The 144,179-nt window shown below is 31.4% G+C and overlaps 5 protein-coding genes and 1 long non-coding RNA gene across 9 annotated transcripts; 4 read left to right on the forward strand and 2 right to left on the reverse strand.

Annotated features, from left to right (window-relative positions):
* The first annotated feature begins 29,547 nt into the window (after positions 1-29,547).
* LOC121119192 (uncharacterized) lies at positions 29,548-41,860 on the forward strand. Of its 2 annotated transcripts, none has more exons than XM_040713809.2 (9): positions 29,548-30,258; positions 33,744-34,185; positions 34,258-34,575; positions 35,044-37,587; positions 38,242-38,432; positions 38,927-39,158; positions 39,234-39,484; positions 39,566-39,889; positions 40,406-41,860. In XM_040713809.2, the coding sequence occupies exons 2-9, from the start codon at positions 33,921-33,923 to the stop codon at positions 40,631-40,633; spliced, it is 4,353 nt and encodes a 1,450-aa protein (XP_040569743.1). In that variant the 5' UTR covers positions 29,548-30,258; positions 33,744-33,920; the 3' UTR covers positions 40,634-41,860. The 2 variants fall into 2 exon arrangements, with proteins under 2 accessions (XP_040569743.1, XP_071745361.1); XM_071889260.1 differs by lacking the exon at positions 29,548-30,258 and adding an exon at positions 30,673-32,119.
* A 3,598-nt stretch (positions 41,861-45,458) lies between these two features.
* On the forward strand, positions 45,459-47,329 carry LOC121120906 (putative ATPase N2B). Its single transcript, XM_071889262.1, is given in 4 exon segments — positions 45,459-45,910; positions 45,973-46,252; positions 46,405-46,797; positions 46,800-47,329. Coding segments are annotated over 4 exon segments (1,320 nt in total). The 5' UTR covers positions 45,459-45,577; the 3' UTR covers positions 47,114-47,329.
* Positions 47,330-47,431: 102 nt separating this feature from the next.
* On the forward strand, positions 47,432-53,664 carry LOC121120904 (uncharacterized). Of its 3 annotated transcripts, none has more exons than XM_071889263.1 (6): positions 47,432-47,721; positions 47,774-47,874; positions 48,067-48,187; positions 48,244-48,616; positions 48,677-48,807; positions 51,874-53,664. In XM_071889263.1, the coding sequence occupies exons 4-6, from the start codon at positions 48,516-48,518 to the stop codon at positions 52,335-52,337; spliced, it is 696 nt and encodes a 231-aa protein (XP_071745364.1). In that variant the 5' UTR covers positions 47,432-47,721; positions 47,774-47,874; positions 48,067-48,187; positions 48,244-48,515; the 3' UTR covers positions 52,338-53,664. The 3 variants fall into 3 exon arrangements, with proteins under 3 accessions (XP_071745364.1, XP_040571730.2, XP_071745365.1); XM_071889264.1 differs by having other exon boundaries at positions 47,543-47,680; XM_040715796.2 differs by lacking the exon at positions 47,774-47,874 and having other exon boundaries at positions 47,432-47,680.
* On the forward strand, positions 47,446-48,445 carry LOC139905701 (ankyrin repeat and SOCS box protein 16-like). The gene is made up of 3 exons (XM_071889349.1): positions 47,446-47,680; positions 48,067-48,187; positions 48,244-48,445. The coding sequence occupies exons 1-3, from the start codon at positions 47,446-47,448 to the stop codon at positions 48,443-48,445; spliced, it is 558 nt and encodes a 185-aa protein (XP_071745450.1).
* LOC121120903 (uncharacterized) lies at positions 53,567-116,665 on the reverse strand. Its single transcript, XM_040715795.2, has 8 exons — positions 116,381-116,665; positions 68,271-68,712; positions 65,062-65,457; positions 62,553-62,714; positions 62,303-62,478; positions 61,664-61,834; positions 55,761-56,000; positions 53,567-54,607 (listed from the first exon to the last, which is right to left on the reverse strand). The coding sequence occupies exons 2-8, from the start codon at positions 68,664-68,666 to the stop codon at positions 53,671-53,673; spliced, it is 2,478 nt and encodes an 825-aa protein (XP_040571729.1). The 5' UTR covers positions 68,667-68,712; positions 116,381-116,665; the 3' UTR covers positions 53,567-53,670.
* Positions 116,666-124,172: 7,507 nt separating this feature from the next.
* LOC139905850 (uncharacterized) lies at positions 124,173-125,702 on the reverse strand. Its single transcript, XR_011780936.1, has 3 exons — positions 125,148-125,702; positions 124,949-125,088; positions 124,173-124,886 (listed from the first exon to the last, which is right to left on the reverse strand). It is a non-coding gene; the product is annotated as an uncharacterized lncRNA (long non-coding RNA).
* Between the last annotated feature and the right edge of the window lie 18,477 nt (positions 125,703-144,179).

A 144,179-nucleotide genomic window follows, 5' to 3' on the forward strand; every position in this document is an offset into this window, starting at 1 on the left:
ACAATTTGTTCATACTAAAGAGATCTCGCAGGCGTTTTGCATGGAGCATTGAGTGGTTATTCAGGGTGCACTGTTTATCATCTATGTATTGAGTAACTATGTGAGATTGTGCTCATGACAAACGATGAGTAACACTGAGGATGCCTTAAGTATCTATCTTCTTTTTGCAGCGAGAATCATGTACGTATAATTTTAGAGGAGATTTTATATCAAAAGGGAAATATTAGTCCACTGCTTACTTAATTAAGCAGGATTATTTTGATTTCCAGATATTTTAGTGCATCAATCGTTGAATATTTCTTATTCTTCGAGACCTGCTCACATGACATTGTATAGGCTAAGAGTTTGACTGCAGCGTTAAATGATAATAATGATGATGAAGGTGATATCAGTACCGTAATCACAGTTTTTTGTTATTGGTGGGGGGATGAGTAACTGGTTGGAGTGACTGGTTGGAGATGACTGGCTTCTGGCAGCCAAGTGTATATATTTGATTTTGTTTGTTTTAACATTAATTATATTACAAATTAAAATGTCTCAACTAATAGAAATTGTTGAGAGAGATAGTCCCTTTTACGTAAAATTTATTCAGTAAAGGTTTAATTGTAAACTACGACATCTCTTATTTATGCGTAGGAGCCACAGAAAAAAATGAATGTTAAATAGAATTATTAAATGTTTGAAAGTTTCAAACTCTATAACTTTTGATCTCTTCATAATACTTCTTACGCCACTTGTTTGTATTCGAAATTGGAAAGGAACGTAGTAACAGAAGGATTTTTTTTTAATATGATATAAGAAATATCCAAATAAAAATACTAACAAGGAGGTCACTATTTGAGCACCTTGAAAAAAAATAAACGGAAAGAAAACGAAAAAAAGAGAATTAAAAATAGGGAGCAAAAAAAAAACAAGGTCAAATTCAACTTTTTCACTTTTTTTTTTTTTTTTTTTTTTGAGTAATGTTTACTTCTGTGCAATAGACTTGAATTTATTACCACTTAGATACATACGTATTATACAAGGTCTATAACAAAATAATGCCAAAAGAAAGAAAAAAAAACATTATAAAAGTATTCTTTTGACGTTAGGACTATTAATGTCGGGCATTTTGGGGCCTAAACAACTAAGTTTTATAAAAATGAAACCCCTTATTTCATTAATATTAAGGAAATAAAGAATTATTGGACATTCAGGGGTACCAACTATTTAAGAATGACTGGTCATCATTCTTAAATCCATCTAAGGGATAGTTGAATTATAAATCGGACCTCAATATATAATAAAATTATGTTAATATATCGTTAAACAATCTCATTTTCATACTGTAGATAATCAATCAACTATTAGAATGGAAAGAATAATTTATTTTTCTATAATTATCATACATTTTTCATCCTTTATCAATTCGAAACAAAAATGATTGTACAAATCTACCCATTTTTTGTAGGTATTACTTTAATTTATTTCCAATATCAGTGTTCATCACTTGCATCAAGTAGTGTTCAAAAAAAGTGATTAGTCTTTTTTCTTCCTAAAGCCATTTTATGAAGTTTTATCAGAATTCAATGGATATTTGTACATTTCAACTATGAGCATCCAATATCTATTGTGTTGCCTTCCATTATGATTTGAATTATGACTTCATTAAAGAAAAGGCTTTATAATGTTATAATTTTTTAAACTTCCAGCTCACATATAACCAATTGTATTTTTGACGAAATTGTACGAAATTCGACTCAACTTTCGCGGCTTTTGTAAAAAAAAAAGACAATAAAAAACAGTTTTTAGCTTCCATAACAAGCCTATAGCTGGTGTTTTTGTTTTGAGGAGAAGGCAGTGGTATTACTAAAGTAAGAGCCTTGTGAATATCAGCTGCCTGTTATATTATTTTGATGAGAAAGGGGAATTTTTAACATTTATAGTTGCATTAGTACAGAAGAAAGAGCACATGCAACAACCGTTTTTCCTTTTCTAATTTATAAACTAAGTTTTTTTATTACATAAATGATATCCTTTACTAATATACCAGATGTTTAAAAAGTAATTCTACACTTTACTATGAGATACTTTGATTGAGTTTAAATACGTTTTTTTTTTTTTTAATGTACTCGGCATATGTAAAGCGTCCTTAATCATTAATATAATATGCATAGGTCCTAGTAAAGATTTCAAGTCGAGGCTCGAATGGCATAGAAGTTTTTATTAATATAGTTCTTCTCGATTTTCTCCATCCTTTTTTGAAAGAGGATTTTATGTTTGTATTATTACTATTGCATATTTGACAGTCTCTTGACTATATTTAAACACCAAGTAAAATTGTGCTGCTCTGAGCATTTGCTGATTTTTCGGGAGGGGGGAGGTTTTTTTTTTGTGTACTACATTCGACAAAAAAATACTTCTGTTTTTCTTGATACTTTGTTTTACAAAATATGTAATAAAAATGTCGATAAAAACAATTTTTGTTTGGAGTTAGGCTAGCTCCATAATTTGCTGACATTTTATTTTACAGGGCTCTGGATGTAAATGATGTCATGCAGATTTTGTAAGGGGACCCCGATATTTTCCATTATTTAACTGGGAGTTTGTTGTGGCGTTCAAGTCATGAACATGAGGATTTTCAATACCCTTGAAAAAAATATTTTTTGCCTTCATTTTGTCTTACAATATCCACTGTTGATGTAGAATAAAAAAGAAGATCCCCTTGCCCTATAATTCTTTGTACATCAGTCCAACTTTAAGAGATGGACTCTAAAAGAACTATTTGATTGGTTAAAGCTGAGCATAATCCAAGAATATACACTCAAATTACATATAGTCTATCTCCATTCAAGATTGGGTTTATTGGACATGTCAATTAAAATTTATATATATCTATATTTTTGGTAAAACTTTGCTCAAGAGTACCAATCTACCACCAAAATGTTTTCTAAGTCTTTTAAGAGCCGGAACATCAGACCTGTGAAAGAGACACATAAGCCATTTGCTCTCTTCTTTGATTACCAAATCTGCCAAAAATGGTAGAACTGATGACTTATATAGGACTAAAGGAAAGATAAATGTGCTATAAAGGTAAATACATGTCTGGAAATTCAAACCTTGACGAAAAGAGATAGTTTATATATTGAAGCCCTAACTGTAACCCAACTTCCATGAGTTTCATCCTCTATGTCCAATACGTTAGTTTATACTTTGATGGTGCAAACCAACAGGCTTTTATCCTACAACTGGACTCCATTCACCTAATGGAAAAATACTATATTTTCCTTAATTTATTTCTTATCCCAGACTTATTTTTAATTTTTTGGAAAATGGACAAAATAGCCTCAATCCTTTCTAATGAGTTGAGTTGATGAGTTTGGTCTTTATAGTCATCGTCACATCGTCGGTTTACAGATAAATTATAGGGGATGTGTCATCATTTTCATTTAAGGGACTATTATTGGCCCAAATATAATTTATCATTGTTTTATTGTGACGATCAATTTTGGATACTTTAAGTGCTTAAGGATTAATAGGAATAGTTTGTCGATAGAAATTGACGATATTTCGTCCTAGAATACAAATGTGAGTCACATTCAGTTTGGAAAAATATTAATCTAGATTGCTTTTGTATTAACGAATCACATATCAGATTAGTTAAGTATTCTTTTAATGCATCAGAACGGATTAACCTCCATTTTCAGTTATTTTTCTATGGGAGAAATCGACTCGCTCCTTTGTTTCTTCTCGATGCTTCTTCCAAAACGAATTAACTTCTAGTTCCGGGGTTCTACTGAACTACCTATAATAAGGAAAACACGAATCATGTTAAGCATAAAGTATATTTAATCCCTTGCCTCTCTCTCTCTATAGTTTTCCCCCTTTGTAAATTGCTAATTGAAAATAGTTGACCACATACTTGAGCTTCATAAAAATAATTTATTTTCGGAGGTCATGAATGTGTTATTGTTGCATACTTTGTTATCAACTTGCTCTTTTTTTCGCCCTTTTTGCAAAAATACCTATAGATTATAATCTTACAATTCCTTTTTTTTTTCTTTACCCTGTCGTAAAGTTAATATTTTTGGCCATTTAAAAAAACTTATTTAGAAAGAGATACTTCATAATTTTATTATATTTATATGAGCATTTAATGTATTTTTGGAGACTACGGTTATAAATGGGTATAACAAAGTATAAAGGCATATTTTATGTACAATCAGTTGTAAATTTGCTTCTTTAGCAGTGGTTCCCAACCGGGGTTCCTCGGAGTTCTTGTTACTTAAAAAAAGAAAACATTTGGTTGAGGTTTATTTAATAATCTTCAAGATATTAATCATTGCTATAGAGCTCCACAGTGATTGAAAGGCTGGGAAGCACTGGTCTAGAGCATTAAGTTGATAATTTCCTTCTTTTTTTCTCAATATAATCTCTGTTATAAAATATTCAAATAGTGAAACATATATTTCACTCAGCATCTAGCAAGGATAAAAGAATAAATTTTATCGCATGTGTGTCCTCAATTCTACTCCGAGTCCAACAAAGAATTACATGTAAAACTCCCCTGCAAACCCTCATAGTTACTATAGCACACTAGTTATTACTGTATACTTAGATTTTCCCATCTCTAAAATTAAATAATACTGATCATAGCTTCAGAAAATAAAAAAATATGTTCAGATTTCAACTACCAAACTACTCTTTCTTGTACATATTTTATGCACCTCTAAAGATTTCTTACTCTAGACTATCTGAGTCCCTGATGTGCCAACTGCTTAGCTTGTATGTAGTAATTACAATAAGCTACGGCAATATCACCTTATCATAACCCGAAGCGATAATAATATCTTGATGAAGTGTCTCGAGAAATAAATTGTGATCCTCCAAAAAAGCTTCTATGAAAAGTTTCAGTAGCTACCTTCTCTCCAATACTCAACTTAAAATCCAAAAATTGAAAGAAAACAGGCCCAAATTTATATGTTAATTAGAATGGGCCCTCAATAGTGCGCAAACCTCCGCCAAAAAATCATTTTACCTAATGATGGTCCATTTTTAACATTTTTTGTAATCTTGAACTTTAAATATGTCCTCTCAAATTTAATGAGATATTATTGTTAAAATCGTTGGCCTTCCTACAAAGTTATATCAAAAAATCTCCGTAATTTTTACTTAATCCTGCTTACAAACAAACAAACCGAGGTGAAAACATAACATAACTTCTTTGGGGAAGGTAATCATATAATGATCTCAAACTACCAATTGTACAGTGTGTCCAAAAATAGATGGTGGTGTTAAAAATATCCGTTTTATAGTAAGAAAAAAATATTTTTGGTCGGAATAAAATGAAATTTGGCTGGTACAATCATTAGGCAATATTGAATTTTTCTGATGCAATAATTTTTGATGATTGCATCATACATCAGTATCAAAGGGCACAGAAAACACCATGGGATGTTAGTTGAAATTCAATATCCGAAATGGTGAGAGAGCACTCTTTGGAGAAGAGGTCGAGGCTGTTGGCATGATAGAGGGTGGATCAAGCCAGAGAGACGTTGCTCAAAGGTTACAGAATAGTAGAAAATCCCAAAGGACACCAAAAGACGTCTAACCTTTGTATCTCTCAAAATAAAAAAATAATAATAATAATAACGTTGTGGACACGTGTACCAACATAATAAAAAAAATTATTTAGCAATCAAATGAGAATTGAATTCGAAATTAGAAATGAACAGTTTATTTTTGATTAGATGATATAGTATATTTATATTTAGTAAGAGAAAAAAAATACTATTGTTTAACTATGTATGTTGTGGGGTCTTATATTTATATAGCAAAGACAAAACTTGAGTCAGCATTTTTTTCACCCTTCTTTTTGCTCCTTTTTTTTGCAAATTTTATATATCTTTTGCAGATTCAAAGATTGAGCAAAATATTTACATAATAAAAAGATCACTGATTTTCTAAGGTGCTTCATTTCCCCTCCCCCTTAAACACCATTGTGTATAGATTAACAAAAGGTTCGTTCATCACTCTTAATAACAAACTACAGGCTAAATAAATAATAAAATATTATGGTCATACTCACATACTGTATAATTCCCTACCACAATCTTCGGTGTTTTATTTGTTTCTAAGAAAAATGACGGAAAAAGTTACGGACGATGTTAATAAAACTTTGTAGGAAGGTCATATATATTCCCAGTAAGATGTCATTTAATTTTGGGAGGTCAAAGTATCCTTTATTTTTTTGTATTTTAAGCAGGATTACAGAATAAAAACTTTGTAGGAAGGCTATAAGAGCCAACCGGTTCCATTTCAAAAGCACTCTTCCTTATCTCAGTACGGATACAGAACCATTTGAAAAAAATGGTATGGATATACAGTACAGTCTAAAGTGAAATTAGGTCCGTATCAAATCAACAAATATTACATTTTAGCAATCAAATTGTACCTCTTTATATCAGTTTAATCTCTCGATACCTCCAGTAATGATGGGTTGACAGTTTTCTAGAGCTTTATGGTATGATTTTTATTTAGTAAAACTTGTCGAGTAGCTCCAAGATCCGAGTTGACACGTGACACATCACTGATAAAAGAGAGAGTGAAACCACAACCTAAAAAAATGATACGGAGGTTCAGATAAACAAGATACGAACCACTATCTGAAGTAAAAATTGACGGACATGTGGATACCACACGAACTCTCAGTACAGAGTTCCAAATACAGATTTACAAAAAGATGGTACGCTCCCCAATTCTGAAGGTAATATATGTTAAGAGTAAGATATCATTCAATTTTGAGAGTTTAAGGTCATTTGTTTGATTGTTCGTGAGCAGGATTACGGAAAAAGTTAGGGACGGATTTTTCTAAAGCTTTGTAGAAAGGTTATACATGCTAATAGTAAGATCACATTAAATTTTGAGAGTTCTTTTTATGTCTGTTTTTAATCAAGATGACGGAAAAAGTTAAGCACCGATTTTGATAAAACATTGTAGGAAGGTTAACTATGAGAACAAAGGGTGATTTGTTTCTTTGTTTATAAGCAGGATTACGGAAAGTAGTCAAGAGCCGACTTTGACTCAACTTTTTAGGATGGTTAACTATGTTAGCCGTAAATAAATTTAAAAAAAATTCGGTATGATCTAACATGTATTATTAATTCGATCCTTAAGGAATCAATCCTATCCTTAAGTCTACACAACGCAAGAAAGTATGTAATGATTGAATATCAACGAATGATTATCGACAATTGGACATACAATAAAGAGTCATATATACAAAAAGCTTCCATTTATTCCACCTTGGGGGTTCTCTACGTGTGTAAAGAGAGGAGGCAGTTGGCACGTGCAGTTGTTGTTACACCTGCAATCAACAACAATAATGATGACAAGAACGAAATAAGGAAGAAAAAGAGGGGGTCAAATGTCAAATTAGTTTATTTATTTACACCCATTTACAAATGTTTTGTTATTTTCTTCTCTCTCTCGCTTTCTTTTTCTTAAAAGGTAACTTAGTAATTATTAGGAAGAATATATCACTTTAGTAGACCAAAAAGGATCATGGAAGCCATCTATGTACAATATTCATAGACAAAATGTATTTCTCTTTTATTTTAATTTGCATTTTTTATATATTTATGAAAAAACTTTTCGCTGACGTCATAAATTTCATCAAAATTGAAGAAAACACCATCTTGGGAGCTCAAAGATGATATTTTTCTACATATATAAAATAGACAAATTTCCAATTCATCTTGATTAAACTCCATCACATGATTTAAAGAATAAATGGAAACTGCATATCTTTTCTGTGAACTTGAATATATAAGTCACTCATAGGTAATAAATAAATAGAGGTGACCAGGTATGCAAAAGTTTATTCAATTGCCTTCAGCTGTTAACTTTGGTATGTTTTAGTCATTGTATTTCCCTCAAGCAAATATAAATTTATTAGGATGATTATTTTCCTACGGATTTCAACATAATATCTACTAGTAGACCAAACAAGACAACTGCATTAAACTTCTCAAGAACAGAATTTCTATTCTCTGTCGCCCTTACTAAAGGAAGTGGCGAAGTAAAATCCTTATCATCTTTATATTTTTATTTCTATATGCTTGAATTGGACTGGATATTCAAAGACTTTGACTGGATGAGTAAAGAATTGAGAATCATCTCGGATTTAATTTCTCTTTTATGTTATGAGTCAAAAGTTACAATTTTTTTTTACTTTTTTGTGTGACCTTGATTTTTTTTTATTAAAGTAAATATTTATTGCCTTTATTATACCTATAAAATGATGATTGTTTGAGTTATATAACTCAATTTGTTCCCAAATTATCACCAATTATGCTTTTTTAATAGTGGTATCAACCTTTAACCTAGTCCTTTCCAAATTTAATGGCCCCTTACTGTTAAAATAATTAACCTTTCTACAACGTTTTATCAAAATCGATCGCTAACATTTTCCGTAATGTAGCTTACAAACGAACAAACCGTATCAAACACATAACTTCTGTTCAACTTCTTAAGTAAAACTGGCAATATATAGTTAAACATTATTATAAATTAATACATTGGCAGTAAAAATGGATAGTTCCTTAATGTTTACTTTTTCTTCTTCTCATCTAATTTATTGACTTGACATGTTTTAAAGTAGATCAAGTTCACGACATGCCCAGTTAGTGTCCAAAGTGGCCAGAGTCTTTATTATAAATTTATAAAATGTCCGGGGTTATTAGGGATAATCGCTACATTGTAAAAAATTACTTAAATATGTAATAAAATTTAAATTAAAGAAGGACAAAAAAATTCAAATAATAGTTCATTTAAAGTTGATACTTGCCATTAAAAAGAATGGGTAAAGAAAAGATATAAAGGTTGTAAAAAATCATTTAAACGTATACATCAGGGGTCACCAAACTACGCCCTGCGGGCCATATCAGGCCCTCGACGTCAGTTCATCCAGCCCGCCGACAGTACTTGAACTTGCTTGATAAAACGTATGGAATACGAAACTTTGTGATAAAAAATAAGTTTGAATATTATGTTTAGAATACTAAAAGATCCTGATTGCCTATGGGTCTTAAATTTATTATTGTTGTAGTGCATTTGATGCAAAAATAACTATAGAGTACATTTGTACCGCAATTCAAGAAATATATATTCCGTGTTGTTCATATAGCATCAGCAGAAGTAACATTCATTTTTCCATCTTCATTTGGGTATCCCACAATGACGCATCTTTCCCCTTCTTTCATTTTTAGATGCAGTTTTCTTCACCCTCCATTATGGCTACTGAAAAAAAGAAAAGTGGACACCGAGTGTCGCGTTTTCGATGAAGTGTGGGGAGTAAAGTATTTTTTTTTTTTTGTAAACAAAGGACAAGAAGTCTAGTTACGTAATATTTAGTGAAAGTCTTGCACTTTTGAAAGAGTATAATCTTCGGAGTGACTATGAAACAAAACATCTATCAACATATTTAAAATGTTCTAGAAAGTTATGCACTTAGGAAAATGAGACAATAAAATTTGCCTTAGAAATTCCAAGAAACTTCTTGACGAGAAAGTTTGCTGAAATTAATGAATATGTCACTGTTACAAGTAACAAAACAGAATGATGATGCGGCCACCGCTCTTCATTCTTTCAGTTATGAGGCCCACAGTAAAAAAAGTTTGATGACTCTTGGTATACACTATGGCAAATAAAATAAAATGAAAAAAATATACAAGTTAAGGACTTTATTCGAAAATACTATTGGGAATAGAGATTATTTATGACGACTCGATATTATTCCTTTGAAAAATTGGAAACCCCTCTAATATTTCAATCATTTGTTGTTGTTTTTTTTTACTTGTTTTTTAGCTCATTAGAGTTCTTTTAAAGTAATTTTTATTTATTTAAAAATCCATGTAGGAATTTGGGATGAAGCAACAATAAAAAGTCTATTTAAACATAAAGAAAGACCCAAATCAATATTTTTCTTAGATTTTAAAAACATGGAATCATAATTTTTGTATTACTTCTAATTCTTAAATTATACTGTCTACAATATTTTACCCCCTCAGTTAAACCCATATGGATGGGACAATGTTTCCTCATTTTTGTAAATATATATACGTGCATTGAGCACACTATTATTGTACCAAAGGTTATACTATAACGCGTGTACGACTGATGTTTGACTTCCACCACACTTTTTAATATTGACGTCATAGTAGATGAGTGGTTGCGTGTTTTGTTAAAAACCTTTTTTTCTTGCCCAGCAGTCGGACCGATACATCAAATTGAAAATTCAAGCCAGCCCAATTATATGATGGTATAATCTATACTATGATTCGTTGTGCGTTTTGTCAAAACCTACCTGCCTCGCCTAGCAGTTGGTACGATACATCAAATTGAAAATTTTAGCCAGCCCAATTACATGATGGTATAACCCTGTAATTCTAATAAACTTGAGTACAATCTTTATTTTTGTATCGCTCAATAAAAACAATGGAATTAAAAATGTAGCCATCTCATGTGGAGATGTGGATTGGCCGAGTCCATTTCAGTCGTAGGGATTTAATTTTAATAATTTTGGATTTTTATGAAAATAAGTTTGATTTTCTTTATTAAAAAATCATTTCAAATGTGGTTTTTTTTCTAGAAATTCCTTTTTCCTTTTTTTAATGTTAAAGGAAGGACCGAGGTAAGACCGGGCTTACAGAGAACAAAGAAAAGCCCCATTTTTATTGTAGAGATCCCGTTTTGTACTATTTTGAATAACTTCATTAGTGTTTTTTATGTACAACCTTTTTTGATTTTTTTCACTCACAAAGATTTTTTTTACAGAATACAGAATATGATGAATTGTATTTCTTATTTACAAACGCAGGGCCTAACTTACGTGAACGAATGGTCTTCTCCCGTTAAACTGGCATATATAGAATTTAAAATTTATGTAAATATGTATATAAAAAGTTCAGTATATTTACTATCCCAAAACTGGAATTTACCGGGATCTCCCTGAGGGATAATTATCGGTAAGTAGGGAACACTAATGTATGTAGTATCTACAATGGTTATTTTTGTTTGTGTTCAATAAAAACAATGGGGCGAGAAATGTAGCCGTCTCATGCAGAGTTGTAGATTTGTTGAGTCCATCTCTCGTTCTTTTTTTCATTTTTTTTTTTTTTTTTTTTTTTTTTTTTTTTTACAACTTCAAGTTGTAATTTGAGACGATGAAAACTTATTCTTATTTTTTCTTCTTGTTGTTGTTGTTTTTCTACCATTTCATTTATTTATTGCGCATATCATCCACATAATATATTTTTTTTCATTTCCTTTGATGTTTCTTGAAAAACTTTTTCGCACCTCCTTGAGGAAATAACATAAGAGCAATAAGAACTTACTACATATATCGTCTTATTATAACGCTTATCTATGAGATGTGTAATATTTGTGATCTCGTTTTTTATTTCAACAGATCTGACCGCCTTTTTATTGTTCAATCTGTTGAACATTGACACATCATCAATTGTGAAAATCCTTCTGTTTCTTCTAGTATTGTCACGATACCAATATCTTTGTACCGGTTCAGCTACAAAAATATGTAAATATAGGTATTTGAGTACTATTCGATACTTCATCGAATAAAAATATTAAACAATAGTGTTGTAAAGGGCAATGGACGTGCTCATAGAATAGCGTCCACATACTTTGTATTAGGTGAGGAGTACTTACTGGGAAATTTGATGACTTTTTTTTATAAAAACGTGTGGCGGGAGGTCAAAAATCGAGGGGTTACGGCATCGGTGAACCATTCTTTTATGACACAGTGAGATTACAATTATTGGTTTTAATATAAATTTGGAATCTAGTAGTAAACAGTTTACCGAAAACCACTTTTCCGAATGGAATTTTGTGAAACAGACACATTGCCGAAAAAATAATTAATAAATATGATGATGATTTCTACTTCAATACTATATAATTATCTACTAGACAATGACAAACATATATGCATAATTGCTTCTGGATGGCTTGTGGATGTGAAGTGCAACCTCAATCTGTTCGACGTGTTGCCCATGAATTTGACATATTACTTTTTTTCTATCTGTTACTACTCTATATCTTTTTCTCTCTATTGATCCGCTCCATCCATAACGGGGCTCAGACAAACCATGTAATCTTGTAAGTACAAAATGTATCTCCATAGACGTGCCGTGCTCTCAGCACGCGCACCGTAGAAAGGAGAACACTTCTCCTCAAAGACGTTTTAGGAATGGGAGCATCCTACCCGTTCCCGGGATAAACATAATTCACCCTTACATATGTTTTAGGAGTACAGGCACCATGCCTGTTCTCCTGAGAAACATCATTCACCCTCACAAAGGTTTTAGGAACACAAGCACCCTGCCCGCTCCTGGTAGAAATATAATTCACCATCACAGAGGTGCTAGGGGCACGAGCACCCTGCTCGTCCCTGGGAGAAACCTCATTTATCCTCGATGTACCCTCATCCAACTCTGGATGATACAGGGGATGAACCATTGCACATTCACTAAACAATGAGGTGAACGGGAGAGTAGGAACATCGGAGAACCAGAACATCATGGGATGTTGAATGATGTGGTCTCTGACACGGACATACTCTTCACTTCTTGTAAGTGACCATAGTTATCTTCCTTCCTCAACGAGGCCCAAACTGAGGCACAGCCCGTATTGCTCCACCTTCCGTAGACGACCGAGCGTTCTCCCTATCGACGAAAAAGAGCTACCCAACTCCAGCAGGGCTAGCTTCGCCGACGATCCCACAGCAGGGAGGTCACGTCATCCTGATCCCATCCTATGACGCCAATGTTGCGTCTTGACGAATGTTGTCGACGTACCAGTTATTTAACAAAAGGAGGGATCCATGACGAACGGGAGAAATGAGGAGAAGGAAAGGACGTGGAGGAATACCAGGATTGCTTAAAAAGGAACAATTACATTCTTATTAATACAAAACCCTACTCAGGTATATACATAGAATACTTAACTATTTATACTTATAAAAAGGTAAAGACAGTACTTTAGAAATATATATACATACAAGGAATACAAGGAATAAGAGAATCAGAGGGAAGGAGACCCGAATGCATTACACCTGTAGTTACGGGACTGTTGAAATATTTGCAAGTAGAGAGCAGTGCAAAACCTGGCTATGAACCAGCACGATTGAACAACATTTTTACATATATAAGTAAATGATATTTAGCAAAGAGTTGACCCTAGTTAGTAGTCAATAGACTCTGAGGAAAGACGTGACAAATATACCTATTGAAAAAAGGTAACAGCTTGAATTTTCATTGGTTTATAACTACCTTGTGCACTATGGTGATTTTTTTTTTATATGCGGCATTTCTAAGAATGAGAATTTTGTGAAGAAAAATTATAGTGTTATTATCCTTGCGCTCGACCAAAGATCCGTCCAAGCTATTTTCCAATCTTAGGTGTGTGAATGAGTGAATATTATTATGATACATGTTTTATAATTAGGTTCTTGCTAAGCGTTTGTGATATTTGCAAGTAGATGTCAATAAACTAATTTCCATATTTCCACAATCAAACTATATTTACTAGTGATATGCGAGCGCTATGTATTGAAAGGTTTGTAAGAATATTATTTGGATATTTCGTGCAAAAGTTTTGATACTAAAATGAAGAAATTAAACAATTATGTATCATTTATTGTAGACTTAATATCCAAAACAATTTTATGTACATAATTTATAATAATGATGTTGTTTAGATGCTTTGCCAGAGCATACCATCCATCATTTTGCTTGTTGTAGACGGGGTCAACGGCAAAGGTCTTTTCATAACAGAAAAAAAATTACACGGTCGCTATGGTGCTTCAGATCATTCAAAATTTGTTGACACCGCTGAAGACGGAGTTCTTTTTGTCGCTGGGACAGGTTTGGCCTCTCAATGCTTCTAAGCGACCTTCCTCCAGCCTTTCGGATGGCCTTACCCACAGTAGACCGATGCACCTTCTTCTTCTTCTTGGCGTACTCTGACATCTTCATCGTTGGGTTGATCTTAAAGGCCTCCATTATGTCTTCAGGCTTCACTTTGGTGGGTCTTTCATTCTTGGATTTGTTCTGGGTTTGTCCCTATAAACTATCATCCGAAGGATTTCTGACTCAACAAACTGTGGCCTTGTTGATGTTTAAGGCCTTCATGATGCCTATGATGACACTTCTTGCCTCCTTTGCAACATATACATAACTTTTCTTTAAAACATGCATTAATCAAAGGCTTTGAATGTAAGCTGTTCAAAAATATTCAGAACTTTAAGATTTAATCAACAACACCCATTCAAAACTGTATTTTTAGAATGTTTCATTACTATTTCTATACCCGGTATTTCCGTCATGGAGATATCTGGCTGCTCTTTAATGGGTTTGCTTACACTTTTGGTAGTCGATTTACTTGGACTACCACTCCTGGGGGCTTTTCCGAGATCATAACCATTTTCAATGCAATTCTTGAAACGGTAGACGCTTGCCTTTGAGCCATATTTGACCGTCAAAACTGCTTTTGTGGTATTTCAGTGATAAGCAAGGTTGCAATCTTTTTGAATTTGTGGTTTTTGCGAAATAATAATAAGTTCTAATATTTTGAATCCGACTTTTAAAAAAAGAAGAGTCTCTGGGCTCTCTATAAAAGGGGAAAAAATGAAATTGTTATGATTGTACGCTGAGTTATTAAGTTTTAAAAGATGTCTCAAAACTTTTACACGATCAGGGAGGTATTCACAACCATTTATTTGGATTTTCTGAAGGAATCATGCGTAACTACTGAAGTAAAAATCAAAGTATTCTTCATACTTGATTAGATATTATCATGTAAGAAGGGTTTTATCAAGAGTAAACAATGGCTAATGGAGCAAAAACAAATTGTATAATAAATACGGTAAAATAATATAATTACACTATTTTCTATTAACAAAACATCTATCAATAAAGCTGTGCTACTAAAGTGGAAATATTGTACAAAGATGTAGACCATTTGCGGTTATTTTTGGTTCAATGGAATATCAAGATGTTTTGAAACAAGATAATTTTAGATTAGGCTCTGAATTGGAAATCCATTAATTCTAAACACTTTATTGAATAATGTTAAATACAAACTGTTTTTAATTTGACAAATTCCAAGTTATAAATATTAATTGTATCAAAACTTTATACATAATACAACCCGACAAAAAAAATAGGTGAAGTTTAATATCTAATTTTATTGGCCTTAATGATAATTTTACTAGTATTACGAATTTTGAGAACCTTCAATTTGATTTTTTTTATTATTGTTCCACATGTAAAGATTTGCGACAGCTTTATAGTAAGAACAAAAAACAGAAATCCGCATTGAAATAATATAATGCTTTGCAAAATTGTATACTAATTTCAAATATGGGTTGTTATTTCATGTGCAATCATAAAATCCTGAGAAAATGCAAAAAAAATAATTACAAAATGGGACTCACTTGATGGAAATGGATTATAATTTTGGACAGTTTATAGTGTTCAAGTTATAATTTCTACGTATCATAACACTATATTTAATTTCCACATCAGTAATTTTAATAATCAACAGTTAATTAATTGAATAATTGTATTTATACAAATTAATTTTGCTTCTGTATCCCATATATGTAAAAGTGATGGACGTCTTGGATTATTCAATGTGCCACAGACAATATTAATTTGTAATTATCATCAAAAAAAGTCATCACTTGAACCATTAAATAAATATCGACTATTCTAATAAATATTCAATTATATGCTAAACTGTATACCTTCATTTCAAATTTTTTTATTTAATTTTTTGGTTGCAACTTGTCTGTTACTACTAATTCTACAGGCGGATTGTCACGCATAATAAACGTGAACTTATTTTGCTGCACCCTGTATTTCGGCCTGATTTTACTCTGATACATTATTGTATTTAATATATGCAAAAACGACTGATTTGGGAGAAGGGAAAATGCCGTATTTATTCTAGGTATCCAGAGTTCCATGGCTCGATTCACGGTCCTTCTAGAAAATGAACATATATATTCATTATTATGTATTTGGACTTCAAAGATAATTCTTAGGTCAGATAGAATAATTGTAATACAATCAACAGTGTTGGGCGTAATGCGTTACTGTAATATATTACATTAGGCAGTAACGGAGTAATATAATGCGCTACTAAATATATTACGGTAATATTAGTACAGTAAATGAGTCCGGTAACGTGCGTTACAATCCGACCTGTCTCACAGGCGAGGTGTCTTCGAAAAAACAACAAAGGCGCAACAGTCGTAAATAAAGAGAAGAAGAAGACGATTTTAAATCAAGACAACAAGAAGACGATTTGGTTTGGAGGTTTTAAGATGGCAACAACGAAGGATAATTAACATTTTCTAAGTGGTTGTACTCGCACCATTTTCAATTTATCAGAGAAATAGATAAGAACCTCAGAGTGCATTTTATATGCTGGTGAGAAGCCTGTTAATAAGTAACTTATTACTCTACAAAGAAGGTAATATTGTAAAGAAACGTATTACTTTAAATACAAGTAACTCGTAATATGAACTATATTACATTTTGGAAGCAACTTGCCCAACACTGACCCTAATATGTACTCATACTTTATTCAAACTACAGCTAGAACAAACAGATTTTACACCAAATATATATATAAGCTGCGATTTTGTACAAGTAGAAACTTGTGCAAAGATATTATCAGGGGAGGCTGCAAGTGGTGGCATGGAGGGGCTGTAGCCACCGTAAAGATAATTTATATATATTTTTTTTAATTTATATTTCTCATTAATAATCCTACCCCCCTAAAAATATATATATTTATAAAATCCTGCGAATGCCCCTCAATATGTATATTTTATAAAATTTAACTAATTAACTCTTGATATTTTATTCCTGTGGTTAGTACAAATCAGTTTAATTGCTTCAATTTCTTATATACAAAAAACAATTTTTTCAATTCATTTTCATAATTAGAATTTTTTTAAATTCTTTGAATGCCAATAACTCCACGTATAATTATACTAAATATTTAAAACTGGTGTCATTAGATTTGATGTCGGTCAAAAAATTTACTCTTGATGCAGTTTTCAAAATTGGAATCGGATTTATTAAGGAAAAAAACCCTTTTTAAATCTACGTAGGATCTCCAATAACTAAAAAATTAATCAACTAATAATCTTTTTATATAGAATAAACATTCTTCCAAAACTTCTTTATCAAAAGTTATTTAAAGGTAAAGAAAAAAATCACCAGGTAGTAAAATATTGAAGTTTTATCAATCGGGGACGTCACTTATCTTATTTGATTTTCAAAGCTGTGTAAAACAAAACTTTAAATGGGTACTATCAAAAATAAAACTTTTTCAATGTAAAAAACTTGTTGTATTGTCCTTTTAAAAATAAGCACGCAGTATATTGTGTTTAACATTTTTGAAATCTAAACCTACACATTTCATCAAATATTGGTCTTCCTCACATTAATTTTTATTACAAATTTTATTTTGACAATTATTTTTTTATATTAATATAAAATATGGTTTCATATGTTTATTTCCAAAGAATTTACAAATGAAAATATATCTAAATGCAATTATGCACCGAGAAATGTAAGTATATGTAAAAAGAATTACTCATAACTGCTTTTGATATTAAATTAGAGCCTTTGAGAAAGGATCGAAGCCATTGTAATTACGGCAGTCTTAGTAGATCCTGCAGTTCCAATACATATATCAAAAGAATGAATTGACACTTGATTAAAATAAAATGGGATAAATTCTTTTTTTCTTTAAACTATCTTAAAAATAGAAAGGAATATTATTTCGTAATAAAACGTAAAAGGCCCCAAAAAGGCTTGTCATCTCCTGAAAAAAGGTTTGCTCAAAAAAAATTATATTTCTAACAAATAATCTCGTTTAAAAAATTTAGAAAAATCCTATATATATATAACCTCGCAGTTAAAGCCGTCCCTACTATGAGACCTATAGTTTATATAATCTGCTTGCAAAAGTTACAACTAGTATACAACCAGGCTTGTTGATAAACGTTCAAAAGTGCTAATCGTTCATAAACGATAAACAATGAGCGAATTCCAAAAAGTGAACGATGAAGGAAAAAAAATACACTTCTAGATGGTTTATCGTTTATTTAGAGTAAAGTAACTTGTATCCCTATTTTTTTCAATAGTTTTTTTTTTTTTCAAATAAAATATTTTTAAAGATGTTTTTTTTCTCTATAATGTAATAGTTTATTTTCTTTTCAAGTACTTTAATTTCTATCGAGAGTTATATTTTTTTCATCGACATAGATGAGTATTCATGACTATATTTTATATATTTGGCAGTACTTTTTGCATTTTAAATATTTTAATAATTTGTATATATTATGGACCTGTCACCAATTCTGCATAGAAAGTTTAAATAACAAAAAGGTTGGACAATCAGAAGATATTAATTCAAAAATTAAACGGAATCAATAATAATAATTTCATCTCAATTTTTAATCTGTGCAAAAATATAGGTATATTTAATGAGATTAAATAAATTAGCTATACTCGCTCGTTCAATAAAAAATAAATACACCAATCCATAATCTACAAATATAGTCATGTAATAGGAGGACAGAGGGGCTGGGGATACATTAAAGGGTAATGTCGGGCTGGATCTAGCATGTCAAACTTAGCTTTACAACCCTTATGTTAAAAGAGGTTGGAAATTTGTGGATTTACTATGAGAGCGTTTTATTTTCTGCAATTGGTTAAAACGAACCGAAAAGTTGTTAAAAAAGGAAAGGATGAAAATAAGGAAGGATTAATGGAAATTAATCGATTAAAAAGGTCAACAATAACAAGCCTCTATACAAGATATACCTAAATGAACGTTAGTCAATCCAGCAGTAATCCTTGGTATTTTAATCAAAACTGACGATATAAAAATATATTGAGTTTGTCATTTGTTATGCTCATTTTCAATATACCACATGTACATACATAGTATTATGTAGTTGATGTTGTGAGTCCGCAGGTTTGTTTATTAACGTGTGGGTAAATCCGTTAAAAAGCGGTTGTTGGGAAAGTAGGATGGGAAGAAGTAATTGTTTGTTGTAAGAGTCCAGCGTTGTCATCCAGCTTGAAAAGTAGGAGCCCCCCTCCTACTTTATGCCATTGTATTTTTTAAGAAAATTAAGTATAGGGATTTCTTTTATCAATGAAAACCCCCTATGTGGTTTGAGTCACTATTTACAAAGAGATGAAGGCGTATTCATGAGAATTTTTAATATAACGAAGAATTATACTTTTATGAAGAGTTCAGAGAGGGCTATATCATTGTGCCCTAGAACAGGGGTGCCACGGACCGATTTTGTCTTTTAAGAAAAATAAGCATCAGTATTTATTTTATCTGCCTTAATCATTAATAACGCAATTGTCCAATTTCAAAAAAATAAAATGTATAAAACTTTCTTTTGAAAGATAATTTATATGCAAAACTAGAATGGGCACTATGTGGCAGAGTAAAAAACTACGTTAAAAATCATTTTTCCGAATTATGGTAGATTATGTGTTTTAACGTTTTTTGTGACCTTGATCTCTCAAAATGGGTATTAATTTGCTACCTCTCAAAATTTAATGGTCTATTACTGTTTATATATAATCTTATTTCAAAATTTTACTAAAATTACTATAATAAGCTTTTGAAAAAACTTATAAAATTTAACTTCATTTATCTCGTTATTTAAAAAATGTATTTCTCATTTTGACAAAAATTTATATATATACACTATTTATTTTTATTTTTTTAATTACTTTTATTAAAAAAAAGCATCAATAAATGAAATATTGACATAAATTATTTAAAAAGGCTCGGTTTTAGGTAATTTTAACAACTAAGGTACACATTTTTTTCTTAAATGTCGTTCGAATGCTCATATTATTTCCTTATAAAAAAAACCTTTGAAAAAAGAGAAAAGGCCTGTATTTTATTTAACATAAAATTGATTTTTTTGTTTTAAAATAATCTTTTAAAAAGTAAAAGGCCTTTACATTTATATTTGCCCTAGGCTCAACTCAAAATAAACCCGGCCTTGGAGCCTTTACTTGCCATCCTCTTCACATAAATTACAGTTAAGTACTTTTTCAGCACCTCAACTGATTTTGAACAAAATGTACAATATTAATATTTATTATTCTAATATAATTTTAGGCAAAATTAAAGTTTTAAATAATTATTCTTAAAAAAAATTGGACGAATTAGAATATTTTCACACGATTTATCCACCTAACATAAAAATTATCCCAGTAGTTCTTGGTCAGCTGTCGATTAGTCTACTTTTCGTCCTCTAGTTAGTACTGAACGTGAATTGGATGGACTCAAATTATCTCAAATTTAAATGTGAGGACTTTCTTAGTACTTTAAGAAGTAGAATTCTATAGTTGGTAAGAAATATTGTCTAAACCCCACCTAATTTTCTCCCTTTTCTCCTTTTTTAGGAAGAAAGGTTGCAATATACCACACAAATCTTATCATCACCAAGACAGGCAAGATAAATTGATGAGGATATGACTGGCTGATATCTACAAACAATGATGTAATTGAGTAAAGTTTTTTCTATGAGAAGCCCCTCGTGTTCTATTCTCAGACAATTCCTTGTTAAAATTTAGAAGAGGAATAGATGTGTCATCAGAATTTTGGGAGCGATAGTAAATATCATATCATGGGGTAAGTTACCACAAAAATAATCTTGAACAAAACCAATAAAAGGAGAAATCCCAATATACACCCCATTATGTCATAGACATATTTCAGTCGATTATAGTCTTTGCATTCGTAATTGGATTTATGAGAAGGTTAATTTGCCCCGAAATGGATCCTTTCAAATATAATCTATCAATGTCTAATAGGACATGATGAAACTTTTAAAAAAATAATCTCTGCAAGGTGGTGTGACAGTATGTAGCTTGTTGTTTGAAAAAATGACCCATGCTCTTAAGAATTTTCACAGCGTATATGTGAGTAACATATATCTATATATGATATTAAATAATACAGCCTGTCAGAGAGTAGTTCTATTTTTCTTCGAAATGGCGACACTCTCTTTCCCTTTGTTTATAAACTAATATAAATAAACACCGCTCATGGCCAATATTTCATGGCAATAATAAATTTTTGCTTCTCTCGGCGCAATTTGTGAAGCTTTGAAATTATAAATCAGATCAGACATTTGTTAATAGAAGTTGACGATAATTATTCGTCGAGTAATACATTAAATGAAATCAAGGCTCCATTTTGAGAGTTGTCATTCCAACTTGTTTTTGTGATGACGGACCATAGATATAGTTTGTTTATTTTGAGACATGATAATAATTCTTCAGATGTTTTAACACTTTTAAATCTCTTTTTCCATTTAAAAAAAAAGACTGGATAATAATTAGAATTAATCAAATTAATAATGAGTGCGTCTCAAGATGTACATATGAGGGGTACATCTGTGCCATTTTATGTTCATTTGACCCCGCTGTTAGTATTCTTATTATTGCTATTGTTATAATCGCGTTTGCAGAGAGGGGGATTTTTGCATTATAAAAGTAAGTTTGAACACAATAAATTAAACTTTGAGTAACAAACAAACCATAAAACATTTTTTGAAGAGCAGTTGTAAAAAAAACACAAACATTGGACAGCATTTTCTTTCTACTCCTCCTTCTCAACCTGATTCTAAAGTTCTTTTTGCCCATAGGTGTACAGAAAAGTACATCAAAGATATTCCAGTGTGTAATTTTAATGAATAGAAGCTACACTGGAGTATCAAAAAACATTTTCAAGAAGACATAAAAAGAAATGATTAAAATCTATTTCATGATCCCTTTTGTCTCGGATAAGATTTTTGAACAACAAACAAGTTGTATTTACAAACAATCAACAAAGTAGCACAGTTTATAGATAGGCCTAGTGTATTGGCAATTGTTTTTTTCCCTATTATAATAACGATTTCCTTGTCATAATATATGTAATATACACCTATTCATATACACTTCATTTGATCTATATTAATAAAGTAAGGTTTATTTTCAAGAATGTAATATATTTGGATGTTTGAAAAAATAATACATTTTTGATCTAAAAAATAATATCATAGTCATATTAATGAAATCTTAGAGGCATTTTGCATGTAACATCAATCGTTTATAGAGGATACACTATATACAGTGGTCTCTGCTTTGGCTACAGTATTAAAAAAGGTTTGATAATATACAGGACTATACAAAACAAATAAAATCTCAAAGGCGTTTAGTTCAACTCATATCAAAAAGGAGAGAAAGGAAAAGCTATATATATAAAATAAAATAAAAATTATTGTCACTTTTAATGAGGGTTAGTAGCGAGTTAAAGTGCTAACGGACATATTTTTTAACAAATATTGAGCTTTTATTATTTTTATTTTATTCATGAGGAGAGAACGTCTAAGTTTTGAGTAACTACGTGTGAGTGTGTCCTCATGAAAACACCAAGGAATTTTGGAGCAGTTATCTTCTCTGTAATTTTTACCCCCTTTTGTAATTTATTATATGAGTAACTAAAATGCTTCCAAAATTATTTTTATGTGGCATTTTATCTTCTCCAAACAAGGTTCCTTTTAAATCACGGAACCACTTGATTTTGAAATAAATAATTGTTGAGGGTTGAAGATTGTAATATGGAAAGTCCTTAAAAATACATGCACGCATATTTAAAAAATCTCGATAGATGTAATATCCCGCCTTCATCTATCATGTCTAATAATTATTATTATCGGAGTATTGATTAGCACTTCTCCCGTTTGAATCTTTGTCCTGTTCCTTGTTTTTTATTATTATTATTATTGTACTAATTTTATTAACGATTTAGATAAATTTATGGAATTTTTTGACATAATTCTTTCATTATTTACTTATATTTTAAAGTGAAGAATCTTTGATGCAAAATGGATTTATGATAAGATGTCCTGAGGCAAAAAGGACATCGCGAAAGTACTTAATACGATAGCTAATTTACATACCTAAATATAACTATATCAAATGATACGAGTATTGTCATTCAAGGAGTTGTATTATCGTGCAGCAAAAACTTGCCGTTCTCTGTCCACTTATTTACAAACTAATATAATTAAAAAGCTGGTAAACAAAGGCACTGAGCTATAATATTAATGGAAATGAAAGTCCTTTTTAGAAGGTCCACTAAAATGTGGGAGTCTTTATAGGGTGAGACGTAGGACGATACCGATTTTTAGTCCCATGTTAAGGACTGATACAACCCAATCATAATTCCCTAAATATTAGTAACAATTTTTCTGCTCTTCATTTATCAGAATTTGTTTAAAAATGGTTAAATGGCGTCATAACACTGATGACGTTATGTAGTAAGATTATAAATCTTCACCAAACTGATTTCAAAACTTGAGAGCCCTGTTTTGAAATTTTAAAATGGCATCTTCATCAACAAATAGAAAGAAAAAAGACTAACGCAACCTTTTTTTTACTGCTTGGAGTGAAGGAAACGCATGTATATCTTCTCATATTATTTCGTTGCAAAAGAATAAAAACAACTTATATATAAGTATTATGTTTGCAAGCCCAGGTATAACTTTTAAGCTAGTACTGCGTATAAATATAAATAAAGACGTATATTATATGCAAAAAAAAAAAAAAGTTACGTGTTTCCATGAATTCTGGAGAAATGTGAAAATCCACGGAAATAATTACTAACTTTGGTTCTCTAGAAATGACTCAAAATTTATCACCCCTCCATCTCTTCACTAATTGAAATAAATTCATTCACATCATGTCATGTCATGTATTTAGCCATTTTGGACAATTTATGTGCTGAGTTCAGGGTGTTACCTCACAAACACTAAAATTTACAATGTATTTGGTTGTCAACTGTCGATTTTTCTACTTCTTCTCACACTATCCGTGTTCTGTACGTTAATTGAAAGATTTGTTGTTGTTTTTTTGCTGGGAACAGTTCTCAACAATTATTAAATAACAATTCTTTGGCACGGAAAAATTGCTGATGTAATTAATTACAAACTGATTTTGTGCCTTTTTCTGTTCCTTCTATAAAAAAGAGGAAAGATTGAGAGCTAAAATAAATTTAACAAAACGTGTCAGAATTGCAACTTTCTATATATTAGGGTGAACATGACTCCTCTTTACGGTGCAGGGACTTTTTTTATACGTCAGCTTGTATGAAGAATTAAGGTCACATGATGAAAAATTGCTTTGAATAAAAAAAAAATATTAAAGCAACGAAATACAAAAATCTAAAATATTTTTGGGGTGCAACATATATAAACTAAATTCCTTTCTAAAAATTTTTTGTCAGCTGTTGATATGTCTTCTTCTTTTCCTTAATTAGTAATTTGAGCGTTGATTGGTTGAATTTGAACTAGCTTTGGCTAAGCTGCAAACAGTTAACAACAATTATGGAATAATAGTTCTAAAGTTGGAAAGTTTTGGCTAACTGCAAAATTATTTTGGGCCTTTTTCCTGTTTACTTTTAAGAAAAGGTTGTGTGATACAATAGAGGTAACAGCGTGATATTATATTTATTGGGGGAGTTCTATTATTATGTCGCAGGACAGCGTACTTATGATATTTTTCTAAACAATGCTAAATCTCCATTATAACATGATGATTGATGTTCTTTGCAGTGTCAGTTATGTACACGCATGTATGTATTTAGCTATTTTACTACTTCATTCTACTTGGTAATTATGTATTTAGATTATTATAACTGAAGGCATTTGAACATTAGTTGTTACAGAATACTTATAATTAATTAATTTTTTTTTTAAAGTCAAAAATATATCAATTAACTATTGTCATTTCAATTATCGCATTGTCATCATCACAAGTAGACTCCTAATTACTCATTTTTAATTACAAAAATATACTTTTCACTCGAGTCCATATTTTGAAAAGTTGCAAACTCGACTTGATACCATAGATTAAAATATTATTATTATCCACCGGTATGTTAAAAGAAAGAGAGTTAGTTCGTGGTCACCCTGATCAGTTGAAGAAGTTTAGAAGGAGAGCAGCATAGCTGTCATGGGGGTTGATTAAATTACTGTGAACAGCTATTATTTGAATGAAATTTACATAAACTCAACTCTTTATCTAACAAAGCTATAAGTAGGAAGGACTTTGATGACGATCCTCAATTCTAGTACGAGAACAACAAGGGCTACCGCTTATTGCTCTGCAACTAATCATCAGTGGCAATCTTTGTCTTTAAAGCACAAGTGATGCATTTATACTTGTATGTTCTCTCTTCAAGAATATCAGGATAATATCAGATAATTTGGACAATAAAAAACACATGTTCAGATAGGAACTACAAACTACCATCATAATAATATGATAATCATCTCTGATAAGGAACTTATTCTGCCTCTATAATATATATATATATGAAAATGGGGTGAATGTTATTATGTGATTTTTTTTTTTTTTTTTTTTTGGGGGCTTCATTAGAGAGACATCTTCAAAGGACGATTGGCTAACATCCTGGGTGTTCTTCCACCAATTAAGGACCAGATAAAAGGAGTCGTAATTGAGATAGGATCTTTTTTCTTTGCTTTTTTGAAATATAAGTAAGGGAGCAAAAGATCTTAACTATCTTTATGTACTTATAAGTTCAGACGTTAGAGATTAGAGTGGCCAATGCCCATATTTCAATTTCCGAAAAGATTTAAAATTTGTAAAATTAAAGAATAAAATATTACCTAATAGAATTTAATAATTGTTTAGTATTTTTTTGGTTTTTAGTTGAACAATCCTAAACCCTAAAAAGTAATGATTTTAAAAGAAGAAAATTGACGTCATCTATGACTGGGAGCAATAGATATGTTGTCAATAATATAGAAAAAGAAATATCTTTCAATTGGGTAACACAACTCCCAAAATTAAATTAATATCCCTGCTTCCAACTCCGTTTTATATAGGAATATTATATAAAATAGCTGATGCTGAAAGATGATGATGGCATCTAGCGACATATTATTGTATTTTCAGGTGAAGAAGAGGGGGGTTATAATTTGGAGGACCTCTTCCTGCAGGTCCAAGACTAGGATTTTTCTTAAGTGCCCCCCACCATAGAAAATATTGATTGAATGTTGATTCAGTTTTTTATATGTATAATTTGCTTGGAAGAGACTAAATTAAAACGAATGACCTTTTTTCAGTAAAAAAAATGACTGATAAATTTTTTAAGGAGCTAAAGAGAATTTCGAAGATTTTGACAGCTGAATTTTTTTACGGATGACAAACATTTTTTATTGATATAACTAGAAATAAAGCATTAGAAGTTGTGGGGAAGGGGGCTTGAATCCTATGATCGGGCCACTGATTCCATTCATTCTATGGATTCTTCCACCATCTAATTCACGATTAATTTATCTCTTCAGATTCTGACCCTAGCCAAGGGCTGTATGGTGGAATTTCTCCTAGTCCGAGGTTCCCTAACCCATCATCAATTTAACAGACTATAACCAGGGGCAGTTTTAGCGTGAGTAGGGCTTGAGGAAAAAATAAATGTTTGTGCTTTTGTTTCTTGCTTTTAAATTCCATCTTTTTTATATAAGACAAATTAGAATAGTTCTTTTGCAAATGGTGGGGGTTTTTTTATTATTATTATAAGAATGACCTTTTTATGAAAATACCTTCTTTGTGTAACAAACATAATTCAATTCCGTTGATGATTTTTTTCTACTTTAAAAATAGTTGTTATATGTTCAAACATCACATTTTACGTAAATAATTATCATTCTATATACGCCAACACTCGCTAGAAGTAGTATTAACTATTCATAATAATATGTTGTGAATTTGTCAAAACAGACTAATATGATAAAATAATATAATATGTAGAACAGGCCTATAAATCATCTTACAATATTGAAAGAGCATGGAGATAGGCGCCACGCCGGCGAGGGAGGGAGTGAGTAGCGAAGCGGAGTAGGCATTCCTTTTGTCTAATCTATGAAAAAAATCTTAATTTAAGTGTCAAAATTCCATGAAGGGGGGGGGGGAAGACAAGAGCAGCAGTTAACTAACCGACCTAACGATTTTTTTAAGTACATACAACGTACAACGATTCTTCTGTACATAGTATTATTCATGGAGAACCTCATCATGAAATAATAAAAATAATAAAAACTCGGGAAACAACAACCTAGGGAAATAATTCCATTCAATGAGAACTTTATTTTTTTTTTTCCGCGAAACTAAAAAACTCCTTTATAACTGAAACGAACTAGATACGAGTGTGACGTATGTATTAGGGATATGTGTAGTTTGAGAGGGGTGGATGTAGTCTTTTTTAAATAGAAAATAAAATAAATAATATATAGGGACTGTTTGATCTACAAGAATGGTCACTACGGCCCCTTTCACCAATCCAAACATAACAAGATGTCAAATTGTAAACACTAATAAAAAGGCAGAATTTATGTGAAAAAATTGCTATCATTTTCATGTGGTATAAACATGCCTGAGTTTGGATTTTTCATATTTCCTAATTTTTTCAGCCATAATAATCCTTTCAAATTCTATTGAGCTATGGTGCGATACTAGCGCCGTGCATCTGCCGACAAGTTTTGTCAGACGTTAAACAGTTACTATATGTACAAGGTGCGAATTTCTACAAGTTGTAACTTGTTTAAACAAATTCTACGCAGGAATGGCATAAGCAATTGCTTGGCCCTATGCAAAACTGATTGTACTATAGCAGGGGCGTTATATTTGGGAGAAGGAACTTGGTTTTTTAAAATTTGAAAAAATAGAAAAAAAAATTACTCCTGTTTTCATATCAAAACAATTTATTACCAAACAGTAGTTTTTTAATAAACCAAGACACCATTTTTTTTTTAGGAAGGAGAGGATACAACCCTTTCATGCGGACGCCCCTGGATAAGACCCATTAGTATCCACATTTTTAGACTAAGTGTAATATTTTTATCTAAAGAGGTCGCTGGACTATGGTGTTATCATTATATAATATAATCCCCCCCCCACACACACACACCACCACTTGCAAATAGATTTTGCTGTGGGACCCAAATCCCAATTTTTGTAAGGATAATAGGTGTTAGCGTCAGCAGGGCTCTATCAAAATTTAATTTAAAATATGTCATTTTTCTCTAATGAACGTTTTTAAGAAAAGCGATTTCTTTCTTCTTTTTTTTTCTTTTTTTTCAATCCAATGCGAGGTATAATAATGGAAGAACACCCCCATTACAGCCTACGGCCTTCCCCGATTGTACAAATTGCAACTCGAAAATGAAATGAAGGATTTAGAGTCCTAATTGTGATGAGTATAATAAATTAACTTAATATTCCATGAAGTGTCGATATATAAATAAATCCTTGATTTTTCTAATGAAAATGATTAATTGACAAGTATATACTCTGTGGCACATTGGTTCAAGTGTCCACATTTATATTACTCCTTAATACTTAATAAATGCATAATTTTAATAGGTCAAAATGAAATGATAGCAACAACTAAATATTGGTAATTAAAATGACTGATGATGTAATTAAATGAGGCGTAGAAGTTTTAACTTGTACAATCTGTTTATACAAGTTATAAAATGTATAGAAATTGCTCCTTGATCCCAACGTATATATAGAGACTAGGGTGATCAACTACCTCTTTTTCCGAAACATGTGTTCTTTTTACCTATTTTCCAAAACGTCCGGGTGCTTTTTTTGTCAATTTATGATGTACCCAGAGTTTATTTTTTGTGAGACAAGCAACACTTCAAAATGGACTTTAAAAAATCAAATTAGAAAATAAGAAAGAAGAATCATTTTGTTTTAATATAAAAAAAAAAAAATAAGATCCAAAATATCTCTAAAAAAATCAAAATGTATTAATATTTTATTCTTAAATTTTTTTAATAGGCCCTCCCACAACTTATGGGGCCACATGTAGAGATGTTAATCAAACAAAAATTATTCGAATAAGGATCTTTTTAAATTTATTTTATTCGAACAATTGCTTTTATAAAATTTAAATAATGCATAATCGAATTTCTTAAAAACATGATTTTTTTCTTTCATTTTAAGAAATTATTGTAAAAAAGTCGTCAAAAGATTATGTTTCCGAGGAAAAGGTCATCAAAATATTACGTCTTCTAAAAAAAATGTAATTTAAATAAATTAAAAGGCATCCCTCTTATTCGACATTACTTCTTTTCTCGTTTATCAGTCGATAAAACTTGTAAAAATACGATATGCGATTTTTTTTCTTAATTATTTTTGGATCATACTTTTACATTTTGATCCCCCCCACATGTTCTCTTTTTGAGAATTCCAGAAAAATAGTCACCCTAATAGAGGGAGACTTTTGTTTTGACACATTCATCTATCCCTAATATATATATATCCCTCTTCCCAAAATGTTTTTGCGTATTTAATTCTTCGTCGTTAAAAACCGTTGAATAGGCGGGAAACTATGTGAGATTCTGACGCACAACGAAATGAAATGGGAAATATTACTATAATGTAATATGTAAGTTGAAAGGTTATTATTGTGGAAAGATGAAGAACGGCAGTTAGGTTTCTGTTATAAAAAATATAATGTAGTATACACAGAAGAGAATGTATGTAAGCTGGTGGGTCACTTAGGATTTTGACTGTGTAACAACGGGCAGGCATTTATATTGTTATTCCTTGGGAAGGAGAAGAGAGAGGAGTAAAAGTGGAGAAATGAAGAGAAAAGGAGCGCGATGAAGCGTGTTAGTGTCCGCTCTTGGATCCTTCAGTGACCGCGGACGGACTTGTTTTTCAAATATTATTCCTTTAATTTTAGTTCCTTTTTTGAATGCGGAGTGAAGGCCGTGTAATATCCAGTTTTTTCCCGTTACTGAAACGTTTTTGTGTCAGTATTAAAGTTATAGCAATATATTTTGTTATTTAAAAAAAAGAAGTTTGAATGAAAACAGTATTGGAGAAACGTTTGGGATCATGGTGTTTTTGTGTGAGAGTGAATTCATTTTGTGAATAAGGAGCATTATTATATGTTTGTGTGAGGTGCCAAATTCCGTCTACGAGTGCACTATTATTCTTTAATCCTTCGTTGACATCAACATGCTCATATTACAAAAATCCTCTTGCTTTCGAGGTTTAAAAGTGTGTCGAAATATACTTTTAATTGCTAGAAAATCTCAGTAAAATTAAGGTAAATTACATTTTAATTTATATTATGAAGTTGTATTGTAGAAGAAGGGTTGGGGCCCTTTTTGGGTGAGATTATCTCCCGACATGCGTCCCCTAATGCTCTGCCAATCCCCTTTTCCATACGTAAATCCTAATGAGCTATTAAATTCGTGGCTGTCACAAAAAATATACAAATCGGAGTTAGGTAATTCATTCCTAATGAACGACATTTGTGCGTGAGTTTCACAAGAAATGTTAGATATAAGAGGTTGCGCGAATTAATATAATATGTATTTGGGTTTGTTATTTTTTTCTCTCTTCTTCTTATCCATTGACTTATTGTTGTTGTTGTTGTTATGACACACGGAAACGTCAAAACCGGTTTTGGAAGAGTATCACTAGTACCACACGTTACTTTTATTTATTTGCTTTTCTTGTTGTGGATTCTCTTTTTAGCTGAGAACGACGACTTTAGGCCGGATTCTTTTATGTTCTTTTCTTAATAATATATATTTTTAAATACGTTGTACAATATACCCCCCACTATTTCTCTCTATTTATTATTTTTATGGTGCTGTAGGAAGATACTTCCGGTCTCTTTTTTCCACCCTATTTCTTGCTAAAAGGGTGGAAAAACTGTTTTGCAATTGTTTGTTTTTTTGTTTGCCAAATTATTCACATTGGGAAGGACAGGCAATAACAAATTAATTTTCCTTTTTTTTTTTTCAATTTGAACAATTTATAAATACTTAACTCAAATAAAGGGATCTAAATCTCTCTCGGGAGTGTTTGGCTCTCATTATTAGGATATACGAAAAATGTAACCAGAGTACTTCAATCAGTACTTTTATTAAGTAAATCAGTTCAGTCATTTTTTATAGACTTAACTTAAACTGAGAACCATAAAATGCTAGGTTCTATTCTAGGCCACCTTTTTGAAGTCCATTTGCTTTCGAGTCCGAATCAGATACAGACATGACTAGCGTCCTAGTCAGGACTAACTTAAATAATTTTATAGAGACTCAGAGCAGTATTCAAGTATACATTTTCGAGTCTAGTCAATTTGATTTCGAGTCCAAATCCGCTCTTAATTCATAGAATCATTATTTCAATGCAAATCTGGACTTATTCGATTCAAATTTTATAGTTTCGGAATCATAAAATGCTCAGTTGTACTCGAGTAATCATTTTTTTAGTCCATGTTCGTTTGGAGTCGAGTCCAAATCAGGTCTTAATTCATAAAAACATGATTTGAGTCCAACTCTGGACTGACTCGTGTTATTTTTTATGAACTTAGAAACATAATACGCATAGTTGTATTCGAATCCGGATCAAGTTCATCTCCAAATAATGTCTTAGTTAATAAAAAACATGCTTTGGGACTCAAATAAGCACTGATTTGTATCATTTTTTATGGTATCTAAACTATATGCAGAGTGGTATTCAAATACATATTTTTCGAGTCTGGACTGAGATTCTTACAGCTTACATATATGGAGAACTCCCTCTCGGGGGAATTAAATTGTTAATGCCACTCTGCCTTCTAAGTACACTTATTAGGAATGAGACTTTAAAGCACTATATCATGTATTATACTACTGCATGAATTCCGTCTTTTTATATAAAAATACTCTCTCTTCTTCTTTTTTCTATTGCACTGACTATTATGCATTTGCTTTGAGGCTTTACTTATTTGTTATAAGTACAGTAAAGAAAGAAGTGGGTGAAGATATTTCGAGAGTGCGTTGACAGTTGTTCGTTATGTATTATTCACGTTTGCTTGATACGTTGTGATAGCTGCCAAATATCTATAAATTTTTTGTAATTATTACCATTTATTATAATCTTGGATCGTTAACACGACATAACATCACACTAACGAGGTATTTATTTGTCAGCTGTCGATGTTTCTGCCTTTGTTCCCTTAATTAGTGGTCTAAGCAACATTGATTGGTTGATTTTGAATTAACCAATAATAATAATGCTGTGAATAATTCTCAACAATTATTGGCTAACTACTACCTATTGATTTTGCATCTCTTTTTTTATTTTTTTTCGTAGGAAAGGTTGCAAGATACAATAAAAATAAGACGTGTTAAATATCCTTAAATAATTGAGAGCTTAACGTGTCCTTTGAATTTATTTTACCTATTAGAGGCCTACTTATGACTTTATTTATCCATAATTTGAATTGTCACTTTCTAGTCGTTTCTCCCTTCCTCATATCTACATAGATATTATTACATAAATGTGGTCCATCAACACAAACATAAGCTAGAATGATTTTTCTCAAAATTGAATTTAAATTAAATTTGTATGATCTCAAGAAATTATTATTATTATGATTATTAGTCCTTTGAAGTAAAATTCATCGCCACAATCAAATAATTAGAAATGAATAGATTTTATATTTGAAAGCCCCTTCTGATCAATCAAATAAAGATTATAAGCTATAATTAGCAACATTTTTGGGTATCTCAACTCATCTTCTAAATTTGATTATAAAGTCTATAATTAATAAACCAAAATCGGTTTACGAAATATTGGACTGTATGTATTTTTGATGTAAAAAATGCTATTGGACATTACTCCTTTACTTAATTTTAGTTCAAAATTGTTTTTGTGTTAACTCACGACCTACATGTAAAAATTCAAAGGATAATTAAGAAATCAATTCGTGTCATTAAAAAGAAAATACTCTTTTTTTTTTTTTGGTAAAACATTTAATTATGACCCTCATTCCGGATCAACAATGTATACAAATTCCAATTCCAGTTACAATTTCTCATTGCCCTTTATTTAATTATTATAACATCAGTCATTTTACTAACCCAGAAGTAATTGATATATATATAGACTAATTTCATTTTGATCTAATAAAATTACTTAATTACTATGTATTTACAAGTAATATAATGTGAGCATTTGAACCTTACCACAGAATACGTCCTTATTAATGAGTATTTTTCATCGAGTATTTCACCATTAATATATCGACCATTCATTGGTTGCAACCTTTACAATTGGCTTATATAAGTAACAACTTGTACAGGACATATATAACAGATATTGAGAACATGGAGACATAATATACATTTTCATATTTGTGTTAGAGGAAATCCTTGTACATATAGTCATTGTAATTTATTTTTAATAAATTACAATGACTTAGTCCTGATGATATACTTATGAGCTACCACACTCCCTGCACTACACATGTATGTAAAGTCTACAATAAAAAAGTGAATGTTGTTGTGTTTTTGAATCTTAAAGAGTCAATATACATGTATGTACCTATGACCATGTACACACAACATAGGTAGATTCAATGCCCTTCAAGACGGAAGTAGGAAGTAACTTCTATCTTCCTTTTATGTATGAGTTTTTTTGATTAAGTTAACTTTTTTGAGTATGTTACTGATGGTTAGATATTATGTAGATAAGTTATACCCCTTTCATGTCTATTAATAAATAATTATAATTATATAATATTTGCTTGTTTTTCAGGTTCCAGAGACTTTTTCCTCTCCGTCTTCTATTCTGGACGCTACCAAAAAGCAATATTTTTTTTTTACAAAAAATCAAATAGATCATTTGAGTGTCTTAAAATCAAATATCTAAGAGTCGAGAAGCCTTGATCATCATTTTTGATATAACTTTGAAACAGCATCATTATTTAAAAATATGAATCCTCCTATGATCAAAGTACCCTTGACACCAAGTCTCCCAAAAGATGAGAGGGACTATTTTCGAGCACCCTCAGCTCCTCCACCCATCAATCATAATGGAGTTCTTCCACCTCCATCTCCTCTCGCCTGGTTTCAAACCCATTGTAGTCAAACCTATAATAGTCATTTGAATCATTTGAATGGCACATCAGGAGGGAGTGCACCAGCATCCAATTGGGAGCCCTATAATCACTATTTAAAGGCAATATCCCCTTCTCAAGGTAATGTAATCTATATAGGTCTGTTCTTCATAGGCATTAATTATTTATATTTAAACCCTATATATACATCAGGTCTTGGAAACTTAAGTTTGAATGGAATATTCTGTGCTGGAAGCAGCTCTCCTCTGATGTCTCTTCCATCTCCGGCACATTCACATTCCTCATCGTATTTACCTTTGAGTTTAAAAAGCCCACCAACGAGCACGCCTCCAATGGCTCATAGTCATAATGATCGTCCTTATATGTCAAGTCCGGGTATATTTAGACCAATACCGTCCCGACCGTCATCAAGTGCAACTCCTTTAGTCATTCCTCGAGTGGACTTTGATGAAAGGCAACAATCCAAGTCACTGAAATCCGAGGAGAAAACTGCACCCCCAATTAAGTCAGGTAAGAGACATACATTTGATTGTGTCCTACTCCATCTTTTAATAAAGATTTAACCAAACTGTTAAGCTCACTCACTTCCTTTTCACATTTCTCGATAAAAACAATGCGGTGTCTGACCTCGGAATGGGCTAGTTATTAATATTTATGTAATATAAAATAGAAATCAAAAGTATTTCGACAGAGTGAATTCCTACTCTTCTCGTGTGCCCTATATTCTACTAGGGATATGTGGGGAGCACTCTTTTTTTCTTAGTAGATAAATATACCTACTGTTTAATTTCTTTGTGAGTCAAAAAGTTGTCAGATGGTGAATAATTATTATAGTTCTCATGCACTCAACAATGTTAAATTTATTTTTGGAAACCATAATATATAAAGGGGTTTTCTAAAGAGTGAGAGGAGGAAAGAAGAAAAAACAAGAGTCGATGTTTTTTCTTATCTAATAATGTTTATATATCATCTTTTCAGAGCCTGATTACTTAAATGACAGTGATTCAGCTTTTGAAGACGGAGATGGATCTTTTTCCTTTTGCTCAAGAACCACTCCTGTAAATCACAAATCAATCAAAAAATGGAGACAAAGGAGTACACCATCTATGAAGTCCATTTCTGTGAATACTTCAACCCCTTTGCGTACAAAGACCACACGAGAAGAAGAATCACCTTGTCCATTATCAGCTCCTGGTTCGCTTTCTTCTAGTTGGAGCTCTCCTTTTTGTTCCCCAAAGAATGGTTTCCAAAACTCATCCTCATCATGTCTATCTACAGATTCTTTATTGAGTTCTTCTTCTATTGGTGACCAAAGCTCTCCGAATATGTTCTCTAATTGCATTCCTCATTTGAAAAAGGATAATAATAATAGTGGGTCCTTTTCTTCCTCCAAGCTTTCAAAGCCTAATGAGAATATCCCTGTAGGTATAGCAGTGGCACGACTTAGGCCAAATCATGACAAAGAAGAGGATCCATGTCTCCTTAAAAAAGAATCTATGAAGGATTTTTCTTTTCCGCTGAACATCCCCAAAGTTCCGTGTCCTTTGCCAAATAAAGACTCTACTCCTCTTCTACCATTGGGGTATCAGTGGGCCAAAGACCCCATCACTGGCCAAATATACTTTTTACCCAGTAATCCTATTTGGGCTACAACCCCTGGATATGGCTATCTACAGTGGCAGCAAGATACGTGGCTTGCCCATCAACATCTTCAGCTCTCATTGAATGGATTGAATATTCCGAGTCCCGCTTTAAATCAAAATGTTTCATCTTCCCCTGTCATACCATCATCATCAATAATAGACTCGACCTCCCACAAATTTGAAAAACCATTCGTTGAGTTGATTAGTCCAACAACAACTCCTGAAATTAGAGTACCTTCAAGAGCATCCACTACTGATGAAAAGATCTCGGTTGGGGACGAGGTTCATGAGAGTTATAGAGATGAGGAACAAGTTTCTGCATCCCCTAAGAAAGATGACATTGAGAAGGAATTCAAAACTGAAGTACATGAAGAAGGCGATGTAAATGGTCTTGAACTACTTACTGAAGGCATTTCACGGATGGAAACAGATTCCTCTACAAAAGATAGTACAAATGAAGACGGTGGGTCTAGCAAAAATAATCTGAGCATTTTAATTGATGCTGCGGATACTCTTGAGTCTTCACAAACAGACACTAAGAAAGAGCCCATTAAAGTTGAACCTCCTAACGTCACACACTCTACTTTAACAAAGTTAAACAACATTCCCTCAGATTTCCATCGAAATTATCGTAGTCCGGAAGCTGAAAGAGAAGCCAAAGCATTTATCGCTTCCAAATCAGTTAAGTCCCCCTCCTGTATTCCAAGCTCTTCGGATGAAATGGATTTTACGAGTCCGAAGAGATCCTTGGATGACATGGAGGCATGGGAAATCGGGATGCGAATGAACCTAGCTGAAATTCAAAGGAAATACAAAGAGAAATATAAAGAGCTTTATAAATTACAAAAATCATCTTCACAAAGTCGTCGTCGGAAATCCTCTTCAGATTCGGGTACCTATACTTCTTCAAAGAAAATAAAGATGGAGAAAATGGATAAGGAGTGGAGCTGCCCTGGTTCATTTAGCGACACTTTTGTTAAAAAGTACAAACCTGAAAACAGTAAACCCGAAAAAAATTTGTCATATCCCTGGGGCAATAAGAAAAAACTTTTCCTTTCACCGTCCAATCGAAAAAATAATTCCGACTTAACTCTCTTCACTGATAAATTTAAAAATGGTAGGCCCAATCCCTTTGAAAACTTGTTACGTTTATCAAAGAATCGTCAGTCCCTTGATGATGATGATGACCAATCTGAAGAAATTGTCAAGGAAGAGGAATATGATGATAATAAATCCACAGATCTCAATTTAGACGATGATGAGCACGACGTTATTGACGAAAGAGAAATCGTTGAGAAAGAACAAGCTGTTGTTGCTAACGTGTTTCAAAAAGCAAAGTCTGATGTTGATCATGATAACAAATCTATGAACAGTGATGATTATTCGAGTAGCTCTTTTGTCGAAGGTAAGTCTCAAGAGGAGGAAAGTGTCGTCGCTCCATCAACTTCTCCCCATCCATCACCATCAACTTCTCCCCATCCATCACCATCAACTCCAGAACCAGAACCATTGATTCAAGAAAATAACCTAGTCGTATCCCCACTCAAAATCAAAAAGAATACATTAGTCTCTGATAGTGAGGAATTTGAGTGCCAATTACCAAAAAAGAAGTCTAAAAAGTCTAAAAAATATAAAAAGAACAAAAGAGACAAGAGCGAGAGAAAAGAGAGGAGAGTGAAGAAAATGAAGGTGTCTGTGATTCGAACGCCTCCAACAAGTTCATGTTTGGACATTACTGAGGACAAAAGTATCATTAATATTTCCTTTCCGAAATATAAGGCCCACAAAAAGAAGAAGAAGTGGGCTACTACTTCAGATGAAGAGGAGGATATTGATGATGACAACGATCTGGATTGTGACGAATCTTTGGGTCCTAAAAGTGAGTACTGCATACATATATTAATTAGTGTTTAGACTCAGCCCGAGACCGATTTATTTTTCGGGTTTAGTCTTCAGAGATTTTTTCTTGACCAATGAAGGGATATATTTATGTCAAGACTACGTTAGGGCCGTGACTAGAATTTTTCTTAGATGTTGGCCTACTTTTTGACAAGGAAAATAAAATATTTTGACAATTGTTGATAGAATTTAAAAAAAAATGAATAAGGGAACAAAATTTATTTTGACAACCCTAAATTCTTTATAATGATGAGTATAGTCATCCCCAAAAGCACACAGACTGTAGTCAAGGGCCGACAGTTGTTTCCAATCGTGGACTGAACTTTAATAGTTTGCAAATCGTAGTACAATGTTTTCGGTCAGATTTTATGGACAGATTTTTTTGTCACTCTATAAACAATTTTCTCCTCATCCGAGTTATAATCGAGTTGTATATATTTGAAATATTTTAAACTCTACGAGGCCGGTTCTGACCGAACTCCTTTAACGGATCGAATTAGTTCCCGCCTCCAACAAAAAATATTATATTTTCAGCTAGACCAAATCAATGATTTTCAGACCAAACCCACACTAATATTTTAGACCTTGTTATATCATTTTCTCAATAAAATATTAATTAAATCCTTTCTTATAGCCCCAGAGGATTGCCTATTATGTGCGCATGATCTCAGAGATGGACTTCGTGTTTTAATCAAGATTGAAGGACATTTTCATCCAAGTACAATAAAAGCCATCAGTCCACCGGATATTTATGGAGTAATTGTCGATAAGGAGCGAGGGAATAAACCTCACATATTTTCCCGTGAAGAAGTTTTAAAGGAGGCTGTAAGTAAAAAGGATTGAAAGTGAATTCCCACATCTTTCGTAAGTGTACAGTCGTTACAAAGTGTATAACTTTGGAACGGACCATTGGGAAATTTATTTCTAAGAATCTTCAAATTTCAACAATTATCTTCCTTTTCAGAACGAAAATACTCTCTTATTTAAACTGTTAGATATTTGTATGAGCGAAAACTCAATAGTATATCAAAATTTACAAGCACATTGGTAACTTTATGTGCTTCCAAAATTTAGTTTATCGAGGTATTTTCTCACCTACAAGCAAAAAACACTTTGAATCATAGTACCTCTTCATTTTGAAAATAAGGATAATTGTCTAGATTTGAAGATTGTAATATTATTGAAAGTTCTTAGAAATTAATTGACCATTCCATGCACGTTGTAATCTATAGGTACACACCTGGGAGATGTGAAAATTCAGCCTAATTATCTATCCAATTGTTTATATTTGATTGTCATGCTCATTTTATTTTCTATAGATCTATGAAGTCAAGCCAACCAGTATTCATGATGTTCCCATTGGAACCCGCGTTTGTGCATATTGGAGTCAGAAATATAATCATCTCTACCCTGGTACAATTGGTGAGCCAGGGTCTCCCAATCCAAAACTTGATCCCAATTACTTTGTCAATGTAGAATTGGATGATGGAGACAGTAGAGACATTCATATTGATAGTGTACGATATTTACCTCCAGATTATCCATTAGTTCGTAAGTGTAAACTAACCAATTGACCAACTTGATCCATTACTCATAAACTATCTAATTTTTTTCCCCTAATAATAGAATATGAACCAGATCCAATGGCGTTTGGATGTCGCCGTAAACGTATGTTCTCAACGGACTCAGCTTTATCTACAAGTTCAATCTCTTCGAATAAAACCATTGATGCCAAAGACGAAGTTTCGAGCAAGGTGTTCCGAAATGGAAAGGATGTTTTGCAACATGTTCCAAAAGTTATTATTAAGTCCTCAGATCTTAAATTCAAAATAAAATCATCTCCTGAGATGAATCAGCCAAATATCAAATCTTTAACGGTAAGAAGGGTTTATATAATTGTTGTTTAATGTTTTAGTACTTTATTAAACGAAGTTTTTTTTATGCTTTCTCTATTTTAGAATAACAAGTCGTCTATGGCTGCATTCCTACCTGCTCAACAGCTTTGGTGTTGGGCGGACAATGGTATAAAGAAGGGAAGAAGGATCCTTCATAATGCAATTAAACGAGATGATGACGAAACCCTTTCCGTAGGAGCTTGTGCCGTATTTTTATCAACTGGTAGACCTGATAGACCCTATATTGGACGTTTAGAATCCCTGTGGGAGGCTCAGGGCTCAAATAATTTGAGGAACATGAGAGTAAAAGTCCGTTGGTTCTACCATGCTTGTGAGACCAAAGGAAAATCCAAAGAAGGGAATGAAGTGAATAACTTGAAATTGCCTGTAAGTTTAGCCTCACGAAACAATATACTATGCGAGCCGTCAACACATCAACAATTTTGAACAATAATTAAGAAAAGGGAAATGTCCTATCGATTTTTTTTTCTTTACATTATATGTCCTACACGTAGCCGAATATTTCAGCTGCATATTTATGTTAATTCATGGCTTTGTATTCAAATTTTTGAAAGAATTTGAGATATTCATGAATTTTAACTGTAGTCTATAGCCTTCATTTGATTAATGAGAATGTTATTATGGCCTTTTCAAATACAATTACCCATTTCTAATTATTTCATTGTGACGATAAATTTTGCTACTTTAAAGGCAATTTGTGACGCCTTCAAATGATTAATCAGAATGATTTGCTGATAAAACGAACAATGATTTGTCCAAGAATACAAATCTAATCCAGACTCAATTTTGAGAGAACCCTTGGTTCTGTGTAAACGCGCCACATAATAATATGTTGGTTAATATAATCTATATCATTTGATTGCAATCCTCTTATTTTTTCAGGGAGCGCTTTTTGAATCCTATCATTATGATGAGAATGATGTACAAACCATATCCCATGGTTGTGACGTACTACCCATTTCTGAATATTTCAACAAGCTATCCTTAGAGCCTGCTCGTATTAACACCATTTATGAAAACAACGATCTCTACTATCTAGGTGGGAATTATGATCCAGTAGAAGAGCAAATTAAGTTTTATCCAAAAGTATTGGAGGATTACAAAATTTAAGAAACAAAAAAAATGCAATTATATACGTGACTATTGCATCTTATTTGAAGAAAAACTGAGTTTGAGGATGAGGATCGAGAGAAGAGGAAATCCTTTTGGATTCATCTTTCTCTCTACTTAAAAAAAGTTTTAAATTCATTAATGCAAGCCTACATACATTATGATTAATTTATATATGTATACCTTTAATATCCATATTTATATATCAAAGACTTGAAGTATGGTGTCTATATTATTACTTAATATTAAGCAAAACAAAGCACACACATAGAGAAAATTTATTGATTGAGTTAGCAAGTGTGATATCCCCCCCCCGCCCCCTTTAAAATAAATATATATATATACAAATATATTTTTCAATCCGATTTGTACTTCAAAAAGATATATTTTTCTATAATAAAGCTCACTTAAGTGGCCATATTATGTATATCCAAGAAATAGATTCATTTTATGTGAATTTATTTTTTATTTTTCAAATATAGACACCACCATGTTACTACTGCTTTTATATTCTTAAGCAAATTATTATTATACTTTCATCAAATTAAACAATTCCTCTTTTCCTAGCCTTACCTATCCTATTAATATATTATTCACATATGATTGTTATTATGTACTATGCGTTCTATATCCTTCATAATTTTCTTGCAAGATCTGTCCATTTTTTAGTTATTTCATTTACTTTTAAAACCATTATTTTTCGTATGAAGATGATCTCTTCGTCCAATCTCTGCTTCTTCACTTTACTCTCTGTCTTTTCTTTATCAATATTACAAATAACAATATTAAAAAAATAATTAATTTATATATCCTTGAATTTTAGAGCAATGCACATTTTTTAACCAATAATATATAAAAAACCTTCTATCCCGCCCACCCCCTATCTATCAGCTATATTTATCTTTTGAAGGATCAAGACATATGTACGTATACATAACAATTGTTCCCTTCTGTTACTTAGCAAATGATTGTTTTATTTATTTTATTTGTTTCAGAAAGTCTTTCACCTCGACTTTATGTCAGAAATTATATTATAATTACTATTATTATTAATAATAATATCGAGTGCGTTTTTTTAATTCCTTGATTTTTTTTTTTTTTGAGCATACAAAGTTATAAATCTTCATTATTATAATTTTATTTTTTCAAAGTACCTGCATAAAAGAGCATATATATATTTAGTATGTTAAGATATGAAAATTTAATTACATATTATATGAAAGTAAATTATTGTATTTTGTATTTATTTTAACTATTTATACCTCAAGAAGGGTGTATTTTTTGGGTACATAGCATTCCACTACGGGGTCAAAAAGTGGTAAGAAAAGTCTTCATACTGCAAGTCCAAGTCGAGTTTCGATTCTTTGCTCACCGAGTCCAAGTCCTTGAATGTTTCCATGGAGTATAGGTCAAGCATAGAGTAAGATAAATGTTGGGACTGTTTAACTTTCGGTACAACTTGTCGGTAGATGCGAGGTGCTAGTATCCACGCTCAATGCAAAAGTATATTTCACAAGGAAATGATTCCACGGATTTATTCGAATTTTTCAACTGAAATTCTACTTTCTCTATGTGCTTAAAATTTTAGATCCTGTCAGGTTTTTGATTGGATATGGGGCGCCCAAATGGCTATTCTTGTACATCAAAAAGACCCTATTAAATGGATGGCATTTTTGGGAAAATAATATCCTAGAGCATACCAAAATTAACAGTTCGAACGTCATTTTCATAGCTTGTCAACTCAACATATTTCGTTAAATATGAGTTCAGTTGTTTTTGAATAGCTCTCATTTTATTATAGATATTTTATGAGGAATTTACGTCCGTCTAGATTCCAGGATTTTCACATACAACTTAGATATTCTAAGGAAATTAATGTATTTATTATCAGAACTGACCGGGGGCTAATTAATTACATATCTGGGGTTTGCTTTTTAACTCTGTTGCAATCAAAAGTAAATATAATATTTCTGAATTAATTCTTAGATATCATTGTATTTGTACTTAATATTACTTATATAGTGGTATTCGGGTCGGGACTCGGATACAGCTTTTTTTATATTCAACTATTGAGTATTTAGATCAAGAACTTCGATAGTTGGCTTTTAAAACACATCACCGTTCACGCGGGACATACATATTACGTTCATATGATATGTATATTAATTATTATATACTAGGATAATCTACATAATTCCATAATTAAATATTTGAGTTTTATACCTTTTTTGAGGTCAGCAGAGTATTAGTCCGCTCAGGAAATCCTGAGCGCGCTTCTGCTCAATTACTAATTGTGTGAGCGTGCTCCCACTCATTTTTCGCTCGTATAGGAGTATTTGAGTTTTACCACTCTTTATGATTGAAATTAAATTCTCGAAATGTATATGTTATTTATTCCAAAAAATGATCAATCCAATGTTTTAACTATGAAATATTTGATTCATTGAGAAAAGTATTTTTTTTTTTCAATGTGTTCATCTTTAAAACTCTTAAATAATTGACCACCTTTAGAGAATACTCTCTCAACGGTAGCTGAGGACAGCAGTGTATAAATCAGAGGTAAACATTTGTGCTTGGTTAGATGGAGGAGTGCGTTCGTACTCCTTGGTTAGATCTAGCAGCAATTCTGGCAAATATTCAAATTACTTTTAATAACAATGATTAAATTCATATAATTCACATTACCATATGCGTAACAGATAATATTAAGTACTAATGGGTAATGGTTCTCAAACAGGGTGTCGTGAGGCAAGTTCAAGTATGCCAAACAATTTTTTACAACCAAATATTATTTGCAATAACTTATAATAATTCTAATAAGTATTTTAATTAAAATAGGTGTGGCAATAAATTTTTATCTGTCTCTTAGTGTGCCTTTGGTACAAAAAGTTTGGAACCACTGTCTTAGGGAACATGTAATTACGAAGTTTGGTGCACTATCATCCAGTTAAGCCTAATAGTTAGTTTGAAATTGGATAGACTCAGAGGGGTTTCAAGTTTTTGAACCTATACTTGCGTGAGATTTTGATATCTTAAGTCAATTTACTACATAAAAATATAAGAAAATCATATTTCAGTCAGGAAAATTCGTTTACAAAAAAAGAAAGATTTATGTTCCAACGTAATCTCCACACACGAAGAAGATGGCGGTGTCTCTTAGAGAACTGATATCTGAGCCTTCTTAGAGTGACCAACAATATAAAGGCAAACTAGTAAACAGATGCAGCATAGAAGAAAAGATTATAGCTTATCTTGAGACATCACTTCAACCGTCTTTAAAATTATTCTTTAACTCTCAAAATTTTCGATGTTATCTCATTAGTCATAAGAGGAAGAAACGGAAAAAGTAATAAAATTTATTTAAATAAGCGAAAAATTTGAGCGATAAAATCGCTCTTCTAAAATGACAAGCACGCTCCCGCTCGTTATTCAAAACAATAAGCGCGCTTGCCCCCAAGAATGTTGAGAGCCACTCACTAATGCTTTGGAGTCTAGTTTAAATTTATTATAAATTATAATAAATCTCGTTAGCTAGCTTTTAAGTCAAGTCTCGAATCTTTTATTTTAAAAAAAGAATTCAAAATACTGACTCGAGTTCAAGTCCCCACTTCTATTAATATCTACTATTATATCCTATACGGGGTTCTACTCCAAGAATTAACTCATCCAATCCCTAGTAAATAGAAACCATCTCCAGCACATCTTTTTAGTAAAATTATTCCCAATGGGGTACGAGCAAACTAAGAAAAAAATTAAATAGCTAGATGACGCGTTATAATTGGGCCTTATCATATTATTGAAAAAAAGAAAAACTACGTTGAATAGCATTTACATAGGCAGTAATTATTAATGCTGTTCAACAGCAAAAATGTCAAAAAGTTGAAATATTTGAATTTAATCCCCCAATTCCAAATATGGTCTTAGTTTTACTCCATCATCTTCAGGGTCCTCAAAATCTTCTCTCTGCCGAAGTGAGAGAACTGTTATTCCCTTAAAAGTTTTTAGATTTTTTTTAAATGAACATGAATCTGGTTTTCTGTTTCTGATTGTGTCTCACTTTGGGATATAATTTTAATTTTTGCACATTATCTAAAGTAGCTCTTAGCCACTAGTCGATTGATAAATAAGTCATATCTATAAATTGATCGGAAATGGTTCATCAATAACTTTATAGAACACTCGTAGACAGAATAGTAGCAGTCATGATTCGAATATACGAATGAATCCCGGATGCATAGATAGAATTGGAAAATTGAAGCCTTGTAAAATATTCTGAAGTTCATTTTCTGTAAATATGTTGCAACCAAATTTGTAAAAATTATATTTTTAACTAAGTTTTCACGTTCGTAATAGAGATTTTTGTAAAGAAATAAACTGCATTCATTTTAGAATATAGTTACCTAACCTAGAATAATAAGGATTATAACAAGGTATATAATATTATGCTTAGCACTGTGTTAAAAATGTTATATTTTAAAATATTGTTTCTAATTATAAAACGGAGGGTAAACAGTATGTCTCTAATTGCAATGGGTTAATATATGAGAAGAGTAACAAACTTTCTTCGAGTGAGGTGAAAAGATGAATAAGTTATATTAAAGAGCATTCATATATCCGTCTTGTTAGCTCAAGAATGAGGATTTGGCAAGGCTTATTTTCGAACAAAAAGTATGTCAAATATTTTCATGACTGTAGCAGGCAAAATAATTGCTCTCTAACTACCTCTCTCGGAGAATGAGGAACACACAAAACATTTCCATGTGCTGACTCTCTATCTCTCTCTGAATTAAGTGGAAAATTGACGGAAATATCGAAAGAGATTGATAAAATTTAATTCATATTATATAATATTTCCAAATTCTATTAATAAGAGAATGCGAAGATTAAGAATAGAATGCGCCCCCTGGTGGCCGTGTTTCTACCTGCATCAGCTGGGTCAACATCATGAGAGCCCCTTCATATTTCATGAAAACATGGATTCGGCCTCTAAGCGGAAGCCCTAAGCACATTTATGACGCTCGTGTCACCGCAGGAGAAATCGTTCAAGATGATCACCAGATAAAGGTACTCTCCGACTTTGAGGACCTATTTCATCAGCTAAAAGCGGAGGAAACTACAAATGAAGTTTTACCCAAGGAGCAATCATTTTGGTCTTTTGGATTGGGGAATTCATCTGCGAAGAAAAATCAAATTAAGGGCCTGTATTTGTGGGGTACCGTAGGTGGGGGGAAAACCATGCTTATGGATATGTTCTCTGAAACGATTTCACTCCCCAAGGTATGGATGTCATTGAATTTATTTGTATCACAATTTTAGACAATTTTCTATTTGATTTGTAGCTGCGTTTGCATTATCATGACTTTATGAATCAAGTGCACACATCCATCCATGATGCAAAAAAGAAGGCACCTCCTCGGGATGTTTCTCGATGGGATGTACATCAACCATTTGATCCCATTCCTCATGTTACTGAAGATATTACCAATGATGGAAACCTAAGATTGCTTTGTCTTGATGAATTTCAAGTTACAGATATCGCGGATGCTATGATTCTCCAATCTCTATTCACCAAACTATTTGACATGGGACTTGTCCTTGTTGCAACGAGCAATCGTCCACCAGGGAAGGATATTAGAAATCAATAAACCTTTTATATAATTTTCAATTATAATTTAGTAGATTTAATTAAGTCTACTAAATAGAGATTGGAATTAAAATTATGTGTAGCAGTGAAAAGAAGTTCGTTGATTTCTAATTTGACTTTAAATTTACAGTTGATTTATATAAGAGCGGCTTAAATCGTTCAAGGTTTCTACCATTCATTGAACTTCTCAAAGAAAGAAATGTAATTTCATCTCTTGATCCTGGAAAGGACTATCGTCGAAAAGCCATGGCTGGATCCGATCGTTTATTTTTCGTCAAAGACAGTTCAAATCAGAATACTTTGGATTCTATGTTTAAATTTATGGCATCTAAAGAAACAGACACTATTCGATCAAGAGTACTTCGTATCAAAGGACGAGACGTTAAATTTGATAAAACGTGTGGTCGAATTTTAGATTGTTCCTTTGAGGAAATTTGTGGTAGACCTCTATGGACTAACGACTACATCAAATTATCAAATACATTTCATACAATATTTATTAGAGACATCCCAGTTTTAAATCAAAAACTAAATCTGAGGCACGAAGATTTATCGCTCTCATCGATACTTTGTACGAAAATAAAATTCGTGTTGTGGCTTCTGGTGATGTGGAATACTGGAATATATTTCAGAATGAAGATATATCTTTGCAGGAAAGATTGGAAGAAAATAGAATGCTTATCGATGATCTAGGAATTAAAGTATCTGAGCAAGGGTCTCTTGACTCCTCGGTTTTTGCTGGAGATGAGGAAAACTTTGCTTTTCAGCGCACAATATCCAGACTAACTGAAATGCAAACGAAGGAATATTGGGGAAAATGGAAAGATACACATTGATACCACATAATTTTATCTTCTACCTAATTTCAAAAAACAAAAACGCTTAATGCTCACATAAATGGAAGCAATAGTTTAATTCGTCATATCTTTCTAAATGTCGAGAAATGTCCTCATATTCATTTCATATTTCTTTTTCATTAGGAAAAAATAATTTTCTTTACAAACAAGGATTGTTTAGTTCCTTAATCAATATATACAAATATATTATGTGTATTAGCTCGATTTTATTTTTGCATATTATATTATATCAAATAATATTTAATATAATTAACAATATATATATCGTTTCAATATATTCATATTTTTTCCTTCTTTAGACAACATATTTCATGGAAGGGATTGAAGTGGAGCAGTTACCCTTGTCTCAGACTCGGAGTAAAGATTTAGCTAACTTAATCATTGACTTTGATGATGAATCCTGCCAGAATTATGATCTCCATTTATCAGCATATCAAGGCGAGCATGAACGTCTAAAATATCTTCTTCAAGATCAGGATATTAAGTCTCATATTAATGATAGGATCCGCCCTTACTTAAGCACTCCTTTGCGATTAGCTGCCACAGGTTTTTGCTTGACGTGTTTGTGTTCTATTCAATCTTACAATGTGTGTGCAAATAATTAATATCGACTTTTCAACTTTTATTTTTAAATTTTAGAAACGGTTTGAGACAAGGTTATTATTAACTTCCTTTATTACTATCATGAAAGTCCAAATATGTGACTGGACGATTCGTTTGACGCCTAACTTTTACGAGTGGTAATTTATCCTTATTGATAAGCTACATGGCATTTTATATCATGACTACTTCTTACATACAATTATATTCACTTTTTGCATTGAAGGAGATTGTGATGAAAGGCTAAAATAATAAATTATAGTTTTGAAAGTTTTGCTTCCTGCTTTTCCGAGCATTGCTCATTTTAATTTATCTTATATATTTTTGTTTAGCTGGGCATTTAGATTCATTAAGGGTTCTCATTGAAAATGGAGCATCCCTAGAGGCGGTTGATGTCAAATCACAGACTGCACTCTTCACAGCATTAGTCAATCGTCATTGGGACTGCGTTGAGTACGAAATATCCCATTTTTGTGGCTTTATAATGAAATGATTTCCCCCACTTTTAGGTATCTATTATCTGTAGGAGCTAATCCGAATGGAAACGACCAAAATCTATGTACTCCTTTATCAGTGATGGCGCAAAGAGGTTACTACGAAGGTATTAAACTTCTTTGTACTTGGGGTGCTGATACAGAGGATTTCTATAGACTTCTATCTGGACTTCCCCTCTCTCCCTCTAACAATTTGCACAACATATCATCATTTTAAAGAATTTTCTTTGCTACTTCTCTTTGGAGCTAAGCCAGATCTGGGTCCAAGCTATAGGTCCAGTCATCCTATGATTGTTGATAATTGTAATAATAGTTTATCGGGAACAGTTATGATGTATAGACAAATTATTGAGAGATGCTCCGTTCCCCACACAATAATCAAGCATAAGTAATCTGATTTTGGCTTTTTATACCTTAATTATGATGGAACGATATTGTGTTTTTTTAGGTGTCCTCCTGAGTTTGTTTATTTATACTACGAATTTGGAGGAAACTTGTGCATAAAGGATTCAAAGGGATTAATGGCCACTGAAATATCGGATCAAGCCCCCGGATTAGAAATCATGAAAATTTTGCAAGGTATACTAATAAATTATGCCAGTTGAAAAAAAATTGGACAATTAAAATAATTTGAAATAATTGTTCTATACTAAATTTGGTCCTGATCAATCTGTATACTTTTTCCTTGAAATTTGATAACGCATATGATTTTTTTTTCTACAGAACAATTTCATTTTGGAAAAATTTAAGTAGTTTTAGTTTTTGCGGTATTTTACATTTATATGGAACTTGACAAAAACCAGCCTTTTTGTATTAGTTTTTTTGAAAAAAAGAATACTTGTCAATCTTTGAATACGAACAAATAACTTAATAACTTTAATTTGGGTAATTTTTTTCGTTCACAATTTTTTAGCATATATTTTCCACAAAAAACATACTACCCCACAATTAAATTTGATGAAACTAACTCAGTTTGATAGTACATTCTATGTAATACGTTTAAGTATTTAATTTCGTAATCTATGACTAAACATAATCAATGAGTTCTAATACTATCTGGAGTACTATCTATACTATCACAAGCTCCAATTACGCAACCTGATGTGGTGAAAAACATCACCTTTTTTTTTTGAGAAATTCTACTTGGTAAACTCATATGAGCTTTGCACAATTATAAGGCGCTATAAATTATTTAGGATGATTAGTAATGGATAAGGTTATATTGCATGCAAGAAGCATCTTTGTGAGATCAAAGTTAAAGTCTGACTTGATGTATTCATCGTTAACTTGATTTTATAGATGAATATCCATACTATTAATATGAGATGAGGATAATGAGTGGCGTGTAATTCTAGACAGGGGACTAAATGCACATTTATATCGACAAATCCAACATGCCATCTGTTTCTCATCCGGTGAGTATTTTCCAAATTCCTGGGCCTCCATTTTCAGAAATCGTGACAGAAGGCGATGTTATTATAGGCATTTTATTCAGTTCTCTATCGACTATCAACATCTAATATTTGTCGTAGCTGTAATTTTATGTTAACATAACGTGGTATATAAAGAAACTCTTCCATTTTGGTGTAATATTTGACATCCTAAAATTATGTTTCTCAGCAAACTGAATGAATGAATTATTAAATTAATCATTTAAACTGATAAATTTGTTCGTAAAAAATTAATACCAACTTCAAGTCGTGTTTTACAAAATCATTATGAAGTAGGTTTCATTCAAATAATTAATTAATATGAAATATTATTCTTCGATTAATCTTTCAATACTAATGGGAATAATTCATGAGGTCAGTATAGCCGAGTGTATTTGCACTATTAGTCAAATGGATTTGGAGTTGCATAATTATAATGTTTGGATTCAGAACCAAGATCATAAAATATTATTCCAAACTATAAATTAAGAATAATTGATTCTTATTTGTGGGTAATTTTAATCCAAAAAAATTATGTTGATTTATTATTTTAGAGACTGAGAATTTATATCTAATTTCTAGAGGATGATTCGAATTAGAGATCACGGCTCCAAATCTGTAGCTATTTTAAAATTTGTGACTCCAAATTATAGGTAAATCTAAGGAAACTAGAAGTTACCTTGGATATAAATATTTGCTGTGTTACAAAGGACTATGTGAGTAAATACATGTGACTGCTGACTCCCAGCACACACATCAGTGATAATGATTACTACTTCATAGGAATTCGATGTACCTAGTTACATTATTTTTATCCTTTTAAGCACAGGAATGGGGATGTTGGAAATCGATACAGTCTACCTGATATTTACAGTTGGTTCAATTTCGGGACCAAATCCAAGACATTTTGTTTATGCCAATAAATTAATTAGGGGAGAGTTGGGATACATATTACAAAAAATCAACTTTTTTTAACTGTCATAAGTTTCACAATTTAAAAAAATAATTAAACGCCCAGGCAGCATGACATAGATAGTACATAAGACAAAAAATTCCAAAGTATTTTTGATGTAGTGCAATAATTAATAGCCATTTATTGGTGTTTTTGAAACTAACTAAAAGTAAGATACTTGATACACCAGGAGGAGACATGATACAACAGGAGGAAACATGTACCATTTCTTATATTCAAGCATTTATTTTACTTTTTATTACAGTTTGTCAGCATAAAGTAAATACTTGTAATTACATATATAAGATAAACAAATAAAAAATTTACAGAAATAGACCATAGTTAATAATAAAATTAAAAAATATTTTTTTACTATCTACTGTGATTGATAATTAAAGTATAAGGATATGAATGATCAATACAGTCTGTATGAAGTTTTCTATCCCTCTCTGTTCGGAAACAAACAAATAAATACATTAGCACATTATCATCGTTATGAATTAATTACATTATTATTAAATGTTCAATGGAGGATCAAATATTTAATATTATTTGAATGAAACATACTATAATCTTGTACAGACCCGGTCTGAAGTTGACACTTTATTTTTGAATGACAAATTCATGAGTTTAAATAATTAATTCAATTATTCTTTGACGATTTACTTTAGAAATCTTTTAACAAATATCTACTTTGAGTTTGAGCTGTATATATTAAGTCCTTTTTTCCTTAAAATTATTTTTTTAAGGTTATAAATATTATCCCAAAATGAAAGAGTTGCTTAAAATACTAATTGATGTTGATTTAAAGTTACAACTACGAAAAATATTAGAGCCTTAGAATTTTCGAAGTTCATTTGAATTTACCAAGTAGAATTTATCATCAGGAGTGATGTTTTTACCACAACAGGTTAAGTGATTGGAACTTGTGCTCCTTCAGATAGTATTAGAACTCATTGACATAATTTATTCCTCAAGGAATGTTTTAGCATGACGATTACGAGTTGAAACAAAACGATTTTTTTAATGTTTTGTAAGCAAAAACAAATATTTTTTTACTTAACGAAATAAATACGTAGCTAAATGTGTGTTTAAGTGACATGTTTATAATTTCTGAAAGTGAAGATTTATGAACCGAAAACTGAAATAGACCCGTTTGACCACATCCTACACTAGGAAAACTTATTGAATGGTCTCATAAAAATAATTATCTTTTGAATGTTATTAATTTTCTTACATTGATTATCATTAATATTATTATAGAAACACCTCTGTCCTTACAATCAATATGTCGCCTCACAATCTGCCGCTCTCTGATGCACGACTTGGAAAAAATAAAGAGCCTACCATTGAATTCTAAGCTTATACATTTCCTCCTCTATATGGAGATTGCAAATTCAATCAATCAAATACCCAAATTCGAAAAATCTGATCAAACCGTTTTAAATATAAATCGTACTCTGAGTGAAATAGTTGCTGAAAAACCACAAAGGAAAAGAGGGAAGCCACAAAGCCGAGCTCTGCCCATTGATTGGGTTATTGAAGAGGAGCTACAACAACAGGATAAAGTCGTTGAAACACTTATTGTTGATGTTGATGGTGATAATAATAATAACAGAAGTAGTTTGGATAACAATCAAGGCAACATTCCTCCTCCACCCCCATTACCGCCTCCTCCTTCTAGACCTCATTTCATACAATTGTCTTCTAATAGGGTTGCACTTTAAAAGTGTGTAGGCATACTCTCATATGTCCTCTTTATATATTTATAATCAGATAACAAGTTTACTAATTATTTTTCTCTCTTTTTTTGTTTACTTAATATTATTTGCTTCTTGCAAGCAATGCAATATGTGAATAACGTATGTCACTACGCTAAATTTATTGAATATCGCAACCTTTCCTCCTCCAAAAAGAAAAACGAAAAATCAGGTCCCATATCTATTGATAGCTACTAGTGCTAGGATTTGGTCTGAAAATCCTGGACTGATCTGAAGCCGTTATGATCTTTAGTAAACCATACTAATTTGGTTCTTATAGAAATTTGGTATAGACCAGTCTAAGAAATCTAGATCGGTTACAAAGAAAAATTTGGCCTGGATTGGTCTTATTAAAAATTTGTTCCTCACCGATTCTATAAATGAGTTGTTGATGACGTCATGTGTGTATTAGAACTGTGAACATCGGCACAATAACGTTTTATGAAATAAATGTGTTGTATAAATCTTATATGAGCAACTCATAAATGATACTCGAGAAAATCAGTTCATTGATTGAGACCGAAAAAATCGTTCTATGATTAAAAAGGAATTAAATTTTGGTCTATGGTCTGAGATGGCAGTCTTCACTAAAATATTGGTCTACATAAATAACTTAAGACTTAACCGGGAAAAAATCAGTCTTGGACCGAGTCTCAACATTATAGTAGCTACCTATTCAATTCAATGTTAGTCTCACGCCAATTGCGTGAGACTTGAGAGGCCTGAATTATTATTCAATAATTATTGGGAATCATTCACTGCTCTTTACATGAGCTAATTCGAATGATTTAACCAATGAATGCTCAGAACATCAAAGATCAGATTAAAATAAGTAGATCATTTGACAGCTGACAAAAACGTACAGTGTTTGTGTTATTGAGTTAACTCACTAGCACAAAAATATAAACTGTATTTTGTTATAATTAACAAAGTTTCTACTTATTTCCCCCTTAATCAGTGTTCTATACGTTAATTGGTTGAATTACAATTAAGCCTTAATGCTAAGCTGTGTACAATTCTAAACAGTTGTAGAAGAATAATAATTTTATTGTTCGCAAGAATGGACTAAGTGCCAATTGATTTTTGGCTTTCCCCCCTTCTTTTTTCGAAGAAAATTTGCGAGATACAATAGAGGTGACCCCGTGATGTATGTATTTACTTTTGCACTTTTGGTCATCCCGAATCAAAATTAGTAGTTACCTGAATATAATGTAATTTATTATCAAATTAATTGTAATTAATAACGTGATTATATAATAAAATAAAATGACTAGAATAAATTAATATAACAAAATATCCGTTAGAATATTTCTTCATCATCATCTGAGGACACCCCTTTTCTAGAGATAATCCTAGCAAGGGAATCCACCTCTGGGACTTCGGTTTCATCTTCAGACACGACCTCATACCATGCCTTCTTCTTCTTTTGCTTGATAGTGTCCTCATTATCCAATTTATCGGGAAGAATGTGCTCCTCAGGGGGTGCAGGAGTAAATACTACTGAGGGGGAGCCCTTGGGTCGAGGGGACTTTTTCTTTTTCGTCAGACTATTAATGGAGGAGCGATTACTGCTCCCTGCACTACTATTGGTTTCTTCAATTCTATCACTCAAGTATTCCACATTTGTTGGTGATGCGAGGCTTGATGCAGATATCCCCATCTCCAATAGTTTTTTAGTAGGACTCAAATCCTTTTGTGAATACTTTCCTCCTCGGAAGGAAGTAGTTCCTGCCTGTTTTCGTCCATTTACGAGTCGTCCCCAGGATATATTCATTTCCATCATAGACTTTTTAAACTCTTCCTCCTCTGATGATGTCGGCTCAATAACTTCAATAACGGCAGCAGACTCTGATGAAAGCGCACATTCCTTCAATTTTTGCCTAAGTTCTTCTCTACTTCTTCGCTTCCTACGTTTATTATCATCAAAGGATATTTTGTTTCCATGGGAAGATAATCTGAGAGTTCCTCCTTTGGGCGGACTTCCAATTTTGCTATACATCTCATTACTTAATGAACTATAAACACTTTCTTCCATGGACCCATTCAAAGAAGTAGGCGGCGTTGGGAGTTTTTTTCTCTGCCGAACCCCGGGCTTACTCTCATCTGGACTCAAATAGTCGACGATTCCATCATCTTCATAGTCATAATCATCTTCAGACTCGATTAATTTACGATGTTCTTTAATTTTAAGGGAAGTAAAAGTATTGTTCGATGAGCGGATTTCTTCCAATCGATCCCTTTAATAGAATATAAATATAATATATTAATAGTTGGAATTTTTTAAATTCTAAGCACTTTCGATATTTAAAAAAAGAGAAACAGAAAATGGAGATGGTAACCATGACAATTTATATAATATTTTAGAGGATTAGCTGTGATGAAGTTTCATTATATTTGCTGCCAACAGATATGAGAGGAAATAAATAATCTCAAATCTCACGACAAGGAACGAGATACATTCATAGAGACAAGGTATATCAGAGACACTGCTTTTATGAAAAAAAAAGATTGAAAAGTACTTTCTATTTTGTAACGTAATAAGTATAAACTTTAAATGCTTAAGAGAGGACTACATAAAGATATAGACCGCCATTGTAGTCTCAGTACAGGGATGAGAATGAATTAAATTTATCTTCTTTACATCAAGTAAATGATGACGGATATACCTTGTCTAAAAGTACTTGGCAAGAGCATACCTATGTAGGCAGGAATTACTTCATTGTCAATCCTGAATTATACTCTTAGAAGAGCCGGTTTTAACGTGAACGGGACCTGGGAGAAAGATAAATGTGTGGGGTCTTTCCTCTTTTAAAACTTTATTAATTTTTTCATAAAGAAATAATTTTGCTTATTTTCTTACGCTATATAACGATATTATTTTTAATAAAATCGTATTTATATTTTATAGAAAAACATTTTTTTTAAATTTTCTTATAGTCGTTTTTTAAAATAGCCCTGCTCTCAATTGGGGGCTTAGATCCAAGAATTATCATCACCGTAATGTAATTACACCACTCACTATATAGTCGTATTTAAAAAAATACATCTCCAACGTGGAGCCCCCAATCGAGAGCAGGGCTTGGAAGAAGTGCCCCTAAAACCTGCTCTGACTTTCAGTGCATGAAGGACTTACAAGTTATAACTTTCCAATAAATTATCAGTGTTTCTCTCCTTCATTCATTAGCACATATATTCGTGGTTAAACTTTATCATTGGATGTTCTCTGCTTAAAAATCCAATATTAATGACAACAGCTTTGAAAAAAAAAAAAATAATAATAACTAATGTTCAGATTGCCAACTACAAAAAAAAATCCAACACGCGATAAAAATGCTTAGAATTTACAAATCCATATATTGAAAGCCATATCAAACACTGAATGACTCTTACCTTAAATGCCTTTGTGGATAGCGATTGTCCTGTGAAGAAGTTGAAGAGGTTGTGGAGGACGTTGAAGAGGTCTTTGTGCAGGCGGACTCTGAACTTTTATTGATTTTACTCCAACCCTCCTCTGCCTTGAGGATTTTGTGCTCAAAATCAGCTGAATTATTTGCAGAGAACCAAGTTCTTTGACTATGGCTCCATTTATCACGAATAGATCCAACGGACGTCTCTATTGTTTCGCTCAACCTACACGCAAAGAAGAGGGGAAAAACAAAAACACGATTCAATTCCTGACTTTGTTAACTCAAATACAACTTTTATATAACTGATTATGGTAGGTTATTTATACATTGATAATATACCTACTTGTAGATGTATTGTTATTCTAGATATACCGGCCGATTTTTTTTTCTTATTGCATTTATCAGAAAGGTCAAAGTAATAAAATCTTATTATTTCAATATAATTGAGAGATCTTTCTTAATTTTATTACCGTGATTAATTCCCTTTTTTCATAGAGAACCCCCATTCAACAACAACTAATATACATTATTATAACATAGTTCCATTGCATGGAATTGCAATTGAGTAAGAGAAAATTTTTGTGTAGGGAAGACCGGTACAGTTGTAACATTGTACGGTTGCAAAGGGACCCTTTGCTCTTAATGATCAACAAAGCTACATCAACAAAATATATATTACATTTCTATATAATAATTAGTTATAATAATATTGTCTAAATTGCAGTGAGTGTAAAACTTCGGCCTAAGAGAATATTATATAAATATAGTAACTTTGAGGAAAGGACATGTCCTCATACTGACAGCACACAGACATCCCTCCCAAAAGAAACAAAGAATATCCCGTTTTCGGGTACCCGGTGGTACCCGAAAACAACCCCAACATTCGGGGTACAATTGTGGGAGGTTCGAGGGGCTCTAAGTTTTTTATTCAAGTATTGGCGGTAAGTTATATCCCGTTTTGGGACCAGGCGGTACCCGAAAAAACTCCCAACATACGGGATAAAATGGGGAGGGGAGTTGTGAGGGGCTCTTTGTTTTTTTTTCTTCAAGTATCGGCAGTGGGTTGTATCCCGTTTTGGGATTTGGGGGTACGCGAAAACACCCCCAACATTCGGGGTACAAAATGACCATTCATAAAGTTTCCTCATAAATCTATACAAAATTGTTTTTGTACGAAGATGTTTTATACGAAGTTAGTTTTGACCGAATAGGAGACAACAAGACATCATCAAGGCAACGCTAGACCCCACACATGCAAAAATTGACTGTTTGAGCTTATTGCCAATAGGAAGAAGGCTTCTACCAGAAGGGCTTATGAAGTTGTATTTTCGTTGACAAGTTATCAAATAGAATGAGTCATACTTGGCTTAAATCTGATGATTGTAACCCTTCTTATTAAGCTTTAAAATAAAGTGAAAAGTACGAAATGTATTATTAATGTTAACTATATATCAACTAATATTTTTATACAATTCTAAACTGTATCTTGTCAGGTTTTGATTGGATAAAGGGAGCTCTAGTGGCCATTCATGTAAATCAAACAATCCTTCATGCAAACATACGTAGATATTTATTTTCTCTTAAAATTTGGATATTATTACAACTCAAACAAACTTCGAGTAATTGAGCAAAATACAAAAAGGGTTACAACTCTTCTCGGTCCCTCCTACATATTACGTAGGTCGGCAACTTCCTTCTTCTTTCTTTGCATGACTTTGATGGATTTTTAAAACATGTATATAAGTAAAATGTATCTACGAATATTTACTATGTTTAAATCCGATTATTGGGCATGTACATATATTATAATATAATCAAGGTCAGTTAGATCTGATATAATTTTTAAAATATGTTGATTCATACAATAAATCTATCTCTTTCTACATAGTTCTTTCTTTAACACTCGTAAATTACTCTTTTAGTATCATTATTAAATTATAATTAAAGTCCTGGAGGTTTAACTACGGAAAGTAATCCCTGTTCATGTTTTCTGTTGATTTTTGAGAGTCTTAACGGGGAAAATCTTTTAACGCCGTACATTTAACACCCCCTAACCTTTCTGTATCTCGTGACCTTTCTCTATCTCGTGACCTTTCTCTATCTCGTGACCTTTCCCCCCAAAAAAAGAAAGGGAAGAAAGGTCCAAAATCATTTAGTAGTAGTAAGCCAATTCTTCTTCTCAACTATGAAATTATTATTTTGTAATTATTGGGAATTGTTCAGATCTGCTTAACGATTTAAGCCAATTTGAATTCATCCAATCTACGCTCAAAACACTGATTACAAGGGTGTGCGTAGGTTGTTTTTTTTGGGGTAGGGGGGGGGGCTTAACTTTTTGAATTTTTTTTTCGTAAAGACTCAAAAGTCTGAAATTATTTACAGAAAATTAAATTTTTGGAAAAAAAATTAAAAATATTCAATTTTTTGAAAAGAAATTAAAAACATTCAATTTTTTGGAAAAAAATTAAATTTAAAATATTCAATTTTTTGAAAAAAAAATAATAAAATCAATAAATCAATCAATTCATATAAATTAATTTTTTTGGAAAAAAAATTGAAAAAATTAATTCACTAAATATTAAAGTTTTTGAAAAAAATTCTAATATTCAATTTTCTAGTAAAAAGCAAAAATTCCTTACACCGCCGTATTATCTGTTCATTGCATATGTCAATTTTTTTAATGTTCCTTAAGTAACTATTTACCCTAGGATCAAAGTTAATACTAAATGGCCAAATCAAGACCTTGGTATTCATTTTTGGTAGAAAACACTTTTTTCTTTCCTAGGAGGAAGGAAACACTCCGGTTGTCACGAATGACTATAATTAACTCAACGAGTTCTATGTACTCATAAAGATGAATTCTCTGCGAAGGAAATTAAAAAAAAAAAAAAAAAAATGTGACGTAGCTCAGTACAAAACACCTTCGAGGGAAACTATTTTTCTTGAATTCAAACTGCGTAGTATTGATATTCGGTTACCACTAGAGAAGGAAATGTAAATGAGTTTCAAGAACAATTCCTACGTCAGAGCGAGTAATCGTAATACTAAAACATTTACTTATACCTTATCCGTATAAATCCATCTCCCCGAATAAAAGAAACGTTAAAAAATAAGTGACGTCATATATATTTCTTGTATCTCAAAAGATACACATCTCACGATGATAAAAAGTTTTTCCATAGCTAACTAAATTTGGATAAAACCTGAACACGTGGTTGTAATTTGGTTTGAAACAAAGGAAAGATTGAGCGGGCAATAACTAACGAATGAGCCCCTGAATGGAAGTCGTTTGTATATTTTTACATCGACAAAATGATTATTAGAGACTGTGGGGGCATTAATATTCATGAAGCAGAGGTAAAATTATTGGACTGCCTGCAGACATACTACTGCAAAAACATTCTCCAGAAACAGGAAAAGTGTGAACGGGTCCAATACTTTTAATTTGTCAATTATATTGATGCATACAAGAAAGGTAGGCTAACAATTGTTTTTGTGAAAAATGATCTATAAACTAAAATAATGGATTATGTTCTGTTTAAAAAAAAAAATCATATTAACATATTTTTTTGTTCCTTGGGCAGAATATGCCGTTTCTAACATATGTAGTTCTTTCTTAAACACTCTTAAATTACTCTTTTGTGCCATTATTAAATTGTTAGTATTATACCACTCATAGTTATAAAGAATCTGTCTTTGTTGCATATAATCATAGATGAAAAATATATACAATGTTGAAGAGTTATAAAAATACACGTAACCAACGTTCTACAAAAGAATCGTGCACAAATGAAGAGAAAAAAAAATGTGTAAAAAGCATCAATTCCTTCGCTTCGTGACACTGTTTGTGAGTTGCTCTAATTTGGTATTTTTTGTAGGAGCCATTAAAATGCAAACAATTACAAACATATTCCATTATCTGCATATAAAAGTTAGGGTTCAGTATAAAAATCCTAGTCCGGTTGGAGACCCTTATGGTTTTTAGTGGGCCGAAATCATTTGGTCCTTAAAATAAGTTCGGTCTAACCCGGTGTCATTCGGACTGGAACAATTCTACAAAAGGAATTGGTGATGACGTCATATGTGCTTCAAAATTGGAATCACCCACGTACAATAATGTACTTTGCATTTAAATTTGTTACAAAAATCATATTTGCAAATTAACTTTTCAGCTATTTAAGCTAATTTTTATGTGTTGGCTCTTGTAAGCTTTAAAGCAGGGGTATTATATCAGATGTTTATATTAATTAATAGCAATCAAGTGTCTTTGTTTAGAATTTGTATAATTTCATACTCAGTCATTGATAAGTTGACATTGACAGTTGGCAACAATAGAAATACAGATGGTAAGCTACTATATATTTGTTTCAAATTTTCCCTTTCACTTTTGACAGTCGAGGCTGAGAGTGGATACAAAAACTAGTTCTATACAACTCTTAAATCAGGATTAATTCAATCCATAGATGTAAATCTATAAAAATCGGTCCGAAATTTGAAAACCATTACATTTTGTTCTACAAACTGAGACCATGCGGTCTGGATAAATATATCACTCCATATTGTTCTAGAAAATAATTTAAGAACAAACTAAAAAATAAAAAAAATCGTAACCGATATTCTTGGACCGAGTTTCAACCCTAACTAAATACTCAACTGATGACTCTCTAACTTCAATAGTGCCCCAAACATTTTGTGCCTAATTATTAATATTCATGAATAGGAAGTAAAAAATAAGATGATGAACTTTAACAAAAAAAAAAAGTATATATATATATTAACCCCCTCAAAAAGTGATTTCTTCATCAGAAGTTTAATGATAATAATGATTCTATTATTATTATGAAATGACCTCATAAAGATTAATATAATTCATCTCCCAATGTCCTTTTATAACTACAGTTAAACTTGAAAACAAAAAAGCCAGCGCTTAGTGTATGTGACCATTTAAACCAATTGTCCTATTTTGTTACAATTCTAAATTTTATAAAACTGGATATAACCGCTTAGTGTGGTAGCACTCTTAAAATATGAGGCTGTTATTCCAGGATTGACTATTCAACTCTAAAAAATGGCCCATAGTTGCTCAAAAATAAGAAAAGAAAAAAAAGTGCACATTGCATAAATAGTCTACTCCTTGAATAGACACAGGATCTATGCCGTATAGCGGCTATGAATTATTTGTTAATTTACCAAAGGGGTATGAGTGATGTTTACTTATTTTCTTTTGTAAACAAAGCAACAGAGAGTGGCGCCGTCATGTGGCAAAATAATACAACTTCATTAAAAATAATATTATTTAATAAACGTATGTTTCTCACATAGAGAGCCCAGTCAAAGTTCTTCTGAGCATGTACAATTTTTTAAGCTACAAACTCTCCACCCCCTTCTGGATAGTATATATTTTTTAGTTTGCTCAAGTCCTATTATCATAATATTTACGAATCTACCAATAGAAACTTTAGAGAAATGATTCTTCCTAGGCCTTTGATAGGGTTAATAAGGGATTAACTATTCTATTTGATAATTGTGTTCGAAGTTTATAAATATAGCAAATAAATAAATATATGTCTTTATAGAAAAAAAATATCAAATAATTTATTTGTCAACAAAAATATGATGTAATAATAAGTAATATTTGACACTATTTTTGTGTTTCATATTTTACTTCATACTTTTTACTTATTACCATAGTGTTACAAAGGTTATCAGTGACTCAAATAAGAGATTCATCATTAAAAATCCTTGAACCATCAAATGTTTAGTAATTTCCTTTTTTTAAATTGTATATGTCCCAAGAATAACAATTATGAATAAATGAGTAACCATTTTACGTGGATATGTGTTTACTGATTTTTATTGTTGTTTGAAAAAATATGTGGCACTTACTTCTTAGTATCGATGGTAGTGTTATTATTGTTAATATTCCTTTTCTCAGTATCCGAGAGCTGTGAGGTAATGTTTCGTTGTAGATCCTTCAAGGACTCCAAAATCCTTGAAAATTCCTTACAAATATCGTGTCGCTCTTTGATTAATTTTTTGGAGACATTCAAGACATCTCTATATTTTATAAATAAATAAATAATTAATTAATTCGCCTTTCAACAGTTTTTAAGTTATATATTAGTATTGGTATTTGGTTCGGTTTGAAATAATTATCATTTTTGTAGACCAAACTATGTAGTTTGTCCCTTTACGGAGAAGTTCAATCTTGACTGATTTTATAGATATGATGGAATTGTGAGTCTCTCCATAATGTAAACTTTAATACAAAGACGTCATTTAAAGCTTAAATTTTTGTATATTACGTGTTTAACACGTATAAAACTGAGAAGAAGTGTGGAAATTGCCTCATAGAGTGAGAACAACAAAAAATTGGCTCACGATTGGACAACTATTAAATTTTGTTCGACGGTCTAAGACAGTGGTTTTATGCTAAAATATTGATCCATATCTGTCAAAAAAAAATTTGAGGGCCAAACCAGGAATCTCAAGTCCCAAAACAATTTTACAACAGGTTTTACATACTTGAAATGCGTTTTGAGATCCCGAAGTTCAGTTGAAACGTTTTCTTCTTGTTGAGAGGATGTGAGATACTCCTTGGACACTCCAAGAGATGTTTCGTAGAGTAGTAAAAACTCTGCGGCATCCAACCCCTTTGGAGAAATCCTTGCAACATCTGCAGCCCTGAGTCCCAAATCATTCTAGAGAGAGAAAAGTCATTATACTCCAATTGTTTCAAACAAAACATTATTATAATTTTAAAGGATTCATTTACCTTTAAGTAGACATTAGCTCCATGATGGAGAAGCGTGGAGAGAGTGGAAACGTTTCCGTTCTTCGCAGCAACGTGAAGAGGGGAATTACCATTCTTATCCAATTGGTCCACATCTGCTTCATTACGGATCATCTCATCTGAGAGCCAGCTCACGAGTTCATTCTAAAGTAGTTTTAAAACAACTTAGTAAGTAGGTAATAATATCCATGTACATTTCTACATAAAATAACAATTATTATAGGATTGTTACTCATTTTTTGGTTCTTACTAGAGTTGTGGTTCGGTCTTAAAATGCTAGATCGTTCCAAGACCAATTTAATTATTGTAAGACTAAAGTAAAGTCCAAGTTTGGGCTCGACAAAACAATCGCTATTGATCACGTCGTTACCTTTACTGTAAAACTCAATCTTTCATAAGAACAGAAACAGGAAAAAATGGCCTGAGTCATTTAATTGCTAGCTAATTTGGGCCCAATTCTTCTTGACTATAGATTAATTATTGGTAATTGTTCAAAGCTTAAAAGAGCAAATTTGAATTTAACCTATCACCAACGTTCCATCAGCAGCTGATTACAAAATACACTATAAACTTTTGTACTAATGAAGTAATAATCTCGTGTGATCCGTCCCACATAAAAAATTAAGTTAAAAAAAAAAGATTGATAAAGTATAGATTCGGTTATCGTAGTTATTACTATTTTAGTAATTAATAGCTCAATTTCTACATCAATCAACAATTATCATAGTGTTGTTACTCAAAAATAGGTACTGATCACGTCGTTACTATTATTGTATAACTCAACCTTTCATAAAATAAGAAACAGAGGGAAAAGTCCACTTTTAATTGATAGCTAGCCAATTCTGGGCCAATTTTTACCAACTATAGAATTATTGTTTACTATTTATTGTGAATTGTTTAAAGCTTAAGAAGAGCTGATTTGAATTCAACCGATCCAGAACGTTCAGAACACGGATTAGCTGGCAACTAAATACCGGGTATATTTTTGTGAAAGTGAGTAGTAACACCCTGTGATTAGTTCCACTTAAAAAAAATGACAAAATATTGATAAAAATATAAAATAGTATAAACAAAATCGGTTTTTGACCGACTCTCAACACTATTTCTTACCATAAGTCTACGATGAAGAACAAAAAATCTTTTGAGGGATTTTCCCAAACTGCCCGAAATATTTTTTGCTTCATTTCGTCCACCCTTTTCTCTGTAAGGAATGTTACTACAAATCCTACTCATTGAAATCAAATATCTCTATTTCTCTCTCCTCGACAGACAGAAACGTCTTCACCACTTTCCATATCATTACTGAGTAACGTGGTTTCTTTCTTTTTGTATATACATATATGAAAAGTATATATTTTATATTGTATTTATTTCTAGTTTATGAAATTAGACGAAAATAACGCAAATAAATCCTATAATACTTTCTATGATTGAGAATCACGACGAACGACGATTCTCATTTTCCCACAGTCATTCAAAATTCACAATGTAATACATATTAATATTATGACTGTCTGTCTATATATGATTTATTACATTGGTCATCCAATTATCACATGTATGTACCTTGTACATAATATGCAGAGTTGTAAAAAATATGCTTTATATGCGAGTTAAATTTTGCATAGTTGGCAAAATGACCTGTTTTATTTGTGTTTTGTAAGAAATCTGTAATCATTTTTCAGCTTTACTCTTGAGACAAAATATTCAAAAGAAGGTTCTCATAATTTTTTTTATAAAGTTGAGTTTAAAGAAAGAAAAACAAAGTTGTTTGCAATATATATTATGAATAACAAGTAGCTAATAAAATGAGACAAAAGAACCAAACATCAATTGCAGACATGTTCATTCGCCTCAAAAAAGTTGCAACCCTAGTCTAAAGCTATAAGCCAAGTGTCAAAACGAAGAGCGCGTCCAGTCCAGTGTAAGGATTGGTCCTATCAGTCCTGTGGTATGGGTCATTAAGACCGTCGGCTCCTCGGACTGTCAGTTCTGGAACTGATTTAAAAAAGAATAAAAAAAGTTGAGTGACATCATCCAGGACCAAACTGTATAAATTTTATTACTGAACTGGACCAGACCGAGAATGAACTAGACGGGACTATAGTCTTTAGTCCTAAATAAAGAGACACCCACCACTAGCTTAGTGTACTTGAATATTTCTAGCTCTATAATTGACTATGCAACCTCTATGAATGTTACCTTTTAATTGAATTAAAACGTTGTATATGTCATAATGGAAAATGATTGACTGACGCCATATTACAAAAAGAAAAAGATTTAACGTAGACAATTAATCTACTCAAGCTAACTGGTGTCTTTCGCCACTCGAATTATAGTTTTGACACTGTGTGCGTGTGCTCATGAAAGATTTAGAATACCACTTAGGATTTGCTGTGGACTTATAAGTGTAAGCCTTGGTTGGACTCGAGGTACAGTATAACTATAAAAATACTAACTCTGGACTAATAATAATAAAAACATTCTTTACCTGACCGTATTTAGCAGCAGCATGGAGTAACGAGTGTTGTCCATGATTGGAGGAACCTCCATTTGGAGTTCCTCTACCAACCTCATCCCCTGCATTATTATTACCATTGGATGAAAGACCTCGACCGCCCAAAAGGATATTTGAAGCCGTGGACTGTCGAACTAACCATTCTACAATCTCAGAGCTTCCTAATTTGATAGCAAGTGTTGCTGGTGTAAGACCCCTTGAATTGACGTCAGAAAGGGAACCATTAAAATCTAAAGGTCCAAACTTCTGGGCAAGAAAAGGCAGGAGACGTACGTGACCATAGAGACAAGCACCATGTATTAAATTGTTTCCGGCATGATCTGTTATGTTACGAATGAGTGTGGACTCAAGACCTTGGAGAGAAGTCGTCTATCAAAAGAAAAATAATAATTAACTCGACAGTCTTCAAACTATGTGCTGCATCTGACCCAGCAAGAAAATTATTAATATGTTTTAGATGAAATTTCAATAGATCTGAGTAGTTTTAAATATATATCAATAAAACACATAGAGCTACAATTTTTCTTTGGGGGTATGACAACAAGATTTTAGTAAGGAGAATGAAGCATCCACGGGCTTGCTAAATGTATTTGCAAGGGGGGAGGGGGAATTATATAATTAGGACTTCATTCATTTTGGACTATTTTGACAATTTATAAATACCAAATTTAAAAAAAAATATTTTTTTGTTAAACTTTTGAGTGTTAAATTTTTTTCTCAAGAGACAAAATTTACCATTTTTTTGAAATTTTTGTATTGTGGTTCAATATAGGGAAATTCCACCAATTCCCTCCATGCCCCAATAGTGACGTCACTATATGGACTCTGTATTAAAATATTTTTAGCTTAATACTCTCACTAATTTTTTAATAGCCCCTTCACTTTTTCAGTCTTTGCCTTGGCGTAATAGCTAAGGATAGGATTTTTGTCGAATGCGAGGAGGAAGCAGGAGCGAGACAAATGGTATTACTGAATTAAAACCCTTGTTTACATTAACAGCCTGTTATATGATTTTGGTAGTAGAAAATTAATTACTGCTATAGAGAGGAGAAACCTTCAACATTAATAGTAGCATTGGGTATGGGAACATATTGAAAATTATATTTAAACAGATAGCTCATTATTTTATTATACAAAATTAAATAAATTACACAAAAAGTTGGGAAGTAATGAACAAAAAAGGAAAAAGATAATAATCCCAAGACTCTTATTTTTCTCTACATTTTGACCATTACTATTTTTATGTAGTAGTAAGTAAGTCAGCTCAGTTACAGTTATGAGTGTTCCTTTTAGGCATATACCTTTTACTCAAAATATGTTATGAAGGTTGGGTAATGAGTCTATGATTGTGAGAGAGTTTCAACGATACAACAAACAGAAGAATTTATTGGTTGAAGGAAGTAGAAATATAAAAACGAACATACACACATGGGTATATGAATGTGGCACCTTCGTATTTTAATGTGAGTTCGTTGACTAAAGGAACACTTTTTGCAAGTAAATTGAAGAGTTCATTTGAATAATACATATATGAATACTTGTGTTAGATGGATTCAAGTTATAACTATCAAGTTCGAGTTTTTTTAATTTTTTTTAATGTTCCTTTAATTCGTCAGATGGAGTAACACTGATTAAGTATAAGTACACATTATAGTATATCTAGGGTTGAGTAGTTTGTACTGAAAAAAAAACAACAACATTTTTTTAAATTATAAGAGGAAAAACGGTTGTAGCGTGCGCATTTATTTTGTTTCGTTCTTTATTAAATAAGAAGTAAGCATTATTGCCTTTCTTTGATATAAATTGTTTTAAAAAAAAGTATAACAAAGTTAACATACATTATTTTAAGTGTAATTACAATATTTCCATCACTAATGCTATTTTAAATGTAGAAGTTTCACCTCTTCATAGCAGTAATTCATATTATCCTCCCATAATCATATAACAGCCAGCTGATAATCAGGGGTCTCTCACCTTCTCCTTACTTCATAATAAAACTAATTAACTGCAAGTATTTTAATTACTAGATCTGAAAGAGGAATTGTCTTTAAAGTCCATATGCACTAAGTATATTTCCTTCTTTAGGAATGACCCGGTATCAAACCTATGTACATTGAATTCAAGAGAATGATTTCTTGTCTACTAAGCTACGCTCCGAGTAAAGGCATGATCAGGAAAATAAATATATTTTATTATTAAATTGATAAAACCTAATCTGCTCAACAATTAACCCGGTTTTACAGCGATGCAGATTTTCTTTTATTCGGATTTAAAAAGTTTCTTGTTCACACAAGTAAGAAATCTGCTTAATCAAAGTCGGTAAATAATGCTAAGACATATTACAGGAATCTTATTAATTTTTATTAAACAAGGAAAATGAGCACATTCGGAGTTTAAAAAGAAGTCCTCTGTTAAAAATATAAAATTTTGCTTACAAGTTGTACAAACAAAGTGTATAAGTTATTTAGGCATAAACGGCACGGTCAAATTCTTACACTTTAGATGAATTTTCAAAAAATATCTTTCTAGATGAAACAAAATACCGGCTTCGTGTAAATGCCCGTTAAAAACGGATACATATTTTGTGTTTCCCTTAGAAATTTTTTCCATTTTTTCCCCTTGGACTAATGAAAGAATCTCCCCCAAAAATGTGACAACGAAATTTTGAAGGAATTACTTAATAAAACAACTGTAGATGAGATTAATCTATAGATTAAGCAGTTTGAATATTTTGAGTTTTGATCATTCGAGTTAACAGTTTTTTTTGTTTAATTCCAAAAATTAATATATTCCTTTTCGTCTATGATTTATTGTAGTTTTTCAAAATTTCCGAAATTGTTGGCTTCAACAAAATTGAGTTTTTTTAGAGTTCGAGTAATACTCCAATCCATTACTAATACATCCCTACAATATGGTCGGGATCTCTTTACTTCATTCAATCTACATTATAATGTGTGCATAATCGTAGATACGTATATGATTTTTTTTTTTTTTTTGCATGTATCTATGCAATTGCTAAACATCTACCCTAATTTTGAGGGCTTTAACATTTTAATCATAGATATGCATAAAGTATTATAAAGATTTTTATTCTTTATTTTTGAGGAGGTGAACGAATTTGACAAAAAATTATATATAAAAAACGTTTTCCGCACATTGAAAACTCAATTAAGCAAACTTACCAAATTATCCAAATTTCCTTTCCTCACATAGTCAAAGATCTCCCGAATCCAATCTGGAGTGTGTCCAACACCATTTCTCATCCCTCCCTTACTCGAAGTCTCTTTTATAATATTCCTTGATGGTCCTTCCTCTCGCTTCTTTTTTGGTGATTGTAGGTGATTTTTTCCATTTATAAAATTACCTGAAGCGGAAGAAGTAACAGAGGAAATGGGCGAGAGATCGGATTTGGAGGAAATGTTATTCGAACTGGAGGATGAGGAGGATACGATGGGTGTGGAGGTGGTCGTCTTTTTGTGGACGGGCGGTGAGAGTTGTGCTAAGGTGAGGGTTTCATTTTGTGCCAATTCTGAGATGGTGTCTATGATGGACAGGGTTTTGACGCCGATTTTCTGCATTTTAACAACACTCTGTTAAGGTACTCCTATATCTCATTCCCACTGTCTGAAAAGGAAACAAATACGTTTAATCATTTAAGGCAACGACAAAAGGATGATTAATTATAGAATACGAATCATAAACGAAAAGGAATGAAACTGTAAAATGCCAAGTAAGGTCAGTGAGGGAAGGCTCAAAATACAAATTTCAAGCATATCTTTTAAAGTAATATCCATTTACATCAGTCTTCCCTAACAGATGGAAAATTAGCAAAAATAGGCTATGTATGAAGTATATTGCATTTACAAGGGATGCAGTGGCCCAAAATATTGTACAAACCTTCTGGCCAGTCCAAAGTCTTAAGGACGCCCCTAAATCGAACGCAAAAGCCAACCAATAGACCAATCTTTACTAAATGACGTCATTATATATATATATATATCAGCCAGTGACATCATTTACCATTATTCAATCAATTTTTATAATAATAATATATAATTGTAGAATGAATAAAGATTTAATGAACGAATTTAATTGGTAAACAGAGGTACTTAAATATAATATTTGTGAAAACGATCCCTTCTGGAAGACACTCAAATTTGGGACGGTTGAACCGATACCAAGGATTTTAAGTCCTTTAATTTAGAGCCTATAAAACTCAAGTATTTCCACATTATGTCCAACAGATACAGAGATAAATAAACTAGCTTACCCGGGCGCTCTAAATCCATTCTTGGTCGCAACCCAATGGTAAGTATGCCATTTTATGAAGAAAAAACTATGTTTATAAATTTAAAAAAATAAAGCACGAGATAAGCGCACGTAATTCAAAATTAGAAATACATATATAATTAAATATTTTTTTAAATTTTAAAATCATTAGATGTAAAAGTTATACAGTTATTGAAGCTGACAGATTGTTCGTTGATCGCTGAATAAAATACTACATATTTGCTTGGTTTGAAGAACGATTTGAATGAGTTGAGGTATTATTATGACGATAGGGAAATAAGTGGGTTTAATGGAGACCTAGTTGAATATTATTGTGCCCCATGCTGAAGGAAATTTAGATCAGGTCTATCTCACTTTTTTGGTAGAACTGAACTCGTTTCAACTTTAATATTAAAAAAAAGTATTGAGAATAATTAAGATTTGTTCTAAGATCCCCCAATTGAGATTATCCTCTCCATAAACAATTAGGTAACCCCCCCCGATCAGGATCAATGTTTTTTGACACCTCTTTCTTAAAGCTCTTAAGTAAAGAGGCAAACAATTCTTCTTTCTGTCTTGTCCTGAGGGGAAATGTGAAGCTAGCATATGTCCTTTTGCTCTTCAGATATTTTCCCATCCTCACTAGGCTAGTCCCGTATCCTGACCTATATCCAAGCTGAATGACATCACAAGGGATCGATTTTATCTTTTTTAAGGATCAACAAATGAGGGGATAAACTGGACTACAGGCCTAGGTAGGAACGACACAACACAAGTATCGTTTCGGGGGTTACCCTCCCGTAGTTTTGACACTCCAGGGCGTCAGAACTATTTTATGGGATAATGTGTAGATTATCAGAATTGTTTTTTATGGAAAATAAATTTTGAATCCTCGTATTCTGTTTTAGAAAATACAATATGGGGTCCATTTTATGTTAATTTTTTATGTCCATTCTTTCAGTTAAGACATTTACCCTGTCACTCAAGGGAGGTTCATAAAACGGGCTGTAGGGGATGAAAAGGGTGCGGCACTGGATAGGAAAAATGATTAATAATCATTTGATTGGGCGGTAATGACGTTATACATAACATACATCAATGTCGAACGGCGATGTATTAATAAATAGTGGCCATTTTGTAATAGGAGATTTCAAGGACTATGTATAAGTCAACACACCTATGTATATAGATAAGTTCAATGAGTTTTCCCCCGTAGAAAAAGAATCATGCCAAATAATAATATGTTAATAATAGTACTTAGGTTGGTATGATTGTTCAACCTTCTTTTCCTCAGCACGTTCAATAAGAAGTCTAATTATAATTTATTTACTTTTTTTTTGTATCATACATATTTGAAGGATTTACCCAAAAAAATTATCGTGATAATTATATATTCATCACCTTCCTACACTCTATAATTACTATTGTTTTAATAAATGCTTAATAAACCAGAAAAATATGTTTATATATATCCATTATACATAAGGCAACTTAATTTGTTATTTTATTTCTTTAAGGACTCAAGGTAATTAATATAACTGTTATTATCATAATCCTATATTTTTGAGCATGGAGCAACAAAGGTATTTTGAATTAATAAATTATGTATAGTTGTTTAAAAATATGACCTTAGACGATCGCAAGACTTTTTGTAGTTACAACTTGAATAGGGTTTTATTTTTATTTTAAAAAGCTGTTACCAGTATTCTTTGATTCTGAGCACAGAGAATTGAGTATTGAGTTATAAGTCTTTGTTACACTCGGAGTAGAATTGATGATTGGCAACGGAGTAATATCTACCAATGTTCTTATTAGACTATGGTGGAGTGCACCAGAATGTATGGGATCATTGGCCCCATTCATATGCATAATTTTTAGAGTTATTACAATAAAAAAATCATCTTGTCTGACGAGAAAGAAAATCTATTTCATTTATTTTTTTGAATGTTATTTGTTCAAATTTAGTCTGTTCCTAAAAATTGAAACTTTAAAATGTAAAAAAAAGAGTTTTTTGTCACTTATAAAAAAAATTATTTTTCAAATTTGGGATTTATAAAAAAATTCTGTCAAAATAGTTAAAAGTTCCAGACAACTCAGTCCCCCTCTGAAAAATAATCCTGTTGAGGCCTCTGATGTCGTCAAAATTATATACAATTTGGCCCTTCACTCGAAAATACATTCTGACGCTGGTGATACGAAGTGGAAATTGTATTTATTTCCTTCCTTATACAGCTGATTACAGCTAATGTAATAACCCTTCATGGAAGCTAAGCTCTTCTCCTCACAAACATTCTTCAAATCCTTCAGATGCCTCGGTTAATTATCTGGGTTTTTTAATATACTGACAGGTCATATTTCTATAACAATAATTATCGACCACATTTTGTTTAACATAACTAACTCGCCTTTCTTTCAACATCATAACCTTAGAGTGAGAACCCTTAGAGACTCTTTAATTGCATCTATCCTTGCCTTCATTATCGTCACTCAAATGTTATTTATAAGCAAAGAAGATAGTAATTACACGTACTATTATTTAAATGATATATTTATTCTGTGCCCTTGGACTTCCTACCTTATCTCATCAAGATTAAGGAGTGGATGTAAGAACATTAACTAAATTAACTGTGTGACTCGAAGGAGGTGTATTTTAATTAATGGTACTTTTGTAAAAAAAAGGGTTCAAATACATTTCATAAGACGTTTTAATCATCAGAGATTAATTCTAATTTTAAGTCGAATAAGAGCAGAAGTAAACTAACAAAACGTGCATGCTTAGCCGAAAGATGGCGCAGATATATTGAGTCTCAGAAAACAAACAACGACACTGTATATAGAGTGCTGAACTGAAGACAAAAATAAAAGGGAGACAGCTGTTGAAAACAACAAAGGAACAAGTTAATAATTACAGGCATGCTACCTTATCTCGACAAATCTCGCATCCCCACTCCTAGTCTAATAGTTAAGATATGAACAAACGAACAAAACATTCATAGCCACAAAATGGTGCTGAGAAACGACCAATAAGAAACAGCATATCATATCTTATTCATGTGATACCCATTTGAAGAATAACTAAATAATATTTCACAATAGGGCCTTAGTTGTTCCAAAACTGCTCTTTTTTTATTCGATTTAATATGCATCATATATGCAGGCTCATCTAAGCCTGAGACATCAAGAGCTTAACCCAAAAGAAGATATGTAAGTAATTGAGATAGAAAATATTATATCCGAATTTGGTAGGTCATTACTAATCCTATGAAAATAAACTCCCATAAAGAGACGATCTCATTATTAAAGTTTACCCTTCCATACGTTAGACTGGAACATAAATTTGTTTGTAAACTACAACTATTTTAGATAAGTTCCATTCAAAAATCTAATTTAAAGTTTTCCCATATATGATTATTGCATCTGAAAAATGATAAAAAGAGGATTGGTTTACTGTGTACATAGAGCGCACACATATCTTTAAGTATAGCATAATTGAAAAAATGGAAAAAAAACAACAACAACTCTACGTCCTCCCATATTATACCCTTTTTGTCAGCTGATATCCTTGCTCAATCATTCGCGCATCTTGTTGTATATTTGTACTTATTTCTATATGCTACATACTATTTATTGCATTACAAAAATAGTGATCACTCGAATATACAATATAGAAATCCATACATGGTGAAATCATCGGACATCTCTTTCATACTTTACATAAAAGGATCTCTAATAAAAAGTACAGGAATATACACATGTTCCATGCCTCTTGGATATTTATATTAGGGGTGATTATCGTTCATATCACGATCAAATGTTTTTTTTTTTTTTTTGAGTATGTAATCATGGTAATATATACTTTTTACAATAGGTACATGAAGAGCTCCTACTGTTTTCTACTGTACATATTTAGTAATGACGATATAGGTAGAAACTGGGAATAATATTCGAAAAACATACTCCTCATTAATCATTCACCTTTGATGATGGAGTGGGTAAGATTAAATACTACACATTCATGTTATTTTTCGAGAAATGACAGTTTCGAGAGGCGGGGTTAGTAGGTATATAATATCAGGAGTGTAAAAAATATGAAATTTGAACACGGAGTAGAATTGATGATTGACATCCTGTTTATCTTATTGCTAGATACCAAGTAGGGTTTTGGTTTAGCTCACGATTGCTTGCAGCTGATTTAGTAAAAGGTCATAAAAAACTAAGCTCTCTCAATCATTTTTTCATATTGTTAGAGTAACCACGTTAATTTTTGATTTTCTTCTTTTAACATATCGGCATTTAATATTAGTTTAATCTCTGTATAACATTAAGAAGAGAACTAAATGACAAAAATAGAATGTTATTAGATAGACTTGTACAAAATATGATCTCACATGAGCGTGATAATTTTTGCAGTTTTTTATTTATTTTCTATAGCTGTCATCATTATTCTTTTATTATTGAGGAGATGATACTTAAGTATTAAATGGGCTTGCTCATACAAGATGAGAGTAACGCTTAGGGTTTGTTAGGGAGGACTTATAAGTGTAAGACTCTAAATTGGTCTTAGAGTAGAATTGAGGATCAACATTGGAGTAATCCCAGTCTAAATGTCCTTTGTATATAGTGCATGTATTTTTATTTCCTTAATTCGTAGCTGCATAATCTATTAAAGGAGGAAATGACAGATAAATTGCTCTCTGCCAACTCCATCCGAACTGCCCACCACATCAAGAATGGAAATGGCGTAAAAGGTGTTTACAGCCCAGAAGAACCAAAGCTTCTGCAACAAAAATATGAGCAATTTCTAACATGCCTCCATGTAGTCCTCCTCCAGGCCTTATCTCAACCCCCTGTACTTTGCAGTTTAGGGTGTCATGGAGAATAATATCTACCGCACCTCTAATCCAAATTTGAATTCTCTCCGAACTGCCATAATGGCATTGTGGTACTCCATGGACACAGCTTTCATCATCAAGACCTTGTTCACCGGTGTGTCAGGGTTGTTATTGCTGGCGAAGGAGGACATACTGAATTAAAAATATAGGTAAATATAGTATTTTAACAACTCAAAAATTGTTTTTGAGTTGTCATATTTTAGTCAATAAAAATCATGTTTTTCGTAATTAAGGGAATCTACTGCAAGTTATGGGCCTCCACTCTGTAGATACTTGTAACTATATATGGTTCTATAAGAGAAAATTATGATTGCTATAACATCCCACCGAAAATATAAATTCATTTTATCTCAAGGTTTGATTGCAGTTACTCTCTTGTAAAAAAGAAAATTTTTTCACTCAAGGTATATTTATACTCGTAGATAAAAATATACACGAATATGTAAAAATCATATTAAGTACTCGTATATTGTAATAATTGAAACTAGGCACCTACCTTCAAAGAAATTTATTATAATTTAAGCACAAAGTTATAGTTGAATATAAAGTAGCTAAATTGTCTTTAATGAGGGTACTTGCATTGCATATATTAATGTAAAAATGTGTGCTTAAAATAAAGAGAAACTAACAAGTTCGTAATCACTTAAAATCACGCCAAGAGCAATAATTATTGTTCCTATATACATGGATAGAAATAAGCTATACACCAAATGACGAAACGAAGACACCTGATCAATATTTTTCCAAATTATTTATCCTATATTCAAATGTTGTGTTCATTAATAAAATAGTACTATCTACTGATATGTTTTAAAAAAAGAAACAGAATTAACATGATCATCCTGACAATTTGAAAAATATTTCGGAAGAGATCAGCTTAGCTCTCATGATGTTTCATTAAATTAGCTGCGGGCAGCAGCATTGAGATTAAGGAATTCAAAAACACCCCACTCCGTATCTAGCAATGATATGGATCGGAAGTACTCTGAAGTCGATCTTAAATTCTACTCCCAGTCACACAAGGACTCATACTCCGCAACAAATCCTCATTGCTACTCTTCGTTTTTCAAGAATTACTTTATACTTATAAATTATATGTTCTCTCCAAAAAGTAAAGAATAATTCGATCACCTTTAGAAAATAAACACACGTTTATGTACCCTGGCATAGCGGTGTGTCAATCCATATTCAGGAATGAAGACTTCAGTCCGATACAGTTCAGTCATGCATATCAATTATTAAACTTATGATGTTCGGTCCTCAATGATGTTACGAAACTTTATTTATTATTTTTTTTTTCAGTGATTGTACTGACAGTCCGAAGGACCGGTCTGACTGGACTGGACCAAAAAAATAGAAATAATAAGGACCGGCACATCAATATCCGAGCCCTCTTTCATTAGTGTAATATTTTCATCTATGATCATTATTCTTTAATTATTGAGGAGAAAATATCTAAGTATAAAATAACCACTAGTACTTATGCTCATCAAAGAGAGAGAATTAAACTGGTCATAAGGGAATATCGGTATTGGACTAAGAGTATTCTAAGAGGATTATATGCTTTTATGGCTAGGTCAGGTGTTAATTTGACCTATACATCATCATAAATAATATATTATGAGGATGAAGGAGACTTATATGGAAAATATTTTATCATATTCTATCTCCATTTTGTATGTTTATATAGGTATGTAAGAATCCCTAAGTTTTTGTGGCACAATATGGCTCTTGATTGTGGAGTCTCTCATAAATGCATATTTAAATATGCAAATATTGTACATGCATGTGGATATCAATTACACTCATGTAGTTAGTTATGTTTGCATAAACTGAAATCAGAGATAATGAAATGTATAAGAATTATGATTTACGTAGGAGCATTGGAAATATAACTCTTAAAAAGTGGTGATTAAGTGCACTTAAAGAGTAATTATTATACTATTAATGATATTATAATATACCAAACAAAAAGTTTAAAAAATAGCATATGGAAAATTTGCACATTGTTTTTGAAATCCGCAATGAAACGCCTCATTTGAATATTTTCCAAAATAATTTTATGAAATTAAAGTTTTTAAAGGCATTTTGTATTCATAATTCAACGACAGAAGGCAATGGATTATTACTTTTAATTTTCAAAACCTCACCGCAACAATTAAAGAAGAGTCCCTTGCTGTAAAGATTACTCAAACTGTAGAAAAACACAACTTTACTAAAGCCCATAATATTCCAAAAAAGACTCTAACTCGCCTCAAATACTTTTTGAAAAAATTGACTTTACTTGAACATAAATAATTATCATTGCACGAAACATTATTTGGGAAAGGATTAGTCAAATAAATTGTATCGCACATATGGGAAGTAAGAAACTATAGAAACTCCTTTCTTATAAATGAAGGGCTGATGTTCGTTTTGTTTCAGTCCTTATTTAGGACAAAGTTCAGTTGTCTAGTCTAGTTTGGTCAATTTCAGTCCAATCCTATTGGTTACTTTAAAAAAAAAAGGTAAAATTGATCCATTGTAACATCATAGAGGGTATTTTTTATTTTTTTTCCCCCGTTACATAATAAAATTTTATAATTAAGTTGAAGTATATTTTGTTCGTATTACTTTGCAGTACAATGAAAACATGAATGATTGTTGCATGTATCTTACTTGGTTTAATAAACCATCGATATTTTGAGGCAAAATCCAAGGACCAATAGTTAAGGGGGAATCCTAAGAACTGACAGTTTCAAGGACCGGTTGGATCGATTTTAAGCTGAACTGGACCAAATAAATCAGCACGAACACAACACTATTTGATGTATATAAAAAGCAGAAACCACATAACAAATGTGGAATTCCTCGTAAAATCGAATTCGATCAAAATCGAAATTTTTGTTCAAATCCAACACTATACTTATATAAGGATGTAAAGGTCTCAAAATTTTGACCCTAGATTTTTAAAGAACGTCCCAATCGGACGTAACAGTCGTTCAATAGAACAATCTTTTCTGAATGACGTCATCATCATTCTACCATGTCTATCTTTGGACCCAATGTTTATGAGAATAATAAATATATGAATAAGGCTCCAGTTAGGAATAAAAATGATAATATGAAAAATATATATATAAGTGTATGAATTATAATTAAACTTTTACCCAACTATTTATATTGGTAAACTGATGTACTTAGCTCTAACATTAGTTAGTCCTAAATTATGTACGTTTTTCAAGAACCAATAACATGGATGGGATGTATTTTTTTGGGGGATTTTTATGGTTGTTGCACTAAAAAATATTGATCCAGTCTACCAAATTATAAATATCTAAATATTGGTAGAACAAATAAAGTATTATATGTTCAAATTGTATGTGTTAAAAAAATAATAACTTTAAAATTATCTCAAAATAGTCTGATTAGTAGTTCAAATTTAGTCTCTTTCCAAAAAAAAATTACTTTGTTATATATAAAAAGTTTAGTTTAAAAAACAAAAGCATTCAGTCAAAAAGCAATAGCCCCCCTCCCGCAAAAAATTAGGCATCCCCCCATGACACCCCCATTATATAATTTGCTCCATTTGCAAATACACTCTGGTGCAGGTGATTGGACGTGAGATAGGTCTGATTTTTTAGTTTCGTATTAATGACCGATTATATTTTTATATTTTGTCTAATCAGAAAGAGTATAGATACCAACTTGACTTGGACTCAGAGGTTTGAGTTTCCGACTTGACACGGACTCAAAAAAGGGGGACTCCAATCAATCATATTCCATCACCAAAAATCTTATTCTAAACATTGACATTCATTCTTTGAAAAACATTTCAGTACATAGAATGTATTTCACTTGTTATTTCAAAATGATTGCCCTGTTCTTATGATTAATTAAGTTATTTTTTTTAAATTTTAAATGGGTGATTGTCACGTATATATATGTCTAGATAATAAATTATCATTTGTATTTTATATGTACATTCCTTTTTTGAAGAATATGACTTGTGACATTTAGCTAAATAATATGTAGCTATTACAATATACATTGTCATTCACTTTATTCAAAATGCTACGTTTGTGAAAGTTTCTTAATAGTGCACTCTGAAGTTACTTTTGAATATGTTAGTAATGTAAAAATATATTCAAATTTAATTCGTAAAAACCGCGTCATGTTTCTAATAATTACTCAAAATATTACTCGTTCTAAAAATATATGCATGCAAACACATACTAAATTTAAGCTGCAAATATGTCAATATTTTGGCTTTAAACGTTACACCAATTACTAAAAAAAATATGCACAAAATTTGAAGATATTTTATTGTTAGCTGTAATCTTCTTTTTTTTCCCTCTCCCCCTACCGTAAATCAGTGTTATACGTCTTGATTGGATTGAGTTTGAATTAGCTCTTTCTAAGGACTTGTGCCCGTTCTTATTTAGGACTGAAGAATGCAGTCCTGTCCAGTTCAGTCTCGGTTAGGTCCAGTCCTGCATATCAGTCTTAAAACTTATAAAGTTTTGTCTGTCCTTGATAATAGACCTATAGTGTATTTGACGATTATCCCTCAGAAAATATAAAGTGTGTGTCAACGTAACCACCTTTTTTATCATGCATGGCAATCAGGCTGTAGAAGAAGTAGAAAGTGAGCGTGGTTTCATTCTAGAGGTGAGGTTCTAAAGTTTTCATGGAAATACAGTCAGTCGCTATCACGCTTTGGAGTTGCGAGGAACGTGCGTACGCCGTTGAAAATGTATATTGCTAAAATAAAACTAGATGCAGTTTAACTCTTCAATTTCTATTTGTGGGATTTATGCAAATCATTTAATGGCTTCTATTTCTTATTTACAAATAACAATCATTATGAAGCAGAAATAAAACTTTTGATTTCCAAAACTTTACTTTTAACTTGTACTATTATACTAGCGGGAGTAATTAGGCATCAGCGATAAGACAAACTTTGCTTTAACTATATAGAGGATAACTCTGTAAGAAATCCTCAGTCTTACTCTAAATTTTTCATTAACACACTCACACCAAACTAACCAATGCTTATATGAATGCATATGACGCGTGTTCTCCTCAAAATGAAAGATTAATAATAAGAGTTTGAGAAAAAGAAAATATATGTTGTCATGATGGATGAGTACTTATAATTTTTAGAGTGCTTACTAATAAAAAACATATACTCAAAACGCACATGAATTATGAATGTCAAATACAAGAGACCAATAACAAATGCAAAGAGAAACATTGATCTTTTTATACATGCACACGCCTGCAATATTTCAATAACACGACTACTTTTTTATTTCTTTTATCAAAAAAATATTTATATGATTTACATCAGGAAGCATTATCTACAGTGCACCTTGTATACACGTCTGATGCTATTTGCATCATTGTTATTTCGTATATCGAAATATGTTTACTATACACATTGCATCCGATGACTCGTTTTCGTATATATAAACTTTGCTTTATTAATATAGATTTAGTATTACTTTTTAGAAATGGGAAGTTATGTGGCCCCACCCTGTATAACAGACATTTGATGTTAAAACAGGGATTATTTATTAGTAATTATGTAAATGCCACGTTCAGCCTCGCTCCCACCTATTTTTGTAGCAACATGAATCTGAGTGAGAAGGCAGTGAGATCCAACTAAGTTAACGACAAAGAAGAAGAAATTAGTAAAAATAATGAGGGCAAATCAAGATTTAATACACCTATTAAACTTAATTTAATTTTATTATTATTCCAAATGATCATTGAGTTTAAATGTATTATATGTGATCCTTTTGAACTACCACTAAGGAGTATTGCATGACTAGAAATGAATTGGAACAACAAAACATTATGATCATGTTACAAGTCATTATACATTTTGCATCAAATAACAAAAGAATTAAAATTGCATGCTTCATCTACAAGAGGCAGCTGATAAAATAACCCATATTAACTATGGATCCTACTTCAATTTGTAGATGAGATCCTTTTTATGTACAAAGATGATTAAAGAATCCTTTCGGACCATCTATCAGACATACATCAGGCACATCCAATAATCTAGTACCATAGAGCTCCGTTTGGTCAAGTATCACTTGAGTAAGGTAAAAGCAATCCCTTATTATGTCATTTAGGGTATGTTTCCCCTCAATAATTATTCAATTATATTTAATACCATGGGTTTATCTGTTATAGCTCAGAGTTATTAAGGCTTGATATACTTATTTTTTTTATCTGACGTACTTAGCTTTAGTTAGACATGCTCGTTGCTAAATTGTTATTTCTTAGATAAAGTAGTCATGCAGATCTAAAATATTAAGGGCACACTCCAAAATGAGGCCTTGACAAAACTCTAGACAAATTTAAATTTATTAATATATATTTACTTAATAAGATTAAGTAAAAACAATTTTTTTTGTAAAATACATTGAAAAACTTTGAGTAATTATTTGACAGTATGTTCATTGAACTTTTTTATTTTAAGAAAAGACAGATTTTGAGCAAAAATTGACAACAATAAGTATACTTAATTTCAAATTGTGATAAAAAAACGAATTTTACAAAACTTAATTTGGTCATTGAATTATGGATCCTTCCATAGCCTTCATTGTAGTCACGGCACTGAACTTGATTACACAATTAAAGACTCCAGACTTGGCTGGATTCGGAAGCTTTGTACTCACTACTCAACTTGTACTCCAAAGTCATTACGATTTTTTAATTTGATATAAAGTGCTCCTTAAAATATCTTTTATTATTGAGGACTTGAACTGAACTCGATGAAAATGTTCAAGCCCTTGCGACTTAGAATTGCAGTTTAAGAACTTTTCATATCTTTAATTATTCCAATCTTGATAATTTCAGGAAAAGATCAAGGATCAACAGCTGTACATATGGACTGACTATCAAATTACATCAACATTTAGTTTATATATACATATATATAAAACGAAACCTTGTTTGACTTTTTATGATTATGCCATAAAGGTTCCTTATCTAAATTCACCATTGTTTTTAAACGCTCATGATGAGGATATGATAAAAACAATAAGCCTGTTGCAAAAACCAACCATATGTAATAATTATTAATATCATATTTACATAAAACATACATAAATCCTTTCAGACACATTTGTACAACGTTTTGTCGACTTGAGTCGATAAATTAGGCAAAATAAAATATAGCTACATATAGTCTTGTATCGGTCCTTATTTAGGACCACGGTCCACTCCCATTTGTCGTCCCTTAAAGAATAAAAAATTGATCCCTCGTGATATCATTGAGATCAGGACATAAACCTTTTTATTTCTTAGATTAGTAGGGATATTTCCAAATCCATTTATATACAAACGTAAGGACCCTCCATAAACCTAATCATTAAATCCAACCATCGTCAGCCTCAACCACGGCCTCCAACCTGGCGTGGAACCTGCTGCACGCCTTAATCAGGTGATCGTTATTCATATTGTCCACAGCCTCAATAATGAAGGCTCTTTCCTTAGACCAGAACATCTCCAAATTGTCCAAAAACTAATTTTGTACACGGATCGATCTGCCTTCTTTCTTGCTGGTGTTCCCATCCCTCCAGACTCCTTGAACTCCTTTGTGACTTTGCACACGATGACAGAGGACAACTTGAGAAAGTCGATGATCTCTTTGGGTGCACGGCCTGCAAGGAAGGGTGAGAATGATCGCTACACGACGTTCGTAATTGGAGGACATTTTCAATGCATTGTAAACAGAACTTATACGAAATTCTCTACTGAATCTGATAAACTGATTTTTAAAGCTTAAGACGAAGTGTTCCCAAGAAAAAATTCTTAATTGTAAAACCGCACCCTGTAAATACCTCAAGAATTTTGTTTGGCGTAATAAACCATCAATTTGTTAGGAAACATTCCAACGACCGACAATTGTAAAGACAGATCCAATAGACCGACTATCCGAAGACTGGTACCAAGGACTGGTAGTCCTAAGGATCTGGTTCTAAGATTGGACTGTATAAATTGGGATCAGCTCAACACTAGATATACACAAGGGTAGCTACAAAATTATAATATTCTAGCTATTATTTTAAACAATACACGTAATCTCACCAAAAAATGATGGCCACTAATTTGATTACCAAAATTTGCATAAAGTAAAAAATATTTGATCAAAAGTAACAAATTATATCATGTTGAACCCCCAAACTCATGTTGCTAAGATTATTTTAAAATAGAGTTTTATTTTTCATCGATGTCTTATATTTATCAAGTATTCTTAGCATTTTTAATTGATATTTACGGGTGCAAATGGATAGAATTGTTATTAAAATTATAATATATTTAACCTTTTTAAGGATTAAATTTTTAATTCTTGCAGATTTAAAAAAAATAAAAATGTTTTTAGCACTTATATAATAAGTCGTTTATTATATAACTAGAAGAAAATTTAAAACAAAGAAATTCATTCCCTTGTTATTGAATTTAATGATATGTGTACTATTTTGTGAATAGGTGATCAAAACATTCCTCCAAATGGCTCATATACGTACCAATTTGTAGCTCCGGCTAAAAAAGTTAAATGCTAATACAAATTGTTATAATTCTTTTTTAGTCGATCGATGGTTTTTTCTGGAAGTGGAGTAAATAGACAAATTAGTGGATCCACTTGACCTCAACCCTCATTCTTTGCAATCTAAACAACGATGCAAGAAGCTATATAGGCAGTTTTCTTTTTTTTAAATATTTGAGTGAGTGATAACATCGGAAATAGTACGCTAGTACTCCAATTACAAAATTTAGTTCCATTAGCTATTTCTTCTTGTATCCACAGTTGTTTGAAATGGAACATATATATTCCAATGGTCCTTTTAGGATTAAATGACGTAATTATGATAATCATTCAACTGTTTACATATCTCGTAATTAAATATGTTTAATTTTTAAGGGCGTTTTTTTTTACCCAGCTCATTAATCCTGTTACAAAAAGGATTTTTACTTACGGAGTGTTAAAATTTAACAGTCTTATACTTTCTTTATTAAGAACTGACACAACACTACCCACGGCTACGTGGGTAATCTATTTATTATGAATAAGGATTATATTATCATTTTACTTAGTTTTTGGGGACTTGATGACTATGAGGATCTATTAATTTGATAGTATTATGGCATTGAAGAAAAAAAAAAAAGAATAATAATAAATTAAAATAATTATCTGTTTTTGAAATCTATTTCGTGCTTCTGGTGAATGATCAAATGAGTAGGAAAAAGAGAAGACCCAGATTCTACGTGTGGAAGAACATATTATTCTACGTGTCCTTGAGACCCATAATAATAATAAGAATAATATTGTTATTATAACTTCATCAATAGGGGGATTAAAGCTTATATTTTGACAAGGATCATTCATATAAATTATAGCTTCTTCCATCAAGATATATATTTTTTCCTTCTCGGATTGACGAACAGGGTCAAACCGCAATATTAAATATGTTGGTCCTATCAGATAAACAATTGAAATTATATACTATTATTTATTATCGACATAGAGGTAAAAGGTTGGTGGTCTGATATGTCATTTCGAATGGCAAATAAGTTGGTCTTCTCAGTGGTATAGTGATCTGGGAGGGGGTAGGATATTTAGAGAAAAAATCATTTTGCTCGGTTCAGTCTTTGATCAAAATTAATCGTTTTCAAATTGGGAGCAGTTTGTTTCGAGTTCATGCTATGGAATGATCTTTCCTAAACCAGTTAAACGAATTGTACAGATATGGAACAATCCAAATTACATTTGACATCGTTCTAACAATGTTTTTAAATTGAAAACATATCTAATATCATCAACATTTAGTTCTGATTATATTCCTCAGGAAGATACTAAATCAAATATCGGATTAATGTATTTTCCCTCTGCAAGCATTCAGAAGTTACAAGAATCACCTACATATATTACCAAATAAGTGGTTCTTAACATATGTCCAATCACAACGGGATTTTTGAAGTATCTGTGTACATGTCAGATAGTAGGGATTTTAATTTTTGTAATGAACAAATTGAGACGATTTCTCATCCTTTATTAAAGTGCAAGTTTTCAAGAATATTGATTCAGCACTAAAAGTAAAGTTAAAAAAGTTTTGGATAAACTTTTTTAACTTTACTACGAGCACCATCAGAAGAGGTGTATAAAATATGTCCAGAAGCGGGAGCAATTTTTTGTAGTTGTAACTTGAGCAAGAATTTTTATTTTCTAAAGCTGTTAATCATTTTTGTTTAATTCTTGAGAAAGGAAGATCTAAATATAAAAAAATCAATAGCGCGGCTGCTTATGTAAATAACGCGTAACAATAAAGATTTACTCAGGATTTGAAGGTATATGTATTTGTTGGAGTTGGAGTAGAATTGAGGATCGAGATCGGAGTAGTTTCTGCTATGCCCTGCTTGATACAGCTAACTTAATGAAACGTTATGAAATATAAGCTGCTCTCACCAAAATATTCTTCAAATGTCAGATTGAACACCTTAATTTTTTTTTTTTTTTTTTTTTTTTTTCAACATAGTAGCAGTTCATATTTTTCGCAAATCAATTAATAAAACTGGCTATGTCATCAAAAGTGGGGACATTTCCATGGACACATACAGCCAAGGAGTCACCTCCAAAAACAGACTCGCCGAGTCATTATACTATTAAATGCTATAATTTAATACAAAATTCCTGAACAAACCCATATTTTGAAATCCAAGGCACAAGCTTTTAATTTATATGACAAGCTAAGGGTCTCTATTCCTAAACATGCTTCAAATGATTGGAATTACTATGTTACCATGTTGATTTTCAAAATATATACAATTTTCATCAGTTGTGATTTCTGTCAGCAGATATATCGTTTACGTTACAAGTAACATATATATTAGTTTGTACTCAATCAAGCCAATGAGTTTGATTTTCTTCTATTTTTGGTTCTTCTTGTTTTTTTTTGTGTATGAGTGTGTTTTTTTTTCATACCCATTATACTTTTTAAGAAAGTGTATTTTGAACTTGTTTGATATTGTAATGACAAAATATATATCGTATTTATTTGGAGGGATATTAAGTGCATTTGAAAATGATTAATCGTTGAGGGATAGTGAGGAACGTTGCCTAGTACTATATTTTATTTGGATTAATCTTGAAATGAATCACTTCTACAAATAAGGTGAATGATAAATGTACCTATTGTATATATTATGATTAAATTATTTTCCTTCTCTTTCCTGCGATAGGTACCCATGCATTAAATGTTATATAAATATATAATCAAACAGAACAGGGGGGGGGGCTCTTTGAAGAATGACTCAAAACAAACCTGTTTCCTATGGCTACTTTTATTTTCTATATAAATTTTATTTAAAAAAAATATCTTTTTAATCTTCATTTTTAACAAATATGTTCTTTGAATAATTTGACATATGTATTGTATCACACAACCTTTCATAAAACCCCCAAAATTAGTCTTCTTCCCAACAAAATAATTATTATTCCATAATAATTATTGAGAAGTTTTTTAGGGCTTAACAAAAGTTAATTCTAATTTAACCAATCGACTTTCAAAACGCAGATTAAGGGAACAGAAGGCGAGACATCGATAGTTGACCATAAAATACTATGTATATATTTTTCAGGCTTTTTATATTTTTATTCAAAGAATATGTCAGGGAAAGTCTATATATTCAGTCCTGGGCTGTAAGAAAAGAAAATAGTAATTGTATTGATGTCACTTTTGTAAGAAATTGGCAATATATTTGTAATAAAATTGTGTTGAATATTGATTAAGGATTGATGAAGTATACGCTCTAAAACAACGTATAATCTGCATAGATGACATAAATCACATTACCAGGAAAATGGGACGAGAATATGAAAAAAATAGTAAAAGAATTGACCTTTTATGAAAATGGTAATTTTATTAGTACAAAACAATATTTTTTTTCTAAAAAAAGTCATTAAATGACACATGGAGCATTTTTTCAAAATGGCCACAAAAAAAATTGACCTTTTTATAACTAGGTCAGTGTAAAAATTTATTAAAAATGATCTTCTAACAAAGGTCAAAAACATTTTGTTAAATTTAATTTGTTTTTTGAGGGGTATGCAATTATTTTTCTTTTCAGATCTTTTCATTAATTGTCATATTTTCTCTCATGTATGAATTAAAACAGCTGACTTTACATATTACGTGCTCAAAAAAGGTATTACAATGGATTGTTATATTTTTAAGTTAAATTATATCAATCAAAGACTTTTGTGTATAATTTTTTTCACTGGATACTTAGAAATTGATAAAATTGTAACATTCAATGTATATAGTAATTAATAAATATTCTTCAAATAATAATTGACAATTGGTAATAAGAGAAATACAGAAGGCTAGCTACCATATGTTTTTCTTTCTCCAAATTTTCCCTTTCCTGTTTGACAGTTGAGGTTGAGAGTGATTAAGGAAAACCAGTTGGGATTTGTCCAAACGCAACTTGTTAATTTATTCGACAAAACCTCTACACAATAAGCAACGAATACTTTAATATTTGTTCAAGAATAAATACTTACATGAACTTTGTACTTACAAAGAAAGATCAAATTGAAGGTCAAAAATAAGGAATATATTTAAAATGGGGCCCTTATTCATTTTATTTTTTCCTTCAAATTCTACGTGAGACCACGCATAAAATATGTAAAAGAGAATAACATGTTAACAAGCTCCATAATAAATATTATAATCATTATGTATAGAAAGATCATCACTAAAATAAAGTAAAAATATATTAGGAAGGGGAGTGTACGTGGAAATGTAGGAACTGGTGATGGATCTTGGCTAATAGCCGGACCAAACCTTTGTTTTCGGTTCTGAATAATTTAGAATAAGCGTAGAAAGATCGAAACAGAGGTTCAAATCCGCGGATTTTATCAAAAATAATCTATAAATTCGGATCCGAGTTACCAAGGTGAGTCGTAAGCACTGGCGGCGGAATGCAATTTAAATCGCAGAGGGGGGGGTCAAATTATGTAATTGTTACGTCATCAGAGGCGTCTATAAGTGGGTTTTTTTTTCGGGGGGGTCTATAATGATCATTTTTCTCAAAATTCCACTTGGATTACATTTGTGTTCTTGGGCGATTATTTATCGTCAATTTCTATCAAAAATTGTTTTAAATTCTAAATTAGGACTTTCTTTTTTAAATTTGTTCAAGACTGTTTTTGTGCTAACTCACCAGAAACGCTTCTATTTGAACGTATAGGCCCTATATGTATAATATTATATAAATACCAACATATTTCATTATTTTCAAAATGACAACAATCTGAGGTATTTGAAAGGAAATAAATTCTTAGTATTTACAGTATACATAGATAATGCCCATGCTTCAAAAAATATTTGCAAGTTCCATGCGTCCAATGTTATCATGATTATCAACTAAAAATAACTAATATTATTAAAATTCCTCCTGTATGAAAGGATCTTTGACCATGGATCCTCATATGTTATGTAATTATCTACTAACATCCCCCCTAAAGAACTTTTAAATAAAGATTTCCTTAGGGCCCATGTAGGGCTACAGTTAAAATGTTACGAATTAGCTATACATAGCAAAAAAAACTTGTTTTATTTCCCAAGATTGAATTCATTGTATATCAAAGTTTATTCTGCATAATGTTGAACTTCAATGTAAAACCTTCTATTAAATTTTTTTTAAATATATTGTATTTATATAACAAAGCGGTATGTTCAAAACATCAATAATCCCTATTTATTTTTATTCAGCTGCCGATTCTATATTTCCTTCGTCTTCCTAAGGGTTCTGAACGTTGATCCGTTAGACAAATTAGCTATTTTTGTAGTGTTAAAATGGTGGTACGTCACTAAAAAAATTACTCTGTATTTTATTGTCTGCTGTTTAATTTTCTACTCTTAATATTCAGCCAATCAATAAAGTTTGGAACACTACTGACGGGAAGTGAAGTAGAAAAATCCACAGCCGAGAACCAAAGACACAGTTTATTTTTATATTAGGGGTGTACATAAGCAATAAATTAATTGGCGAAATGAAGACCACGTGATCCGTATTTACATAAAGAAGTAGTTTATGCAAGGCTTTTCCCCTCTAAAGGTGTTGAAAAATATTCAATTACTGACCCACAGCTTTCATGAATTAACCCTTTTAACTAAATAAAAAAAGTAAATTCTGCAAAAAGATGAAAAAGTTCTTTAATAAATATCTATAATAAAAAGCGACATCTTGCGAGGGAAAATAAGTTCAATAACCCAAGGAATCTACTCAATCTAATATGCATGTTTCGCCACTTGCTTTAAAACTTTGATGAGGTGATGCCGAGATATAGTTCATTGACCTATCTTCAAAATATCACCAATAACTATGTTGTTTTATGTCAGCTGTCGAGTTTCTGATTTCCTTTAATGTTGATCTGTTATACACGAACTAGCTACTGTTATACTGTGGTGAATTCATTTATATTAATTGAAGAATAATCCATAGAAAACTTGGGCGAAAGGTTGAGAGATATAATAAAACAATTTATGTGATATAGTGATGTCGAATTTCTTTAATGTATACACTTGAAAATTACCTAATGATGATTATGTGAATATGAGTAGAAAAAGAGAAAATATGAATCTTTAAAGTAATGAGATTACCGTAATACTGTGTTATAATAACTTTAAATAGCAACAAACAGAGAGTTAACTAAATCCTGTAAACGTGACAGTATTAAATAGAAATATAATGCATCGCGAAGGAAAAACTAAAAAGAATTTCTTATAAATTTTTCATATTGAGCTTTTTTACTGAAGTCATAAATTTTGAATCATATTTGCAGTCGACACCATTTTGAGGGCTGCGAATTGATATTTTTACAATTTGACATAAAATAGACAAATTTCTAATTATATATTGATTAATTAAACTTCATCAAATGACTATAAAATTAAACTTAAAACCTTCATTAAATAGTACAATTTATGCCAATGATCAGGCCACTGACTACGAATATGTGTGTGTGTGTAGGGGGGGGCACTACCCCTTTGATTAAAAACTTATTAACAAATTTGTCAAAAATTAAATGTTTTTTGTGAAAATTTTCTTTTTTAAACTATTTTATTGTTAAAAAAATAACTTTTGTCTGTCAAATTTTTAATTAAAGTTCTGAAATTTTATCTCTCAAAAATGTCAAAAAGCCAACTTCTCCTACCCCTCCCAAGAAAAATCCCCAAAAAGACTTTACTAATGATAAACAATGATATTTGAATAAAATGAATCTAAAGTCACTGAATATCCTCATGAAAAGGCTAGATTTGTGCAGTTAATTGATTGCTAAAAAATAAGGCATGAGAATACTAGGATAATTTCAGAAATATATCTTATTATTTCAGTTTTAATCGTTCATTGATTGGTTGCCTACAATATGGAAATAAAATTGTATAACAATGTAATAACTTATTTTTAATACTTACTAGATTTTGATAAATAATAAAAGGATATATTATTAGGGGCGTATGCAGGGGGTGGCAAGAGGGTCTATAGCCCCCTTCCCCCTCAAATAATAATAATAAAAAATTAAGGAATTTTGATTTTTTTACATTTGAATTTTTTTCAAAAAATTTATTATTTGAAATTTCATTTAATTTCGCTTTTTTCCCACAAATTTAGTTTAATTTTCCAAATTTTTTTTCCACAAAATTTAGTTTAATTTGTCCAATTTTTTTCTCCTCAAAATTTAGTTTAATTTTTCCAATTTTTTTTTCAGAACAATTTAATTTTCCGTGGATATATATGGATTTTATTAATTTTTTGCCAAAAAATTTAAAATTGGAATTTTTTTTTTTCAAGAACCAATTGCTTATATTCTTTCATTTGTTGTTCCTATTTTTAACATCCAAATACACATCAATAATTCATTATTATTATAAAACTTGGTTATTTAGGCCCACAAAATTACCAGCATCACCAACACTGACGTCACATGAAAACGCTTTATGAGTATTTAAAGACATTTCTTCAAGGATTATGCTAGTAGCTAAGGAAATACATAATAAAGTTTTTGTTTGTTTTTTGCAAACAAATAATGTATAAAATTGACACATACCTAGATATCTGCCAAGTCCAGCTATGTATACATAATATCATAATGCTAATAATATATGAACATTGCCAAATAGTAATAGATATGATTCGATTTGTGATGTAAAAAAGGGAAAAAATATTTACTGCCTCAAGAAATAATTTATAAAAAGATAATTATAGATAGATTATGGCCAAACATAAGTCGTTGTCGAAAAAAGATATTTAAAAAAAACCATGGAAACAGAAAGATATAGAGGAAACAAAAAGTTTGCAAGACAATTCTGTTGACTTCACATATCAATAGGGGTATGCTGAATGGATGCTCAATTAATTAATATGTTCTAAATTGAACATAAATATTTTAAACAGTCTCTGCAATAGGGTTTGAGCGTTGGTTAATTAATAAAAACCTTGGATTTTTTCACACATTTTCAGCTCTGTCCATCATCAGTCATCATTTTGCTTTAATTTCCCATGGATGTTCAATCCAGATAAATCTTGAGACATAAGAATCCCAGGATTTCTCGAAACCCCAGTATGTATTTAATGTAATAATACATGTTAGTACTTAATATATTTCCTCCTGTTTGAGGGCGCTGTCTGTGTATTGTGACATCACGTGAAGGACCTTTATATGAAGAAAAAGGTATAATAGAGTATAAAACTTCAGTATATGTCCAAGGTTGTACCCGGTTCTGTTTCAGGTCCTGACAAGCTTAGTAGTGGACCTGGATCCATAATCTACCCCACCACCCCTTCCCTCTTGTATTTACACTCTCTGGTGCCTAAAATCACTTTTCCAGATCTATAAGATCTAAGGGCACAACTTTGTATATGTATAATATATTCCATATCGATAGATGAAATTATATGCTAATGTAATATTATGATATTTTTTCAAGTAGAGAGTCATGATTTGTGTGAAAGAGTATTACAAACAGTTCAGCCTAGTTAGGTAAATACTTATAGTTTGTCTGTCATCTTTAATTTAGTTCAATTAGGGATATATATATATTATATTCATTCATTTTTGAGAAAATGACTTAACACTATTTAAATAATATTTTATTTTTTCAATAAAAATAAATCCAAAGACTTAATCTCCCTCACACTCTTGATTACACATCCAATGCATGTTTGTAATGCCGTGAGATAAAGAGGAGAGTCATGCTTTGAAATATTCATAAATAAACGTAGATATAAACTTATTATATACCTATATATAGATATCAGAGAACGTTGACAATGGACTATCATCTTAAACAATTTATATCGTGTATTTGTGAGTGACGAACATATAAGACAAGACAAGATAAAAACTCAATAAAGTTGTTGTTTTTTATAGGATACACTGTCCTTGAAACTTGAGCGATGAGCACCTTGTATATGTTTATTATGTACCATTGATCCAACTCCGAATATGTACCAATGGTGTATAAAATATCTCCTGTCGGTGTGTATAAATAAAAGAAACCAAAAATGAGCCTTGTAATCATGACAAAGCTCTTAGAGAATATCTAATTTCGACCGAATATTTGAGTCTAATATTTCTATTAAAAACATTTTTTTATGTCCTTATTTTGAAAAAAGACGAGTCTTTTGATGACGATGTACTGTGGAGCCCATGTTGGGAATCATGGGTGAAGGAGATGATAATTTTTAAAGAGAATAACTAATTTTGCAGGATTAATATGAACTTGGATTTTTTTAAAGACATTTTTTTCTTCCAGGCCTATGTGCATACCTTCATTTTTGTAAGAAAAAAAAGAGGGGAAGGAGATATGTCGGGAGAAAGGGATATGGTACTACTGAATTAAGACCCTTGTTAATATCTGCTACCTGTTATATGATTTAAGCGTTGTTTTTTCATAAGAAATATATCAACACTATGTATACTATACCCATAGAATGGTTCCAAAATTATAGCCTATGGATTTGAAAATCCACTTTTAGAACGCTTGAACAAAAAAGATGAATGCCCTCTCTCCCACATTCAAAGACAAAGATTGAAAAGGTCACCATCTATGAAGTAACTACCTACCTACAAAATGATGATGATATTATGATCCCATTGTCGTTTTAATCATGATAGGAAATGAGAAGGAATCATAATATTTTTTTGATTCAGAGCAAGGTTAAATAATATGGGATTTATTATTGTTTCTTTTTTTCAAACTTGACTTGAGTTTCATGTGCTCAAATTTCGATCGAAACAGGGGATAACCTTTCTACCTTTTTCATGGTTATAGTCCCTCAACTCAGAGCGTCGATTTGTTTAATAGAGAGAGAGAGGAACAGCTCATCCGACCATGAGTTGTAGAGGATTGGAAAAGAAAAGAATTCTTTTAAGAAAACCGGTGCCTCCTTGTAAGTACAATCTTTTGTCTGATATTCCATTGATAAAAATGTATTCAACTATTGTACACATATCAATAATTACAATAAGTATATATTATTAGGATTTATAGAACGTTTTAACTGACATGACGTCACAAATTGTCTCACAATGTGAAAACGACGCTATTATTAGGACATAGTTGATATTTTTTATTAAATAAAATGGAAAAATTCCAAATGGATCTTCATAAAAAACTTTATCAAATGATTTTAAAAATCAAATATGACTTTAAATCTGGATTGAATAGTACTTGATGTCACTAATACAAATAAATATTTGTATGTAGCAAGAGTGGTTAGGTTTATAGAATTATTTCTTTTTTTCATCTATTAGGGATGACAAAAGTGGGATAATTGGAGAAAAATATCCAACAATGGAAATAGTTAATTTTTATCTAAAGTATGGAAATTAGTTGGTACTACGAAGTAATAACATATTTTGAATACATTTTAAGGTCATAAAAATAATAACACTAGGTACTAAATGGATTCATTTTTGATAGAGAGCAAGTCTTTAACTTGTTGGTCTCATTTGACTCCAGTTGTTCACTATTTTCTTTAGTATGAATGAAAAACAGGGGTTCAAAGGTATACAACTTGTTTGTTTATTGCCGTGAAATGCCCAATATCAACAATGCTGACGTCACATGAAAACGCTTTATTAGAGAAAAATATTATAAATACACAGTAGGGTCTTATATAAAATAAAACTAGACGTTAAATCAGTGGTTCCTAACCATCAATCACGGCTCCTCGGATCTTTTGTATCCTGTGGCCCATTGTCAAGAAATCCACCAAAAATTACATTAATATATATTAATAAAGAAAATTGTGTTTGTTTGTGGAGGTCGTATTTTTTAGTGTAGGCTTAATATCTTAGAACTGCATGATTACTCTATATAATAAGTATTAATGTAGCAAAGAACGCAAGTAGCTAAAGCTCAGTACGTCAAATTAAAAAAGAAAAGAAAAGAGGCGTACATGTCTATTTTATAAAAACCATAGTTTGACAATATATTTGTCTGTTTGTCGACACCTAATAACTTCAGCCATTGCTCGAAGTTATCAGGTGTCGACACATAAATAAGCAAATGGTCCTTTATCGTCTATCAAAAATGTATCTCTCTAACGCAGCGATTCCCAACCTTATCATCATATGGAGCCTCTGGATCATTTTTTATGTTTTATTTATAATATCTTGCAAGGTAAGCAACAGATACTTGCTTAAGTGTATGCTCACGAGGATGTCAACAATGTCCCCATCCCTAATAATTTATAAGAGCATTCATATTTTGCTCTTAATAAAATTTTTGAAGAAGAACAGACTCTTAGCCAGTATGTCTTGTTCTTATGACAAAAAAGTTTTTGAAAAAAAAACTAAAGCATAAATGAGACAATAATATATCCTCACTGATTATATTTTATAGTATCATTACTCTGTGTTTATTATCTTCAAATAAACGGAAATGACATGGAATGAGCTTCCGAAATCCATAAATAAGGTGTATTTAGTAAGAAATATGTCACGTGATAATGTCATCAGAGAGGGGGGTGATTCATAATTTTTTACCTACAACAAAATATGATGGATACGACGTCATTCGATGATAATGATTGAACTCTTTACATGTACATAGGTACCCGGGGAGTGAAAGTAAGTTTAAACACTCATTAACAGATTTGTAATAGTAATAATAAAATAATTTAAATCAAAGGTTACTTACCTGAATAATATAACTATGTATTTGCAAATGAGATACTTTAACATGTCTATAACCTAGATTTTATGTACATGTGGTCATATTCGAGTGTTTTGACCTACACAAGATCAACCTAACTGCTTGTGGGATGTTGGATGTATAAAATGGGGGGTTAATGGTTGGTCCAAAAGCCAGGCTATCTCTCATAATAAATACTTGGATATTGTCCAGTAACTCACTCTCCCACGTATCCTCTTCTACATTGCAATGCATTAGGGAAGAGATGCATTGCTATGCTATAATTTATATATTAGGAGTACCATAGTATCTTTAGGCTCAGACATCATAAGTGGAATTTGTGTGAGGGCCTGGGTATTATGTAAACATGCATATTTGTTTAATATTTGGTCCCCTTGTAACCAATTGCATACTCTTCCCCTCCCCCTCTACTCTGCCGGGCATGTCCTCTTTTTACACTCCCTCCAAGGCATATAAAGATTATTTGAATAGATAAATTGTCCAGTTTATTAGTTACTAGCGGGAGTACCCAGCATTGCTTGGAGTTTTTGGCGTCCACAAATAGACAAATAACTCCCCGACAAACACTGAGTGTTACTCTACGCCCTTCATGGGTACACTACCACGCAACTATCTCAGTACTTAGGTGTTCTCTCTTCAAGAATAAAAGAATAATCATTGCACCTTGAGAAATTATAAAACATTCAATTAAAAAATGCTTAGGATATATAGCCTGAATATATGTTTCCAAACTTCACCTAAAAAAACATTCAGTATTTTTTTAAATAAATATATATGTATGTATTTTTTTTTTTTTTTCATGAGGGACACAGAACTTTAGCTACACACACTCGTTGAGAAACATAAAAACTTTGCTTTATTAAAATAATACATATCCAGATCCTATATAACTTTTTCTTAAATAAATTCAGTATTCAAAATATGTTTTTTAAAATAATCAAAAATAAAAATATATTATACTGGAAATATATGATTTGAATACGGCAAGATTTCAAGTTTTTATCATGTGGATCTTACGATGTTCGCCGATTTCAAGTGCACATAATATCGGCTATCAACCTTACAATCATTACACTATAATTGAATAGCCCTTATCTAGTGTTTGCATGACACATTCGCTCTTTGGTTGTTTGAAATGTTACAAAATATTTTTGTTAGTAGAAAAGCTATTTATCTGGTTTAAAAAATATATATTTACCTATATATGTGGGCCTAAATATAAATTGAAAACACTATTATAATTCATATATACAAAGGTTGGCCTTTTAAAAATTACCATTTCTAGAAAATTTAGTGGACAGCAAGTTTCATAAACACGTTTGAACCACGCGCCATTTACCATAATAACAACCGAACAATATGACTAAGAATTGTTCTTTAGTCTCTGGAGGAGCAATGACTACATTTACCACAGTCTATTAAAAGTATAATAATAATAAAAAAAGCCTGGGAAGAACGAAAGATTTAACCACACTGAAAAACGAGAAACAACATTGAATGAAAGTTAATGATAAATCATTTTTTTACTTTTTTTGTGTTATTGTTTTTTGGCATTCATGACAATTCCATCTTCAGAGAGTGTTGTCACGGTACAAACATTTTCAGACCAAGTCTTGTACCGAAATTGGAATTGCTATAAGATACTTTTTTTACTAAATAATAGACTAAAACATATGGTTGCTAAGTGTAATTGACATGCACTTAGAGGCTATGTTCAATGTACGTACATGGGTAGGAGGCGTCTTGAAATCGTGAACAAAAGCTATGTACATTATGTGTAGAGTTGACAATTTTGTAAGGAAAAAAAAAGAGGGCGAGGAGAAGGGTGGAGCGAACTTAGGCCATTACTGAATTAAGTCACTTGTCAATATAAGCTGCCTGTTATATCATTCTGGGAGGAAAAAATGAATTACTGCACTAAAGGGGGTAACTTACTACTTTTGAGATAACATTAGTGTAAATAAAATATTTTAAATATATTTAATTTCATATATATTTATCTTATTATCCATTTTGAAGCAATTTACACCAAAGATAGCCAATAATGCTATTTTTTGAGCAGGAATGATACTAACCGTCATCCTTTGGGTAGGCTTATTATATTCATGTATATATGAAAAAAGGGGGTACCTAAACTTTTAGGGGAGCTTGATCCCCCCCAAACATACACAAAAAAAAGAGCCTACCGATCCCACTGCTTCAAAGGGAAAAGTTAACGCGACGACGACCTATTAAGTAATGCACAAAGAAGAAGAACGAGCACACGGAACAAACGTTTTTTCCCTTTTATATTTTTAAACGTAGTTTTTTCGTTACAAAAATGTCAACTCTAATTATAAGTACAAATTGATTTGTGTCTATGTACAAGGTAGGTTAATTTGTATTAAAGTACCGGTTCAAATACCAACTTAGTATAGTATCATTTTAAATGATATACTATACATTAGAGTAAAGTAATTTTCAAAAAAAAAAAAAATCTCTTTTCTCTTCAAGAAACGAAAATAAGAATGTGTGAATTGGGATTTCAAATATAAATAATTACACACGCACATACATACATAAATATTTAAACGGCAAAGACGATTTTCTCGATGACAAAGCACTTTTGATTGATGGTACAAGGTTTAATATAAATAAATAATTTTGTATTCTTGTAAAATTGTATACATTACAGGGATGAACTCACCTGTAAATTATTTGGTACTAAACTTAAATTCACGGAGTTCATCAACAAGCAAATAAATTATCATCGTTATAACTTCAATTCTGTTCCAAACTTATAAAGAGATATAATGATAACAACTGATTTCAGTATTTTCATAATTCAGCTGAATTTAGCAGCAATGATCTTCTTTAGTCTCTTTGGCAAAGGTGGGCTTGAGGGTTTGTAGCAAAATTTTCAAAAGATTTAAAAAAAAATATCATTGCTCAAATTCAGGGCTGGCTCCAAAAAATGTAACATTAATTTTTTTCCAAAAAAATATTAAGGACCCTCCCCAAAATAAAATATTACGAACGTACCTGATTGGCTCTTATCATATGTTTGAATGTAGAAAATAGATTCCTGCACATTTTAGATTTTTTAATTGAAATTATACAAATTTAAATTCAGAGATATGGATTTGAGTCCATATATTGAAGACTTGCGACTCAACTTTGAGTCAAAAGCTATTTTATGCTTAACTTATCATAAGCCTTAACATTATGGACTATATACTATAGTATTAGATTACAATTATGGGCTTAAACAGAGCTCAATATAATATAAGGACTCGGACGGGACTCGATAATAATATTCAATGCTCAAAATAGGCTCGATGAAAATATTTAAGGAGTTGGACTTGTAAGCAAAATCTTTTCCCCACCTCTGATGAATAAATATAAGATTTTGCAAAAACTATAATTAATTAAAATCCATTAAAACGTTGTACTTCTGTGAATGATTGTCATTACGTCATAAGAGTTACCACACCCCAAATGAGGTTATGGAATTACAAAGCGCTTATTGTAGTTCATTTTATGGTTATTATAATTCCTATCAAAACAATAAATTTGCTCAATGCAATGTTGAAAAGGTAATTCAATACAGTTATATATGAAAAATGATCTCCCCTTCTATTGCAATAAAGCATTTTTAGCATTGATGACAAATCATGGATGCAATGGACTCATTTCAAAACTGAATCCTTTCAAACCTTAGCATACATATTTAACAAGACCACATAATACGAATTTTTAATATTGAACATAACCACAGATGTTATCTTTTTTTATCTTTTTTTTTTGTTCTTGATTCATTGGTTCATATATGTGTATATTCAAGGTTTTTACACAACCCCCTTCATATATTATTCAACTCTACTTGGGATTTCGAAGACATTTCCTTATAAGCCGGGAGTGATAATATTCATAAAATATGTTCATATAATTTTAGAATCTGATTGGCTAACGAATATATATATATATTTATGTAGTATTGATGGCACTCATCACTTTTTTAAATAGAAATATATTTATACTTAATTCTTCTGCTAGGCGAGTAGAAATGTTCTCTTTAAGCCAACCAAAATGATATCCAATGCCGCCTTTGGGCCGCTACGATTGCTGTGGGTTCCGCATAATCTCTTTTACAAAGAGCCACTGAATAGTAAAGCCAATTTTCTACAAATAGTAACAATCCAAAAAAATTGCAGCTCTTAATTTAATTAATTATTAGTAAAGTTGTATCGGTCCTAAATATGAAACTTGAAATTGGCTCCATCCCTGTTATAGATCCTTCAAAAAAGACTCAAATTTGAAAATGTCCTCTACAACGTCATATTTTTACTAGTACTTAAGTTAACCGATTAAAAGCTTAGTAAAACTTTAATTATCCTTCATGCAGGATAATAATTTGTCATTATTCTTAATTGAGGATGGACGATTCTTATAAGCATTGAGCACTTACAACTTGATGATAGTCGAGATGGATTAATGATGGCATCACTGGCAGATACATATGGTGAAGTCAGAGATTATTATGTGGATCTAATTCAGTACTTATTAGTGTATAAGCCAGACACAAAACAATACGAGGCTCATTCATAAAATACATTTAGGTCAAAAAAGTATTGAAAAGTATCAAAATACCGATAACCACTTTTTTACTCGTACAAATATATTGATAAAACTATATCTTCAACATTGATTGAATTAGCATTCATTGCATATACCCAGATATTGTATATATTATTCTATTAGACAATCTGAACATACTTTTTTATTTTCAAAGCTATTATTATTTTATTTTTGATGAGAGAACATCTAAGGTGAAAGCTATCACTAGTGCATGTACTCATGACACATATTCAAAAAGTAACCATGAGTATTTGCTTTTGAGTTATAAGTGTTGGACTTGTTGGACTCGAGATATAATATTTTATGAATAAATAATTGGGGTGTTGGAATTTCGAGATGAGTATTCTTTGACGTTTCAGTCTTAAAATAAGTCGTTTTTTCAATTACTTCAGTTTAACCCCTGTACCCAACACGGTCTTGAGAATGTTCCTCTCGGATCCTCCTCATTTCCATACAATATAATTGAGAATTGACGTCGAAGCAATTCTAACCTAAATGGCCTTGCTATTTACGTAGTGGGAGTAAGGTGGTCCCCTCCCAAACATTCTTCAAATTGTCAGGGTAAAATCGTGTATTTTCAATGTTTTTTTTTTAATTTTCAGCGGGACACATTTAATGCATCGCCAGCCACAATATACATGCAAAGATTAAGAACTGCATCCATAGCTTTTTTTGATACGCCTATACATCATTGCATCTTAAATGTATGTGTATTTAGCTTTTAAATGTAGGTATGTACTACTTAGTACTTATGTCTTTTCTCAGGAGATGATGCTATTGTTATACATGCCTCTTTTTTGTACCATTGTACAATTACAAATAAAGCAGGGTGTCTCTAAAAATTTACTTTGGTCTTCGAAAGAAAAAAAAAAAAAATTAAAAAAAGGTTTTGTCATATTTATCGATGTATGTACAATAAATGTTAGTCTTAGGGTTCAGTCCAGAAATCCTAGACCGGTTTGTTACCACTAAAATTTAAGGTGGACTGAACGAATTAGTTCCTTTAATGAATTTTGGGCTTGATCAGTCTTATTAAAGATTTTATAGATGAATTGTTGATGACACTTTTTGCTTTGTTTCCAAATTAGGAACATCAGTACATATAATGACGTCATATGAAGCTTAATGCTGTTCTTATCACCTTAATTTCTGACACAAGGACCATGTATCCTCCTCTATATTAGAAGTATTTCTGAGGAGGGTTAAGTATTCAAAAGCTTCCTTGGACTGCTTCACGAGTTAGTAAATGTAGAATCTCCAGGAAAAGTGTGTTTTGTTGTCAGCTGTTGATTGTATGCTTTTGTTCTCTTTAGCTGAGTTCATAACGTTGATTTCTTCAATTTTAATCAACTCTTTTTAAGCTGTGAGCAAATCCTCACAATTAGTAAATGATAATTCTAGTGTTGGACGAATTGATTATTAATGAACTGATTTTGGGTCATTTTTCTTTTCTTTTTAGATTAAAAATTGCAGAATGCAATAAAATTAACTGTGTAATGACTCGGGATAAAGAAATAAGCAATGTATTCTTTATTCAATCTGTTTCGTAAGTTGATTCATTTGGATTTAAAACAACTGACTCGACATATTTATGAATAAAAAAAGGGTATTAATAGTTATTCACTAGCCCGTGAGTATCTTAGAATGCCAAAACATGACATATCTCATAATAAGTTTTTTTGTTAACTTTCCTTCTTTTTTTTTTCTTTTTTTTTAAGTTGGGTTATTGCAAATGGACAAAAAAAGCTTACTGTAGATAGGGAAGAAAGTTTGTTCAAAGAAAAAAAGTAAAAAAAAAAGAAGTAAAGTTCCCAAAAAAAACTTATTATTAGATATGTGATATTTTGGCATTCTAAGATTTTAACTCTGTATAGTTTTTGTTTCTTCCACCAAATGAGTTTATTTTTTTTGTGGAAGGGGAGGCAAGGCCGTTGTGCTTTTGTGTCAATTTTGATAGGATGTTTTTTTTTAATTTTTAAATCCCAAGTTTGACAAATAATTTATTATTCAAGAAAGAAAAAACTATTAAGATAAAAATTTTTGGGGAGAGACTAAATTTTAACGAATAGGCTTTTTTTTATTATGACATTTAAAAAATTTTATATCAGAGGAAATTTTTTATTGTGATAGCTATAATTTTTTTGCAAAAGTTGGGAGCAATGTTCCTTAGGGTTCTGGCACTACTGGTATCACACAACCTTTCCTTTTAAAAGAAACAAAAAAAAGTCCAAAATCAGAGGGTAGCTAGCCAATTCTTCCTAACTATGGAGTTATAATTATTCAATAATTCTTGGGATTTGTTCATAGCTTAAAAGGAGCTAGTTATAATTCAACCAATCAATGTTCAGAATCCTAATTAGTAAAAAAGAAGCAGACATATTGACAACTACAAACAAAATATATTTAAAAAATAAATTAGCTAATGATTAAATCCCTTAAGACCGCACCAGAAAAAAAAAAAACTTCAGTCTCGGATTGAGTTTCAACACTAACTCTATGAATGTATATATGGACATAAATCTAAAATATATATTTACATCTACGTAATTTGTAGATAGACATTAGACATGGTATTATAATTTACGTCTTCCTCATAAAACATGGAACCAATAATATCCCATTCGTATTACGCATTTATACCATTTAATAACGTATAGGATAAATGTATCCTATTCATGGAAATTGCAAACCCTTTATACAAATATATCATTTAGTGATGTGTCGTTTATGAACGATTCGTTCAAAATTAACATTTTTTTTTTTTAAGAATAAGACTAAATGAAACCTTAACCGTCCGTTAGTAAATTTCCATTTTATAACATGGTTGGTGAACTGAATAAAAAAGAAACCCCAAAAATAAAAACGTATTTAATGACATGATAAACAGTTGAGCGATTAATTACGTCTTATAAATTTAGTTTAAACTATTCCATTCGAAAATATCAACTCAATTGCTAAAAAATGCTTGTACAAGTATAAAACACATCTTACTTTATACGAGTTTTGAGAATCAAATAAGTAACCATCAGTTTTACTAAAATACTAAAAAATAATGATTATCCTCATACATGAGTACCCCACACCACCACCTGACTAAGGTCATGAAGGCCATGAGGCTCGAAGTCCACGTTTTGATTCCCAAACGTGTATTTGAACATAAATTTAAATGGGAAAATGTAGTGAGACATCGATCCTATTGATGGAGATTTCAAACCCTTTATCCAAACATCTCTATTTTTATATGCATATTCTATGCACCAACTTATCTACAACGATTAAGATACAATACGTATTTATTTAGCAATACTTTCACTGCGATGTCAGATGTGAAACCTTGCAAAAATCCATTCTTTAATTTTGAATTGAATGTGTGAGAGAAAAATAAAAATCACATACAAAGTTTATGTGAAAATACACTTTTAAAAACTGTCAAAGTATATACACAGTCCTTTCGGAAAGGATTAACCATTTAGAGGGGAATTAAGGAATGAAAGGGCACTTTTCGGTATGTTAAAACCAATAGTACAAATAAGAAAAATCAAAAATAAAGTTTAAAAAACAACAACTAAAAACATTATAAGCAAAATAGTTCTTCGTAAACTGAAGAACAAGGAGTCATATCCTTTTAATAACTTCGATATCTATTTTTATAATGAGGATGATAGCTGTAAAGTTGGATTATTTCATCTTGTTTCTCGCCTCTTTCCTAAGAATCTCTTAAGAGCTAAGGACAGCTCCTACATAGTCAGCCGATTTTAGATAATTTTAGATAGATCGATAATTTCTTGAAGTTGTCGATTATTAATCACATTTTATTTTTCGAAAATGATTCATAAACATCCATTTTTTTTAAATGAATAAAAGCAAATTTTTAATTTTTTTTCCCAAAGAAAAATAGATTTTAAATAATATTGAAAAATCTTTTGAGGTCGTTTGCTAGTGAGATCCTTCTCTCCCTCTGCTGGGTAAGAGATCCCAGTAATGTCACTGGAAAGGAGGTAGCCGATATGCTACCCACAGCTGGAGCTTTGGATTAACCTCCTCCCCTAATTGTTGGTATTCCTCTGTCATCTCTTAGGGAGAAGGTTTCTGCCCAGTACATACACAAATGGCAGAAACTTTGGTCGTACCTTGACTATTGCCGTCAAAGCCGTGCAATACTCACAAGAGTTAGACTTAGGAGTTGGAAGCATGTCTTAGGTTTTTCGAAAGGAAAATTGAACTTCTTGGTTCCGTTTACTACTGGAAATTGTCTCCTACGTCAACACTATCCCCTTATGCAACATGAAGTGAGCCCACTATGTCATGGGTGGGGGTTAAGAGATGAAGAACCACTTCATCAAATTTATGAATGTCCTATGAATTGAGCGGGACAATTTTTTATCTTTTTAAGAGCATTCTGTCTCCAGCCTCTCCAGTTTCATAATCAATTCTGATGTTGGGCGTTGGTTGAACCGCGTACCATCTCTAGAAAACGTTCAGGACGGACTGCAGTAGGAGACCTAATCTGGCAATCTATTGCGAAGGCACTAAAAGTTAAGGTTCTTTTGAAATGGGCTTAACCGATTGCATGCTTTTATCTTCTATGGTGTAGCAATAAATGTTTTAATAATTAATCGGTGCTCATCTCAAAAAAAAATCCATATCGGTTGGATAATGCACTAAAATATTTAAGTATTTTGTAAGCTTATAAGTGCCACAAGTTATCATAATACATTCTTTTTTTTATTAAAAATTAAATATTTTGCATGATCATTATATCAATTTGAATGCTAATAATATAACTTTAATTTTGTGGATAATTTATTTAAGTACGGGGTAGTGTATATTAAAATTAAATCAATTTGTTGTTGAGTAACTCAATTACATAATATAATATATACATTAATTCAATATTAAGAATAGTTTGTCAAAAAAAATAATAATAATAATGATTTAAAGCTATGAAATGCATTTAACTTTATATTTAACTGCCTGTCATTTCGAATTAAATATTATTTTGCAAAATATTTTGTTTGTGGATATTAGGGTGAGGTTAGCGCTCAAATTTATACAAATAACGCTTAACTTTTTTAGTACTTTGTATTGACCTAATGAACGCATGAGCTTTGTACACAAGGTTTATGTATATTAATATATATTTCCATAAAATCTCATTTTTTACTTTTCGATATACCTAATTCATTTTTTTTATGAATATAATTTATAGATAAAAGTACAATGATTCAAACATATTTTTATCATTTGATTGAAAATGTATTATTTATTACCCAAAAATGGAATGAGAGTTTCAAAAATGCCAATATTTAGGGATTTTATTCACTAGTCACAATTATTACAAAATAATTTTTTGTTCTTTTTTATTTCATATATGTGACTCGTCAACACAAAAGGAAGCTAGAATGATTTTTCTTAAAATTAAGTGTGGATTACATTTGTATGGTATAATAGTCCATTTATATCAATAAACTATTATTAATGACCCATGGGCGTGTCGCAAATTGCAATTAAAGTAGCCAAAGTTGATCGTCACAATCGAATAACAAGAAATTCAAATTTAATTTGAAAGGGGTCATATTTGGGGGCCAATATAAGACTTTTTGATCAAATAAAGGTTCTACACTATAGCCTAAACTCTAATGAATCTTTACTTATACTACATATTTGAATATAAAGTCTATAATTGACTCAAACATGTTTATAAAATATTGGCTTCATACATCTGAAGAAAATAAAAATAATAATTGGGATTTTTTCTTTCCTCTAATTTTAAGTCTAGATTATTTTTGTGTTGACTCCCGTTTTTATTTTACATAAAGATACTTTAAGGAGAGATAGGGGAGGCAAGATGGATATAATAATAATAAGAAAAACAAAAAAAAACCATGTATGTAAATAATCTTTACTCACCCTTGATCAAAAAATTTATTTGGATGGGACTTTTGTAAAGCACAGAAAGAATAAATTTGTGATTTTCCTCTACAAAAATCCCATCCGTTAAATGGATAGTGTCAAACGATGAACATAGTGCAAGTACACCATTTTCAACCTATTAAAATTCAATGTGATATTTTTTAAATATCTATTGATATGTTTGCCGCCTCTTTCATCAGAGTATTTTTAGTTTGGACAAACTTGGGGCATCCTCCTCATCCTAATGTACATTTTATCTATAGACAATACAATGCAATATAATTAATAGATAAAGCCAGAACGTTTTAAATACGCTTGCTTTATATACTAATAAATTTCATTTTAGAGTACAAAAGCATCAAATAAAATGTATCACTTTTGTATTTATGAACAACTGTTGGCATCACTCCTAACCAAATCAAATAACGGACAACCTCCCATGTCTTTATTCATTTTTGAGTCAACGCCCCATTACCTCTAATAACCCAAAAGAGAGGGCGTTATTTATGATTTAATAATATAAATTAGAATATAGACGCTTATGGAATAATTAGTAATTATTTTGATTATAATATAAAATTGTTAAATCGTTCGGGAGTTCGTTTTTATTTGTATAAATTAATATAATATTATAATTATTTTAAGAGGATAAGTGGACTTTTTATATGTATATAAGATTGTATATAGGTAAACCAAAAATTATAAAAATAGCCAAAAACATATTTGGTTTACATTGAAACAGCAAATCTTTGTTTTGATGCCAAATTCCATCTTAAATTTCGATTTTCGATTTCCTCTATTGCTCCAACACGCAATAACTCTGCAATTTCATAATCAACTGCTAGCTGCGCTACACTGTCCTGTTTTAAGGTTCGTTTGAAACAAACTTGTTGTTGGACCTCCCGATAAGAATTGTAATCTATGACCTTCGTCAATAACTCTTAAAATAAAAGAGCTACCAGAAATAATTTTCCAGTTTTCCACAAAAAGATTGTGCGCCCAGCTGAATATTTAACAAATATCTACGTACTCGTGAAACACAAAGCAAAACTCTGGATATAACCTCACGCAACAGTCGCTCAAAAGTTGTGGCTCAAAGCTCTGGGCAAATTCTTTATAAACATGAGAAAATTCAGCGATTTAAAATACCTCTCTTCGAGAAATTGTTTGACCTTAACGGGCTGGTATTGCACGATACCCCCTCTTTCTCTCTCAATGTCCCTCATTCGCTTGGTATACGGGAAGCCTCCGAAGAATTTCCTTTTCCTCAATCCTTTTTACTAGTAGCGATTTTTATAATAAAAAATAGGAGACTTAAAATAAGCCACCCTGTTAATGCCTTCCTGATTATAATAACACTTTTTTCTGAGTGGGATTAGGAATATACCAAATCCGATTCTACACTTTTACTTATCTAGCTATGGAGAAATATAGCTATCAACATCATTGCCATAATATTCAAGTTTTTATAAAGAATTATTTAATAATACGTATTACTTGTTTCTACAAATTATATTATTTTTTTAATAGCTAACATTATAGGAGATGAATCATCCACCCTGGTCAATTAATTCACACACATATGACAAAAAGAACACGGAAACTCAGCAGGCTTTGTTCCTTCTTTTCCAACATAAAATGACAAGGCATTTCAGTAACCACCAAGTAAAAAATAAATCTCCTTGAACATATGGAAAAAAAATTCAAAGCTATTGAATACACTTATTTTTAACCTTGTTTAATATTGATTGCAAATATTTATGTATATATTTTTTCGTCAATACAAGACAAGGTTTAATCAATAATTAGTGGTTCTCAAACTGTGGTATGCAGAGGTCTGAGTAGGGTGAGTTTTAATGTTTTGTATCAATAATACTAAGTAAATATGTCTTTTATAAATAAAAAAAGTAATCCAAAGTTTCGAATAACATTTTGTCAAATTCTAAAAGGGTGGTTTTTTTTTTAAACCACAGCGGTACTTAGAGACTCGTTCCAAAACATTTTTTTTTCTTTTCCAAAGTCTAAATTTTACCATGATATATGTTTTAACCCTAGTTGTATGTAATTAGCTAAATTCTATATAATTCTGAGGTTGGTCTGTGATTTCCAAACAGAAACCCAACATTAGTACCTGATAGTAATTTGAGAACCACTGATGTAGAAAATCTTCTCCAAACTGATTGACAGCTGTTCTCTCCAGGATTCCTTGGCTAATAATTATATTTTATGAAGGATACAGTCAATATATATATATATATAGTAATTGTTATATAACCCAAAATCTATTGAAATGTTTATCCCTACGTAGAACGAACAAATAGATAAAAAGATAAATTGTTTTGAAAGGCTTCTCCAAATTTACAACTGCCATAAAAAAATAAGAATAAGAGCCGGTTTAAAGTGAATACCATAATAATAAAAAATCATTTTCTTAAGAATAGTGATAGTCTATTAGGGGGTTTTATGCGTATATGATAAAAATACCAATTTGACCAACTGTTATCTCCCACTTCTTCATAATAATATTTTCATTTTATTTCGTGAGGAATGCATGAATGTATAACGTCTGCCTTGAAACACTTACATGCAACATCCATAGGGGCTACATTAAAAGTTCTTCTAAAGCTGTAATGGTGATAAATAGGAGTAATTATTCCATATGTTCAATCCAGAGAATACAACATTTATATATATACAAATAGATTAGGGATGTAACGTATCTTAAATTGTAGTTACGGGTTAAATGCGGTTATTTATTCTCCAGGTTCTTAATGGATCATCATCAAAATTTTAGCGGTTCTAATCTGGGGTTCGAACCGGTCCCTTGATTAGGCTAGTAGGACGGGCCTGCCTCTACCCCTTCCTGCTCGACCTTGGTATAACATAAGAGCTATTATCATAAAAAATGGGGGTACTAGCCTAATCAAGGGACCGGTTCGAACCCCAGATTAGAACCGCTTCTCAGAGGGACAGTACAAAATCTTCGTCAATATGCACGAGAAAAAAAAACAAAAAATATTCAATATCTGGAAGATGAACTAGGTTGTCGTAATAAAAAAATTCGATTATAAACACAAGATGGCGCCACTTTCCTTGGGTAAGAGGGTTTTTAAGCATTTCCCATCTTGTCCGAAGGAAGAAGAGTATACACTAGTTGATTGGTTATTACTATGGAGTTCTAGAGACCAGGAATAATCACGCATAATTTTGATTCCCACATGAGGGGAACCTTAAAAGGAGTGATTGATAAAATTAAAAAAAAGAGTCAACCTCATTTTTTTACTGCATACATTCCTTCAAGAGAGGAAAGGAGAAAAAAAGTTAATTTACATTTTCAAAAATGGTTCAGTGGTAACCATGGATATGTATAGATTGATTGACGGTGCTAGTATTGCATGAGATTACATCAATAGTTAAATGCCCTCGCTGTAGGATATACATATACCTATTAATTCTTTCAGAATCAATAAAAAAGACAGAGAATAAAAAATGTAAAATTAAAACGCTAAATTGTTTTAAAAATAAGAAAAGTAGCCTCACATTTAGCAGAATAACTCACATACTAAAGAACAGTTTGTCTGAAATTTTGACAGATATATTTGAAACTTGGTACTAACAGAAAATGAGGTGAATTAAAATAAAAATAAAAAAATAGCAGCATCCCTGTGTGAAACCCCGAACTTTTCAAACCATGTGTTATATTCTCTATGGGGTAACTTACTTTTCTCAGATTTGCAAACCGGTTCGGACTCACACTCCGTGACATAACTAATATAGATATTTACAAAATTCCCTCGCACCAGGGGCAGCCTTCTAATGGGTGGAGTTATCGCTCTACCTCCCTATCTTTTTATGTACACTTGGAACAAAACAAAAATCTAATCAATTTACGCTGTCGTCCAGGATATATTATTGTAAGTACTTTTATATAATACAAAGTGTGTTGAAACCAGAAACAAAGAGTGAAGAAAAAGAGACATTAACGCATAGAGGAAGAAAGAAAGGTGTACACTACAGGAATTATTAAACGACTTAACACCCTAAATATATCTCATAGAATCATCTCCTTGGAATCTTATAGAAAAATGGGTTAAATATTTTGTCGGAGGAATGTAGTTGAATTATATTTTCATTTGTTCAATTAACTCAATCCATTTTTTTCATCTGTACAATCTATTACCAATCTATCTACCCTCATTGGAATGGGGGGGAAAGAACCAATTCCTTCTAAATGGAATTCTAATTTATTTGGGCCATAAAATTTTATGATTACCCCCTATAATAGTAATAATAATAAACCAAGTAGGCATCAACCCTCGCCCACAACTAGGAAGTTTGGAATTACCCCAAAATAATCACCTCAGGTAAAAATGGACAAAAAAGAAATAATAATTTCCCTTCAACAAGGAAAGAAGTAATTACAATCAGGAATCTATTTTTTTTTTTTTTCCTTTTGTTCCTCAACAAAAGGTAGACTTCAAAAACAGAAGAGACACTCTCAAAAAATGTATCGTTGCGTGACAGCAAATGGTCCTACTTTTGGGGTTAGGACAAAGCTTAAAATGATGTGTTTTGGATATTTTTTTAAGGGGGGAGTAGGCACGGGTAAGAAGAAACGTGTAGTCTAATATCCAGGAGTAATTTAACAATATTATGGCCTTAATTACAAAGAACCTTCAAATGTACGCAATAGTTCACTAAAACAACAATCATAGGCGCCACGACAGTGGAAGGTGGTCCCTATCACTTTTTAAAAGTCAATAATATCAACACATCAATATTATAGCCTCATTTTTTACTAAGCTATCCCTGCCTTCTCTTTTGAATCGGCTATGGAGACCCTCGTTATGAGACATAGGACGGGAAACAAATAGTTATATATGACGCAATAGTAAGCATTTCTTTGCAGACTTTTCAAGATAGATAATGACGTCATAAAAAACCATTGTTTGTTTCTTCAGTCATTCCTCTTTGCATAAATATTCATACAAAATGGAAAGGCTCGAAATGACAGGGAAATGGGGATATATATGAACAAGATGGCCAGAAATAAACTTTATTATTTATTAGATGTTTGAATTCCCCCCGATCTCCCCCATAAACAGGACATCCCATTCCTCCCTAATGGCTGACTTGAAGCAGTCAATGCTCTTGATGTGAGTGTTGTTGAAGTTGGTTCCCAAGGTGCTCCACCAATAAAAGCTCATAAGGTTGAAGGTGGGGGTGATAGCGGCCAAAAGTGAGAGGCCCAGAAATTAGACTTGAGTTAGACCTAGTTCTTCTTCACTGTGTGACAGGGAGATCCATCCGTTGAGTAATTGACCTTCAACCATACCAGAAAAGTATATCTAAGCACCTTGTAGTGGGCCTCCGTATCGAAAAACTGGCTTTGTTTGAAAGAGTAGGATGCAATCCTCTTCTAGCACTGCAAATAACCCAAAAGACCATGATGGACTGATGGAGGCAGGATACTTTCTGTGTGTATCCTTCATTCTCTTTTTAAAAGCATAGACAGTGACCAGGGACTTGTAGGAGAGTGTCAATGATTTTCCGATTATGTTCTTGTGAATACATTTTACAAGCTATCTGAACAAAACTTTTTTTACCTGGGATAAACTGAAAAAAAGGTTACCAGATGTCGTAAATTAGTATCAAGCTTATTTCATTTGATGACCGACCACCTTCGATATGACAAATATTCCCCTGGTAAACCACCCACCAATAAATAAAGACCCGAATATTTTTTTTCATCAATTTAGCCCCCGATGAGTAATTTCCCGCAAAGTTTTCGCTTTGCGGCTAACATCTTGCTATTTTTTATAATCAAATTCTAGCTACGGTTATTATCATAACACATCTCTCAATTAGGGAGTCTTTTTCTCTTTTAAAAAAGAAAAGCTAGACCTCAAAAAGAAAAAAATGTATCATTGCATGACAACAAATGGTCCTATCTACTTTTGGGCTTGGACAGTTCTGACTTGAAACGTTTCCTTTACGTTCAACCTACTAACATAGTGAGAATAATTAATAGTTGATTTAGTGGTAAAATGTTTCTTTTTAAACAATGTTGTTTTGTTCAACTCATAAAAGAATAGGTGGTGACCACGTTCTTTTTTCAACAATATGTACCGTTATGGAAGATAAAGAAGAAACAGAGGGGGGGTGAATAATTCCATCTTTTCTGTAAAAATAAAACAATAACTATGTACGCCGTTCATTTGGTTTTGAGTCTATAAAATAGAAAAATTCCATTTAAAAATTGTTAAAAAATAATGTTTTTTTTTTTGTAAAAATGAACGCCATTTTTAATGAAGAAATACTCAGGAGCTCTAACAAGCAAATATGTAGGTGAATTAACACGAATATATTCCTGACAAAAGGAAGTAAAGAAGGGGGGTCCAATATATACATTAAACACACTCATCAATATTTAATGCTCAATCATTGTAGTCAAATTTCTGTTTGATTTGAAATCCCAAGAATTGTGACTATAGTTTAAAACTTAATTTTGTCCCTATATAACCAAATTTAAATGTATAAAATGTATGCATTATTTATTATTTCACTTGGACCATGCATTTTCCCTACTTTAAGTGCAATTTACGGTGCCTCCAAAGGGTCAATCAGAATACTTGACTAATAGAAATTGACGGTAATTTGCCAATGAATGCAAAGGTAACCCGGGGTATATTTTGAGAAAAATTATTCTAGCCTGCTTTTGTACTAAGGGGTAACAAATGTCCAATATATATTTTTTGATGGCATATACAATATACATACACACAGCTCCCATAGATATATGTATTATTACATCTACAAATGCCCACAAATCGACTTCTAATTATAGCTCCTGGATTATTATTGTTCCTACAGGAAACTATAAGAAGATAGTTGTCTCCTATCCAGTGACACATGGTCGTACATATAGCATATAATATCATCAGATATATTAAGCCCGTCAACACAAAAGCACCTTAGAATCATTGTGAAATTACATTTGCATTCTTTGAAGAAATGTCATTCATTTCTATCATCAAATTATTCTGATAAGTCCCCATGGATATATCGCAAATTGCACTTAAAGTACTCAAAATTGATTGGAACAATAAAACAATGTGACATTGAGAGATTTTATTTGAAGGGAAGGATATCGGGGTGAATACAAGTCTCTTAAATCAAATAAAGGATTCAAACTACAGCTTAAGTTCTTGGTCTCAACTTAAATTACCCCAAAAAATTGAAATTACAAACCTATCATTGTATCCAACGTGTGTATTAAGTAATGGCCTGTATGGAGTGTTTAGTGAATAAGTCTTGTACCACCTTTACTTCATTTTAGTCTAAATGAAGTCAATGAATGCCGGACGTGGTAGGCATCAAAGGGAGATTTATTAAATATATACAAGAAATTTATTTGTGAACTTGACAGCACTCCAAGCAGGGCTAGAAGTTACAATCTCTGACCTTTTTGTTTTCATCTTTGTGCAGAAGTGAGATTTATTTGTTTCCAATATATTATTTGAAGGATAACAATAACAGCTTTTCATTATTGCTTGCAACTTTATTTATTATTCAGTAACCGGTATACATGAAATAAATAAAAATATTCGGATTTAGTTCTTTTCTTTATTTTTTATCAAGATTTTTTTTATGCTGATGCATCACATATGTACTTTGAATGACAAATGTTGGCTAAAGATGGATAGAGTTTTGTAAAGTCATTGTAGATCGACACTAATACTTCTTCTCCGTCTTATCTCTCATCACATCTCCTTGACGCAGGATGCAATCAAAGAGAGAGAGAGAAAAATATATTGAAATGCAGACCTATTAAATGACAATAGTCAATTATGTCTTCTTATCTTGACATTCAATAAATATCATAATCATCATCAAACAGGAGTAATTTACACTTTTGAATTAACTAAAGCATTAAAACAAATGCCGAAATCAGGACCACGAGATCCATATTTGTCCAAATATGTTAACTTATGGATAATGTTTTTGTCCGCTAGGAGTATTGGATATATTTGCATATTAATTCATAACAAACTATGCAGCCTCTTGAAGTTATTCTTTTAACTGAATTAACAATGTAGTTCTTCAAAGAGAATAAAAAGTTGTATAGGTCATGAGTAGTGTTGTTTCACTCCTTATTTATTCGGTCAAGTCCAGCCTTAGGGCCGCTCCTTCAGACTGTCGGCCCTTTGGACTGTCTTAGTTTTAGGACATATAAGCAGGAGCGAGACTGAACAAAAACAGGACCTCCGTCCTAAATAAGGTCTGACACACCCCTAGTCAAAAGGTAAATGATAAAATGACGGTATCTGGGATATCATACAAGCGACATCTTGCGTGGTTAAAATATACTAATATGACAAGAAATATACACAAGCTAACAGGAACTTTTTGTAATTTATTTAAAAGCTTTTGGATTAGCCATGCTTAAATAAATTTACATGCAAGCTTATAACATAATTGGATAAAAAATGAGTAAGATATGTCTAAACATCTATTTCGGCGTCACTTTTTTGAGGAAAATATATTTGATTTTGCTAACTTTGAATTCACATATCTCTGAAATTAATTGCCCAATTTTTCATTCCAAATTTTTAGGGTTTTCATAACTAAGAAGCTTCAACATCCTATAAAAAAAATTGACCAACTCCTAAATATATGATTATATTTTTTTAAACGTTAAAATGTTTACATAGTTTTTTTGTGAGGATACTTTTATATAAATAAAACTATTAAAATTCATGGAATGCAAAAATGTGTATCCCAATCCGTGTTTGCTTAGAAAAGAAAGGCATCTCCTAAGAATTATATTACAAGAGGTAAGATATTTTATGGACCAGTCTATTGAAAATTTCCGCAAGACAATATTTTTAACTTTAATTGAATAAAAATGACCAAAAAAATCATCTTTTATAATATAAAAACATGATTAAAAATATTTTTTATAAAGAAAAGATCAATTAAAAAGAAATAAAATAATATGGGGCGGCAATATTTACATATGGCCCTCTGTGAAAGTCAAACCAGGCTGCCACTAAAATGAATAATCGTTTTTATAAATGCATTTAGACAAACTTTATCATATTTTTTTTGGTTTTTTTTTTTGTCTGAAGTGATTTGCAAAAAACAATATGACTTATGGACTACAATAAAAACAAACCTTACGGAGAGAACAAAATATGCCTGTCCTCCAATAATACCTATAAACCCTCCTCCGACAAAGATATAATAATTACTTATCCATACAGATACAAGATGCATTGAATTAATGCAAAAAAGAATGGAAAACAAAATTTAGTTAGACCATTCGTTATGTGCCATTTTCTTTACACCGATCTTTTATATTAAATAAAAGTTATGATTTATGGTTTTTAATAATGGTCTGTCGAATGATGATCGTTGTATTTATCCAAGGAGAGATTTGAAACAGCAGATTTTTTCTCTTATCTTTAAATTCACATCATTATATACTTTTTACACGACAATGACTTGTATAAAAAAAAATTATTATGAGTTCTTTAGCAAAAGAAAAAGTTTACTTTTTTTTCTTTTTTTTTTGTATTAACAGAAAAAGTGTTTTGTTTTTAAGATAATATGATATAAAATAATAATTCGTTAATTTTTGTGTGTGTATTTTGAGAAGTAATTATTACATACCTTTAATCAAAAGTGAGTCATCAAAATTATTATAATTATAATTCATATTTCTTAATTAGTAGCTTCAAATTGTTGCTTTATACAACCAAAAATAAAATAAAACTCAATTGCCTTACAGATAGTATATATACATAATACAAAAAAAAAATGCATATACATACATACTAATTAACACATAATGAGTAAAAGGACCGTTCTGAGGCCCTTTTGATGGCCTTATGACCTACTATACGCATATACATTTTGTTTGTTAATATTGCATTTTTAGATCATTTGTGTTCCTGTTATATTGAGCACTTTAACGTTGCTTGAAATTATATTGAAAAAAGGGGATTTGAAACACCTGATATATAAATTCATTTGAGTCTAATAGCTGAAATAATAGGTTACATGATTTTTGGGTAAAAATATTTATTGGTAATTCTATACATTTTAAATATGTATATAGGGATAACTGGGGACAATTGCAACAAACCCTTGGTCTTGAAAATGAATAAACATATAAAAATTCACAAAATTTATATTGTAATTGTATAATGTAAAACAAATTATATTGTGGGAGAGGAAAATTAGAGCTTTGAGTAGACTTTTCTTCAAGATATTGTGCTGGGTTTGGCTACAAAGCCTGGACTGTTAATTAATAATAATTCTATCATTAATATAAGAAGGTTTAGTTATAATTTTTTGACATTCTGGTTCAACCATCCTCTGTGCATAAATAAACATTTTTTATCTCGTCATCATGATTGAATAAAAAGCAAAAAGGCAGCGCATCTCAAATCTTCTAGATGCTGTAGTTGGGTGGAGATTATGGACATTGGTTAGTGCTCCCGGAGCCTGGTTTTCAAGGTGGCCAAGATGAATAATGATGGAAAAGTTTCTCCAAGAAAATGGGAAGTGGAGGGTAGAATTTAAAATATAAATTATTTTTTGGATTCTGGTCAAAATAGATCGGGCTCTCTTCCACGCCAAATTTGAACCTGCTGTATTTTGTTGTGTGAGGCACTTTTGAGAGGGAACCCAACAAAACTCTACATCTAAATGTGTACTCAATGAAGAACGTCATATTGGCTTTATGTGAAAACTTGTCTGAGGAGTTTGTCATCAACTCCTGCAAGGCTTCCCAGCGACGTGTAAAGGCTGTGATTGATGCTGAAGGTAGTCATATTTATTAAGCAAGTTTGCAAACCCCTTTGTTTACAAGTTTTGTAAATACTTTTTTTTTGTTATTATTATTGAAAATTGAAAAAAATAATTTGAAGTAATTGTATAGCTACCCTATTTAGTCACCGTTTTGCTGGTCAAACCCTGAATTAAAAACTGATTTTGAGGGCTCAAACTATATTTTGTAATATAAATACAGTCAGTTTTTTATGGTATCATTTGAATAATTACTGATTTTTTTGCAATCAGTTGATATAATTAACTTAGTAGCTTGAAAATTACTTATTGAGGAGAAGTTTTAGATTTGATATGTTACCAACAGTAAAAAACATACATTTAAAATATAATATATTTGGTCTTCCCTATATACACATTTTTGCACAAAAAAAGAAATAGAGTTTTTGGTGAGATATGCTTGAAACTAACTAAGTGATTGAAGAATTACAGGTTTATACTAATTAAAAAGACTATATAAATGATTGAAACATGTTCACCAATGAAAGAGTGTCATATTAAAAGAAAATAAAGTCTTACCTTGAAAGGGTCATTCGATGACTTCCAATGATTTCAACTTTATATAAATATGTATATACACTTTGTAAACACCAAGATTGAATATCTTCCTTTGAGGATTTTAGTAATAATATAATATTAAGTATAGGTATGTTTTCTTTATGTATATATTATATCTCTCTCTTTCTTTATTTAATACGTCTGTATCTCACTCCTTACTGACGATGACTATCATTCACTGAGAAGAGTCATAGAACCACCACCTTAGAAGAGCACTGTGAAAAGTAATCTCTTGAAGAATTGACTGCCGATCTTAAGGAGGAAGAATAAAAAAAATGTTCTTATAAAAAAGAAGAAGGGTGGTAGAACACCAAAGATTTGAGCGCGCTCTTACCGTTGACTCAAATTGTTATGGTGGAAATACTCATTTTGTATTTAGAATGGACTTGTCAAAAATATTATATTATAGTAATTGTATTAAAAAAAATTATGATGAAATAAGAAAAGTCATTGCGGAAAAAAAAAGAGAATATTGAGTATTGAATACAAACAAAGTATTTATGTTCATCGCCTACTCTTAATTTAATTTTACGGAGATTCAAGGATCTATAACAGTGCTGTTTATTTTATTATGTTTTATAAACTCAGGGATCTTGCTAGAAGAGAGTTCCTGTGGTCAATTTTAATGATCGGAGAGCTCCTTAACATGATTGTGTCCAATACATTCAATTCGGTAAAAATGAATTTCCTAAAACGTCTATAAGAAATGATCGAGGACCTCTCAATGGGGGGAGAGGCAGCACACACTATTAAATTGTATTCAAATAATCCAAACAACCTTTTCCCCAAAAAAATTTATATAAATATTTGTAAATTGGAGACTTCAACGAATGAGCAAAAGGGCATCGCAATTCTCTTATTTTATTTTATTATAGTTAAAATATAAGTAGCATCAACATAAAAACAATATTGAACAAAAATCCATAAAATCAGAAAATCCTAATTTATTGTTTTACTTCCCATATCTATACATACAGGCCAATATTGCATCGAAATATTTGAAAAGGCACTATTCAAATTTGATTTGATTTACTATTAGTTTAAAACATTTATTTGATTTAAGAGACTTAATATATATCCCTTTCAATTTTTTATTCTTAGATTGTAACAATGTATTTTGGGGTCTTGAAGTCCAATTTGAAACGGACTGATAATTGTTAATAAGAATAATCCTTGGTGATATTAATTGACGATCATTGTCTGTGGAACAATGTTAATGCAATCCTGACTATATTTTTGAGAAAAATCACTCTAGATTGCTTTTGTGTTGACGGGCAATATGTATATTGTAGAATAAATATATTATATACTTTGAAATAGCGTAGATTTTGTCTCAAAATCAAAAAATCCAAAGAAAAAAAACCTACCTGCTAATTCCATTTTATGCTTGCCTCTCGTCTCCCCCTTATTCTGCCCCATAAGTTGTTCATGAGGAGGAGAAGAGGGGAAGGCACACTGCCTGTCGTAACTACCCAACGAGTGTGTGTGTGTGTGTGGAAGGGAAATCACAAAAAAAAACACAACAACTAAAGGTCTCTGACGTCATTTTGAATTAGATTTTCTTTTTCCCCCACCGATTCCTTGGATGTATGTGTGTATTTTCTCAAGATTTTTTTTTACCTAATACTATTTGAGAAAAGACAATATTATTGCTTGGGTGTAGCAAGAACGTTGATTTGTATCTGTCTGTATTTTCTGTTTTCTTCATCTCTGTTTTTAACAGAAAAAAATGAATTTATATATTTATGACGCAAATACCTATAATATAACATAATACAGGTGTGTTTATGAATTTATAATTTAATGGTCCCGAAGATTTCTGTAGATAGGTACATTGATCGACCATTGACCATCCTTCAATAGGTGTCAACTTGTTTTCTATATATTTATGTATATATATTACCATATATATATAAATATAATATAATCTATTCCGTTTAAATTATGTATATATGGAGCTAATATATGGATGGATTTGGTCGTTCACAAAGGTTTGACAGGCCCGTGATACATCAAACTTGTTGAAAATACTTTTTTTTTGTCAAAAAATAAAAGATGTTGTCAAAATTAGGATTTTTTTTTTGGGTCAAAATTTGAACTTAATAATTTTTATCAATATTATGTTTAATTTGTCTTTTTTCAGAAGTACTAACGAAAAAAACGTCATTCAAAAAGCGCTCGGTACTTTCGCCTTTAACTATTTTATCTCTAGAAATGTTGCCTTAAAACCCTTTTGCCTCAAGGATATTTTGCCATAGTATATAAAAAAGTTAGATTTATACGTCGTTATTTCGTAATTTTTGTTAAAACTGATTTTTTAAAAGAAAATATGTAGTTTTTATCTTTAAAAAATATGAAACGGTTTTTTATGAGTACAGAGCAGTTATTTTCACTTCGTTATGATCCAGAATTTGCCAGAAGAAGAGGTAGTGGACTGCTTTGAGGCGGCACTCAAAAGTTGGACCATAATTAACAGCAAGCAGCCTCTTCTTCAGACACGTCCTGGATCATAAAGAAGTGTAAATCACTGATTTTTCCTTATAATTTCCTTGTTCGTAATAATAATCAATCATGTCGAATGACAATTGATAACAGAGACTGTAGAAGTAATAAGCACTTCTTCAATTCCAATCGTTGTCGTGTATGTTTATTTTTCTTATTCTATAAAACGACTACTATTATTTACACATTTTAACAAATAAAGTTTTGAATTCCATGGCCAAATCCTCTGAGAATTAGGAAACAAGTTTTTTTAACTATTAATTATTAACTGAAACCCCCAAAGAACATGTTTTAGTCCATGTATCCACCTCAGAATTGATGGTGAGCTCCAGGCGGTGGCATAAGCTGCTGCAGGCCCTCCAGATGTACTCGGCACACATTGAGGCATAGGCCTAGTTGAAGGAGATCTTCTGGCACTGGTGATATTATGGAATATACTGCAGCTCTTGAACTCCGTGTGCGCCTAGAAGTAATAGTCTAGGGGGCTGAGATCTGGGCTCTGCAATGGCCAGAAATCCTTTTCCAGATGCACATGTTATCCTGGAGCCACACTTAGGTTTTCTTTGCAATGTGGGCAGGTGCTCCATTTTGTTGGAACACCCAAGGAGAATCGCCAACGATGGGTTTGATCCATGAAAGAGCTTTGGTGTCCAGAATTTTGACGTATTCATTAGCCTACTGCCTGTATCCTAAATGGAACCACATGGGATTCGTGGCCTTCCTGTGTGATGCAACTAGGCCTAGCATCATCACCGAAGCTGGCTGTTTGGTGGTGGTTATATTCCCAAATGTCACTTCCCAGTCATTCTGATTGTTGAAGAAGGAGTCAACAGTAAACGTCTTCTCATCAGAAAAGATCCCAATGAGTCCACAGGTTCCCTTGAGGTGGTTCAAGATCTTTTTTCAGGCTCCACACGTACTTTTCTGGCAAAATAGGCTGCAGAATACGCCGTCTAGACATTCTTTCTGCCTTTTTAGAGCCCTGGGCACCGCTGATGGGGAATTGTTTATCTTCCTGGCTATGTCAGTAATGTCTTTGGTTCAAAGTTAATACATAGTGAAATTTTGATAGTTTGGTTTGAAATTTTAGTACATAATACCATCATTATTCCAACAGAAAACGACCATTTACTGTTTTTTAAAGTAAAATCCATTACATATTTTCATTTAAAAATTCAAATTAAACAATAACAGCGTATAAATATCATATATTTAGGAAATTCTTGTAAGGCAAAATAGTTTAAAGCACGGATCGGACACAGGAAAATATGCCAATACAAAATTATAAAAAAAGCCCAACTCCTCCTCCTGCTCCAAAGAAAAATCTCAGTAGAAACATTGGGCTAGAACCAGAATTGAGAATTCTCTTGAATCCGAACCAAAGACAGGGCTTTCAAGTCTGACGCAATTGACGTGAGACTCATCCATTTTCAATTAATCTCACGCTTTCACGCAACTCATTATATATTTCACGTTTTTCTATCATCAATTAAAGAATTCAAATTGAAACATTAAACAAACCCACAAGTGCGTTTCAATCTAAAGACACTACATCTTTCTTTTTTGAACTTATTTGAAAACTTGAGAGCACGGTTGAATGACGTCTACAGCAAATATAAATTTTTAAATATAGCGATAATGATTAAAATCCATATCCTTAATTTAAGAAAATAACATCTTCAAAATATCTTATTTAAAAAATTATATTGGTTACTAACCCTGCAAGATTCAAAATATCATTTGAAACTCATTTTAAAACTTGAGAGCCCAGCTATGACTTGACTTGGAAGTCAAAACTCAAGATTTTATTGGATTTAAAGCCAATTCTTAACAAATATTCATTCAATCACTTCAATTTTGTCTAAATTCCTAAATATATTTCCCCACAGGATTAATTATTATGGAGTGAAAAACACTTTGACCAAAACTTAAATGCAATATATAATCAAAAAATAATCAAGTAAATATAATCTAAAAAATCTTTCCCCCTTCCCCATCTGTATAGTTGGATTGTCTGTGATTTATTATGACTAATTGATACTAAACTCAAATAAGAAATAGCCTCAACAATATGGTCACAATATAATAATTATGAAATTAAAATGAAATTTGATGAAAATATTCAAGGACTTTACTTGGACTTATGGACAAAGACTTGAAAATGGACTTGGAATTGCTGTATAAGGAACTTTTCACAACTCTGGTAATCTACCTTGGTTCAAATCCATGAGAATGAAAAAAATATTTCATTAATTTATTTCTATGCAACAATATTTCTGTATCGATTCATAATGATTACTTCATATTTGTTTTTTAGCAAGAAAGTTAATAATAAAAATTATGTCTACGTGATCAAAAAGTTGATTTTTTAGTGCATATTCATGATTTAGATTTTTTTTTTTTCACATAAAGATAGAAATTAAATAAATAAAAACCTTTAAAAATTATATTCAAACGTCTTCAGTTTAAAAAAAAATATTCTTTAGAATTTTGTATTTTTTCCTGAGCTTGAAAAATTGCTTACCAGGTAATAAAATTTAGGGGCATATTACCTTTTTATTTTGAAGCTCAAATGTAATTTTCAAATATAGCGATAATGATTAAAATCCACATCTTTAATCTAAGATAATAACATGTTATTAAATAAAATTATTTATGATTTAATATTCTCTAAAAAATCAATTTTGTATATAAAACACAATAGCAAAAAATTTCATTTTCGTGTTATTCGACATTAAAGCAAACATATATTTGTGTAAACAATTATCATTAAAACTCAAGCACAACAAAAGAGTACAAATTTTGTTGCATAGATTGATTTGATTGTGAAATGGAAATAACGAATACAATATCTTGTATACATTTATAAGTCTTTTTTTGGTCTAATCATACATGGAATAGAGATAGGATGGGTCTCGGAACTAAATTCGAAGTACCCGGTTGCAGTATAAGTGAACTTGTATTATCCAAAAAGATCCGAGACTCAAACCGGCATTGGTTATCTGAACTCTTACATATAATAAAAAAGATCCAATCGATTTTCTGGCTCTTAAAAAGCTTATACAAGTATTGTTCAATGCTTAAACCTAATTATGAAAAAAAAGATTTTATCTATATTAAACATACACTCTATATATCTTGATTAGTGATTGGAGCGACCTCTACATAAAAAGTTGCATCACATGATTATTCTATGCAGTGTTACTTTTATCATATCACACAACTTTTCTCCTGAAAATAAACGGAAATAAAGGTTAAATATCAGTTGGTTTTTAGCCAATTTTTCTCAACTATGAACCTATTGTTCCATGATTGCTTAGAATTGTTCACAGCTTAAAAGGGCCTAATTATAATTCAACCAATCAATGTTTTTAACACTGATTAGAAAGATTTTTGTTCAACAGAAGTAAAACGGTTCCCCAATACAGTTTTCATGTCCCCGTTAAAGTCTAAGATCCCCAATCAACTGCTATGCCCCCAATAATTTATGCACCACTGTCCAACCTCTGAGATTTGGCTATTTTCAATGCTTCTCTTATAGTTTTTGAGGTCATTTTCCCCAGAAAAAAAAAAAAAAAAAAATGGAGTCGGTGGGAAAATGAATACATAGCTATCCCTCCATTTGTTTCGTCTCACCTTGAAATTAAGGATAAAATTTTTGATGGAACACCCCTCAAACCTCAAATGATATTTTCCTATTGATGTTGATCCCGTCTTAACACAAAATTTATCCAACAGTTTAAGGGTTTGGATTAAAATTCACTATCCATGTACTGTAAGAGGGAACTAGGATTATTTCCCTTTAGTTCAACACAAGATTCCAGAAATATCTCAGGACTCTGACCACTTCTAGCAGTTCCTATGATTTTCTTTATGCTCCGAGGTCATAAAGAGGCTGTTTTTGACCGAAATAAAACCTCTCTCCCCTCTTCTCTTCTTTCTCTGTCTCTTTCTACATCCCTCTCTCTGCGTCTTTTTTCCTACCTTCATTCTTTGTTTCCGTTCCCCTCTATTCAACCCTGCAACGTAGGTAGCCTCTGCTTGTATATTGTAGTGATATTTCAAACAAATAATTTTTTTAACAGATAAAAATTCGATTTGATTAGAATTTGAACAGAATTTGATTAGCTTTTTTTTGTATATGTCAGAACATTAATTATAAAAGTACATAGTTATGTGGGTAAAAATAATTTAATGAAATAGAGTTTTTTTCTTACAAGGGACTCCTTTTTTTTACAATTAATTATGCTTTAGATAGATTAGGGACATGGAAATTATCTGATTCTTGCATACGTAATAGTTAATTTATTGTCTACACATAATAATTAAATAACATATTTTTAATACGTATTCAGTGGGGACTGATAAATAATAAAACCAGACGCCATGTTGTTTCATGAGATTTAGTCAAGCAGCTGGGATATAAAGGTAATACACATACATCAACCTCCGTATCAAGCAGAACATAGATAGGAATTATTCATATGTCGATCCTCAATTTTACTTATAATCCAACAAGGACTTACACAGATTGTTTTTATATTTTTTAGAGCTTTTATAATAATTATTTTATTCTTGAGGAGATAACTATTAAATATCAAGTGTAACTACGTGTGCGGGTTCGAAGACAATTGCCCACAAATTGTCCTTTGGCAAAAAAAAATTCGGCGTAAAGTCTGCTCACGGTGTGTGTGGACTCATGAATGAACGCTGACCATGGACTCAGATTAGAATTAAGGATCGACATTGTAGTAATCCCTGCGTATACCATTGTTAGACACAACTATTATTCTCTTCTCAACCTCGACTGATAAAAAATGGAAGAAAAAATTTTAAAAAACAAATGGGGGCTTCCCTTTGTATTTTCCTTGTAGCCTACTGTTAATTATCGTTAAGAGGATAGTTAAGGATTATTAGATACATTAAATTGATAAACCTACCAATGACTGAGTATGATATGACTATAGTTGATAATATTGTAGAGAAAACTGCGTGCAAGGAGGAGGGGAAAAAAAATACATATGGTATCATTGTTTAAAATACTGATGTGATTATCACCTGCCTGCTTTATTATGATTTTTGAGGGTATAACGAATGTATTTATTAGCAAAATGTTTAATGAAGATATACTACGTATAATTGACTTCGACGTTTTTTATCCGTTACAGTAGATTTGAAAACGTCACACTCCATGAAATTGTAATTCATTATGAACCTTATTCTCAGAATAATAGCAAATGAAACGACAAAGTAGAGTATTTGAAATATATTTGAAGCTCAAAGTTTAAAAAAGAAGGCTTTAATTAAATATAATCTACATACTAAAAAATAAACCATTAAACATTTAAGTTAAATATACAAAATTAAACAATTAAAATCATATAACTATTAATAATAATAAATTATAAATACAGAATATTGAAATAATAGATTGATCCAGATAATTTTTTCTTGTTTTAACATCGGAATTCAGTTAAATATGTCATAACTTTAGGTTGCAATACACAAGCGAGACGTGGAGTTTAATCAAAAATATAATCACCCCTCTTCTTCATGTGGAAGTTGCTATATACAATTGTGCACAGGATAGATATATCTCTACCGATGAGATCTAACTAATTATTAATAATAAAGTAAATGTCAAAATCATAAAATTAGACAATAAATATACTAATAAAAAAATGTTATAAATAAATTCATCGTAAAGATTTAGAGCAAAAGCTAATTATGTAGTAATGTCCGGCGATATTACTCCCTATTAAGAGCATCAAAAAAAAATTTCCCCCGTTATTTAGGTATGCTTATATAACAACATACTATTATCATGATGGATATACACAATTGTTAATTATAATGCAACACCCAATGTAACTACCCTCGTTGTTGTGACCATTTAAACAGTTGTTTTTGCCTTTTATGAGTTTTCTGAACACCATTTCTTGGAGCCCATCAACCATAGCTAAGCCTTTAGTGATAAAAAAGTAATATTTATTGACCATGTAATATTGGAAAACCTAATTATCATACCCAAGTCTTAAAGCGAAGTAAGTAGTCTCAGACAAACTAGTTGCAAACCATCCAAAGCTACTTCCCCCGTTGTTGTGACCATTTAAGCAGTTGTTTTTGCCCTTTACTGAGTTGTGTATCATAATTCTTGATATGTTTAGCTAAAATAGAATCATATTTTATGGTTAGATTTAAAAAAAAAAAAAAATTGAATACTTACTGTGAGATAGTACAAAATTCAGAGTTCCATTTCGATATTCGTAAATACTTTTTACTGATAACTTGATCATCATTTGGTGTGGATGACTCATAACATTTTTATATGTATTTCTATATATGACATCAGTACCAACATCCTCCATTAATTTAATGATGGATCCTCGGGAACCAATATGTTTACCCTTGTATTTCTCCATAAATTTTTTGAACGTAGATGATTAGCAATGGATAAGGTTATATTACATGCAATAAGCATCGTTGTGAGATCAAAGTTAAAGTCTGACTTGATGTATTCATCGTCAAATTGATTTTATAGATGAATATCCATACTCTTGTTATGAGATGAGGATAATGAGTGGCGTGTAATTCTAGACAGGGGGCTAAAGGCACATTTATATCGACAAATCCGACAAACCATCTGTTTCTCATCCGGTAAGTATTTTCCAAATTCCTGGGCCTCCATTTTCATAAATCCAGACAGAAGGCGACGTCATTTTGGGGATTTTATTCAGTTCTCTATCGACTATCACCATCTCATATTATATTAATATTGAATAATAAAGGCGGGAATGATCACGTTCATGATTGATAGAAGAAGATGTATATTATTTAATCAATGATGCCATAAGTAATTCTTCTTTTCTCCTCGCACGCTTTTCTATTCTTACCAAAATTATCACCCTTAGATATGACACGAATTCTAAACGAACATATAAATATAAAAATCCAAATCGTACCTAATAAGTTTTTTTAAATTTCATAACACATAAAGTTAGCTGCTTTAAATCATGCAATAGTCAACTTATGAAAATTAATTAAAACAGCTGAAAGGAAAAAAATAACAGACATTTTTATTTTTTTAAGCGAGCCGTGAAATACGGAGTGGGGTTAGCTTTTATCTCCTTCATCCCATAGTTACATAGAGCTAAATTAATAAAACGTCATTATAGCTAAGATGCTCTCTAAAAAGAATTCTTCAAATTGTCAGGGTTAGCATATGGATTCTCGGTTTATTTATTTGCTTATTTTTATACATACCGAAAATGCTAAGGATTTACACCTCTAATTGTAACATGATGTACATTATACACCCTGAGTTAGAAAGAGGTTTGTACTTGAATAGTACGGCAAACAAATGTATGAACCGAGCAAAAAAAAATCTCATGTAACTTTCTGTAATCAAAAAAGATATTTCGAAATAGAGATTATAATAATACATAATTTAGATCTGACATAAATGAGCACATAAGCTTGAAATATCATAGATTTCACGTTTATAATTAGCATGCCTGCCCGTTCCATATCCTTACTTAATCACATACTTACATCCACAAATTATCTGTGCATATGAACATAAATATATATGACCATATACATTAGAATGTTCCGTTTTCGATTGAATATTTTTTTTCACTGCACATTGATCTTTTATACTGAATATAATCAACAAATTAACTTTGCAAAGTTTAAGACCTCTCAGATGGTTTTTGGCTTTATAAAAACCATTTTAATTTAGGAAAAATGATCTCTTTGTGTCAAAATACGCCATTTTTAGGTATCTTGTCCCCGTATCAAATATGATGCGTTTTCCCTGTTTTATCATAAATAATGTTCCTCCTTTGTTGTTCAACAGCTATCACTTCAACTTGGGCTATATTTTGCTATGTTATCATATTAATAAAGCAAAGTTTATCTGTATCTATCAATCTATAAACAACAGTCACAATAGAATAGTATTCATTTTGTATGTAGCATTGAGCGTGTATGCAAGCTGAACTGTAAATAGTGTCCCCTTATGTATATCATATACAACCATTTGATATAATAAATAAAAACATAGTCGTATTAATGAAATATTGGAGGCGTGTGGATGTATACAAGGAGACTGTTTCTATTTGTTTATGTTATTGCACTCTGATGTATGTATATCATAATTTGTCTAGAGATTAAGTTACTCATCAGTCATCCCATCATATTATAAACAATTTCTAACACTCTTATTAATATTCTTTCATTCCTGAGGAGAGAAAACGTCATATGAATTGATATAAGTATTGAGTAGTTACGTGTGATTGTCCCATAAAAAACAGCGAGTAACACTGACTATTTCTTAAGGTGTTATCTTCTATATTCTTAAAGCACAATTGGTCTTTTTACCTACGCTCAATTACTCCGGGTAATGCCAGACACTACCGCTAGTCTTCTATATTAATAAAGCAATATTTGTTTGTCTATCTCTCGAAGCATCATTTTTGGATGTGCTCTTAATATTTTAGAAGTGAGTGGCTAATTAATCTAATAAAAAAACAAATTAGCAAAGAGCGTGTGTATCTAAAGCTCAGCACGTCATACTTATAAAAAAACACAAGATAATTACATTACTTATCTATATTATTAAAGCAAAGAGTGTTTGTTTGTGGACACCTAATAACTCCGAGCTATGTACTATTGTTATTATAAAAAAAAGGGAAACTGAAAATCATTGAGCACATATTAAACCCCTTAAGTTGTTAAATATAAGATACACAATACGCTTTACGGATAAACCAATTATAAAAAGTACGTTTTTTGACTTATTTTATTATTATTTGGAACAGTACAAAAGATTTAAAATTCGTATTCTTCAACATAAAATATCATTATTATTTTTTTTTAAATTAAAATAAACTGTACCATAACTAAATTGACATAAGAAGCCTCAATCTTTGACAAAGTCAGTTTTTATTGTCCTCAGTTGAACAATTTCTGTGTAGAGGGAGAAAAATATGAACCAGAAAACCGGACAGTTTAGCAAAAATAGATTGTACATCAATCAACTCACAAAGCATATTTATATATATAATTAATCCATTAAATATAAAGCTATATGACTATTTATTATGTTCATCAACTAAGTGCCTAAGTCAATCAAGGCTCTTAAAATTTCAGAAATACACTGGTAAATACTAATAAGTATTTTATTTTCATCCACATCATAAAATTATCCAATATAAGCTCTTTGGCCCGATTTTGCAGATTTTAATATTAATTAATTGTACGTAATTTATTAATCAATATTTTATTGGATAGTTTTATGGGAAACATTTTTTATACATATACATATACCTAATATGAATTAGTAATTATTATAGCCCTTATCATTAGTAGACAAGGAGGGGTGGAATGAATCAGTATTCAGTATTTTACTATGTATAAATGCATGCAGTGGTAGAGATTGCCAAAAAGGTACTCCATGGTTTAATCTAAATATTTATATAACATGAATGCAGTAATTGATTTGAAAATTTGTAAAAATGGAATAGGGGAATAATATACCATATAGAATCATAGTAGTTGAAATAGAATTTGAATGATTATTATATTATGACGTATATTATATATACAAAATTTCGATTTTATTATAATGGCTAAAATTGTTGACATTCCAAGAAAATTGAGTTATTTATTATCGTTGTTTATTCGCATATTGTTGAACGATAAGATCTCTGTTGAATGATTTACTCGGGTGGGTATGTCGTTTTATGTATACTCGTATCTATTAGTATTGGATTCGAGTTAAAAAAATTTGAATTTGTATTTTGCATCGAGTCGAGTTCGTGTTTGGAGAAATTGTAACTAGGTGACGACAGAATTGTTGTCGATTAATTTTCGTAACAAATTTGAATATTCATTGCTGAGATTTCCCCTGATTAGATCTAATATCTTAGTAATAAATAAATACATTGAGCTATTCAAAACATCTTATTTCTCAAGGAAATAAAATATATTTAAAATTTGGGAAATCATTTAATTGGAGACTTTATATTAAACAAATAGATGACTAATGACAATAGGAGTGGACATAATAGCCTTCGAAATTAGAATTAATGTTGAACTCTTATATGTCGTTACTTATATAACATGACACAACATTATTTATGAAAAGAAAAAATGTCCAAAATTAGTTAGTAATTGGCCAATTCTTTTTAAATTGTAATAGGTGTAAGGCTTAATTTAAACAATTAACAATCAAAATACTGATTATCAGAAAAGAAGTAGAAACATCGACGTCGTTTTGTTAATTATTGAAAAAGCGTACATTTTCAAAACTTTTGTATTTTTAACTTTTTATAAACTGTTCAAAGTTAGTCAATCTACATTATTCATCAAAATTTATATATTTAATATCGGAGAAATCAACATTTAAAAAAAAAAGAATGGACATTTCTTGTATACGGTTGGTAAAGTGAATAATCGTTTATAACTTTATAATTTCTACGATTAGAAATGTAAAAATTTGCCTGAATACTTCTTAGTATCATACTAGTATGAAACAAAAACAAAAAATATTCAAAATCATTTCCTTTTGCAGAAATTACAGCCATTAGTGTTGAAGAAAGATCAATAATGAAATAATCACGAGTGCCTGACAGACGAAGAGCAACAGAGATGATTTCTTGTGGATTTATATAAGTCAAGTCCTGGTTAGACTCGAATTAGAACAGAAGATGAACATCATAGTCCTTCATTATCAAATGGTGACGTCATCATCATTCTTTTAGACAAGAAAATAAATTTACTTTTTTAATGTTGTAGTTTTTGAGTAAAAACTTTTTTAAAGATATAAAGTTTGGCAAAAAATCTTCTTCCTTCAATTCATCTTTCGCTTCTTAACTTCTTCTCCTCCATGCGTAGTCTCCGCTACCTTTTCACCTACCATAGATATATCTTCAACATCTCATAGTCCTCCAAGGCCCTTTGTCAGCCCATTTCTAGGAATGGTTTTCTTCTAAACGTTATTATCTTCATGAAAATTAACTTTACTTTTATTCTGTCATGTTTTGTGTGACCTAATTCACAACAGTTCCGACATTGTAGTCTGGATCCCCTAAACTTAAGCTTAACAAGGATTTCCCCCGAAAAGTAATGTTCTGTGGATTTTTGGCTAGATCTGCCTCAATTTCCACAATTTAATCCCCGCCTCTCCGCACATCTGTATATTATTTGTGGTTTTTTTCTCAACAAATTCATTGATTGGTATTTTATAGAACCCTAAATACTAGTAACTTTTAAGGTCATCTAATCTTCCTTTTATAGCAATTGGAAATTTGGAGTAGATACCCACTTTGTTAATGCTAAAGTTTGAATTTACTCCTGCTAATTCATGCTCTTTAAAACCCTACAATAATGCAATATTATAACCCTTATATGCCTCAGGCCTTCAATACGGATATTACTAAATGATTGCTGTACAGAGATTGTGATTTGTCTTTATTTCTTTCTTATCATAGCTGCTTGCAGCTGCTCCAATAAAACGTCATGACAACTAAGCTTCTCTACTCTAAAAATTCTTTAAATCATCACGATGACCACGTTTGCTTTCGGTTTCTTTTCTTTTAGAATACAGAGATATCAAATTATTTTTAATTATAATTATGTTCCTTTCCCTAGTTAAGGAGGTTTTTAGTACATCCAAATTTGAATAAGGAACCCTGCAATACCTTTCTGAAAAGAGTTTCTACAAAAATAAACCATTTTGACTAATTTTTTTGTCACATATTGATATGATATTCAGTAGTATTCATTTCAGAATATTGCTTTTATTAACATTTATGTATGAATTTTAATTGAAACACATTTTAAAAACCTATTTAAGTTACTGCATCCCATTCAATAAACAGGTCTTGTACACGTTCCCGACTGTTGAAGAGATGCTGGAGGAGTCTTTCGTTAGTATACAGTCATTTTGAGAGTGTTACTTGTTGGTGTAATCATCAAACAAGAAAACTACAGCCTTCAAGTGGCGAGTTGCTTTGCTACCAAGGTCCTTCCTGACAACTTGTCTGACTGTTTTCTTTGAGATATTGTATCCCCTTTCCATTTTGCGCATGGATCGGGCCTCATTTCTCCATATCGTCTCTCTGATGGCCTTAGTCAGCCTAGGTTTCCTCGCTTTTTCTTTCCTGTCCTCCTGAGGGTATTTTCAGTCTCTTTAAAGACTTTTTTAGTCCTCGAAATGAGTGTCCAGCTGACTTTGAGTGTTTTGATGATGTCCTGGTAGGAGCATCCGTTTTTCAACATTTCTAGTAGAGCGGATCGCTTTGCTTCGACATCCATATATTTAATAATGCTGCTTCAATAAAATTGAGTTTTTGTTTTCATAGACAAATATCAAGCGATTTTTTTAAATAAACTAACAAACTTGATTGGATGCTTGAGAAAAGAATAAAAAAATATGTTTAACATAGCCTTGTATATACATAGGGAGTACGAATAAGTTTTAAGGGTTTTTTTTTCTCCTAATTTTATAAACATAATTCTAAAAATTAGGTACTCTCTAATTTTTATTGTCTATTCTTATCCATAGTCCCCCCATCTATGAGGCAGCATACGGATTTGCTGCTGAAAAAATGTCTCATCTTATAAGGAGATCCAATAGTGAAGCCAATTTTAACGTCTTAATAAGAACTGAAGTGCTGCTTTGCAAGGCCGACCAGACCAAGTCAAGGTTGAAATGGACAATGACTTGTAAATACGGTGTTTAAGGATGGCATCCAAATGAAGCACCTCCAATGTTTCCTTGATTACTTTTGTAACATGTGCCAAGCGTTGAAACGCTAAAAGAAAAAGTATTTCATGTTCATTCGAATATTAGGGGCGTTTAAGCTCCAATAATTGGCCAAATTACATTCATTTTTTTAGGTAATTATGTCCATTAACCCCGCTTTTCTTCAAATAAAAAAACAAAAAACATCACTTCTCACAAATTGCATTTTTTTTTTGACAAAAGTTGACATAAAGAAGCACACAAAAACAATATTGATTTTTAGCGGAAAATGATGGTGCTTCAAAATGAACAGATCAACAAAAGGATATCAAATACATTATAACATATTGGTGCAATCCTACATAAATCTCTCAAAACGTATTTGTACTCCCAATATGTACAATAAAGGAACACATAGTTACATAGTTGGACCTGTGTGAATATTCGAACAAAAATTATTAAAATATTTTTTGTTTCAAAAATCTTTTGCATAAATGATTAAATATCCGTTTCAAGTTTGCATTAATATATAATAGAGGTAGCGAGATTTCAATATTATAATATTTAACTCTGCCAATTGGCACTTGAAAATCTACTAAATCTTATAAGCATATCTGGATGTTTAATGGTTTAAGTGATCATCTGATCCGTTGGGTTTCATAAATTTATATAAAATATCTTAATAACTATGATATATATACATTTAAGAATTCAAAAACTTCGAATTAACTTTATCATTTAAAAGTGAATAGTTATCTTTTTATTTTTTTTACATTTACTAAACCCCTGCCATAGAGTTATGCAAATTTAAAATCTATATTTAAGAGGGTATGCAAAAGATCTTTTGAAAAAAAAAAAAAAATTTAATAATATTTGTTCGAATAATCCTGAGGCTCACAAAGTAATAATTATTTTAAAAAAGAAAAAGGATCACACTACTCTACAAAAATTTTGGACAACCCACGTGCAAAAGTTTGTGACTAAAATGTACGAAATAAACAATGATGTTGAATACATTTAATATACCAAACAATTCCATAAATATAATTTATAGTAAGGATATTAAGGATATAATTCATCTGGAATATAACCTCTGTATGCATCAATAACGACTTCCAAGCGGTGCCAGAATTTTATGGCGGTGCTTTTAACTTAGGTTTCTGTTGAGGATTCAGATTTGGTGATTCGAGAAGTCAAGAGTTTGCCAAAAAAAAGGAAAAAAAATGGAATTAAACTGATGATTCACTTTTTCACCATCTCTGCTGCAAGGAGTGGTACTTTTTGACCTCATAAAGAGACACTCTCAGCTGCTTTCATGCGCTTTGACATGGTAGACATTGATATCCATGGTCATCTCCATCATGGGAAGATCCTGGTACTCTTTAAAGACTTTGATTACAGCCACAGAGGTAAATTTTATTGAACCCCCACTCCTTACCCTTATCCAGGGTCTCTTGACACGGTAAATGGTTCCCTTGGGACCATATTTGAACACAATAATTGATTTTAGGGATATTCCTCTTTTTTTGTTCTTACGACATAATAGTATATTCAAATATTTTTTATTTGAGAGGCTCTCAGTAGAAGGAGTGGAAATCAAATGGTCGTAGTATACGCTGAGGTTACTATGTTTTAAAATAGGTATTAAAACTTTTGCACGATCCGGTATATTTAAGTATATCTTTTTTGTCAATGAACTTTTTATGTAAAAATTCATATTTTTTATCTCCATCAACTGAGAATATGAATATATTAAAAATTAATTTCATTTCCATACATATGTTTACAAAGGCTGCACAAATAAGTATTTTTTTGAGGATGAATAAATAATTTTGGGGATAGTTGTTATGGCCTAGCTACAAAGTGGGTTGTTGTTTTTAATATGTTCCGCCCCCCTCTATTCATTGAAATTCAATGTCTATTTTTTTTATTTTTTTTCCTCATTTGAAAATATATTTCCTTCCTTATATTTACTAGACATGTTGTTTTACTCCTAAGAAACATAACATAATATTTCAAAGTTGAAATAGAAAATAACAATTATATAGCTGTAGGTACAAATAGGTAAATTTTATTACCTTTGGGTGAATAGAATATTGACGGTAAATACACACAAATAGCTTTTAGAAATAAAGAAAGATACAGTATATTTCTCTTTTAGCTGTTTTAATTAATTTTCATGATTGAAATATTGTATTATCTAAAGTAGGAATTCTCAACCTTTTTTTAGTGATGTACCACTTGTAAAATATTTGTTTAAACCAGCACTAATCATTTTTAGTTTCAGTGACAGAAGCGTCCGCAGGATTATATTTCGGAGGGAGTGTTTGGTTTTTGGACTTTTTTTTTTTAAATAAATCCAGAAATTAAAATTTTTGAAAATTTTTTTAAAAAATTAAATTTTTTCAATTTTTTTTTATCGTGATGAAAGGAAGTTTTCATACTTATTTAGATAAAATTATCAATTCATAAAGATAAGAATAAAGAATTCATAAAAAAAGCTACGTGACAGCATCCAAAAAATTAATTATGAGATTAAATGGAGTAGGTTCATGGATGTAATGGATCCTTAAATTGTGGTTCTAGAGTATGTCCAAAAATTGATGATGGTATTATAATATTTTTGGTCGGAATAAAATTAAATTTGGCTCATACAATCATTAGGCAATAGGGAAATTTTTCTGATGCAATGATTTACGATGATTGTATCATACATCAGTCTAAAAGGGGTCAGAAAACACCAAAGGATGTTAGTTGAAATTCAATATACGAAATGGTGAGAGACCACACTTTGGAGACCAGGGCCAAAGCTGTTGGTATGATAGAGGGTGTCTCAAGCTAGAGATACGTTGCTCAAAGGTTACAGATTCCTCTCAGGGCCATTGAGAATTGATTTAAGAAAAGGAAGGATGGACCCCTTGCAAATCAGAATGGTCGAAGAAGAAAGAAACAAATTAGCAAAGTTCCAAAACTGGTGATTTTAAAATCTTTGAACAAAACAAGGCAATCCACAAGCAAACTTGCAGCAACATTGACTTCAAAGGGCTATCTAATATCCAAGTCATCTGTCCGCAACTACCTGAGGCACTCTTTGAATGTTTTCACATACAAACCTCGTCTGCACCCCAAACTTTCAGAAAATCAAAGGAAGGTCCAGCTTCAATTCTGTCGTGAGTGGAACACTTCACTGCATATGACTGGAAATGTATCCTCATCAGTGATGAAATTCGATTTGAGCCATTTCATTCCCAAATCCCAAACAGATCGGGTTTGGCAAGAGATAAGGGAGATGTGGAACCCTATCCAACTGTAAAATTTACTCTGAAAATTCAGGTACGCATAAAATACAATACAACAATAATAAATTTAAGACACATAGTAATCAGGATCTTATAGTATTCAAATCATAATATTCAAATTTAATTTTTGTCATAAAGTTTCGCGTTTCATATGTTTTATCAATCAAATTCAAATACAGTCGGATAAACTGACGTTGCGGGCCGTAGTTTGATGACCCCTGCTCTAGAGGCTGTGGCAAAAAATCTTCGTCAATTAAGTATTTTGTTATTTTTTTCAAATTTAAAAAAAAATATTTTTTTTATTTTTTATGCCATGTTAATAAACCAGAGGCTGCCACTGGGTGGAAGGTGTTTGAGATGGTTTCCTCGTTTCAGAAGGAAGGAGAGAAGACACAATGTGAATGATTACGCTATATAAATTTTGTTTGGTCTGTATAACTATTACGTATTTTGAAAAACAGTTAAGAGTAACCTAGTTTTATGAGTTAAGTAGTTCATGAACTACTTCAAACCCAAGATCCGTGATATCACTAGTCTGTACCAACAGAAGAATGCAAAGGACGAATCTTTTCAATACATGGAATCATTTTAAGAGTAAATTAATGTTTTAATCATGAGACCTGCCCCTCTGATTTATTACACCAAAGCATTCCAACTAAGTAACTACGTATATATATATATATAGGTACATTATTTGCCATTAAATCAAGAGGTCCTTGGCACGTACATATACCAAAACAGGAGTCCTACCCATCACTTATATATATATATATATATTAATATTTATTACTCAAAAAATGTCCAAATAGCCTACCTATGGAATTAATTAAATGATGAAAATCGTGGTTTTTTTCGTAAACCACAAACTATGTAAAAAAAAAATATTATTATTAAAGTATAAACGATTTTTTTAATATATGCTTTATATCAAAAGCATATGTTGTACAAAATATGATGTTTAGTTTTTTTTTCTTTTGAAAATTCTAACGAATTCAATAATCCTTTAATTATTGCGTCAATTGGTTAAATAATTCACCTTCACAGGGTAATTGGTAGGGATGTGAATATTGGCTAAATTAAGATGACCGTTAATATAAAAAAAAGAATTGGTAGTTGGGGGGACAAAATATGAATGTTTTAAATAATTAAAGAGATTGTAATTGTAATGTGAATAATAACTGAACAAGACCGTTAATGTGCAAAATAACTGAAAAAGATCGTTAATGTGCAAAATCACTGCTATCATAAATTTCACATTATCTTCCGAGACCCTTTCCAGAGACACAAATTGATGCTCGGCCCATGGGATATGCAGCATGTCCAAAAGACTTGATTTAGAGACACCACCCATTGTCAATCCCTTTATTACAATCAGGGATGTAATCCCTGATTGTAACCTCAACACACAGATTATTTTGTGTATCAACGTGGCTAACAAACGGATTGTAACCCACTGCAAATTCATATAATATCATCAGAAACGCCATCCACTGTAGCCCTGGTAGATATCCTCGTCATAACAGGTTGCGTTGCGTGCCAGCATGACTAACAAACGAGTTGGAACCAACTGTAAATTCATGTAATATTATCAGAGACCCCATGCTCTATACAGTATGTCCAAAAATTGATTTTTTTAAATTCATGAAATCACCTAAACAAGTGATTTTTTATGGAGAAAAAATTTATTTACTTCCCAATATGGCGACCTTTAAGCTTAATACATTTTTTATACGTTTTGGCATCCCTTCATAGAGGTTATTCATAGTATCTGGATAAATTTTTTACTAAGCTTTTGTCCGCTTTTTTTTTTTAATTCATCCTCTGAAGTTGCTGGCGTACTTTCATTGAGTTCCCTCTGGACCAAGGCTCACAAATGTTCAAATGGAGCCAAATCAGGACTGTTGGCAGGCTATGTGCCTTTGCCCCAGAAAAAATCCAAGTTGTCTGAACGCCTCTTTTGTGCCTTATTGGAGTTGTGAGTAGGGACACCCTCCTGCTGGAAAATGGTTTTTTGTGTTTCAGACAACATTTTCCTCTTCAAAGGAGGTCGAGTATCTTCAGTACGAGACAAAGCTGACATTACACACTTTCTGAGGATCTTCATTACGTAGTACTCGGCCGTCACAGTTTGGTTTCTGAGCCCTTTTATACTGATGTATGATGCTATCATCGTAAATTATTCCATCCGAAAAATTCAAAATTGCTTAATGATTGTATCAGCCAAATTTTATTTTATTCCGAAAAAAAAATACATTTAAACTATAAAACGGATATTTTTAATACCACCATCAATTTTTGTACATACTATAGATTCCGTTAATATCCCAGAACACAGGTTGTCTTGCATGCCAACGCTACTAACAAACAGCTTGAACCCCATCAACATTTCAATTAATATCATCAAAGATGGAAAGGGTCTCGGAAGATAATTTCAAAAATCCATAGCCATATACCAAAAATTTCAAAGATCCACAGCTGTATACAAAAAATTTAATTTATTGGTAAAAAAAATTATAAAATTTTATTTTTTGGAAACAAATTTCAAAAAAGAAGTTCCAAATATCAAATTATTTTCATTTTTATTTTGTTTACTTTGGGGCTACAGTCCACCTCCAGAAGACGCCCTTGCTTAAAACGCTTTAATTCATACCATTGGACTCATACATAGACATTTGTTTATAAATAAGATGTTTTTAACCAAATGTAGACAATCCTTTGTATATAAAATCATCGATGAATATTGTATCGATCTAGCATAATGAATATGTTGTATTCAAGATCATACAACATCTCATGTAAAAAAAGGATTAAGCCGTCACTCCAAAAAATATATAATTTATACAAAATAAAATATGTTCCTTGGCAATAGAAGATGTTGAAAATAGATTCATATTCATAAATCAACAAGTTCATAACTTATAATGAGATATAGACGGAAATATCCATTTTGACAGGGTGGTCGAAAATTCTGATTAAATTGAATCTTAGTAAATTAAGAGTATTTTGTGCAACCTTATAAAAATATGGAAATAACTTTGTATAACTTTGTGAAAGTATATGGAAGGTATCATTATGTGGAAAAGGCTGTAAGTTTGTCTCTCATATAGCATTGGGGGGGGGGTCAGAGTTCCCTAAGGACCGGAAGAGTATGACACTAGGACTTTTTCTTGTATCTTGCCCTCATTCCTCAGTCCGCGGATTGACTTGAAGCCGACCTCCTCCCCCATCCCGAATTACCCATAAGAGACAAACTCAAAATCTCCTCCAGTTGTTTTCTTATAACTAAAAGGTTGCAATAATTGAATTTCGACTTTCCGCTTCCGCGGTCTCCCATTTTAAGATAGTAAGAGAAAGTATGATGAGCGGGCAAACGTATAAAGTGGCCCCTTCAGGCCACCCCCAAAAAAACAGGATAATATCCCAGCCCAAACTGCAAATGCAGTGCAAGAATGGTGAAATACAATTTTTAACCCATTGAACAAAACTTTTTTGGCTTCTCGCTTCTTCTGATATTAATCCTATTCACTTTGTAATATAGGATATGGTCTAGACTCAGCAAGAACTCTCTGGTGGAAGCTGTGGAGACCACGTGGACAAAAAGTCTAGAAGTCGTTGAGTGTACTTGCTTCAAATCAAAATCAAAAGGCGTACCCATCAAGTTTTTCAGAAAATTGATAATCACAATTAATGAGTTATAGATCAATCTTAGGAAAATGTTTGCAGGATTGTAAATCTTAAGCATTTTTAGTGGGTTATTATTGGTGGCAACTTGAATAGTGTTTTTTTTTTTTAAAAGTTGTTATGATCATTCTTACATTTTTGAGAAGAAAACATCTAAGAATTAAGTAACCATGCTTGCCTGTGTTCAAGAATGAAGGAGAGTAACTCTGAGGATTTGTTAGGGAGCAATCAATATAAGCCCTTCTTGGATCATGAGTAAAATTGATGATCGACCTCGGAGTAATTCCTATCGATGTTCTGTATGATATGGAGTAGTATTTATGTGTATTACCTTCATTTCACAGCTGCTTGCATCTAATTTAATGGAACGACGTGACAGCTCAGCCTCTCTCCTCCAAAACATTCTACAAAATGTCAGAGTTACCAGGTAAATTTTTGGTTTGTTTTTTATATACTAAAAATGCTTACAATTTACATCCTTAAATATTAGAACGGTAAAAAAAGTATTAATACAAACTATAATATGTAAGTATTTTGATGGGATTATAATTCTGTACTACTCTGTATACTGCCATATGTCTGTCAGTAACATATAGACTCCAAAACTAATTAATGGATCGTGGCCATTTTTAGGAATTACTTTTTTTCTGCCTGCCCAATACAACAGGTCGTCTTTGGACCTTCAATATGTTCAGTTATTATTCCACTTTATTGGCACTTCAGTGAAAACTTATGCTGTAAAAAAATACTGACCATTTAATGATAGACTATAGCCTGAACGTTGTAGCGAATAGCTAAAAAAATGGAGTCTCTAGACTTTAATGAGTAATTAATTAAATCATCTTTGTATAAATATTTTTTTTATAGGGCAGATATTCAGGCCAAATCAAAACAAGCCCGTCATATAGAATGTTTTAATATTACGTCAGTATTGTTGATGTCGGCCATCTTGAAGATACTATAAATAACCAAGTCTGATAGGAATATAAAGCATTTTTTTCATTAAAATATTAAGACTTAAGCCTTTACCCTATATCAAAAATATATTTCTCTAACGTCTAGCTTTATTACTCGTATATAATTCAACAGACCACTATATTTACAAAAAATATGTTATTACAACTTTATAAACATACTATAAATTAACGATTATTTTTGCAAGGGTCATACATTTTTTCCCCAATTATTCTACTTTATTTGTCTCTAACTGATCCAAGAACACGCCTCATATAATATAAGAGGTATTTATTTTTTCGTTGTAAGCACAAATTATTTTTTTTTAACTAAATTTTCAAGGCAACATCAAAACTAAAACATAAAATGGTACAAAAAAACTAAATTTATAGGCAAAAATTAAAATGGTCACCATGACAATTTATAGGAATGTTTTAGAGGAGAGCTGCTTAGCTGTCGTGCCATTTCATTAGATTAGTTACAAGCAGCCGTAAAAAGCAGGAAAATTACACAAATCCTACTCCGTATCTAACAAGGATACTCCAAGATTACTCCAACGTCGATCCTTTATTATACTTGGAATTCAACAAGAACTTACCGTTATCACTATCCGAAAAAATCTGTTACATTAATCTCCTTTATTCATGATCAAACACATTCGTGGTGACATGTTATAGATAGATTGTCTCTCTTTTAGATCAGTTAATGATAATAGCTGTAAAAAATTAAAAACACTTTTCATGTTGCCAACAACAACAACATTACTTGGACACTTTAAAAAGAGATTTGGATTTATAACCCTAAGTATAATTTTGACAACTTTTATTTATGTTAAAACCCTCTATCTTACTCTGATTTGTCGTGAATCCCTGTCCGGACAAATATAGATATATCTATGGATAGTATTAGAGTAAAACTTGATCTAACAGCCAACTGTTTCAAACGTGTCACCAAACTAAGCAGTCATATCCAGTTTTCAAATTTAGAATTATTACAAAATAGGAAACCTGATTTAAGGGGTCACCTACACTAAGCGGTCGTTTTTTGTTGTTTTTTTTCCACCTTTCCTAACATACTGGAGTATATTTTAGTAAATATATAGTCCTTGTTCTATTTAATGACTCATATTATTCTGGTTTTTTTTTTTATCGTTGAAGTTCAAAAAGAATAGTTTTTAATTAGAACATGACATTTGGTAAATTAGTACATGTCATTTTTTTTTATTCCCAGTAGAAAACGGAATTAAAATGATATTACATCATCATAAGAAAAAAAATAGGTATTATTTATTGCATAGAGGGTTTAATTTTGCCATAATATTGACAATTCTATTTTAAACTACATACAGGCAGTGGCGGTTTTAGGGGAAGGACATTGGGAGCCTTTTTTTCTCACCCACGTTTCATTATAAAAAATAAGGACCCCACACAATTTTTTATAAATGAAATTAGATAAATAATATTAAAAAATCTTCCATTTCCTAAGGAGAAGGTCAATGGAAAAAAACTATGTATGTCTTTTAAAAAAAGTATCATTAAAGCACAGCCTTCTGTCAAAAGTATTAAAAAAATTGAAAAAAGTAACATCTCGAGAATAAAAAATATAACATTTGGCTTCTTGCTAAATATTTATTTAGAATATGAGATTATGGATGTTTACAAACAATAGTTCAGGTCACGATGGTTGGATGTAGAAATTAGTCTTGGATAGATTTAATTGTCCTAAGACCTTCAGTCCTATGTATCTTTATTCTCCTGTTTCCCAACTAGAATTGAAGAATATAAAAAGTAAGAAAATAATGAATGATAGGTAGAACGATTGATACTTGATAATGATGCGTTGTAGCCACACACCTCCTGTTACGTAGTTAGTAAACTACGCCATTTCAGCTGTTGCATTTACCATAAAAGACCGATAAGGACTGGTACTAAGACTGACAATATCAATCAGTATCAAAAAGTAGCAGCTACAAGGTATAAGAGTTATTTTCCATTTTGACACACCGCAAGTGCGACAAATCAGGGTTCACCAAGGTTTGTACCTCCCATTGTTATTGGCGCAAGTATAGAGGTACTTCATTCTTTTTAGATTTTTTTAGCCTGATTCAACACTAGTAATAATTAACGTAAAACAAGTACACAAATGTTTAGACAAATTAGAATGTTCTCATGCACAAAGAGCCAAAGCGGACTCGATTTATAACGCCACGACAGGCCGTACAACCTTGAACAACAAGCCAAATGTTTTGCCCCACTAATTTATATCAAAGTTTGTCTAGTCCGAGAAAATGAATAAACAAGTTGAGTTTTTGTGTTGTTCAAAAATATCCGATCGTGTTGATTTAATTAATACCGCTGATCAAAAACCATGCAGCATTATAGACTTAAATAAATCAGGATTAAATTCCCCGGTTTAGGGTTGTGAAAGGTGGCAGATTTTAGTCTCAGACCATAAAATTTATAATAAGAGTGGACATTTTGCTCTTTACCCCTTTGGGCATCAAACTTTGCTTATAGCAAACAGTCTTGCCAAGTTCTTGCACTTTAATATAAAAAGTAGGGACTTTACCTGAAATTAATTACTAAAAATAGCACAAGGGCTCTAAATTACTTTATCTAAAAAAAAGAGATTCAAATTTTATTTTATAAAAAACAAATTTATAAGGAAAAAAAATGGTCTTCAACTTTTTTAATATATGGCCAGAATTTGAAATTATATTTTTTATTTAAAAAAAAAAAAAAAAAAAAAATTGAATACTAAAGGTTTATTCTTAAATTAAGACTTCAACATAATTATTCAGTTTCCGTAATTGACTATTCAATGAATAGTGAATAAATTGTGTGTATTTTTTTAGATGGCTTGTTTTTGGAATTGGATCAACAGAATGAATTTAATTTTTCTGGGCTTTTATTTAACTCCTGAGTAGTGAACTTCCTTTTCTAATACACTAAATTATATTCTAAGCCTCATTGAAGTTTTGTGTATGCCCATAAAAGACGGAGAATAATCTTGAGGATTTGTTTCGGAGTAATAATTGTAAGTCCTCCTCCTGCTTCGTTACAGCTTATTGTAGTTGATCTAATGAAACATTATGGCAGCTAAGCAGCTTTCTTTGGATTTTTTTTTCAAATTGTCAGGGTTTCCGTGTTGATTTTCGATTTTTTTTAAATGGCCAAAATACACACGATTTTCATCTCTAGTAATGAATGTGTATAATAAACCCGTTGATAAACATTGTGTTATAGTTTCAAAAATACCTCCGTGTAATGCCAAGTACTCCCGGGAATTTATTTTTTTTAAAAAGAAACACTTTACATTGAAGGGATAATTATGTCCTATAATATGTCTACATCTTGAAAAGTTTTTTGTCACAAATAGTTAAGGGAATTATTTGGAAGATTAAAATCTTTAGTCGAAACCATCGTTATAATATTAAAATATTTCGTGATATTTATTTTAAATTCATTTAATGATGGGCAACGTTGATAAACAACTTTAAATTAGGGATGTACCAATGGATCGGAATTGGAAACAAATCTGTCTTTTTTTTAAGTATTGGACCGGATATCGAAATAGGCTTAATACTGCCGATTTCAAGTATTTTTTTGTATACTTATTTATGTACAGTATTAAGCAAAATAAAAATAGTTTAGTTTTATTTCAAATGGTTAACCAATAAAATGAGTTGATGATCATAGTTTAGACTAACCTAGGCTTAAGAATTTGGGCTACTAAAACTATTCCATTTTTATTTTAATATATATGAAGTGCCATAATAATAGACCTTTATAACAAAATTCAAGTTGTGGCATGTTCTTGTTCTAAAATCACGTTTATTATTGTTATTGAAAGTTCTAAAACACGAAAATGACCTTTAAAACCTTCAAGAGATCCAGTTTGGCATTATAATCTTTAAAAAAAACTTCCTGTTTGAGCATATTTTTACGATTCAGAGTCATATTATACGGAGAAAGTACCATATTAACAGAAATCAAAGTTAATAACGACTGATCAATAAAATAAAGCATTTCATGAAAAAACTTTGAATGCACGCAAAGATAAACTAAAATTTGAGACACTGTAAATATTTATCTCGATATATTTAATATTTCTCTCTAAGACCGACTCCCTAAGTGTGTCAAAATTATGTTAAAAAAGGACCAAATGATTTATGAATGGTCCTTCGCACCAGTAGTTTACTTCTAAGTACAAGTTAAAAAGTCGCACACATTTGGCATAGTATTCACTTAATTTTTATCTCTGAAAAACGATTTTCTTATGTTTTTATGTTGTAAATTGGCATAAAATCTCCAATTCTTACCCAAATTCAAAATTTAAGAATCCTGCATCATAATCTAGCTTTGCTCATCTGAGGAAGAACCATCCATCAATGACCCCAGAGCTGGAGCTATTTTATATCCGCACAGATAAAATACATATTTAATATTTTAAAAGATTTAACGGTATTTAAAATTACAAAGTTTTGCTTGAAATTCAATTTCAGTTAAATTATTAGAGATTAGTATTCATTATTAAGTAGACCTTGAATTGAAAGTTTTGACTTATATAACAC

The sequence above is a fragment of the Lepeophtheirus salmonis genome, chromosome 6 (assembly GCF_016086655.4).
Source record: "Lepeophtheirus salmonis chromosome 6, UVic_Lsal_1.4, whole genome shotgun sequence".
Taxonomy (NCBI): Eukaryota; Metazoa; Arthropoda; class Copepoda; order Siphonostomatoida; family Caligidae; genus Lepeophtheirus; species Lepeophtheirus salmonis.

What these genes read in the sequence shown, in the direction of transcription:
- LOC121120904 (XM_071889263.1), top strand. Translation starts at nt 48,516, where the DNA reads ATGATTGTTGATAATTGTAATAATAGTTTATCGGGAACAGTTATGATG. An exon ending in CACACAATAATCAAGCATAA is followed by an intron (nt 48,617 to 48,676) that starts GTAATCTGATTT and finishes GTGTTTTTTTAG; the next exon opens with GTGTCCTCCTGAGTTTGTTT. An exon ending in AATCATGAAAATTTTGCAAG is followed by an intron (nt 48,808 to 51,873) that starts GTATACTAATAA and finishes ATATTATTATAG; the next exon opens with AAACACCTCTGTCCTTACAA.
- LOC121119192 (XM_040713809.2), top strand. Translation starts at nt 33,921, where the DNA reads ATGAATCCTCCTATGATCAAAGTACCCTTGACACCAAGTCTCCCAAAA. An exon ending in TGCACCCCCAATTAAGTCAG is followed by an intron (nt 34,576 to 35,043) that starts GTAAGAGACATA and finishes TCATCTTTTCAG; the next exon opens with AGCCTGATTACTTAAATGAC. An exon ending in CGAATCTTTGGGTCCTAAAA is followed by an intron (nt 37,588 to 38,241) that starts GTGAGTACTGCA and finishes CCTTTCTTATAG; the next exon opens with CCCCAGAGGATTGCCTATTA.
- LOC139905701 (XM_071889349.1), top strand. Translation starts at nt 47,446, where the DNA reads ATGGAAGGGATTGAAGTGGAGCAGTTACCCTTGTCTCAGACTCGGAGT. An exon ending in TTTGCGATTAGCTGCCACAG is followed by an intron (nt 47,681 to 48,066) that starts GTTTTTGCTTGA and finishes ATTTTTGTTTAG; the next exon opens with CTGGGCATTTAGATTCATTA. An exon ending in CGTCATTGGGACTGCGTTGA is followed by an intron (nt 48,188 to 48,243) that starts GTACGAAATATC and finishes CCCCACTTTTAG; the next exon opens with GTATCTATTATCTGTAGGAG.
- LOC121120903 (XM_040715795.2), bottom strand. Translation starts at nt 68,666, where the DNA reads ATGCAGAAAATCGGCGTCAAAACCCTGTCCATCATAGACACCATCTCA. An exon ending in CTGCTGCTAAATACGGTCAG is followed by an intron (nt 62,715 to 65,061) that starts GTAAAGAATGTT and finishes AAACTACTTTAG; the next exon opens with AATGAACTCGTGAGCTGGCT. An exon ending in ACTACCATCGATACTAAGAA is followed by an intron (nt 56,001 to 61,663) that starts GTAAGTGCCACA and finishes CTTTGCGTGTAG; the next exon opens with GTTGAGCGAAACAATAGAGA.